Genomic DNA, 144179 nt, shown 5'->3' with positions numbered 1-144179 from the left:
ACCGGAGGCGGCAGCTCCAGTTACGAGCCGTTCTAGATTTTTTGTTTTATATTAATGACATTATCGATATTCCACTTACGCCAGATATAATCCTGTATGCAGACGATACTAATGTATTTTTCTGGTACACTTAGAAATGCTTGAAAGGCAAACAAAGAGCTGGCTAAGCAACCTATGACAATGGCTTAACATTAATCAATTAGCCTTGAACACTAATAAAACAAAGTACATTATTTTCCGCCCCAGAAATAAAGCCATCAATAGACAACCTATTATACAATTTCGTGGGGAACACCTAGAACGTGTAAACTCTCACAAATTTCTGGGGGATATTTTTCAAGAAAATTTGAGCTGGTCTCTGCACATAAAAAAAATACGAAAAGATATTTTCAGATCAATCGGAATTATCTTTAATATAAAGAACTTACTACCAATGTGGTTAAAAAAGAAGTTGTATTATAGTCATGTTTTTCTCGTTTGCAATATTGTATTCTTGTATGGGGAACTACGACAAAAGCAAACATGGAAAACCTGCTTATACTACAAAAACGAGTCATAATATTAATAGAAATCTCTCCATATAGAGCCCCCTCAGCCCCACTTTTCGAAAAACATCAGATATTATCTATCACGAATATCATGAACAAAAGAGTAGCTTTGAAAATATATGAAGAAATAAAAATGGACCCGGCTGGGTTCTCGCAAACTTTCTTCTTTAGAGACCACGACCATAACCTTCGGCATATGACCTGTAGAAAAGAACTAGTGCGTACGAACTACGGTACACAAACGCTAAAATATCGAATTGCTGATCTTCTAAATAAGTACCAGGGTATTATAGAAACCATTCACAACAGTCATTCCACGAAAGCATTTAGCAAAAAGTTAACTCATTTCTTTTTGTGACAAAGCAATGGCCTAATTTTTCTGCACATATCTGCCCTATGTTTAAAAAATGAAATATCCATGTTTTTATTAGAAAATAAAACCTCACTTTGGTCGGCCTAGTTAAGCTCTTCTTGCCTTTTGTCATGTTTAGTCACACCGATATTTGTATTTTATGTGCAATTGCGTGCAACAATGTTGACTCGCGAATATACTTTTTACAGCATTTCTTAATTGTGTACCTTCAATGAATATGTGCTGTCTTTTTCATGTTGTTTTTCTTTTTTGATGTTTTTGTGTATAATGTTATATGCAAAGTCTCTTTGGTGTTATGATCTGTTTTTCTTTGGTTAAACCTGCCCACTGCTCAGTGGTAGAGTGTAAAGGGGGCAGATGCTTCGTCAGGCAACTTTTGATTGCCTTTTTGTTCGCCTCCTCGGCAACCAAGTGTTGTTGAAATAAATCTGAATCTGAATCTGAATACACTCGTCAGAAAGCTGCATGCACTGTTTCGGTCTGCTCGTGTCACTTCTCGGGACTGGTGATGCCCGATCTAGACTCGCTGACCGGCCAAGCCCCGGCAAGTGCGCTTCCTTGTTAGTCCGAGTGTACGAGGTGAAGCCAACCCCAAATAGCTCACACGGCAGTACCGAAGGAAGCAGCTCGCACTATGAGCCATTCAAGATGTAGATACACTCGTCAGAAAGCTGCATGCACTGTTTCGGTCTGCTCGTGTCAGTTCTCGGGACTGGCGATGTCCGATCTAGACACGCTGGCCGACCGAGCCCCGGCAAGTGCGCTTCTTTGTGTGATAGTGTGTACGAGGTGAAGCCAACCGCGGATATCTCACACGGGCGTACGGGAGGCGGCAGCTCGAGTTACGAGCCGTTCTAGATGTAGATACACTCGTCAGAAAGCATTATGCACTGTTTCGGTCTGCTCGTGTCAGTTCTCGGGACTGGCGATGCCCGATCTAGACTCGCTGACCGGCCGAGCCCCGGCAAGTGCGCTTTCTTTCGTGACCGTGTGTACAAGGTGAAGCCAAATCCAAATAGCTCACACGGCAGTACCGAAGGAAGCAGCTCGCACTACGAGCCATTCTAGATGTAGATACACTCGACAAAAAGCTGCATGCACTGTTTCGGTCTGCTCGTGTCAGTTCTCGGGACTGGCGATGCCCGATCTAGATTCGCTTACCGGCCGAGCCCCGACAAGTGCGCTTCTTTGTGTGATTGAGTGTACGAGGTGAAGCCAACCCCAAATAGCTCACACGGCCGTACCGGAGGCGGCAGCTCGAGTTACGAGCCGTTCTAGATGTAGATACACTCGTCAGAAAGCAGCATGCACTGTTTCGGTCTGCTCGTGTCAGTTCTCGGGACTGGCGATGCCCGATCTAAACTCGCTGACCGGCCGAGCCCCGGCTAGTGCGCTTTCTTGCGTGTATGTTTGTACAAGGTGAAGCTAACCCCAAATAGCTCACACGGCAGTACCGAAGGAAGCAGCTCGCACTACGAGCCATTCTAGGTGTAGATGCACTCGACAGAAAGCCGCATGTTTTGTTTCGGTCTGCTCGTGTCAGTTCTCGGGACTGGGGATGCCTGATCTAGACTCGCTGGCCGGCCGAGCTCCGGCAAGTGCGCTTTCTTGCGTGAGCGTGTGTACGAGGTGAAGCCAACCCTGGTTAGCTCACACGGCCGTACCAGAGGCGGCAGCTCAAGTTACGAGCCGTTCTAGGTGTAGATACACTCGTCAGAAAGCTGCATGCACTGTTTCGGTCTGCTCGTGTCAGTTCTCGGGACTGGCGATGCCCGATCTAGACTCGCTGGCCTGCCGAGCTTTGGCAAGTGCGCTTCCTTGCGTGAGAGTGTGTACGAGGTGAAGCCAACCCTGGTTAGCTCACACGGCCGTACCAGAGGCGGCAGCTCAAGTTACGAGCCGTTCTAGATGTAGATACACTCGTAAGAAAGCTGCATGCAACTGTTTCGGTCTGCTCGTGTCAGTTCTCGGGACTAGCGACTCCCGATCTAGACTCGCTGGCCGGCCGAGCTTAGGCAAGTGCGCTTCCTTGCGTGCACAAATGTACGAGGTGAAGCCAACCCTTGATAGCTCACACGGCCATACCTGAGGCGGCAGCTCGAGATACGAGGCGTTCTAGATGTAGATACACTCGTCAGAAAGCTGCATGCACTTTTTCGGTCTGCTCGTGTCAGTTCTCGGGACTGGCGATGCCCGATCTAGACTCGCTGGCCGGCCGATCTTCGGCAAGTGCGCTTCCTTGCTTGGACATGTACGAGGTGAAGCCAACCCCGGATAGCTCACACGGCCGTACCGGAGGCGGCAGCTCGATTTACGAGCCGTTCTAGATGTTTTTGTTTTATATTAATGACATTATCGATATCCCACTTACGCCAGATATAATCCTGTATGCAGACGATACTAATGTATTTTTTCTGGTACAGACTTAGAAATGCTTGAAAGGCAAACAAACAGCTGGCTAAGCAACCTATCACAATGGCTTAACATTAATCAATTAGCCTTGAACACTAATAAAACAAAGTACATTATTTTCCGTCCCAGAAATAAAGCCATCAATAGAGAACCTATTATACAATTTCGTGGGGAACACCTAGAACGAGCAAACTCTCACAAATTTCTGGGGGTTATTTTTCAAGAAAATTTTAGCTGATCTCTACACTTAGAAAAAATACGAAAAGATATTTCCAGATCAATCGGAATTCTCTTCAAAGTAAAGAACTTACTACCAATGTGGTTAAAAAAGCAGCTGTATTATAGTCTAGTTTTTTCTCGTTTGCAATATTGTATTCTTGTGTGGGGAACTACGACAAAAGCAAACATGGAAAACCTGCTTATACTGCAAAAACGAGTCATACGATTAATAGAAAACGGTCCATATAGAGCCCCCTCAGCCCCACTTTTCGAGAAACATCAGATATTACCTATGACGAATATCATGAACAAAAGAGTAGCTTTGAAAATATATGATCAAATAAAAATGGACCCGGCTGGGTTCTCGCAAACTTTCTTCTTTAGAGACCACGACCATAACCTTCGGCATATGACCTGTAGAAAAGAACTAGTGCGTACGAACTACGGTACACAAACGATAAAATATCGAATTGCTGATCTTCTAAATAAGTACCCGGGTATAATAGAAACCATTCACAACAGTCGTTCCACGAAAGCATTTAGCAAAAAGTTAACCCATTTCTTTTTGTGACATAGCAATGGCTTACTTTTTCTGCACATATCTGCCCTATAATAAAAAAATTGAAAAATCCATGTTTTTATTAGAAAAGAAAACCTTACTTTGGCCGGCCTAGTTAAGCTCTTCTTGCCTTTTGTTATGTTCAGTCACGCCGATCTAGAAGGGCTCTAGAAGGGCACGTAACTCGAGCTGCCGCCTCCGGTACGGTCGTGTGAGCTATTCCTTGTTGGCTTCACCTCGTACACACAGTCACACAAAGAAGCGCACTTGCCGGAAGTCGGCCGGCCAGCGAGTCTAGATCGGGAATCGCCAGTCCCGAGAACTGACACGAGCAGACCAAAACAGTGCATGCAGCTTTCTGACGAGCGCGTCTACATCTAGAACGGCTCGTAACTCGAGCTGCCGCCTCCGGTACGGCCGTGTGAGCTATCCAAAGTTGGCTTCATCTCGTACACACTGTCACGCAAAGAAGCGCACTTGCCGGAAGTCGGCCGGCCAGCGAGTCTAGATCGGGAATCGCCAGTCCCGAGAACTGACACGAGCAGACCGAAACAGTGCATGCAGCTTTCTGTCGAGTGTATCTACATCTAGAACGGCTCGTGACTCGAGCTGCCGCCTCCGGTACGGCCGTGTGAGCTATCTGAGGTTGGCTTCACCTCGTACACACAGTCACACAAAGAAGCGCACTTGCCGGGGCTCGGCCGGCCTGCCATTCTAGATCGGACATCGCCAGTCCCGAGAACTGACACGAGCAGGCCGAAACAGTGCATGCAGCTTTCTGACGAGTGTATCTACATATAGAACGGCTCGTAACTCGAGCTGCCGCCTCCGGTACGGCCGTGTGAGCTATCCGGGCATGGCTTCACCTCGTACACACGACACGCAAAGAAGCGCACTTGCCGGGGCTCGGCCGGTCAGCGAGTCTAGATCGGGCATCGCCAGTCCAGAGAACTGACAAGAGCAGACAGAAACAGTGCATGCGGCTTTCTGACGAGTTTATCTACATCTAGAACGGCTCGTGACTCGAGCTGCCGCCTCCGGTACGGCCGTGTGAGCTATCCGGGGTTGGCTTCACCTCGTACACGCGGTCACGCAAAGAAGCGCACTTGCCGAGGCTCGGCCGGCAGCGAGTCAAGATTGGACATCGCCAGTCCCGAGAACTGACACGAACAGACCGAAACAGTGCATGCAGCTTTCTGACGAGTGTATCTACATCTAGAATGGCTCGTAGTGCGAGCTGCTTCCTTCGGTACTGCCGTGTGAGCTATTTGGTGTTGGCTTCACCTCGTATACAAGGAAGCGCACTTGCCGGGGCTGGGCCGGTCAGCGAGTCTAGATCGGGCATCGCCAGTCCCGAGAACTGACACGAGCAGACCGAAACAGTGCATGCAGCTTTCGGACAAGTGTATCTACATCTAGAACGGCTCATAACTCGAGCTGCCGCCTCCGGTACTACCAACATGACGAGCTGGGAGCAGCGTTCGCGGACTACCTGGGCGCCAAGGCCGCAGCATCCCTCAGCCTGCTCCCCACATGGGAGCAAAACCAGATCGTCGCAGGCACCAGAGAGCCGCACATCGCGGACAAGCTTCTGCGGGATTTTCAACTAACATCACCGAAGGGCCAGATCTCCATGTACGGCCAGTTGAAACTCACTGGAGACGTGTGCCGCGGCGTCATCACCGTGGCCAAGCACGAGACCAGTGAGTCCCTCCAAAACAAGATCCAGTGGCGTGCTGGAGAGCTTGCCGATATCCGCAGCCTTGGAATCCGACGTCGCGTCGCTCACCTTCGTGGGAAAAGTGGTGCCGCGATATGTGCATTACAACTCTGAGGTGACCCTTGTGCGTCCGTACAAGAGAACAATTCCGGCCTGCGTGCGGTGCGGCACTGTGGGCCACCGAGCAGACACCTGCCCCTGCCCGGATGAAAAGTGCAACCTGTGTGGCAAAACGGCGCCGACCGTCGACGGAGTCAAGGCGCAGCATGAATGCAGTCGGTCCTGTGCAGTCTTTTGGCAAGCCCACGCTACCAACTCCCGCGACAGCACGGGAAAATGCCCGCAGCTCAAGGTGCATGGCCCCAAGGCTAAGCGCCCAGAGGTGCCAAAAAACCAGCGACCTGGCAAGCAGCCAAGTCATTCAATACCAGGTGCCGGTGGCGGAACGCCGCGTGGTGCTCACGGCACCGACCACAAGACATCGTCACTTTCTTTACCGTCGGTGAAACCAGCGCCCGGGAAGAAGACGGCGCCTCCACCACCCAGCGGCAGAGACACTGGCCACTTCCCGGCCCTCAAGAGAATTGGCGCTCCCGACGCCCGGGCATCAGCGCCTCATCAACACAAACAGGTGAGCAGCTGGGCTGAGATCGCCTCCTCTTCCTCCCATCTCTCACCCTCTCCCGTAACCGTCTCCGCACTCGACGCGGAATACAAAAAACAGATAGACGTGCTCCGGGCACAGAATGAGCTTTTGCTCAACAAAATTCAAAACTAAGAATCAAAATTGGCGCCCGCCACACCGAGCCCGCAGAACTCGGACGCAATGGAGAGCGACGCGGAGATCTCGCCTGCCCTCGTGACAGCCATCTCTGCGATGGAGGAGCGCTTAACCTCTAAATTGCGATATATGATCGAGACCGCCATGGACCGGATCTTGGCAAAGGTCAAATCTGCCGTCCCCGCGGTGGTCTCAAAACACGTCTCGGACAACCCCCGCCTCCTCCGTCGGAAGGGACCCATTAGGGACGTATCCCGCCCTTCAAAATTCACCCGTCTGATTATTGATTCGGACAATGAGGACAACTGCCCCGCTCCTTCCGTCATCACCCCCTTGATGGCGCAAGTAGCTGGCTCTGAGGCAGCCAATCCCTCATCCTCCCCCCCCAAGAATTTTAAATCATGGCGAGACACCTTAATCAAAGGAATTCCGTCATCTCCAATTCGGCCATGTCAACTTCAATAACACAGTGGAACTGTAGAGGCTTTAAGGACCGCACTAAGCGGGCCAATTTCCGCCTCTACATTGAAAATTTCGAGTCCTTACCAGCCGTGGTTGCCCTCCAAGAGCCAGGCCTGGGCGCCACAATTTCAAATTACACGACGTTCCAACAGGATCCCGCGTCTTGTCTTCTTGTCCACAAAGACTACACAGCAAATCTAGTGAATCTCGACCTCCCACTAGAGTACTCTTATGTAATGGTGACCCTCCTACCAGTCCGCCGCAGGGCCCCACCGTTGCATATACTCAACGTGTACTGCTCTCCCAAACTAAAGCGAGTGACTTTTGCGGACCTCTTTAGCCGCGCGCTAAAAGTAGCGGGCCGCGATCCCCTGCTTATTGTGGGCGACTTTAACGCTCCCAGTCAGCAATGGGGGTATCGCAAGGAGGAGTCACGCGGGCGTAAGCTGGCGGAGCTTGCGTCCACGTTGGGCCTCACCCTCCACACGGACACTGTCCACCCAACCCGGCTAGGAAATTCCGTGACTCGGGATACGTGTCCGGACTTAACCTTCACTAGCAACATACAACACGCAGACTGGCTCAACACCGAGGAGACCCTCGGTAGCGACCACTGTATCATTAACACTACACTACGCACACGCCCCCTCAAGCGTCCCAGAACACAAGCCCATATCCCAGATTGGACGAAATTCAGGCAAAATTTTAACTCACTTGATAATACACCCATTTCCGCGCAAGGCTACACAGCATGGTCCCAACAGCTGCTGGCACACCTTTCCTCGCATAAAACACACATCCAGCTCTCAGAGGCGGTCACGGACGTGGATAACCACCTTCTACACCTCTGGGAAGCCCGTCGCAGCCTCGTCCGCCGTTGGCGACGCCAGAAACACAACAGAAAGCTTAAAGCTCGAATTGCCGAGCTTACCCAGAAAGCGGCAGAGTATGCGGCCCAACTCGCCGACTCCAACTGGGTAGATAGATGCAACAGGGCCGCGGGACAAATGTCCAGCCGAAACACTTGGCGTCTCTTTCGAGCCCTACTCGACCCAACCCAAACACGAACCGAAACACAAAAACATTTGCAGCGAGCCATGCACCATTTTCCTGGCAACACGACTCAACTGGCACAGAAACTTCGGGACCAGTATCTGTGTACAGCCCAAGACCCCCGTGGATCTGCGTACTCTTATGCAGGCAGAGAGAACACGGAGCTGTATCAACCTTTCCAGCTCCATGATCTGCGGGCGGCTCTCGCCAAAATGAAACGGGGCACTGCGCCAGGACGGGATAAGGTCACCGTCAAGCTTTTGACGAACCTGCCCGACTTGGCATACCAGTCCCTCCTGGAATACGTCAATGCGATTTGGCGCGGGGACACCCCCCTGCCAATCGAATGGAAAACGGCTTTGGTGACTTTTACTCCTAAAGCTGGCAAACCAATTGACACAGATAACCTCCGCCCCGTCTCTCTCACCTCATGTGTGGGCAAACTAATGGAGATGATGGTGCGGGATCGGTTATCTACATATCTTGAACAGAAACAAGACTTTGCGAGCACCATGTTCGGATTCCGCCCACACAGATCCGCACAGGATGTCCTCCTGCAACTCAATCGGGAAGTCCTTGACCCTTCGAATGCCCCCATAATGACCGGGTTGTACTCGCCCAGGATCTTAAAGGGGAATTTGACAATGTAACACATGAGATCATACTCACTAACCTAAGTCACACCGACTGTGGCCTCAACACATTCCAATACGTAAGCCAATTTTTAATGGACCGTCAATCCTACATTCGAATTCAAGATAGAGACCATGGTCCTTACCTACTCGGCACGCGGGGAACCCCTCAAGGAGCGGTACTTTCCCCGCTGCTCTTTAATCTGGCCATGATGCACCTGCCGGCCCAGCTGAGTGGTGTCGCCGGCGTGCAGCACGCCCTGTACGCCGATGACATCACTCTGTGGGCCACACAGGGCAGCACAGGAGACATTGAAACCAGCCTGCAAACAGCGGCGACGATAGTAGACCGCTACGCCCGCCGCTGCGGTCTTCAATGTTCCCCTCAAAAATCGGAATTTGTGCACCTCCGCCTTTCACAGAAGTGCACAACTAAAATATCTCTCCCTCTTGAGAGCGGTCCCATACGCGAAAGTGATGAGATACGGGTACTCGGACTCTACACCCACAACCACAGGCGGCCAGACACTACATTGGCCAAACTCCGTAAGGTGGGGGACCAGGTGGGCCGCATGGTTCGCTGGGTTTCCAACAAACGCGGAGGGTTACGAAGTAAGGATGCCTTGCGGCTGGCAAACGCCTTCGTAACTAGTCGAATTCTCTATTCGACTCCTTATCTCCACCTACGGAAACAAGAGGAGGACGCCCTTGAGGTCATCCTTCGCAAAATTGTTAAACGTGCCCTTGACCTCCCCATCACTACTTCAAACAGCCGGCTTATGGCTCTTGGGGTGGTGAACACTTTCCGGGAGCTCCGGGAGGCGCACCTTACAAACCAGTACACGCGCCTGTCGCTAACGGAGTCGGGTCGCCGCCTTCTTGCTCGACTCCATATCCAACACACCCCTCCAATGGAAGACAGGTTTCGCATCCCGGAACTGTGGAGACGTGCCCTCCACGTGCGGCCTCTTCCAGCAAACATGTCACACGAAGACCATAATGGTCGGCGCCTGGCACGAGCGGAAGCGCTAGCCCGATATTATGGCAACAAAACAGGTGTCTACTACGTGGACGCCTCCGGCCCTCACCACGGGGGATGGTACACGGCCGCGGTAGTTCACAACAGCAACACAGTTAACGGCCTACCTTTCAGAGCCCGCAGTGTAACACAAGCAGAAGAGGTCGCGATTGCTCTCGGGGCCTCACATTCCAATTCAAAATACATAATCACCGACTCGCGAGGGGCCTGTCGGAACGTCGAACAAGGCTGCACTCACTTCCTAGCCTATCGAATATACCAAAATTGCATACGAGATACGGACCCCGCACACCGTTACCTCATATGGGCCCCTGCTCATCAGGGGTTGGCAGGAAACGAGGCAGCAGACGCAGCCGCCAGCGCGATCTCTCACCGGGCTGTTTTCTCCTCCCCATCCGATCAGGAACCCGATTTTAATCCGGTCTATACATTCAAAGATATTACAACATATTATCAAAATTGTCATCGCCTTTACCCTAGTCCATGTAAAGGCCTGAAGAAGGCGGATGAGCGGCTCCTTCTCCGCCTTCTCACCAATACATTGCTGTGCCCGGCAGCGCTAAAACATTTTGACCCCTCCTTTAGTGGCAGCTGCCCACACTGTAGTGCAGTGTCCTCTGACACCTATCACATGGTTTGGGCCTGCCCCTCCAACACCGCTATTCCCCCCATCCCCAACCCAACCCGGGAGGACTGGGAGGCGACCCTGCTCGGCTGCCACGACTTACAGGCCCAACAAGCCTTAGTCGGGCGCGCCCGGGCGGCGGCAACCGCCACTGGGGTCCTATACTAGGGACCTCCACGTAGTGCTTGTACGGATCGGTTCCTTACGGGCTGATCCAAACATTCCTCCTATTCATCCGTAATAAATGTTTTCACCACCACCACCACCACCTCCGGTACGGCCGTGTGGGCTATCCGGGGTTGGCTTCACCTCGTACACACGGTCACGCAAAAACGCGCACTTGCCGGGGCTCGGCCGGTCAGCGAGTCTAGATCGGGCATCGCCAGTCCCGAGAACTGACACGAGCAGACCGAAACAGTGCATGCTGCTTTCTGTGGAGTTTATCTACATCTAGAACGACTCGTGACTCGAGCTGCCGCCTCCGGTACGGCCGTGTGAGCTATCCAGGGTTGGCTTCACCTCGTACACGCGGTCACGCAAGGAAGCGCACAAGCCGGGGCTCGGCCGGTCAGCGAGTCTAAATCGGGCTTCGCCAGCCCAGAGAACTGACACGAGCACACAGAAACAGTGCATGCAGCTTTCTGACGAGTTTATCTACATCTAGAACGGCTCGTAACTCGATCTGCCGCCTCCGGTACGGCCGTGTGAGCTATCAAGGGTTGGCTTCACCTCGTACACACGTAAACGCAAAGAAGCGCACTTGCCGAGGCTCGGCCGACCAGCGAGTCAAGATCGGACATCGCCAGTCCCGAGAACTGACACGATCAGACCGAAACAGTGCATGCAGCTTTCTGAAGGTTGTATCTACATCTAGACGGGCTCGTAACTCGAGCTGCCGCCTCCGGTGCGGCAGTGTGAGCTATTTGGTGTTGGCTTCACTTCGTACACAAGGAAGCGCACTTGCCGGGGCTGGGCCGGTCAGCGAGTCTAGATCGGGCATCCCCAGTCCCGAGAACTGACACGATCAAACCGAAACAATGCATGCAGCTTTCTGACGAGTGTATCTACATCTAGACCGGCTCGTAACTCGAGCTGCCGCCTCCGGTACAGCCGTGTGAGCTATCCGGGGTTGGCTTCACCTCGTACACATGTACACGCAAAGAAGCGCATTTGCCGGGGCTCGGCCGGTCAGCGAGTCTAAATCGGGCATCGCCAGTCCCGAGAACTGACACGATCAGACCGAAACAGTGCATGCAGCTTTCTGACGAGTGTATCTACATCTAGAACGGCTCGTAACTCGAGCTGCCGCCTCCGGTACGGCCGTGTGCGCTATCCGGGGTTGGCTTCACCTGTACACAATGTCACGCAAGGAAGCGCACTTGCCGAGGCTCGGCCGGCCAGCGAGTCAAGATCGGACATCGCCAGTCCCGAGAACTGACACGATCAGACCGAAACAATGCATGCAGCTTTCTGACGAGTGTATCTACTTCTCGAACGGCTCGTAGCTCGAGCTGCCACCTCCGGTACGGCCGTGTGAGCTATTTGGTGTTGGCTTCACCTCGCACACACGCACACGCAAGGAAGCGCACTTGCCGGGGCTGGGCCGGTCAGCGAGTCTAGATCGGGCATCGCCAGTCCCGAGAACTGACACGATCAAACCGAAACAATGCATGCAGCTTTCTGACGAGTGTATCTACATCTAAACCGGCTCGTAACTTGAGCTGCCACCTCCGGTACGGCCGTGTGAGCTATCCGGGGTTGGCTTCACCTCTTACACGCGGTCACGCAAAAACGCGCACTTGCCGGGGCTCGGCCGGTCGGCGAGTCTAGATCGGGCATCGCCAGTCCCGAGAACTGACACGAGCAGACCGAAACAGTGCATGCAGCTTTTGGACGAGTGTATCTACATCTAGAATGGCTCGTAACTCGAACTGCCGCCTCCGGTACGGCCGTGTGAGCGATCCGGGGTTGGCTTCACCTCGTACACACCGTCACACAAAAAAGCGCACTTGCCGAGGCTCGGCCGGCCAGCGAGTCAAGATCGGACATCGCCAGTCCCGAGAACTGACACGAACAGACCGAAACAGTGCATGCAGCTTTCTGACGAGTGTATCTATATCTAGAATGGCTCGTACTGCGAGCTGCTTTCTTCGGTACTGCCGTGTGAGCTATTTGGTGTTGGCTTCACCTCGTACAAATGGTCACGCAAAAACGCGCACTTGCCGGGGCTCCGCCGGTCAGCGAGTCTAGATCGGGCATCGCCAGTCCCGAGAACTGACACGAGCAGACTGAAACAATGCATGCTGCTTTCTGTCGAGTTTATCTACACCTAGAACGGCTCGTGACTCGAGCTGCAGCCTCCGGTACGGCCGTGTGAGCTAACAGGGGTTGGCTTCACCTCGTACACACGGACACGCCAAGAAGCGCACTTGCCGGGGCTCGGCCGGTCAGCGAGAGTAGATCGGGCATCGCCAGTACAGAGAACTAACACCAGCAGACAGAAACAGTGCATGCAGCTTTCTGGCGAGTTTATCTACATCTAGAACGGCTCGTAACTCGAGCTGCCACCTCCGGTACGGCCGTGCGAGCAATCCGGGGTTGGCTTCACCTCGTACACGCGGTCACGCAAGAAAGCGCACTTGCCGAGGCTCGGCCGGCCAGCGAGTCAAGATCGGACATCGCCAGTCCCGAGAACTGACACGAACAGACCGAAACAATGCATGCAGCTTTCTGACGAGTGTACCTACATCTAGAATGGCTCGTAGTGCGAGCTGCTTCCTTCTGTACTGCCGTGTGAGCTATTTAGTGTTGGCTTCACCTCGTACACACGGTAACACAAGGAAGCGCACTTGCCGGGGCTCGGCCGGTCAGCGAGTTAGATCGGGCATCGCCAGTCCCGAGAACTGACACGATCAGACCGAAACAGTGCATGCAGCTTTCTGACGAGTGTATCTACATCTCGAACGGCTCGTAGCTCGAGCTGCCACCACCGGTACGGCCGTGTGAGCTATTTGAAGTTGGCTTCACCTCGTACACACAGTCACACAATGAAGCGCACTTGCCGGAGCTCGGCCGGCCAGCGAGTCTAGATTGGGAATCGCCAGTCCCGAGAACTGACACGAACATACCGAAACAGTGCATGCAGCTTTCTGACAAGTGTATCTACATCTAGAACGGCTCGTAACTCGAGCTGCCGCCTCCGGTACGGCCGTGTGAGCTATCCGGGGTTGGCTTCACCTCGTACACACGGTCACGCAAAAACGCGCACTTGCCGGGGCTCGGCCGGTCGGCGAGTCTAGATCGGGCATCGCCAGTCCCGAGAACTGACACGAGAAGACCGAAACAGTGCATGCAGCTTTCGGACGAGTGTATCTACATCTAGAACGGCTCGTAACTCGAGCTGCCGCCTCCGGTACGGCCGTGTGAGCTATCCGTGGTTGGCTTCACCTCGTACAAAAAGTCACACAAAAACGCACACTTGCCGGGGCTCGGCCGGTCAGCGAGTCTAGATCGGGCATCGCCAGTCCCGAGAACTGACACGAGCAGACCGAAACAGTGCACGCTGCTTTCTGTCGAGTTTATCTACATCTAGAATGGCTCGTGACTCGAGCTGCCACCTCCGGTACGGCCGTGTGAGCTATCCGTGGTTGGCTTCACCTCGTACAAAAAGTCACACAAAAACGCACACTTGCCGGGGCTCGGCCGGTCAGCGAGTCTAGATCGGGCATCGCCAGTCCCGAGAACTGACACGAGCAGACCGAAACAGTGCACGCTGCTTTCTGTCGAGTTTATCTACATCTAGAATGGCTCGTGACTCGAGCTGCCACCTCCGGTACGGCCGTGTGAGCTATCCGTGGTTGGCTTCACCTCGTACACGCCGTCACGCAAGGAAGCGCACAAGCCGGGGCTCGGCCGGTCGGCGATTCTAGATCATCATCATCATCATCATCATCATCAGCCCTACTACACCCACTGCAGGGCAAAGGCCTCTCCCATGTCTCTCCAATTAACCCTATCCTTTGCCAGCTGCATCCACCCTTTGCCTGCAAACTTCTTAATCTCATCCGCCCATCTAACCTTCTGCCGCCCCCTGCTACGCTTACTTTCTCTTGGAACCCACTCCGTTACCCTTAAAGACCAGCGGTTATCTTGCCTTCGCATTACATGCCCTGCCCAAGCCCATTTCTTTCTCTTGATTTCGACTAGGATGTCATTAAGCCGTGTTTGTTCCCTCACCCACTCTGCCCGCTTCCGATCTCTTAACGTTACACCTATCATTTTTCTTTCCATGGCTCGCTGCGTTGTCCTTAACTTAAGCTGAACTCTTTTCGTTACCCTCAACGTTTCTGCCCCGTAGGTGAGTACCGGTAAGATTATGCTGTTGTACACTTTCCTCTTGAGGGAAATTGGTAAACTGCCACTCATGATCTGCGAGAATTTGCCATATGCGCTCCACCCCATTCTTATCCTTCTAGTTATCTCCCTCTCATGATCCGGATCAGCTGTCACTACCTGCCCTAAGTAGACGTATTCCGGCACCATTTCTAGGCTCTCGCTGCCAATTGTGAACGGTTGTTCCCTTGCTAGGCTGTTGAACATTACCTTGGTTTTCTGCATGTTAATTTTTAGACCCATCGATCTGCTCTGCCTGTCTAACTCGTTGATCATGATTTGCAGTTCACCTCCTGAGTGACTCAGCAAGGCAATGTCATCAGCAAATCTCAGATTATTTAGGTATTCTCCATTTATTCTTATTCCCAACTCTTCCCAATTCAGGCCTCGAAATACCTCCTGCAAACATGCGGTGAACAGCATTGGCGAGATCGTGTCTCCTTGCCTGACGCCCTTCCTTATTGGAATTTTATTGCTGACTTTATGGAGGACTATAGTAGCTGTGCAGTTGCTATATATATCTTCCAGTATTTTGACATAAGGCTCTTCTACCCCCTGATTACGCAATGCCTGTATGACTGCTGAGGTTTCCACTGAGTCGAATGCTTTCTCGTAATCAATGAAAGCTATATATAGAGGTTGGTTATATTCTGCGCATTTCTCTATCACCTGATTGATAGTGTGAATATGATCTATTGTAGAATATCCTTTACGAAAGCCTGCTTGATCATTTGGTTGATTAAAGTCTAACGTTGCCCTGACTCTATTAGCGATTACCTTAGTAAATACTTTGTAGGCAACGGATAGTAAGCTGATCGGCCTGTAATTTTTCAAGTCCTTGGCGTCTCCCTTCTTATGAATTAAGATAATGTTTGCATTCTTCCAAGCTTCTGGTACAGTCGAGGTCATAAGGCATTGCGTATACAGGGTGGCTAGTTTCTCTAGCACGATGTCCCCTCCATCCTTCAACAGATCTGCTGTTACCTGATCCTCCCCCGCTGCTTTTCCCCTTTTCATTGCTTCTAAGGCTTTCTTTACTTCATCTTTCGTTACTGGAGGGATGACGCATTGCTGTGCACTGCTGTCTTTCTCATTAGCGCTCTGATTACATTGGCTACTGTACAGGTCTGTGTAGAACTCTTCGGCTACGTTAACTATCTTATCCATATTGCTAATGACATTGCCCTGCTTGTCTCTTAATGCATACATCTGGTTTTTACCTATGCCTAGTTTCCTCTTCACTGTTTTTAGGCTACCTCTGTTCTTTATAGCATGCTCGATTCTCTCCATATTAAACTTCCTTATGTCGGCTACCTTGCGCTTATTTATTAACTTTGATAGCTCCGTTAGTTCTATTCTATCGGTAGTGTTAGATACTTTCATGTTTTGGCGCTTCTTAATCAGATCTTTCGTCACCTGAGATAGCTTCCCGGTATCTTTTCGAACTGTCCTACCGCCTACTTCTACTGCGCACTCCGTAATTATTGATGTCAGGTTATCGTGCATTGAATGAACATCAAGATCATCTTCCTCAGTTAAAGCCGAGTATCTGTTTTGCAGCGCTATCCTAAACTCCTGTGCTTTCCCTCTTACGGCTAACTCGTTAATGGTCTTCTTCTTCACTAGCTTCTTCCGTTCCCTCTTCAAGTCTAAGCTAATTCTAGACCTTACCATTCTATGGTCGCTGCAACGCACCCTTCCGAGTACGGCCACATCCGTAATGATGCCAGGTTTAGTGCATAGTATGAAGTCGATTTCATTTTTATTCTCACCATTGGGGCTCTTCCAGGTCCACTTCCTGTTTTCTTGTTTGCGGAAGAAGGTATTCATGATCCGTAAATTATTTCTATCCGCGAATTCGACTAATAACTCTCCCCTGCTATTTCTAGAGCCTATCCCATAGTCACCTACCGCGTGGTCGTCAGCCTCCTTCTTGCCCACCTTCGCATTGAAGTCACCCATCAGTACAGTGTACTGCGATTTTACTTTATTCATTGCTGATTCTACGTCCTCATAGAAGCTTTCAACGACCTGGTCATCATGGCTGGATGTGGGTGCGTAGGCCTGCACCACTTTCAGCTTGTACCTCCTATTCAGCCTAATTGCTATAGCTGCTACCCTCTCGTTAATACTGTAGAACTCCTTTACGTTGTCAGCTATATCCTTATTAATGAGGAAACCCACACCTAGTTCTCGTCTATCCTCTAACCCGCGATAGCACAGTATGTGTCCGTCCTTTAGTACTGTATACGCCTCACCTGTCCTCCTAACTTCGCTAAGCCCTATCACATCCCATTTAATTCCCGCTAGTTCCTCGAACAGCACTGCTAGGCTAGCCTCACTAGCTAAAGTTCTAGCGTTAAACGTTGCCAGGTTCAGATTCCAATGGCGGCCTGTCCGGAGCCAGAGATTCTTAGCACCCTCCGCTGCGTCACAGGTCTGACCGCCGCCGTGGTCAGTTGCTCTGCAGCCGCTGGGGACTGAGGGCCGAGGGTTAATTGGTTTGATCATAGAAGGTTGTGGCCAAGTACTACACCAGGGTGGCCAAATCCTGTTCTGGTGAGAGAGTGCGTTGTCGGTTCTGGTCACCGAGATAAGGCCGCACTCCAGGCCTGGCTATGCAATTCCATCGACACGCGTTTTTTTTTTTTACCCGGTGGAGAATTGCGCGGCACCAGGATTTGAACCCCGGTCCTCTTGCACGCGAGGCGGATGTTCTACCTCTACGCCATCGCTGTGTTCGATTCTAGATCGGGTATCGCCAGTCCCGAGAAAAGACACGATCAGACCGAAACAGTGCATGCAGCTTTCTGACGAGTGTATCTACATCTAGAATGGATCGTAACTCGAACTGCCGCCTCCGGTACGGCCGTGTGAGCGATCCGGGGTCGGCTTCAGCTCGTACACGCAGTCACGCAAGGAAGCGCACTTGCCGAGGCTCTGCCGGCCAGCGAGTCAAGATCGGACATCGCCAGTCCCGAGAACTGACACGAACAGACCGAAACAGTGCATGCAGCTTTCTGACGAGTGTATCTACATCTACAATGGCTCGTAGTGCGAGCTGCTTCCTTCGGTACTGCCGTGTGAGCTATTTAGTGTTGGCTTCACCTCGTACACAAGGAAGCGCACTTGCCGGGGTTGGGCCGGTCAGCGATTCTAGATCGGGCATCCCCAGTCCCGAGAACTGACACGAGCAGACCGAAACAGTGTATGAAGCTTTCTGACGAGTGTATCTACATCTAGAACGGCTCGTAACTCGATCTGCCGCCTCCGGTACGGCCGTGTGAGCCATCTGGGGTTGGCTTCACCTCGTACACATCCTCATACAAAAAAGCGCACTTGCCGGGGCTGGGCCGGTCAGCGAGTCTAGATCGGGCATCGCCAGTCCCGAGAACTGACACGAGCAGACCGAAACAGTGCATGCAGCTTTCTGACGAGTGTATGTACATCTAGAACGGCTCGTAACTCGAGCTGCTACCACCGGTACGGCCGTGGGAGCTATCCGGGGTTGGCTTCACCTCGTACACACGGTCACGCGAAAACGCGCACTTGCCGGGGCTCGGTCGGTCAGCGAGTCTAGATCGGGCATCGCCAGTCCCGAGAACTGACACGAGCAGACTGAAACAGTGCATGCAGCTTTCTGACGAGTGTATCTACATCTACAATGGCTCGTAGTGCGAGCTGCTTCCTTCGGTACTGCCGTGTGAGCTATTTGGTGTTTGCTTCACCTCGTACACGCGGTCACGCAAGGAAGCGCACAAGCCGGGGCTCGGCCGGTCGGCGAGTCTAGATTGGGAATCGCCAGTCCCGAGAACTGACACGAGCATACCGAAACAGTGCATGCTGCTTTCTGTCGAGTGTATCTACATCTAGAACGGCTCGTAACTCGAGCTGCCGCCTTCGGTACGGCCGTGTGAGCTATCCGGGGCTGGCTTCACCTCGTACACACGGTCACACAAGGAAGCGCACTTGCCGAAGCTCGGCCGGCCAGCAAGTCTAGATCGGGCATCCCCAGTCCCGAGAACTGACACGATCAAACCGAAACAGTGCATGCAGCTTTCTGACGAGTGTATATACATCTAAACCGGCTCGTAACTCGAGCTGCCGCCTCCGGTACGGCCGTGTAAACTATCCGTGGTTGGCTTCACCTCGTACACACCTACATGCAAAGAAGCGCACCTGCCGGGGCTCGGCCGGTCAGCGAGTCTAGATCGGGCATCGCCAGTCCAGAGAACTGACACGAGCAGACAGAAACAGTACATGCAGCTTTCTGACGAGTTTATCTACATCTAGAACGGCTCGTAACTCGAGCTGCCGCCTCCTGTACGGCCGTGTGAGCTATCCGGAGTTGGCTTCACCTCGTACAAACGTAGACGCAAAGAAGCGCACTTGCCGGGGCTCGGCCGGTCAGCGAGTTTAGATCGGGCATCGCCAGTCCAGAGAACTGACACGAACAGATCAAAACAGTGCATGCAGCTTTCTGACGAGTGTATCTACATCTAGAATGGCTCGTAACTCGAGCTGCCGCCTTCGGTACGGCCGTGTGAGCTATCCGGGGCTGGCTTCACCTCGTACACACGGTCACACAAGGAAGCGCACTTGCCGAAGCTCGGCCGGCCAGCAAGTCTAGATCGGGCATCCCCAGTCCCGAGAACTGACACGATCAAACCGAAACAGTGCATGCAGCTTTCTGACGAGTGTATATACATCTAAACCGGCTCGTAACTCGAGCTGCCGCCTCCGGTACGGCCGTGTAAACTATCCGTGGTTGGCTTCACCTCGTACACACGTACATGCAAAGAAGCGCACCTGCCGGGGCTCGGCCGGTCAGCGAGTCTAGATCGGGCATCGCCAGTCCAGAGAACTGACACGAGCAGACAGAAACAGTACATGCAGCTTTCTGACGAGTTTATCTACATCTAGAACGGCTCGTAACTCGAGCTGCCGCCTCCTGTACGGCCGTGTGAGCTATCCGGAGTTGGCTTCACCTCGTACAAACGTACACGCAAAGAAGCGCACTTGCCGGGGCTCGGCCGGTCAGCGAGTTTAGATCGGGCATCGCCAGTCCAGAGAACTGACACGAACAGATCAAAACAGTGCATGCAGCTTTCTGACGAGTGTATCTACATCTAGAATGGCTCGTAGTGCGAGCTGCTTCCTTCGGTACTGCCGTGTGAGCTATTTGGGGTTGGCTTCACCTCGTACACACCGTCACACAAGAAAGCGCACTTGCCGAGGCTCGGCCGGCCAGCGAGTCAAGATCGGACATCGCCAGTCCCGAGAACTGACACGAACAGACCGAAACAGTGCATGCAGCTTTCTGACGAGTGTATCTACATCTAGAATGGCTCGTAGTGCGAGCTGCTTCCTTCGGTACTGCCGTGTGAGTTATTTGGTGTTGGCTTCACCTCGTACACACTTTCACACAAGGAAGCGCCCTTGCCGGGGCTGGGCCGGTCAGCGAGTCTAGATCGGGCATCGCCAGTCCCGAAAACTGACACGAGCAGACCGAAACAGTGCATGCAGCTTTCTGACGAGTGTATCTACATCTAGAACGGCTCGTAACTCGAGCTGCCGCCTCCAATACGGCCGTGTGAGCTATCTGGGATTGGCTTCACCTTGTACATGCGGTCACGCAAGGAAGCGCACAAGCCGGGGCTCGGCCGGTCGGCGAGTCTAGATCGGGTATCGCCAGTCCCGAGAACTGACACGATCAGACCGAAACAGTGCATGCAGCTTTCTGACGAGTGTATCAACATTTCGAACGGCTCGTAGCTCGAGCTGCCACCTCCGGTACGGCCGTGTGAGCTAACCGAGGTTGGATTCACCTCGTACACACAATCACACAAAGAAGCGCACTTGCCGGAGCTCGGCCGGAAAGCGAGTCTAGATTGGGAATCGCCAGTCTCGAGAACTGACACGAACATACCGAAACAGTGCATGCAGCTTTCTGACGAGTGTATCTACATCTAGAACGGCTCGTAACTCGAGCTGCCGCCTCCGGTACGGCCGTGTGAGCTATCCGGGGTTGGCTTCACCTCGTACACACGGTCACGCAAAAAACGCGCACTTGCCGGGGCTCGGCCGGTCGGCGAGTCTAGATCGGGCATCGCCAGACCCGAGAAAAGACACGATCAGACCGAAACAGTGCATGCAGCTTTCTGACGAGTGTATCTACATCTAGAATGGCTCGTAACTCGAGCTGCCGCCTCCGGTACGGCCGTGTGAGCGATCCGGGGTTGGCTTCACCTCGTACACACCGTCACACAAAAAAGCGCACTTGCCGAGGCTCGGCCGGCCAGCGAGTCAAGATCGGACATCGCCAGTCCCGAGAACTGACACGAACAGACCGAAGCAATGCATGCAGCTTTCTGACGAGTGTATCTATATCTAGAATGGCTCGTACTGCGAGCTGCTTTCTTCGGTACTGCCGTGTGAGCTATTTGGTGTTGGCTTCACCTCGTACACACTCTTACGCAAGGAAGCAAACTTGCCGGGGCAGGGCCGGTCAGCGAGTCTAGATCGGGCATCGCCAGTCCCGAGAACTGACACGAGCAGACCGAAACAGTGCATGCAGCTTTCTGACGAGTGTATCTACATCTAGAACGGCTCGTAACTTGAGCTGCCGCCTCCGGTACGGCCGTGTGAGCTATTCAATGTTGGCTTCACCTCGTACACGCGATCACGCAAGAAAGCGCACTTGCCGAGGCTCGGCCGGCCAGCGAGTCAAGATCGGACATCGCCAGTCCCGAGAACTGACACGAACAGACCGAAACAGTGCATGCAGCTTTCTGACGAGTGTATCTACATCTAGAATGGCTCGTAGTGCGAGCTGCTTCCTTCGGTAGTGCCGTGTGAGCTTTTTGGTGTTGGCTTCACCTCGTACACACGGTCACACAAAGAAGCGCACTTGCCGGGGCTCGGCCGGTCAGCGAGTTAGATCGGGCATCGCCAGTCCCGAGAACTGACACGATCAGACCGAAACAGTGCATGCAGCTTTCTGACGAGTGTATCTACATCTAGACCGGATCGTAACTCGTGCTGCCGCCTCCGGTACGGCAGTGTGAGCTATCCAAGGTTGGCTTCACCTCGTACACGCGGTCACGCAAGGAAGCGCACCACTTGCCGAGGCTCGGCCGGCCAGCGAGTCAAGATCGGACATCGCCAGTCCCGAGAACTGACACGAACAGACCGAAACAGTGCATGCAGCTTTCTGACGAGTTTATCTACATCTACAATGGCTCGTAGTGCGAGCTGCTTCCTTCGGTACTGCCGTGTGAGCTATTTGGTGTTGGCTTCACCTCGTACAGAAGGAAGCGCACTTGCCGGGGCTGGGCCGGTCAGCGAGTCTAGATTGGGTGTCGCCAGTCCCGAGAACTGACACGAGCAGACCGAAACAGTGCATGCAGCTTTCGAACGAGCGTATCTACATCTAGAACGGCTCGTAACTCGAGCTGCCGCCTCCGGTACTACCAACATGGCGAGCTGGGAGCAGCGTTCGCGGACTACCTGGGCGCCAAGGCCGCAGCATCCCTCAGCCTGCTCCCCACATGGGAGCAAAACCTGATCGTCGCAGGCACCAGAGAGCCGCACGTCGCGCACAAGCTTCTGCGGGATTTTCCACTAACATCACCGAAGGGCCAGCTCTCAATGTACGGCCAGTTGAAACTCACTGGAGACGTGTGCCGCGGCGTCATCACCGTGGCCAAGCACGATACCAGTGAGTCCCTCCAAAACAAGATCCAGTGGCGTGCTGGAGAGCTTGCCGATATCCGCAAGCTCGGCAAATCCGACGTCGCATCGCTCACCTTCGTGGGAAAAGTGGCGCCGCGATATGTGCATTACAACTCTGAGGTGACCCTTGTGCGTCCGTACAAGAGAACCATTCCGGCCTGCGTGCGGTGCGGCTCTGTGGGCCACCGAGCAGACACCTGCCCCTGCCCGGATGAAAAGTGCGGCCTGTGTGGCCAAACGGCGCCGACCGTCGACGGAGTCAAGGCGCAGCATGAATGCAGTCTGTCCTGTGCAGTCTGTGGGCAAGCCCACGCTACCAACTCCCGCGACTGCACGGGAAAATGCCGGCAGCTCAAGGTGCATGGCCCCAAGGCTAAGCGCCCAGAGGTGCCAAAAAACCAGCGACCTGGCAAGCAGCCAAGTCATCCAAAACCAGGTGCCGGCGGCGGAACGCCGCGTGGTGCTCACGGCACCGACCACAAGACATCGTCACCTTCTTCACCGTCGGTGAAACCTGCGCCCGGGAAGAAGACGGCGCCTCCACCGCCCAGCGGCAGAGACACTGGCCACTTCCCGTCCCTCAAGACAATTGGCGCTGCCGACGCCCGGGCATCAGCGCCTCAACACCACAAACAGGTGAGCAGCTGGGCTGAGATCGCCTCCTCTTCCTCCCATCCCTCACCCTCCCCTGTAACCGTCTCCGCACTCGACGCGGAATACAAAAAACAGATAGACGTGCTCCGGGCACAGAATGAGCTTTTGCTCAACAAAATTCAAAATTTAGAATCAAAATTGGCGTCCGCCGCACCGAGCCCGCAGAACTCGGACGCAATGGAGAGCGACGCGGAGATCTCGCCTGCCCTCGTGACAGCCATCTCTGCGATGGAGGAGCGCTTAACCTCTAAATTGCGATATATGATCGAGACCGCCATGGACCAGATCTTGACAAAGGTCAAATCTGCCGTCCCCGCGGTGGTCTCAAAACACGTCTCGGACAACCCCCGCCTCCTCCGTCGGACGGGACCCATTAGGGACGTATCCCGCCCTTCAAAATTCACCCGTCTGATTATTGATTCGGACAATGAGGACAACTGCCCCGCTCCTTCCGTCATCACCCCCTTGATGGCGCAAGTAGCTGGCTCTGAGGCAACCAATCCCTCCTCCTCCCCCCCAAGAATTTTATATCTTGGCGAGACACCTTAATCAAAGGAATTCCGCCATCTCCAATTCGGCCATGTCAACTTCAATAACACAGTGGAACTGTAGAGGCTTTAAGGACCGCACTAAGCGGGCCAATTTCCGCCTCTACCTTGAAAATTTCGAGTCCTTACCAGCCGTGGTTGCCCTCCAAGAGCCAGGCCTGGGCGCCACAATTTCAAATTACACGACGTTCCAAAAGGATCCCGCGTCTTGTCTTCTTGTCCACAAAGACTACACAGCAAATCTAGTGGATCTCGACCTCCCACTAGAGTACTCTTATGTAATGGTGACCCTCCTACCAGTCCGCCGCAGGGACCCACCGTTGCATATACTCAACGTGTACTGCTCTCCCAAACTAAAGCGAGTGACTTTTGCGGACCTCTTTAGCCGCGCGCTAAAGGTAGCGGGCCGCGATCCCCTGCTTATTGTGGGCGACTTTAACGCTCCCAGTCAGCAATGGGGGTATCGCAAGGAGGAGTCACGCGGGCGTAAGCTGGCGGAGCTTGCGTCCACGTTGGGCCTCACCCTCCACACGGACCCTGTCCACCCAACCCAACTAGGAAATTCCGTGACACGGGATACGTGTCCTTACTTAACCGTCACTCGCAACATACAACACGCAGACTGGCTCAACACCGAGGAGACCCTCGGTAGCGACCACTGCATCATTAACACTACACTACGCACACGCACCCTCAAGCTTCCCAGAACACAAGCCCATATCCCAGATTGGACGAAATTCAGGCAAAATTTTAACTCACTTGATAATACACCCATTTCCGCGCAAGGCTACACAGCATGGTCCCAACAGCTGCTGGCACACCTTTCCTCGCATGAAACACACATCCAGCTCTCAGAGGCGGTCACGGACGTGGATAACCACCTTCTACACCTCTGGGAAGCCCGTCGCAGCCTCGTCCGCCGTTGGCGACGCCAGAAACACAACAGAAAGCTTAAAGCTCGAATTGCCGAGCTTACCCAGAAAGCGGCAGAGTACGCGGCCCAACTCGCCGACTCCAACTGGGTAGATAGATGCAACACGGCCGCGCGACAAGTGTCCAGCCGAAACACATGGCGTCTCTTTCGAGCCCTACTCGACCCAACCCAAACACGAACCGAAACACAAAAACATTTGCAGCGAGCCATGCACCATTTTCCTGGCAACAGGACTCAACTGGCACAGAAACTTCGGGACCAGTATCTGTGTACAGCCCAAGACCCCCGTGGATCTGCGTACTCTTATGCAGGCAGAGAGAACACGGAGCTGTATCAACCTTTCCAGCTCCATGATCTGCGGGCGGCTCTCGCCAAAATGAAATGGGGCACTGCGCCAGGACGGGATAATGTCACCGTCAAGCTTTTGACGAACCTGCCCGACTTGGCATACCAGTCCCTCCTGGAATACGTCAATGCGATTTGGCGCGGGGACACCTCCCTGCCAACCGAATGGAAAACGGCTTTGGTGACTTTTATTCCTAAAGCTGGCAAACCAATTGACACAGATAACCTCCGCCCCATCTCTCTCACCTCATGTGTGGGCAAACTAATGGAGACGATGGTGCGGGATCGTTTATCTACATATCTTGAACACAAACAAGTCTTTGCGAGCACCATGTTCGGATTCCGCCCACACAGATCCGCACAGGATGTCCTCCTGCAACTCAATCGGGAAGCCCTTGACCCCCTCGAATGCCCCCATAATGACCGGGTAGTACTCGCCCTGGATCTTAAAGGGGCATTTGACAATGTAACACATGAGATCATACTCACTAACCTAAGTCACACCGACTGTGGCCTCAACACATTACAATACATAAGCCAATTTTTAATAGATCGTCAATCCTACATTCGAATTCAAGATAGAGACCATAGTCCTTACCTACTCGGCACGCGGGGAACCCCTCAAGGCGCGGTACTTTCCCCGCTGCTCTTTAATCTGGCCATGATGCACCTGCCGGCCCAGCTGAGTGGTGTCGCCGGCGTGCAGCACGCCCTGTACGCCGATGACATCACTCTGTGGGCCACACAGGGCAGCACAGGAGACATTGAAACCAGCCTGCAAACAGCGGCGACGATAGTAGACCGCTACGCCCACCGCTGCGGTCTTCAATGTTTCCCTCAAAAATCGGAATTTGTGCACCTCCGCACCTCACAGAAGTGCACAACTAAAATATCTCTCTCTCTTGAGAGCGGTCCCATACGCGAAAGTGATGAGATACCGGTACTCGGACTCTTCATCCACAAACACAGGCGGCCAGATACTACATTGGCCAAGCTCCGTAAGGTGGGGGACCAGGTGGGCCGCATGGTTCGCCGGGTTTCCAACAAACGCGGAGGGTTACGAAGTAAGGATGCCTTGCGGCTGGCAAACGCCTTCGTAACTAGTCGAATTCTCTATTCGACTCCTTATCTCCACCTACGGAAACAAGAGGAGGACGCCCTTGAGGTCATCCTTCGCAAAATTGTTAAACGTGCCCTTGACCTCCGCATCACTACCTCAAACAGCCCGCTTATGGCTCTTGGGGTGGTGAACACTTTCCGGGAGCTCCGGGAGGCGCACCTTACAAACCAGTACACGCGCCTGTCGCTAACGAAGTCGGGTCGCCGCCTTCTTGCTCGACTCCATATCCAACACACCCCTCCAATGGAAGACAGGTTTCGCATCCCGGAACTGTGGAGACGTGCCCTCCACGTGCGGCCTCTTCCAGCAAACATGTCACACGAAGACCATAATGGTCGGCGCCTGGCACGAGCGGAAGCGCTAGCCCGATATTATGGCAACAAAACAGGTGTCTACTACGTGGACGCCTCCGGCCCTCACCACGGGGGATGGTACACGGCCGCGGTAGTTCACAACAGCAACACAGTTAACGGCCTAACTTTCAGAGCCCGCAGTGTAACACAAGCAGAAGAGGTCGCGATTGCTCTCGCGGCCTCACATTCCAATTCAAAATACATAATCACCGACTCGCGAGGGGCCTGTCGGAACGTCGAACAAGGCTGCACTCCCTTCCTAGCCTATCGAATATACCAAAATTGCATACGGCATACGGACCCCGCACACCGTTACCTCATATGGGCCCCTGCTCATCAGGGGTTGGCAGGAAACGAGGCAGCAGACGCAGCCGCCAGCGCGCTCTCTCACCGGGCTGTTTTCTCCTCCCCATCCGATCAGGAACCCGATTTTAATCCGGTCTATACATTCAAAGATATTACAACATATTATCAAACTTGTCATCGCCTTTACCCTAGTCCATGTAAAGCCTGAAGAAGGCGGATGAGCGGGTCCTTCTCCGTCTTCTCACCAATACATTGCTGTGCCCGGCAGCGCTAAAACATTTTGACCCCTCCTTTAGTGGCAGCTGCCAACACTGTAGTGCAGTGTCCTCTGACACCTATCACATGGTTTGGGCCTGCCCCTCCAACCCCGCTATTCCCCCCATCCCCAACCCAACCCGGGAGGACTGGGAGGCGACCCCGCTCGGCTGCCACGACTTACAGGCCCAACAAGCCTTAGTCGGGCGCGCACGGGCGGCGGCAACCGCCACTGGGGTCCCATACTAGGGACCTCCACCTAGTGCTTGTACGGATCGGTCCCTTACGGGCTGATCCAAACATACCTCCTATTCATCCGTAATAAATGTTTTCACCACCACCACCACCACCTCCGGTACGGCCGTGTGAGCTATCCGGGGTTGGCTTCACCTCGTACACACGGTCACGCAAAAACGCGCACTTGCCGGGGCTCGGCCGGTCAGCGAGTCTAGATCGGGCATCGCCAGTCCCGAGAACTGACACGAGCAGACCGAAACAGTGCATGCTGCTTTCTGTCGAGTTTATCTACATCTAGAACGACTCGTGACTTGAGCTGCCGCCTCCGGTACGGCCGTGTGAGCTATCCGGTGTTGGCTTCACCTCGTACAGCAAGTCACGCAAAGAAGCGCACTTGCCGAGGCTCGGCCGACCAGCGAGTCAAGATCGGACATCGCCAGTCCCGAGAACTGACACGATCAGACGGAAACAGTGCATGCAGCTTTCTGATGAGTGTATCTACATCTTGACCGGCTCATAACTCGAGCTGCCGCCTCCGGTACGGCAGTGTGAGCTATTTTGTGTTGGCTTCACCTCGTACACAAGGAAGCGCACTTGCCGGGGCTGGGCCGGTCAGCGAGTCTAGATCGGGCATCGCCAGTCCCGAGAACTGACACGATCAGACCGAAACAGTGCATGCAGCTTTCTGACGAGTGTATCTATATCTAGACCGGCTCGTAACTCGAGCTGCCGCCTCCGGTACGGCAGTGCGAGCTATCTGGGGTTGGCTTCACCTCGTACACACCTACACGCAAAGAAGTGCACTTGCCGGGGCTGGGCCGGTCAGCGAGTTAGATCGGGCATCGCCAGTCCCGAGAACTGACACGATCAGACCGAAACAGTGCATGCAGCTTTATGACGAGTGTATCTATATCTAGACCGGCTCGTAGCTCGAGCTGCCACCTCCGGTACGGCCGTGTGAGCTAACCGAGGTTGGCTTCACCTCGTACACACAGGCTTACAAGGAAGCGCACTTGCCAGAGCTTGGCAGGAAAGCGAGTCTAGATTGGGAATCGCCAGTCCCGAGAACTGACACGAACATACCAAAACAGTGCATGCAGCTTTCTGACGAGTGTATCTACATCTAGAACGGCTCGTAACTCGAGCTGCCGCCTCTGGTACGGCCGTGTGAGCTATCCGGGGTTGGCTTCACCTCGTACACACGGTCACGCAAAAACGCGCACTTGCCGGGGCTCGGCCGGTCGGCGAGTCTAGATCGGGCATCGCCAGTCCCGAGAACTGACACGAGCAGACCGAAACAGTGCATGCAGCTTTCGGACGAGTGTATCTACATCTAGAACGGCTCGTAACTCGAGCTGCCGCCTCCGGTACGGCCGTGTGAGCTATCTGTGGTTGGCTTCACCTCGTACATGCCGTCACGCAAGGAAGCGCACAAGCCGGGGCTCGGCCGGTCGGCGATTCTAGATCGGGTATCGCCAGTCCCGAGAAAAGACGCGATCAGACCGAAACAGTGCATGCAGCTTTCTGACGAGTGTATCTACATCTAGAATGGCTCGTAGCTCGAGCTGCCGCCTCCGGTACGGCGGTGTGAGTGATCCGTGGTTGGCTTCACCTCGTACACACCGTCACACAAAAAAGCGCACTTGCCGAGGCTCGGCCGGCCAGCGAGTCAAGATCGGACATCGCCAGTCCCGAGAACTGACACGAACAGACCGAAACAATGCATGCAGCTTTCTGACGAGTGTATCTAAATCTAGAATGGCTCGTACTGCGAGCTGCTTTCTTCGGTACTGCCGTGTGAGCTATTTGGTGTTGGCTTCACCTCGTACACACTCCTACGCAAGGAAGCGCACTTGCCGGGGCTGGGCCGGTCAGCGAGTCTAGATCGGGCATCGCCAGTCCCGAGAACTGACACGAGCAGACCAAAACAGTGCATGCAGCTTTCTGACGAGTGTATCTACATCTAGAATGGCTCGTAGTGCGGGCTGCTTCCTTCGGTACTGCCGTGTGAGCTATTTGGTGTTGGCTTCACCTCGTACACACGGTCACACAAGGAAGCGCACTTGCCGGGGCTCGGCCGGTCAGCGAGTTAGATCGGGCATCGCCAGTCCCGAGAACTGACACGATCAGACCGAAACAGTGCATGCAGCTTTCTGACGAGTGTATCTACATCTAGATTGGCTCGTAACTCGAGCTGCCGCCTCCGGTACGGCAGTGTGAGCTATCCAAGGTTGGCTTCACCTCGTACACGCGGTCACGCAAGGAAGCGCACTTGCTGAGGCTCGGCCGGCCAGCGAGTCAAGATCGGACATCGCCAGTCCCGAGAACTGACACGAACAGACCGAAACTGTGCATGCAGCTTTCTGACGGGTGTATCTACATCTACAATGGCTCGTAGTGCGAGCTGCTTCCTTCGGTACTGCCGTGTGAGCTATTTGGTGTTGGCCTCACATCGGACAGAAGGAAGCGCACTTGCCGGGGCTGGGCCGGTCAGCGAGTCTAGATTGGGTATCGCCAGTCCCGAGAACTGACACGAGCAGACCGAAACAGTGCATGCAGCTTTCGAACGAGCGTATCTACATCTAGAACGGCTCGTAACTCGAGCTGCCGCCTCCGGTACTACCAACATGGCGAGCTGGGAGCAGCGTTCGCGGACTACCTGGGCGCCAAGGCCGCAGCATCCCTCAGCCTGCTCCCCACATGGGAGCAAAACCTGATCGTCGCAGGCACCAGAGAGCCGCACGTCGCGGACAAGCTTCTGCGGGATTTTCCACTAACATCACCGAAGGGCCAGCTCTCAATGTACGGCCAGTTGAAACTCACTGGAGACGTGTGCCGCGGCGTCATCACCGTGGCCAAGCACGAGACCAGTGAGTCCCTCCAAAACAAGATCCAGTGGCGTGCTGGAGAGCTTGCCGATATCCGCAAGCTTGGCAAATCCGACGTCGCGTCGCTCACCTTCGTGGGAAAAGTGGCGCCGCGATATTGCATTACAACTCTGAGGTGACCCTTGTGCGTCCGTACAAGAGAACCATTCCGGCCTGCGTGCGGTGCGGCTCTGTGGGCCACCGAGCAGACACCTGCCCCTGCCCGGATGAAAAGTGCGGCCTGTGTGGCCAAACGGCGCCGACCGTCGACGGAGTCAAGGCGCAGCATGAATGCAGTCTGTCCTGTGCAGTCTGTGGGCAAGCCCACGCTACCAACGCCCGCGACTGCACGGGAAAATGCCGGCAGCTCAAGGTGCATGGCCCCAAGGCTAAGCGCCCAGAGGTGCCAAAAAACCAGCGACCTGGCAAGCAGCCAAGTCATCCAAAACCAGGTGCCGGCCGCGGAACGCCGCGTGGTGCTCACGGCACCGACCACAAGACATCGTCACCTTCTTCACCGTCGGTGAAACCTGCGCCCGGGAAGAAGACGGCGCCTCCACCGCCCAGCGGCAGAGACACTGGCCACTTCCCGGCCCTCAAGACAATTGGCGCTGCCGACGCCCGGGCATCAGCGCCTCAACACCACAAACAGGTGAGCAGCTGGGCTGAGATCGCCTCCTCTTCCTCCCATCCCTCACCCTCCCCCGTTACCGTCTCCGCACTCGACGCGGAATACAAAAAACAGATAGACGTGCTCCGGGCACAGAATGAGCTTTTGCTCAACAAAATTCAAAATTTAGAATCAAAATTGGCGTCCGCCGCACCGAGCCCGCAGAACTCGGACGCAATGGAGAGCGACGCGGAGATCTCGCCTGCCCTCGTGACAGCCATCTCTGCGATGGAGGAGCGCTTAACCTCTAAATTGCGATATATGATCGAGACCGCCATGGACCAGATCTTGACAAAGGTCAAATCTGCCGTCCCCGCGGTGGTCTCAAAACACGTCTCGGACAACCCCCGCCTCCTCCGTCGGACGGGACCCATTAGGGACGTATCCCGCCCTTCAAAATTCACCCGTCTGATTATTGATTCGGACAATGAGGACAACTGCCCCGCTCCTTCCGTCATCACCCCCTTGATGGCGCAAGTAGCTGGCTCTGAGGCAGCCAATCCCTCCTCCTCCCCCCCAAGAATTTTATATCTTGGCGAGACACCTTAATCAAAGGAATTCCGCCATCTCCAATTCGGCCATGTCAACTTCAATAACACAGTGGAACTGTAGAGGCTTTAAGGACCGCACTAAGCGGGCCAATTTCCGCCTCTACCTTGAAAATTTCGAGTCCTTACCAGCCGTGGTTGCCCTCCAAGAGCCAGGCCTGGGCGCCACAATTTCAAATTACACGACGTTCCAACAGGATCCCGCGTCTTGTCTTCTTGTCCACAAAGACTACACAGCAAATCTAGTGGATCTCGACCTCCCACTAGAGTACTCTTATGTAATGGTGACCCTCCTACCAGTCCGCCGCAGGGACCCACCGTTGCATATACTCAACGTGTACTGCTCTCCCAAACTAAAGCGAGTGACTTTTGCGGACCTCTTTAGCCGCGCGCTAAAGGTAGCGGGCCGCGATCCCCTGCTTATTGTGGGCGACTTTAACGCTCCCAGTCAGCAATGGGGGTATCGCAAGGAGGAGTCACGCGGGCGTAAGCTGGCGGAGCTTGCGTCCACGTTGGGCCTCACCCTCCACACGGACCCTGTCCACCCAACCCAACTAGGAAATTCCGTGACACGGGATACGTGTCCTTACTTAACCGTCACTCGCAACATACAACACGCAGACTGGCTCAACACCGAGGAGACCCTCGGTAGCGACCACTGCATCATTAACACTACACTACGCACACGCACCCTCAAGCTTCCCAGAACACAAGCCCATATCCCAGATTGGACGAAATTCAGGCAAAATTTTAACTCACTTGATAATACACCCATTTCCGCGCAAGGCTACACAGCATGGTCCCAACAGCTGCTGGCACACCTTTCCTCGCATGAAACACACATCCAGCTCTCAGAGGCGGTCACGGACGTGGATAACCACCTTCTACACCTCTGGGAAGCCCGTCGCAGCCTCGTCCGCCGTTGGCGACGCCAGAAACACAACAGAAAGCTTAAAGCTCGAATTGCCGAGCTTACCCAGAAAGCGGCAGAGTACGCGGCCCAACTCGCCGACTCCAACTGGGTAGATAGATGCAACACGGCCGCGCGACAAGTGTCCAGCCGAAACACATGGCGTCTCTTTCGAGCCCTACTCGACCCAACCCAAACACGAACCGAAACACAAAAACATTTGCAGCGAACCATGCACCATTTTCCTGGCAACACGACTCAACTGGCACAGAAACTTCGGGACCAGTATCTGTGTACAGCCCAAGACCCCCGTGGATCTGCGTACTCTTATGCAGACAGAGAGAACACGGAGCTGTATCAACCTTTCCAGCTCCATGATCTGCGGGCGGCTCTCGCCAAAATGAAATGGGGCACTGCGCCAGGACGGGATAATGTCACCGTCAAGCTTTTGACGAACCTGCCCGACTTGGCATACCAGTCCCTCCTGGAATACGTCAATGCGATTTGGCGCGGGGACACCTCCCTGCCAACCGAATGGAAAACGGCTTTGGTGACTTTTATTCCAAAAGCTGGCAAACCAATTGACACAGATAACCTCCGCCCCATCTCTCTCACCTCATGTGTGGGCAAACTAATGGAGACGATGGTGCGGGATCGGTTATCTACATATCTTGAACACAAACAAGTCTTTGCGAGCACCATGTTCAGATTCCGCCCACACAGATCCGCACAGGATGTCCTCCTGCAACTCAATCGGGAAGCCCTTGACCCCCTCGAATGCCCCCATAATGACCGGGTAGTACTCGCCCTGGATCTTAAAGGGGCATTTGACAATGTAACACATGAGATCATACTCACTAACCTAAGTCACACCGACTGTGGCCTCAACACATTCCAATACATAAGCCAATTTTTAATGGATCGTCAATCCTACATTCGAATTCAAGATAGAGACCATAGTCCTTACCTACTCGGCACGCGGGGAACCCCTCAAGGCGCGGTACTTTCCCCGCTGCTCTTTAATCTGGCCATGATGCACCTGCCGGCCCAGCTGAGTGGTGTCGCCGGCGTGCAGCACGCCCTGTACGCCGATGACATCACTCTGTGGGCCACACAGGGCAGCACAGGAGACATTGAAACCAGCCTGCAAACAGCGGCGACGATAGTAGACCGCTACGCCCACCTCTGCGGTCTTCAATGTTTCCCTCAAAAATCGGAATTTGTGCACCTCCGCACCTCACAGAAGTGCACAACTAAAATATCTCTCTCTCTTGAGAGCGGTCCCATACGCGAAAGTGATGAGATACGGGTACTCGGACTCTTCATCCACAAACACAGGCGGCCAGATACTACATTGGCCAAACTCCGTAAGGTGGGGGACCAGGTGGGCCGCATGGTTCGCCGGGTTTCCAACAAACGCGGAGGGTTACGAAGTAAGGATGCCTTGCGGCTGGCAAACGCCTTCGTAACTAGTCGAATTCTCTATTCGACTCCTTATCTCCACCTACGGAAACAAGAGGAGGACGCCCTTGAGGTCATCCTTCGCAAAATTGTTAAACGTGCCCTTGACCTCCGCATCACTACCTCAAACAGCCCGCTTATGGCTCTTGGGGTGGTGAACACTTTCCGGGAGCTCCGGGAGGCGCACCTTACAAACCAGTACACGCGCCTGTCGCTAAGGGAGTCGGGTCGCCGCCTTCTTGCTCGACTCCATATCCAACACACCCCTCCAATGGAAGACAGGATTCGCATCCCGGAACTGTGGAGACGTGCCCTCCACGTGCGGCCTCTTCCAGCAAACATGTCACACGAAGACCATAATGGTCGGCGTCTGGCACGAGCGGAAGCGCTAGCCCGATATTATGGCAACAAAACAGGTGTCTACTACGTGGACGCCTCCGGCCCTCACCACGGGGGATGGTACACGGCCGCGGTAGTTCACAACAGCAACACAGTTAACGGCCTAACTTTCAGAGCCCGCAGTGTAACACAAGCAGAAGAGGTCGCGATTGCTCTCGCGGCCTCACATTCCAATTCAAAATACATAATCACCGACTCGCGAGGGGCCTGTCGGAACGTCGAACAAGGCTGCACTCCCTTCCTAGCCTATCGAATATACCAAAATTGCATACGGCATACGGACCCCGCACACCGTTACCTCATATGGGCCCCTGCTCATCAGGGGTTGGCAGGAAACGAGGCAGCAGACGCAGCCGCCCGCGCGCTCTCTCACCGGGCTGTTTTCTCCTCCCCATCCGATCAGGAACCCGATTTTAATCCGGTCTATACATTCAAAGATATTACAACATATTATCAAACTTGTCATCGCCTTTACCCTAGTCCATGTAAAGCCTGAAGAAGGCGGATGAGCGGCTCCTTCTCCGCCTTCTCACCAATACATTGCTGTGCCCGGCAGCGCTAAAACATTTTGACCCCTCCTTTAGTGGCAGCTGCCAACACTGTAGTGCAGTGTCCTCTGACACCTATCACATGGTTTGGGCCTGCCCCTCCAACCCCGCTATTCCCCCCATCCCCAACCCAACCCGGGAGGACTGGGAGGCGACCCCGCTCGGCTGCCACGACTTACAGGCCCAACAAGCCTTAGTCGGGCGCGCACGGGCGGCGGCAACCGCCACTGGGGTCCCATACTAGGGACCTCCACCTAGTGCTTGTACGGATCGGTCCCTTACGGGCTGATCTAAACATACCTCCTATTCATCCGTAATAAATGTTTTCACCACCACCACCACCACCTCCGGTACGGCCGTGTGAGCTATCCGGGGTTGGCTTCACCTCGTACACACGGTCACGCAGAAACGCGCACTTGCCGGGGCTCGGCCGGTCAGCGAGTCTAGATCGGGCATCGCCAGTCCCGAGAACTGACACGAGCAGACCGAAACAGTGCATGCTGCTTTCTGTCGAGTTTATCTACATCTAGAACGACTCGTGACTTGAGCTGCCGCCTCCGGTACGGCCGTGTGAGCTATCCGGTGTTGGCTTCACCTCGTACAGGCAGTCACGCAAAGAAGCGCACTTGCCGAGGCTCGGCCGACCAGCGAGTCAAGATCGGACATCGCTAGTCCCGAGAACTGACACGATCAGACGGAAACAGTGCATGCAGCTTTCTGACGAGTGTATCTACATCTAGACCGGCTCATAACTCGAGCTGCCGCCTCCGGTACGGCAGTGTGAGCTATTTTGTGTTGGCTTCACCTCGTACACAAGGAAGCGCACTTGCCGGGGCTGGGCCGGTCAGCGAGTCTAGATAGGGCATCGCCAGTCCCGAGAACTGACACGATCAGACCGAAACAGTGCATGCAGCTTTCTGACGAGTGTATCTATATCTAGACCGGCTCGTAACTCGAGCTGCCGCCTCCGGTACGGCAGTGTGAGCTATCCGGGGCTGGCTTCACCTCGTACACACCTACACGCAAAGAAGCGCACTTGCCGGGGCTGGGCCGGTCAGCGAGTTAGATCGGGCATCGCCAGTCCCGAGAACTGACACGATCAGACCGAAACAGTGCATGCAGCTTTATGACGAGTGTATCTATATCTAGACCGGCTCGTAGCTCGAGCTGCCACCTCCGGTACGGCCGTGTGAGCTAACCGAGGTTGGCTTCACCTCGTACACACAGGCTTACAAGGAAGCGCACTTGCCAGAGCTCGGCAGGAAAGCGAGTCTAGATTGGGAATCGCCAGTCCCGAGAACTGACACGAACATACCGAAACAGTGCATGCAGCTTTCTGACGAGTGTATCTACATCTAGAACGGCTCGTAACTCGAGCTGCCGCCTCCGGTACGGCCGTGTGAGCTATCCGGTGTTGGCTTCACCTCGTACACACGGTAACGCAAAAACGCGCACTTGCCGGGGCTCGGCCGGTCGGCGAGTCTAGATCGGGCATCGCCAGTCCCGAGAACTGACACGAGTAGACCGAAACAGTGCATGCAGCTTTCGGACGAGTGTATCTACATCTAGAACGGCTCGTAACTCGAGCTGCCGCCTCCGGTACGGCCGTGTGAGCTATCTGTGGTTGGCTTCACCTCGTACATGCCGTCACGCAAGGAAGCGCACATGCCGGGGCTCGGCCGGTCGGCGATTCTAGATCGGGTATCGCCAGTCCCGAGAAAAGACACGATCAGACCGAAACAGTGCATGCAGCTTTCTGACGAGTGTATCTACATCTAGAATGGCTCGTAACTCGAGCTGCCGCCTCCGGTACGGCGGTGTGAGCGATCCGGGGTTGGCTTCACCTCGTACACACCATCACACAAAAATCGCACTTGCCGAGGCTCGGCCGGCCAGCGAGTCAAGATCGGACATCGCCAGTCCCGAGAACTGACACGAACAGACCGAAACAATGCATGCAGCTTTCTGACGAGTGTATCTAAATCTAGAATGGCTCGTACTGCGAGCTGCTTTCTTCGGTACTGCCGTGTGAGCTATTTGGCGTTGGCTTCACCTCGTACACACTGTTACGCAAGGAAGCGCACTTGCCGGGGCTGGGCCGGTCAGCGAGTCTAGATCGGGCATCGCCAGTCCCGAGAACTGACACGAGCAGACCGAAACAGTGCATGCAGCTTTCTGACGAGTGTATCTACATCTAGAACGGCTCGTAACTCGAGCTGCCGCCTCCGGTACGGCCGTGTGAGCTATCCGATGTTGGCTTCACCTCGTACACGCTGTCACGCAAGAAAGCGCACTTGCCGAGGCTCGGCCGGCCAGCGAGTCAAGATCGGACATCGCCAGTCCCGAGAACTGACACGAACAGACCGAAACAGTGCATGCAGCTTTCTGACGAGTGTATCTACATCTAGAATGGCTCGTAGTGCGAGCTGCTTCCTTCGGTACTGCCGTGTGAGCTATTTGGTGTTGGCTTCACCTCGTACACACGGTCACACAAGGAAGCGCACTTGCCGGGGCTCGGCCGGTCAGCGAGTTAGATCGGGCATCGCCAGTCCCGAGAACTGACACGATCAGACCGAAACAGTGCATGCAGCTTTCTGACGAGTGTATCTACATCTAGACCGGCTCGTTACTCGAGCTGCCGCCTCTGGTACGGCAGTGTGAGCTACCCAAAGTTGGCTTCACCTCGTACACGCGGTCACGCAAGGAAGCGCACTTGCCGAGGCTCGGCCGGCCAGCGAGTCAAGATCGGACATCGCCAGTCCCGAGAACTGACACGAACAGACCGAAACTGTGCATGCAGCTTTCTGACGGGTGTATCTACATCTACAATGGCTCGTAGTGCGAGCTGCTTCCTTCGGTACTGCCGTGTGAGCTATTTGGTGTTGGCTTCACCTCGGACAGAAGGAAGCGCACTTGCCGGGGCTGGGCCGGTCAGCGAGTCTAGATTGGGTATCGCCAGTCCCGAGAACTGACACGAGCAGACCGAAACAGTGCATGCAGCTTTCGAACGAGCGTATCTACATCTAGAACGGCTCGTAACTCGAGCTGCCGCCTCCGGTACTACCAACATGGCGAGCTGGGAGCAGCGTTCGCGGACTACCTGGGCGCCAAGGCCGCAGCATCCCTCAGCCTGCTCCCCACATGGGAGCAAAACCTGATCGTCGCAGGCACCAGAGAGCCACACGTCGCGGACAAGCTTCTGCGGGATTTTCCACTAACATCACCGAAGGGCCAGCTCTCAATGTACGGCCAGTTGAAACTCACTGGAGACGTGTGCCGCGGCGTCATCACCGTGGCCAAGCACGAGACCAGTGAGTCCCTCCAAAACAAGATCCAGTGGCGTGCTGGAGAGCTTGCCGATATCCGCAAGCTTGGCAAATCCGACGTCGCGTCGCTCACCTTCGTGGGAAAAGTGGCGCCGCGATATGTGCATTACAACTCTGAGGTGACCCTTGTGCGTCCGTACAAGAGAACCATTCCGGCCTGCGTGCGGTGCGGCTCTGTGGGCCACCGAGCAGACACCTGCCCCTGCCCTGATGAAAAGTGCGGCCTTTGTGGCCAAACGGCGCCGACCGTCGACGGAGTCAAGGCGCAGCATGAATGCAGTCTGTCCTGTGCAGTCTGTGGGCAAGCCCACGCTACCAACTCCCGCGACTGCACGGGAAAATGCCGGCAGCTCAAGGTGCATGGCCCCAAGGCTAAGCGCCCAGAGGTGCCAAAAAACCAGCGACCTGGCAAGCAGCCAAGTCATCCAAAACCAGGTGCCGGCGGCGGAACGCCGCGTGGTGCTCACGGCACCGACCACAAGACATCGTCACCTTCTTCACCGTCGGTGAAACCTGCGCCCGGGAAGAAGACGGCGCCTCCACCGCCCAGCGGCAGAGACACTGGCCACTTCCCGGCCCTCAAGACAATTGGCGCTGCCGACGCCCGGGCATCAGCGCCTCAACACCACAAACAGGTGAGCAGCTGGGATGAGATCGCCTCCTCTTCCTCCCATCCCTCACCCTCCCCCGTAACCGTCTCCGCACTCGACGCGGAATACAAAAAACAGATAGACGTGCTCCGGGCACAGAATGAGCTTTTGCTCAACAAAATTCAAAATTTAGAATCAAAATTGGCGTCCGCCGCACCGAGCCCGCAGAACTCGGACGCAATGGAGAGCGACGCGGAGATCTCGCCTGCCCTCGTGACAGCCATCTCTGCGATGGAGGAGCGCTTAACCTCTAAATTGCGATATATGATCGAGACCGCCATGGACCAGATCTTGACAAAGGTCAAATCTGCCGTCCCCGCGGTGGTCTCAAAACACGTCTCGGACAACCCCCGCCTCCTCCGTCGGACGGGACCCATTAGGGACGTATCCCGCCCTTCAAAATTCACCCGTCTGATTATTGATTCGGACAATGAGGACAACTGCCCCGCTCCTTCCGTCATCACCCCCTTGATGGCGCAAGTAGCTGGCTCTGAGGCAGCCAATCCCTCCTCCTCCCCCCCAAGAATTTTATATCATGGCGAGACACCTTAATCAAAGGAATTCCGCCATCTCCAATTCGACCATGTCAACTTCAATAACACAGTGGGACTGTAGAGGCTTTAAGGACCGCACTAAGCGGGCCAATTTCCGCCTCTACCTTGAAAATTTCGAGTCCTTACGAGCCGTGGTTGCCCTCCAAGAGCCAGGCCTGGGCGCCACAATTTCAAATTACACGACGTTCCAACAGGATCCCGCGTCTTGTCTTCTTGTCCACAAAGACTACACAGCAAATCTAGTGGATCTCGACCTCCCACTAGAGTACTCTTATGTAATGGTGACCCTCCTACCAGTCCGCCGCAGGGACCCACCGTTGCATATACTCAACGTGTACTGCTCTCCCAAACTAAAGCGAGTGACTTTTGCGGACCTCTTTAGCCGCGCGCTAAAGGTAGCGGGCCGCGATCCCCTGCTTATTGTGGGCGACTTTAACGCTCCCAGTCAGCAATGGGGGTATCGCAAGGAGGAGTCACGCGGGCGTAAGCTGGCGGAGCTTGCGTCCACGTTGGGCCTCACCCTCCACACGGACCCTGTCCCCCCAACCCGGCTAGGAAATTCCGTGACACGGGATACGTGTCCTTACTTAACCGTCACTCGCAACATACAACACGCAGACTGGCTCAACACCGAGGAGACCCTCGGTAGCGACCACTGCATCATTAACACTACACTACGCACACGCACCCTCAAGCTTCCCAGAACACAAGCCCATATCCCAGATTGGACGAAATTCAGGCAAAATTTTAACTCACTTGATAATACACCCATTTCCGCGCAAGGCTACACAGCATGGTCCCAACAGCTGCTGGCACACCTTTCCTCGCATGAAACACACATCCAGCTCTCAGAGGCGGTCACGGACGTGGATAACCACCTTCTACACCTCTGGGAAGCCCGTCGCAGCCTCGTCCGCCATTGGCGACGCCAGAAACACAACAGAAAGCTTAAAGCTCGAATTGCCGAGCTTACCCAGAAAGCGGCAGAGTACGCGGCCCAACTCGCCGACTCCAACTGGGTAGATAGATGCAACACGGCCGCGCGACAAGTCTCCAGCCGAAACACATGGCGTCTCTTTCGAGCCCTACTCGACCCAACCCAAACACGAACCGAAACACAAAAACATTTGCAGCGAGCCATGCACCATTTTCCTGGCAACACGACTCAACTGGCACAGAAACTTCGGGACCAGTATCTGTGTACAGCCCAAGACCCCCGTGGATCTGCGTAATCTTATGCAGGCAGAGAGAACACGGAGCTGTATCAACCTTTCCAGCTCCATGATCTGCGGGCGGCTCTCGCCAAAATGAAATGGGGCACTGCGCCAGGACGGGATAATGTCACCGTCAAGCTTTTGACGAACCTGCCCGACTTGGCATACCAGTCCCTCCTGGAATACGTCAATGCGATTTGGCGCGGGGACACCTCCCTGCCAACCGAATGGAAAACGGCTTTGGTGACTTTTATTCCTAAAGCTGGCAAACCAATTGACACAGATAACCTCCGCCCCATCTCTCTCACCTCATGTGTGGGCAAACTAATGGAGACGATGGTGCGGGATCGGTTATCTACATATCTTGAACACAAACAAGTCTTTGCGAGCACCATGTTCGGATTCCGCCCACACAGATCCGCACAGGATGTCCTCCTGCAACTCAATCGGGAAGCCCTTGACCCCCTCGAATGCCCCCATAATGACCGGGTAGTACTCGCCCTGGATCTTAAAGGGGCATTTGACAATGTAACACATGAGATCATACTCACTAACCTAAGTCACACCGACTTTGGCCTCAACACATTCCAATACATAGGCCAATTTTTATTGGATCGTCAATCCTACATTCGAATTCAAGATAGAGACCATAGTCCTTACCTACTCGGCACGCGGGGAACCCCTCAAGGCACGGTACTTTCCCCGCTGCTCTTTAATCTGGCCATGATGCACCTGCCGGCCCAGCTGAGTGGTGTCGCCGGCGTGCAGCACGTCCTGTACGCTGATGACATCACTCTGTGGGCCACACAGGGCAGTACAGGAGACATTGAAACCAGCCTGCAAACAGCGGCGACGATAGTAGACCGCTACGCCCACCGCTGCGGTCTTCAATGTTTCCCTCAAAAATCGGAATTTGTGCACCTCCGCACCTCACAGAAGTGCACAACTAAAATATCTCTCTCTCTTGAGAGTGGTCCCATACGCGAAAGTGATGAGATACGGGTACTCGGACTCTTCATCCACAAACACAGGCGGCCAGATACTACATTGGCCAAACTCCGTAAGGTGGGGGACCAGGTGGGCCGCATGGTTCGCCGGGTTTCCAACAAACGCGGAGGGTTACGAAGTAAGGATGCCTTGCGGCTGGCAAACGCCTTCGTAACTAGTCGAATTCTCTATTCGACTCCTTATCTCCACCTACGGAAACAAGAGGAGGACGCCCTTGAGGTCATCCTTCGCAAAATTGTTAAACGTGCCCTTGACCTCCCCATCACTACTTCAAACAGCCGGCTTAAGGCTCTTGGGGTGGTGAACACTTTCCGGGAGCTCCGGGAGGCGCACCTTACAAACTAGTACACGCGCCTGTCGCTAACGGAGTCGGGTCGCCGCCTTCTTGCTCGACTCCATATCCAACACACCCCTCCAATCGAAGACAGGTTTCGCATCCCGGAACTGTGTAGACGTGCCCTCCACGTGCGGCCTCTTCCAGCAAACATGTCACACGAAGACCATAATGGTCGGCGCCTGGCACGAGCGGAAGCGCTAGCCCGATATTATGGCAACAAAACAGGTGTCTACTACGTGGACGCCTCCGGCCCTCACCACGGGGGATGGTACACAGCCGCGGTAGTTCACAACAGCAACACAGTTAACGGCCTAACTTTCAGAGCCCCAGTGTAACACAAGCAGAAGAGGTCGCGATTGCTCTCGCGGCCTCACATTCCAATTCAAAATACATAATCACCGACTCGCGAGGGGCCTGTCGGAACGTCGAACAAGGCTGCACTCCCTTCCTAGCCTATCGAATATACCAAAATTGCATACGGCATACGGACCCCGCACACCGTTACCTCATATGGGCCCCTGCTCATTAGGGGTTGGCAGGAAACGAGGCAGCAGACGCAGCCGCCCGCGCACTCTCTCACCGGGCTGTTTTCTCCTCCCCATCCGATCAGGAACCCGATTTTAATCCGGTCTATACATTCAAAGATATTACAACATATTATCAAACTTGTCATCGCCTTTACCCTAGTCCATGTAAAGGCCTGAAGAAGGCGGATGAGCGGCTCCTTCTCCGCCTTCTCACCAATACATTGCTGTGCCCGGCAGCGCTAAAACATTTTGACCCCTCCTTTAGAGGCAGCTGCCAACACTGTAGTGCAGTGTCCTCTGACACCTATCACATGGTTTGGGCCTGCCCCTCCAACCCCGCTATTCCCCCCATCCCCAAACCAACCCGGGAGGACTGGGAGGCGACCCTGCTCGGCTGCCACGACTTACAGGCCCAACAAGCCTTAGTCGGGCGCGCACGGGCGGCGGCAACCGCCACTGGGGTCCCATACTAGGGACCTCAACCTAGTGCTTGTACGGATCGGTCCCTTACGGGCTGATCCAAACATACCTCCTATTCATCCGTAATAAATGTTTTCACCACCACCACCACCACCTCCGGTACGGCCGTGTGAGCTATCCGGGGTTGGCTTCACCTTGTACACACGGTCACGCAAAAACGCGCACTTCCCGGGGCTCGGCCGGTCAGCGAGTCTAGATCGGGCATCGCCAGTCCCGAGAACTGACACGAGCAGACCGAAACAGTGCATGCTGCTTTCTGTCGAGTTTATCTACATCTAGAACGGCTCGTAACTTGAGCTGCCGCCTCCGGTACGGCCGTGTGAGCTATCTTGGGTTCGCTTCACCTCGTACACACAAACACGCAAAGAAGCGCACTTGCCGAGGCTCGGCCGACCAGCGAGTCAAGATCGGACATCGCCAGTCCCGAGAACTGACACGATCAGACCGAAACAGTGCATGCAGCTTTCTGACGAGTGTATCTACATCTAGACCGGCTCGTAACTCGAGCTGCCGCCTCCGGTGCGGCAGTGTGAGCTATTTTGTGTTGGTTTCACCTCGTACACAAGGAAGCGCACTTGCCGGGGCTGGGCCGGTCAGCGAGTCTAGATCGGGCATCGCCAGTCCCGAGAACTGACACGAGCAGACCGAAACAGTGCATGCAGCTTTCGGACGACTGTATCTACATCTAGAACGGCTCGTAACTCGAGCTGCCGCCTCCGGTACGGCCGTGTGAGCTATCCAGGGTTGGCTTCACCTCGTACACACGGTCACGCAAAAACGCGCACTTGCCGGGGCTCGGCCAGTCAGCGAGTCTAGATCGGGCATCGCCAGTCCCGAGAACTGACAAGAGCAGACCGAAACAGTGCCTGCTGCTTTCTGTCGAGATTATCTACATCTAGAACGGCTCGTGACTCGAGCTGCCGCCTCCGGTACGGCCGTGTGAGCTATCCGGGGTTGGCTTCACCTCGTACACGCGGTCACGCAAGGAAGCGCACAACTTGGGGCTCGGCCGCTCGGCGAGTCTAGATCGGGTATCGCCAGTCCCGAGAACTGACACGATCAGACCGAAACAGTGCATGCAGCTTTCTGACGAGTGTATCTACATCTAGAACGGCTCGTAACTCGAGCTGCCGCCTCCGGTACGGCCGTGTGAGCTATCCAGGGTTGGCTTCACCCTGTAGACCCGGTCACGCAAGGAAGCGCACTTGCCAGGGTTCGGCCGGCCAGCGAGTTTAGATCGGGCATCGCCAGTCCCGAGAACCGACACGATCAGACCGAAACAGTGCATGCAGCTTTCTGACGAGCGTATCTACATCTAGAACAGCTGCTTGGCATCACCTCGTACACACATACACGCAAGGAAGCGCACTTGCCGAAGCTCGGCCGGGCAGCGAGTCTAGATCGGGCATCCCCAGTCCCGAGAACTGACACGATCAAACCGAAACTGTGCATGCAGCTTTCTCACGAGTGTATCTACATCTAGAATGGCTCGTAGTGCGAGCTGCTTCCTTCGGTACTGCCGTGTGAGCTATTTGGATTTGGCTTCACCTCGTACACACGTCATTAAAACTTACTGTCGGGCGCGTTGGTTGTTCATCTCGATCTAGAAATGTTCTTTGGCGCAAAAAAAACGACACACGAGAAAGGCGACACACACACACAAGCGCAAACGGTCAACTGGCTTTATTGGCGGAAGGCCACACCTTATAAAGGCCGAAGGGTGGGGTGATGTACCATGAAAAAAGAAAGAATGAGATAACAAAACAAATTGCGAAATAGCCACTAAAGCAGAACGCATGCGCGGGCAGACATGCGTAAGACATAAAAAGAAACATTTGTGAAAATTAAGAGTTATCCGCTTTATAAAAGACTATCTCAGCCGCGGACAGAGATAAAGAAGGTTCCCTGATGCACTCGCCACCAAGTTTCTTTATATGATAGGCTTCTAGGCTAATCCGTGCCGTCTTATCTCTGCTCTTGCCAAGAACCTTCGTCTCTTCAAACCTGGCCACACATTCTTCACAGTTACTAACGTGCGCAACCCAATGCACGTATTTGTACTCTCGGTTTTCTAAATTTAGGGCGTGTTCCCCCAGACGGTCATTCAGACAACGTCCAGTTTGGCCGACATAAAACTTTCCACAAGACATAGGAATGGAGTAAACCACTCCAGTGGAACACCGAACGAACGGATTCTGGTGCTTCTTCAGACACCCACGTTTTTTTGCGTCACAAATGCGTGGGCAGAGCTTTCCCAATTTGTTGTGAGCCGAAAACACGACAGGTACACCGTGTCTGCTTGCAACTTTTTTGAGGCTGTGCGAAATTTTGTGGATATACGGCACGACCTCAGGCCTAGGGACCTTTTGTTGAGTTTCAGCAATTTTTGGCCCTGCTCCACATTTGGACTTCTGAAGAATGGCCTTGGCAACGGCAGTCAGAACCGACCAGGGGAACCCTGCAGCCAAAAGCCGGCTTATCTGATCATTAAAACTGTCAAACATTTGATGTGAACACGATTTTTGGAGAGAAGATTCCATACAAAGCGAAGCTATTCTTCGTTTTATAGTCTTGGAGTGCGCCGAGTCATACGGCAACAACTCCTTTTTTGCGCGTGGATAATAGCCCCAGCAGACGTGTCCTTCAGAGAACGTTAATCTGAGGTCTAAAAGCTGTAAAACCGAAACGTCGGGCAGTTCATGGGTAAAAGTCAAACCAAGACCATGTCCGTTAAAAGTATCTAAAACTTCACCTACTGTAGAGGTGTATGTGAAGGTCTTCTGCTCTTTTAAAAGTACTAAAAAATAGTCTACATACCTAAAAACCTTTAAAACTGTCCCGCTCTCCTTAAAAGTCTGCTCCAGCCGCTTATCTACCGTAGCTAAAAAAATATCGCACAAAATAGGAGCTACGCAAGACCCTATACAGATGCCATTTCGTTGCAAGAAAGGCTGGTCCTTAAAAACAATAAAAGTAGCATTCAAGTAAAACTGCAAAAGTGCTAAAAACTTATCTACAGACAAGCCTGCTGTGTTCTGGAACGACACGTCGCCGTTTTCTTCAATGCATTCCTTAACAGACAGTAGAATTTGATCTTTAGGCATGGAAAAAAAAGTCTTGTATGTCTATGGAAAAACCAAAGCCAACGTCTTCATTACACTTAACAAACTGTGCTACATCGACTGACTTTTTGGTAAGAAAGGGATCTTCCAAGACAAGGCATTTTAGCTTCTTTTGCAGGAACTGGCTGACGTTTACCTGCCACGATCCCTGTTCACTAACAATTGTCCTGAACGGAATCTCCGGTTTGTGGGTCTTAGCTGTTAAAAAAGGGTTTAGGCTGTTTCCCCTGCTATTAGTAATGTCCCTGGCGAGTGCATTCAGATTTAACCTCTTACAAAGTTCGGTGAACTTCCTCTTAATTCTCACTTCCCTTTTTTTGACAGGGACAAAGTTCTTATGTACTGCTGCCTGCGCTTTCTCATTGTAAAGTCCCTGTGCTAAAACAACAAACCCGCCCTCCTTATCCGCTTGTACAAGCATCAGGTTCTTGCTCATAAAGAAAGACACCACACCACTAAAGACCTTGTCACTGCGCAAGTCCGGATCTTTTGGAGGAAACTTCCGCAAGCAGTCCACACCTTCAAGAAGGCAGCGGTCGCTGTCCTCATCTTTCGCCTTCAGTGCCACTTTTCGGTTGAGTGCAATGAGTTCATGCGCTGGAACATCGTGTTGCAATCCGAATTTGGGACCCTTCTGCAGAAGATGCAGTATATTCTCGGGAATAGGCACATCCCCCAGGACTACTACATTTCTTTTCTCTTGTGTCTTTTTCTTTTGTCCCAAGCACAAAAGCAACTGGTTCAAAATCCACTTCCACGTGCACTCCGGTAGTCGTGCAGCTTGCCGCCTAAGAGATGTTAACTTCCTCATTGCGAGCCATTCTGGGTGATCTTTTAGACAAACCAAGCGCAGCCAGTCTTGAAAAAGACGAACTTGCCGCCAGAGTTCCGAGCGCAGTAACCTGCACAGTCGTTTAACATGCCCCCACGAAGGTTTCACTGGGCCGAACAGTGCACTTACATCATCAGGAAGAAGTCCCTTCCGGATGCAGAAGGCGTCTTTTTCAAGACTGGCTGCGCTTGGTTTGTCTAAAAGATCACCCAGAATGGCTCGCAATGAGGAAGTTAACATCTCTTAGGCGGCAAGCTGCACGACTACCGGAGTGCACGTGGAAGTGGATTTTGAACCAATTGCTTTTGTGCTTGGGACAGAAGAAAAATACACAAGAGAAAAGAGATGTAGTAGTCCTGGGGGTGTGTCTATTCCCGAGAAGATACTGCATCTTCTGCAGAAGGGTCCCAAATTCGGATTGCAACACGATGTTCCAGCGCATGAACTCATTGCACTCAACCGAAAAGTGGCACTGAAGGCGAAAGATGAGGACAGCGACCGCTGCCTTCTTGAAAGTGCGGACTGCTTGCGGAAGTTTCCTCCAAAAGATCCGGACTTGCGCAGTGAGAATGTCTTTAGTGGCGTGGTGTCTTTCTCTAAGAGCAAGAACCTGATGCTTGTACAAGCGGATAAGGAGGGCGGGTTTGTTGTTTTAGCGCAGGGACTTTACAATGAGAAAGCGCAGGCAGCAGTACAAAAGAACTTTGTCCCTGTCAAAAAAAGGGAAGTGAGAATTAAGACGAAGTTCACCGAACTTTGTAAGAGGTTAAATCTGAGTGCACTCGCCAGGGACATTACTAAGAGCAGGGGAAACAGCCTAAACCTTTTTTTCACAGCTAAGACCCACAAACCGGAGATTCCGTTCAGGACAATTGTTAGTGAACAGGGATCGTGGCAGGTAAACGTCAGCCAGTTCTAGCTAAAGAAGCTAAAATGCCTTGTCTTGGAAGATCCCTTTCTTACCAAGTCAGTCGATGTAGCACAGTTTCTTAAGTCTAATGAAGACATTGGCTTTGGTTTTTCCATAGACATACAAGACTTTTTTTGTTCCGTGCCTAAAGATCAAATTCTACTGTCTGTTAAGGAATGCATTGAAGAAAATGGCGACGTGTCGTTCCAGAACTCCGCAGGCTTGTCTGTAGATAACTTTTTAGCACTTTTGCAGTTTTACTTGAATGCTACTTTATTGTTTTTAACGACCAGCCTTTCTTGCAGCGAAATGGCATCTGTATAGGGTCTTTCGTAGCTCCTATTCTGTGCGATATTTTTTAGCTACGGTAGATAAGCGGCTGGAGCAGACTTTTAAGGAGAGCGAGACAGTTTTAAAGGTTTTTAGGTATGTAGACGCTTTTTTAGTACTTTTAAAAAGCAGAAGACCTTCACCTACCCCTCTACAGTAGGTGAAGTTTTAGATACTTTTAACGGACATGGCCTTGGTTTGACTTTTACCCATGAACTGCCCGACGTTTCGGTTTTACAGTTTTTAGACCTCAGATTAACGTTCTCTGAAGGACACGTCTGCTGGGGCTATTATCCACGCGCAAAAAAGGAGTTGTTGCCATATGACTCGGCACACTCCAAGACTATAAAACGAGGAATAGCTTCGCTTTGTATGGAATCTTCTCTGCAAAAATCGTGTCCACATCAAATGTTTGACAGTTTTAGTGATCAGATAAGCCGGCTTTTGGCTGCAGGGTTCCCCTGGTCGGTTCTGACTGCCGTTTCCGAGGCCATTCTTCAGAAGTCCAAACGTGGAGCAGGGCCAAAAATTGCTGAAACTCAACAAAAGGCCCCTAGGCCTGAGGTTGTGCCGTATATCCACAAAATTTCGCACAACCTCAAAAAAGTTGCAAGCAGACACGGTGCACCTGTCGTGTTCTCGGCTCCCAACAAATTGGGAAAGCTCTGCCCACGCATTTGTGACGCAAAAAAACGTGGGTGTCTGAAGAAGCACCAGCAACAGTTCGTTCAGTGTTCCACTGGAGTGGTTTACTCCATTCCTGTCTTGTGGAAAGTTTTATGTCGGCCAAACTGGACGTTGTCTGAATGAGCGTCTGGTGGAACACGCCCTAAATTTAGAAAACCGAGAGGACAAATACGTGCATTTGGTTGCGCACGTTAGTAACTGTGAAGAATGTGTGGCCCGGTTTGAAGAGACGAAGGTTCTTGGCAAGAGCAGAGATAAGACGGCACGGATAAGCCTAGAGGCCTATCATGTAAAGAAACTTGGGGGCGAGTGCATCAGCGAACCTTCTTTATCTCTGTCCGCGGCTGAGATAGCCTTTTTTAAAGCGGCTAACTCTTAATTTTCACAAATGTTTCTTTTCATGTCTTACGCATGTCTGCCCGCGCATGCGTTCTGCTTTAGTGGCTTTTTCGCAATTTGTTTTGTTATCTCATTCTTTCTTTTTTCATGGTATATCACCCCACCCTTCGGCCTTTATAAGGTGTGGCCTTCCGCCAATAAAGCCAGTTGACAGTTTGCGCTTGTGTGTGTGTGTCGCCTTTCTCGTGTGTCGTTTTATTTGCGCAAAAGAACATTTCTAGATCGAGTCGTACACACGGTCACACAAGGAAGCGCACTTGCCGGGGCTCGGCCGGTCAGCGAGTTTAGATCGGGCATCGCCAGTACCGAGAACTGACACGAGCAGACCGAAACAGTGCATGCAGCTTTCTAACGAGCGTATCTACATCTAGAACGGCTCGTAACTCGAGCTGCCGCCTCCGGTACTACCAACATGGCGAGCTGGGAGCAGCGTTCGCGGACTACCTGGGCGCCAAGGCCGCAGCATCCCTCAGCCTGCTCCCCACATGGGAGCAAAACCTGATCGTCGCAGGCACCAGAGAGCCGCACGTCGCGGACAAGCTTCTGCGGGATTTTCCACTAACATCACCGAAGGGCCAACTCTCAATGTACGGCCAGTTGAAACTCACTGGAGACGTGTGCCGCGGCGTCATCACCGTGGCCAAGCACGAGACCAGTGAGTCCCTCCAAAACAAGATCCAGTGGCGTGCTGGAGAGCTTGCCGATATCCGCAAGCTTGGCAAATCCGACGTCGCGTCGCTCACCTTCGTGGGAAAAGTGGCGCCGCGATATGTGCATTACAACTCTGAGGTGACCCTTGTGCGTCCGTACAAGAGAACCATTCCGGCCTGCGTGCGGTGCGGCTCTGTGGGCCACCGAGCAGACACCTGCCCCTGCCCGGATGAAAAGTGCGGCCTGTGTGGCCAAACGGCGCCGACCGTCGACGGAGTCAAGGCGCAGCATGAATGCAGTCTGTCCTGTGCAGTCTGTGGGCAAGCCCACGCTACCAACTCCCGCGACTGCACGGGAAAATGCCGGCAGCTCAAGGTGCATGGCCCCAAGGCTAAGCGCCCAGAGGTGCCAAAAAACCAGCGACCTGGCAAGCAGCCAAGTCATCCAAAACCAGGTGCCGGCGGCGGAACGCCGCGTGGTGCTCACGGCACCGACCACAAGACATCGTCACCTTCTTCACCGTCGGTGAAACCTGCGCCCGGGAAGAAGACGGCGCCTCCACCGCCCAGCGGCAGAGACACTGGCCACTTCCCGGCCCTCAAGACAATTGGCGCTGCCGACGCCCGGGCATCAGCGCCTCAACACCACAAACAGGTGAGCAGCTGGGCTGAGATCGCCTCCTCTTCCTCCCATCCCTCACCCTCCCCCGTAACCGTCTCCGCACTCGACGCGGAATACAAAAAACAGATAGACGTGCTCCGGGCACAGAATGAGCTTTTGCTCAACAAAATTCAAAATTTAGAATCAAAATTGGCGTCCGCCGCACCGAGCCCGCAGAACTCGGACGCAATGGAGAGCGACGCGGAGATCTCGCCTGCCCTCGTGACAGCCATCTCTGCGATGGAGGAGCGCTTAACCTCTAAATTGCGATATATGATCGAGACCGCCATGGACCAGATCTTGACAAAGGTCAAATCTGCCGTCCCCGCGGTGGTCTCAAAACACGTCTCGGACAACCCCCGCCTCCTCCGTCGGACGGGACCCATTAGGGACGTATCCCGCCCTTCAAAATTCACCCGTCTGATTATTGATTCGGACAATGAGGACAACTGCCCCGCTCCTTCCGTCATCACCCCCTTGATGGCGCAAGTAGCTGGCTCTGAGGCAGCCAATCCCTCCTCCTCCCCCCAAGAATTTTATATCTTGGCGAGACACCTTAATCAAAGGAATTCCGCCATCTCCAATTCGGCCATGTCAACTTCAATAACACAGTGGAACTGTAGAGGCTTTAAGGACCGCACAAAGCGGGCCAATTTCCGCCTCTACCTTGAAAATTTCGAGTCCTTACCAGCCGTGGTTGCCCTCCAAGAGCCAGGCCTGGGCGCCACAATTTCAAATTACACGACGTTCCAACAGGATCCCGGGTCTTGTCTTCTTGTCCACAAAGACTACACAGCAAATCTAGTGGACATCGACCTCCCACTAGAGTACTCTTATGTAATGGTGACCCTCCTACCAGTCCGCCGCAGGGACCCACCGTTGCATATACTCAACGTGTACTGCTCTCCCAAACTAAAGCGAGTGACTTTTGCGGACCTCTTTAGCCGCGCGCTAAAGGTAGCGGGCCGCGATCCCCTGCTTATTGTGGGCGACTTTAACGCTCCCAGTCAGCAATGGGGGTATCGCAAGGAGGAGTCACGCGGGCGTAAGCTGGCGGAGCTTGCGTCCACGTTGGGCCTCACCCTCCACACGGACCCTGTCCACCCAACCCGGCTAGGAAATTCCGTGACACGGGATACGTGTCCTTACTTAACCGTCACTCGCAACATACAACACGCAGACTGGCTCAACACCGAGGAGACCCTCGGTAGCGACCACTGCATCATTAACACTACACTACGCACACGCACCCTCAAGCTTCCCAGAACACAAGCCCATATCCCAGATTGGACGAAATTCAGGCAAAATTTTAACTCACTTGATATTACACCCATTTCCGCGCAAGGCTACACAGCATGGTCCCAACAGCTGCTGGCACACCTTTCGTCGCATGGAACACACATCCAGCTCTCAGAGGCGGTCACGGACGTGGATAACCACCTTCTACACCTCTGGGAAGCCCGTCGCAGCCTCGTCCGCCGTTGGCGACGCCAGAAACACAACAGAAAGCTTAAAGCTCGAATTGCCGAGCTTACCCAGAAAGCGGCAGAGTACGCGGCCCAACTCGCCGACTCCAACTGGGTAGATAGATGCAACACGGCCGCGCGACAAGTGTCCAGCCGAAACACATGGCGTCTCTTTCGAGCCCTACTCGACCCAACCGAAACACGAACCGAAACACAAAAACATTTGCAGCGAGCCATGCACCATTTTCCTGGCAACACGACTCAACTGGCACAGAAACTTCGGGACCAGTATCTGTGTACAGCCCAAGACCCCCGTGGATCTGCGTACTCTTATGCAGGCAGAGAGAACACGGAGCTGTATCAACCATTCCAGCTCCATGATCTGCGGGCGGCTCTCGCCAAAATGAAATGGGGCACTGCGCCAGGACGGGATAATGTCACCGTCAAGCTTTTGACGAACCTGCCCGACTTGGCATACCAGTCCCTCCTGGAAAACGTCAATGCGATTTGGCGCGGGGACACCTCCCTGCCAACCGAATGGAAAACGGCTTTGGTGACTTTTATTCCTAAAGCTGGCAAACCAATTGACACAGATAACCTCCGCCCCATCTCTCTCACCTCATGTGTGGGCAAACTAATGGAGACGATGGTGCGGGATCGGTTATCTACATATCTTGAACACAAACAAGTCTTTGCGAGCACCATGTTCGGATTCCGCCCACACAGATCCGCACAGGATGTCCTCCTGCAACTCAATCGGGAAGCCCTTGACCCCCTCGAATGCCCCCATAATGACCGGGTAGTACTCGCCCTGGATCTTAAAGGGGCATTTGACAATGTAACACATGAGATCATACTCACTAACCTAAGTCACACCGACTGTGGCCTCAACACATTCCAATACATAAGCCAATTTTTAATGGATCGTCAATCCTACATTCGAATTCAAGATAGAGACCATAGTCCTTACCTACTCGGCACGCGGGGAACCCCTCAAGGCGCGGTACTTTCCCCGCTGCTCTTTAATCTGGCCATGATGCACCTGCCGGCCCAGCTGAGTGGTGTCGCCGGCGTGCAGCACGCCCTGTACGCCGATGACATCACTCTGTGGGCCACACAGGGCAGCACAGGAGACATTGAAACCAGCCTGCAAACAGCGGCGACGATAGTAGACCGCTACGCCCACCGCTGCGGTCTTCAATGTTTCCCTCAAAAATCGGAATTTGTGCACCTCCACACCTCACAGAAGTGCACAACTAAAATATCTCTCTCTCTTGAGAGCGGTCCCATACGCGAAAGTGATGAGATACGGGTACTCGGACTCTTCATCCACAAACACAGGCGGCCAGATACTACATTGGCCAAACTCCGTAAGGTGGGGGACCAGGTGGGCCGCATGGTTCGCCGGGTTTCCAACAAACGCGGAGGGTTACGAAGTAAGGATGCCTTGCGGCTGGCAAACGCCTTCGTAACTAGTCGAATTCTTTATTCGACTCCTTATCTCCACCTACGGAAACAAGAGGAGGACGCCCTTGAGGTCATCCTTCGCAAAATTGTTAAATGTGCCCTTGACCTCCCCATCACTACTTCAAACAGCCGGCTTATGGCTCTTGGGGTGGTGAACACTTTCCGGGAGCTCCGGGAGGCGCACCTTACAAACCAGTACACGCGCCTGTCGCTAACGGAGTCGGGTCGCCGCCTTCTTGCTCGACTCCATATCCAACACACCCCTCCAATGGAAGACAGGTTTCGCATCCCGGAACTGTGGAGACGTGCCCTCCACGTGCGGCCTCTTCCAGCATACATGTCACACGAAGACCATAATGGTCGGCGCCTGGCACGAGCGGAAGCGCTAGCCCGATATTATGGCAACAAAACAGGTGTCTACTACGTGGACGCCTCCGGCTCTCACCACGGGGGATGGTACACGGCCGCGGTAGTTTACAACAGCAACACAGTTAACGGCCTAACTTTCAGAGCCCGCAGTGTAACACAAGCAGAAGAGGTCGCGATTGCTCTCGCGGCCTCACATTCCAATTCAAAATACATAATCACCGACTCGCGAGGGGCCTGTCGGAACGTCGAACAAGGCTGCACTCCCTTCCTAGCCTATCGAATATACCAAAATTGCATACGGCATACGGACCCCGCACACCGTTACCTCATATGGGCCCCTGCTCATCAGGGATTGGCAGGAAACGAGGCAGCAGACGCAGCCGCCCGCGCGCTCTCTCACCGGGCTGTTTTCTCCTCCCCATCCGATCAGGAACCCGATTTTAATCCGGTCTATACATTCAAAGATATTACAACATATTATCAAACTTGTCATCGCCTTTACCCAAGTCCATGTAAAGGCCTGAAGAAGGCGGATGAGCGGCTCCTTCTCCGCCTTCTCACCAATACATTACTGTGCCCGGCAGCGCTAAAACATTTTGACCCCTCCTTTAGTGGCAGCTGCCAACACTGTAGTGCAGTGTCCTCTGACACCTATCACATGGTTTGGGCCTGCCCCTCCAACCCCGCTATTCCCCCCATCCCCAACCCAACCCGGGAGGACTGGGAGGCGACCCTGCTCGGCTGCCACGACTTACAGGCCCAACAAGCCTTAGTCGGGCGCGCACGGGCGGCGGCAACCGCCACTGGGGTCCCATACTAGGGACCTCCACCTAGTGCTTGTACGGATCGGTCCCTTACGGGCTGATCCAAACATACCTCCTATTCATCCGTAATAAATGTTTTCACCACCACCACCACCACCTCCGGTACGGCCGTGTGAGCTATCCGGGGTTGGCTTCACCTCGTACACACGGTCACGCAAAAACGCGCACTTGCCGGGGCTCGGCCGGTCAGCGCGTCTAGATCGGGCATCGCCAGTCCCGAGAACTGACACGAGCAGACCGAAACAGTGCATGCTGCTTTCTGTCGAGCTTATCTACATCTAGAACGACTCGTGACTTGAGCTGCCGCCTCCGGTACGGCCGTGTGAGCTATCCGGGGTTGGCTTCACCTCTTACACAAGGAAGCGCACTTGCCGGGGCAGGGCCGGTCAGCGAATCTAGATCGGGCATCGCCAGTCCCGAGAACTTACACGAGCAGACCGAAACAGTGCATGCAGCTTTCGGACGACTGTATCTACATCTAGAACGGCTCGTAACTCGAGCTGCCGCCACGGTACGGCCGTGTGAGCTATCCAGGGTTGGCTTCACCTCGTACACACGGTCACGCAAAAACGCGCACTTGCCGGGGCTCGGCCAGTCAGCGAGTCTAGATCGGGCATCGCCAGTCCCGAGAACTGACAAGAGCAGACCGAAACAGTGCCTGCTGCTTTCTGTCGAGATTATCTACATCTAGAACGGCTCGTGACTCGAGCTGCCGCCTCCGGTACGGCCGTGTGAGCTATCCGGGGTTGGCTTCACCTCGTACACGCGGTCACGCAAGGAAGCGCACAACTTGGGGCTCGGCCGGTCGGCGAGTCTATATCGGGTATCGCCAGTCCCGAGAACTGACACGATCAGACCGAAACAGTGCATGCAGCTTTCTGACGAGTGTATCTACATCTAGAACGGCTCGTAACTCGAGTTGCCGCCTCCGGTACGGCCGTGTGAGCTATCCAGGGTTGGCTTCACCCTGTAGACACGGTCACGCAAGGAAGCGCACTTGCCAGGGTTCGGCCGGCCAGCGAGTCTAGATCGGACATCGCCAGTCCCGAAAACTGACACGAACAGATCGAAACAGTGCATGCAGCTTTCTGACGAGTGTATCTACATCTAGAATGGCTCGTAGTGCGAGCTGCTTCCATCGGTACTGCCGTGTGAGCCATTTGGGGTTGGCTTCACCTCGTACACACTGTCACACAAAGCAGCGCACTTGCCGGGGCTCGGCCGGTCAGCGAGTTAAATCGGGCATCGCCAGTCCCGAGAACCGACAGTCCCGAGTCCCGAGAACAGCTCGTAACTCGAGCTGCCGCCTCCGATACGGCCGTGTGAGCTATCCAAGCTTGGCTTCACCTCGTACACACATACACGCAAGGAAGCGCACTTGCCGAAGCTCGGCCGGGCAGCGAGTCTAGATCGGGCATCCCCAGTCCCGAGAACTGACACGATCAAACCGAAACAGTGCATGCAGCTTTCTCACGAGTGTATCTACATCTAGACCGGCTCATAACTCGAGCTGCCACCTCCGGTACGGCCGTGTGAGCTATCCGGGGTTGGCTTCACCTCGTACACACAATTACGCAAAGAAGCGCACTTGCCGGGGCTCGGCCGGTCAGCGAGTCTAGATCGGGCATCGCCAGTCCAGAGAACTGACACGTGCAGACAGAAACAATACATGCAGCCTTCTGACGAGTTTACATCTAGAACGGCTCGTAACTCGAGCTGCTGCCTCCTGTGCGGCCGTGTGAGCTAGCCGGTGTTGGCTTCACCTCGTACACACTTACACGCAAAGAAGCGCACTTGCCGGGGCTCGGCCGGTCAGCGAGTCTAGATCGGGTATCGCCAGCCCAGAAAACTGACACAAGCAGACAGAAACAGTGCATGCAGCTTTCTGACGAGTTTATCTACATCTAGAACGGCTCGTAACTCGAGCTGCAGCCCCCAATACGGCCGTGTGAGCTATCCGGGGTTGGCTTCACCTCGTACACACGTCCACGCAAGAAAGCGCATTTGCCGAGGCTCGGCCGGCCAGCGAGTCAAGAACGGACATCGCCAGTCCCGAGAACTGACACGAACAGACCGAAACAGTGCATGCAGCTTTCTGACGAGTGTATCTATATCTAGAATGGCTCGTAGTGCGAGCTGCTTCCTTCGGTACTGCCGTGTGAGCTATTTGTTGTTGGCTTCACCTCGTACACACAGTCACACAAAGAAGCGCAATTGCCGGGGCTCGGCCGGTTAGATCGGGCATCGCCAGTCCCGAGAACTGACACGATCAGACCGAAACAGTGCATGGAGCTTTCTGACGAGTGTATCTACATCTAGAATGGCTCGTAGTGCGAGCTGCTTCCTTCGGTACTGCCGTGTGAGCTATTTGGATTTGGCTTCACATCGTACACACGTCATTAAAACTTACTGTCAGGCGCGTTGGTTGTTCATCTCGATCTAGAAATGTTTTTTGGCGCAAAAAAAACGACACACGAGAAAGGCGACACACACACAAGCGCAAACGGTCAACTGGCTTTATTGGCGGAAGGCCACACCTTATAAAGGCCGAAGGGTGGGGTGATGTACCATGAAAAAAGAAAGAATGAGATAACAAAACAAATTGCGAAATAGCCACTAAAGCAGAACGCATGCGCGGGCAGACATGCGTAAGACATGAAAAGAAACATTTGTGAAAATTAAGAGTTATCCGCTTTATAAAAGGCTATCTCAGCCGCGGTCAGAGATAAAGAAGGTTCCCTGATGCACTCGCCACCAAGTTTCTTTATATGATAGGCTTCTAGGCTAATCCGTACCGTCTTATCTTTGCTCTTGCCAAGAACCTTCGTCTCTTCAAACCTGGCCACACATTCTTCACAGTTACTAACGTGCGCAACCCAATGCACCTATTTGTACTCTCGGTTTTCTAAATTTAGGGCGTGTTCCCCCAGACGGTCATTCAGACAACGTCCAGTTTGGCCGACATAAAACTTTCCACAAGACATAGGAATGGAGTAAACCACTCCAGTGGAACACCGAACGAACGGTTTCTGGTGCTTCTTCAGACACCCACGTTTTTTTGCGTCACAAATGCGTGGGCAGAGCTTTCCCAATTTGTTGTGAGCCGAAAACACGACAGGTACACCGTGTCTGCTTGCAACTTTTTTGAGGTTGTGCGAAATTTTGTGGATATACGGCACGACCTCAGGCCTAGGGACCTTTTGTTGAGTTTCAGCAATTTTTGGCCCTGCTCCACGTTTGGACTTCTGAAGAATGGCCTTGGAAACGGCAGTCAGAACCGACCAGGGGAACCCTGCAGCCAAAAGCCGGCTTATCTGATCATTAAAACTGTCAAACATTTGATGTGGACACGATTTTTGGAGAGAAGATTCCATACAAAGCGAAGCTATTCTTCGTTTTATAGTCTTGGAGTGCGCCGAGTCATACGGCAACAACTCCTTTTTTGCGCGTGGATAATAGCCCCAGCAGACGTGTCCTTCAGAGAACGTTAATCTGAGGTCTAAAAGCTGTAAAACCGAAACGTCGGGCAGTTCATGGGTAAAAGTCAAACCAAGACCATGTCCGTTAAAAGTATCTAAAACTTCACCTACTGTAGAGGTGTATGTGAAGGTCTTCTGCTTTTTTAAAAGTACTAAAAAATCGTCTACATACCTAAAAACCTTTAAAACTGTCCCGCTCTCCTTAAAAGTCTGCTCCAGCCGCTTATCTACCGTAGCTAAAAAAATATCGCACAAAATAGGAGCTACGCAAGACCCTATACAGATGCCATTTCGCTGCAAGAAAGGCTGGTCCTTAAAAACAATAAAAGTAGCATTCAAGTAAAACTGCAAAAGTGCTAAAAACTTATCTACAGACAAGCCTGCTGTGTTCTGGAACGACACGTCGCCGTTTTCTTCAATGCATTCCTTAACAGACAGTAGAATTTGATCTTTAGGCATGGAAAAAAAAGTCTTGTATGTCTATGGAAAAACCAAAGCCAACGTCTTCATTACACTTAACAAACTGTGCTACATCGACTGACTTTTTGGTAAGAAAGGGATCTTCCAAGACAAGGCATTTTAGCTTCTTTAGCAAGAACTGGCTGACGTTTACCTGCCACGATCCCTGTTCACTAACAATTGTCCTGAACGGAATCTCCGGTTTGTGGGTCTTAGCTGTGAAAAAAGGGTTTAGGCTGTTTCCCCTGCTATTAGTAATGTCCCTGGCGAGTGCATTCAGATTTAACCTCTTACAAAGTTCGGTGAACTTCCTCTTAATTCTCACTTCCCTTTTTTTGACAGGGACAAAGTTCTTATGTACTGCTGCCTGCGCTTTCTCATTGTAAAGTCCCTGCGCTAAAACAACAAACCCGCCCTCCTTATCCGCTTGTACAAGCATCAGGTTCTTGCTCATAAAGAAAGACACCACACCACTAAAGACCTTGTCACTGCGCAAGTCCGGATCTTTTGGAGGAAACTTCCGCAAGCAGTCCACACCTTCAAGAAGGCAGCGGTCGCGGTCCTCATCTTTCGCCTTCAGTGCCACTTTTCGGTTATATGAGACAGATACTGCGCCATTTCCTTTCCCCAAAAAACCAATTATTATTATTATTGAGTGCAATCAGTTCATGCGCTGGAACATCGTGTTGCAATCCGAATTTGTTACCCTTCTGCAGAAGATGCAGTATATTCTCGGGAATAGACACATCCCCCAGGACTACTACATTTCTTTTCTCTTGTGTCTTTTTCTTTTGTCCCAAGCACAAAAGCAACTGGTTCAAAATCCACTTCCACGTGCACTCCGGTAGTCGTGCAGCTTGCCGCCTAAGAGATGTTAACTTCCTCATTGCGAGCCATTCTGGGTGATCTTTTAGACAAACCAAGCGCAGCCAGTCTTGAAAAAGACGAACTTGCCGCCAGAGTTCCGAGCGCAGTAACCTGCACAGTCGTTTAACATGCCCCCACGAAGGTTTCACTGGGCCGAACAGTGCACTTACATCATCAGGAACAAGTCCCTTCCGAATGCAGAAGGCGTCTTTTTCAAGACTGGCTGCGCTTGGTTTGTCTAAAAGATCACCCAGAATGGCTCTCAATGAGGAAGTTAACATCTCTTAAGGGCGGCAAGCTGCACGACTACCGGAGTGCACGTGGAAGTGGATTTTGAACCAGTTGCTTTTGTGCTTGGGACAGAAGAAAAAGACACAAGAGAAAAGAGATGTAGTAGTCCTGGGGGTGTGTCTATTCCCGAGAATATACTGCATCTTCTGCAGAAGGGTCCCAAATTCGGATTGCAACACGATGTTCCAGCGCATGAACTCATTGCACTCAACCGAAAAGTGGCACTGAAGGCGAAAGATGAGGACAGCGACCGCTGCCTTCTTGAAAGTGTGGACTGCTTGCGGAAGTTTCCTCCAAAAGATCCGGACTTGCGCAGTGAGAATGTCTTTAGTGGCGTGGTGTCTTTCTCTAGGAGCAAGAACCTGATGCTTGTACAAGCGGATAAGGAGGGCGGGTTTGTTGTTTTAGCGCAGGGACTTTACAATGAGAAAGCGCAGGCAGCAGTACAAAAGAACTTTGTCCCTGTCAAAAAAAGGGAAGTGAGAATTAAGACGAAGTTCACCGAACTTTGTAAGAGGTTAAATCTGAGTGCACTCGCCAGGGACATTACTAAGAGCAGGGGAAACAGCCTAAACCTTTTTTCACAGCTAAGACCCACAAACCGGAGATTCCGTTTAGGACAATTGTTAGTGAACAGGGATCGTGGCAGGTAAACGTCAGCCAGTTCTAGCTAAAGAAGCTAAAATGCCTTGTCTTGGAAGATCCCTTTCTTACCAAGTCAGTCGATGTAGCACAGTTTCTTAAGTCTAATGAAGACATTGGCTTTGGTTTTTCCATAGACATACAAGACTTTTTTTGTTCCGTGCCTAAAGATCAAATTCTACTGTCTGTTAAGGAATGCATTGAAGAAAATGGCGACGTGTCGTTCCAGAACTCCGCAGGCTTGTCTGTAGATAACTTTTTACCACTTTTGCAGTTTTACTTGAATGCTACTTTATTGTTTTTAACGACCAGCCTTTCGTGCAGCGAAATGGCATCTGTATAGGGTCTTTCGTAGCTCCTATTCTGTGCAATATTTTTTAGCTACGGTAGATAAGCGGCTGGAGCAGACTTTTAAGGAGAGCGAGACAGTTTTAAAGGTTTTTAGGTATGTAGACGCTTTTTTAGTACTTTTAAAAAGCAGAAGACCTTCACCTACCCCTCTACAGTAGGTGAAGTTTTAGATACTTTTAACGGACATGGCCTTGGTTTGACTTTTACCCATGAACTGCCCGACGTTTCGGTTTTACAGTTTTTAGACCTCAGATTAACGTTCTCTGAAGGACACGTCTGCTGGGGCTATTATCCACGCGCAAAAAAGGAGTTGTTGCCATATGACTCGGCACACTCCAAGACTATAAAACGAGGAATAGCTTCGCTTTGTATGGAATCTTCTCTCCAAATATCGTGTCCACATCAAATGTTTGACAGTTTTAATCATCAGATAAGCCGGCTTTTGGCTGCAGGGTTCCCGTGGTCGGTTCTGACTGCCGTTTCCGAGGCCATTCTTCAGAAGTCCAAACGTGGAGCAGGGCCAAAAATTGCTGAAACTCAACAAAAGGCCCCTAGGCCTGAGGTTGTGCCGTATATCCACAAAATTTCGCACAACCTCAAAAAAGTTGCAAGCAGACACGGTGCACCTGTCGTGTTCTCGGCTCCCAACAAATTGGGAAAGCTCTGCCCACGCATTTGTGACGCAAAAAAACGTGGGTGTCTGAAGAAGCACCAGCTACAGTTCGTTCAGTGTTCCACTGGAGTGGTTTACTCCATTCCTGTCTTGTGGAAAGTTTTATGTCGGCCAAACTGGACGTTGTCTGAATGAGCGTCTGGTGGAACACGCCCTAAATTTAGAAAACCGAGAGGACAAATACGTGCATTTGGTTGCGCACGTTAGTAACTGTGAAGAATGTGTGGCCCGGTTTGAAGAGACGAAGGTTCTTGGCAAGAGCAGAGATAAGACGGCACGGATTAGCCTAGAAGCCTATCATGTAAAGAAACTTGGGGGCGAGTGCATCAGCGAACCTTCTTTATCTCTGTCCGCGGCTGAGATAGCCTTTTTTAGAGCGGCTAACTCTTAATTTTCACAAATGTTTCTTTTCATGTCTTACGCATGTCTGCCCGCGCATGCGTTCTGCTTTAGTGGCTTTTTCGCAATTTGTTTTGTTATCTCATTCTTTCTTTTTTCATGGTATATCACCCCACCCTTCGGCCTTTATAAGGTGTGGCCTTCCGCCAATAAAGCCAGTTGACAGTTTGCGCTTGTGTGTGTGTGTCGCCTTTCTCGTGTGTCGTTTTATTTGCGCAAAAGAACATTTCTAGATCGAGTCGTACACACGGTCACACAAGGAAGCGCACTTGCCGGGGCTCGGCCGGTCAGCGAGTTTAGATCGGGCATCGCCAGTACCGAGAACTGACACGAGCAGACCGAAACAGTGCATGCAGCTTTCGAACGAGCGTATCTACATCTAGAACGGCTCGTAACTCGAGCTGCCGCCTCCGGTACTACCAACATGGCGAGCTGGGAGCAGCGTTCGCGGACTACCTGGGCGCCAAGGCCGCAGCATCCCTCAGCCTGCTCCCCACATGGGAGCAAAACCTGATCGTCGCAGGCACCAGAGAGCCGCACGTCGCGGACAAGCTTCTGCGGGATTTTCCACTAACATCACCGAAGGGCCAGCTCTCAATGTACGGCCAGTTGAAACTCACTGGAGACGTGTGCCGCGGCGTCATCACCGTGGCCAAGCACGAGACCAGTGAGTCCCTCCAAAACAAGATCCAGTGGCGTGCTGGAGAGCTTGCCGATATCCGCAAGCTTGGCAGATCCGACGTCGCGTCGCTCACCTTCGTGGGAAAAGTGGCGCCGCGATATGTGCATTACAACTCTGAGGTGACCCTTGTGCGTCCGTACAAGAGAACCATTCCGGCCTGCGTGCGGTGCGGCTCTGTGGGCCACCGAGCAGACACCTGCCCCTGCCCGGATGAAAAGTGCGGCCTGTGTGGCCAAACGGCGCCGACCGTCGACGAAGTCAAGGCGCAGCATGAATGCAGTCTGTCCTGTGCAGTCTGTGGGCAAGCCCACGCTACCAACTCCCGCGACTGCACGGGAAAATGCCGGCAGCTCAAGGTGCATGGCCCCAAGGCTAAGCGCCCAGAGGTGCCAAAAAACCAGCGACCTGGCAAGCAGCCAAGTCATCCAAAACCAGGTGCCGGCGGCGGAACGCCGCGTGGTGCTCACGGCACCGACCACAAGACATCGTCACCTTCTTCACCGTCGGTGAAACCTGCGCCCGGGAAGAAGACGGCGCCTCCACCGCCCAGCGGCAGAGACACTGGCCACTTCCCGGCCCTCAAGACAATTGGCGCTGCCGACGCCCGGGCATCAGCGCCTCAACACCACAAACAGGTGAGCAGCTGGGCTGAGATCGCCTCCTCTTCCTCCCATCCCTCACCCTCCCCCGTAACTGTCTCCGCACTCGACGCGGAATACAAAAAACAGATAGACGTGCTCCGGGCACAGAATGAGCTTTTGCTCAACAAAATTCAAAATTTAGAATCAAAATTGGCGTCCGCCGCACCGAGCCCGCAGAACTCGGACGCAATGGAGAGCGACGCGGAGATCTCGCCTGCCCTCGTGACAGACATCTCTGCGATGAAGGAGCGCTTAACCTCTAAATTGCGATATATGATCGAGACCGCCATGGACCAGATCTTGACAAAGGTCAAATCTGCCGTCCCCGCGGTGGTCTCAAAACACGTCTCGGACAACCCCCGCCTCCTCCGTCGGACGGGACCCATTAGGGACGTATCCCGGCCTTCAAAATTCACCCGTCTGATTATTGATTCGGACAATGAGGACAACTGCCCCGCTCCTTCCGTCATCACCCCCTTGATGGCGCAAGTAGCTGGCTCTGAGGCAGCCAATCCCTCCTCCTCCCCCCCAAGAATTTTATATCTTGGCGAGACACCTTAATCAAAGGAATTCCGCCATCTCCAATTCGGCCATGTCAACTTCAATAACACAGTGGAACTGTAGAGGCTTTAAGGACCGCACTAAGCGGGCCAATTTCCGCCTCTACCTTGAAAATTTCGAGTCCTTACCAGCCGTGGTTGCCCTCCAAGAGCCAGGCCTGGGCGCCACAATTTCAAATTACACGACGTTCCAACAGGATCCCGCGTCTTGTCTTCTTGTCCACAAAGACTACACAGCAAATCTAGTGGATCTCCACCTCCCACTAGAGTACTCTTATGTAATGGTGACCCTCCTACCAGTCCGCCGCAGGGACCCACCGTTGCATATACTCAACGTTTACTGCTCTCCCAAACTAAAGCGAGTGACTTTTGCGGACCTCTTTAGCCGCGCGCTAAAGGTAGCGGGCCGCGATCCCCTGCTTATTGTGGGCGACTTTAACGCTCCCAGTCAGCAATGGGGGTATCGCAAGGAGGAGTCACGCGGGCGTAAGCTGGCGGAGTTGCGTCCACGTTGGGTCTCACCCTCCACACGGACCCTGTCCACCCAACCCGGCTAGGAAATTCCGTGACACGGGATACGTGTCCTTACTTAACCGTCACTCGCAACATACAACACGCAGACTGGCTCAACACCGAGGAGACCCTCGGTAGCGACCACTGCATCATTAACACTACACTACGCACACGCACCATCAAGCTTCCCAGAACACAAGCCCATATCCCAGATTGGACGAAATTGAGGCAAACTTTTAACTCACTTGATAATACACCCATTTCCGCGCAAGGCTACACAGCATGGTCCCAACAGCTGCTGGCACACCTTTCCTCGCATGAAACACACATCCAGCTCTCAGAGGCGGTCACGGACGTGGATAACCACCTTCTACACCTCTGGGAAGCCCGTCGCAGCCTCGTCCGCCGTTGGCGACGCCAGAAACACAACAGAAAGCTTAAAGCTCGAATTGCCGAGCTTACCCAGAAAGCGGCAGAGTACGCGGCCCAACTCGCCGACTCCAACTGGGTAAATAGATGCAACACGGCCGCGCGACAAGTGTCCAGCCGAAACACATGGCGTCTCTTTCGAGCCCTACTCGACCCAACCCAAACACGAACCGAAACACAAAAACATTTGCAGCGAGCCATGCACCATTTTCCTGGCAACACGACTCAACTGGCACAGAAACTTCGGGACCAGTATCTGTGTACAGCCCAAGACCCCCGTGGATCTGCGTACTCTTATGCAGGCAGAGAGAACACGGAGCTGTATCAACCTTTCCAGCTCCATGATCTGCGGGCGGCTCTCGCCAAAATGAAATGGGGCACTGCGCCAGGACGGGATAATGTCACCGTCAAGCTTTTGACGAACCTGCCCGACTTGGCATACCAGTCCCTCCTGGAATACGTCAATGCGATTTGGCGCGGGGACACCTCCCTGCCAACCGAATGGAAAACGGCTTTGGTGACTTTTATTCCTAAAGCTGGCAACCCAATTGACACAGATAACCTCCGCCCCATCTCTCTCACCTCATGTGTGGGCAAACTAATGGAGACGATGGTGCGGGATCGGTTATCTACATATCTTGAACACAAACAAGTCTTTGCGAGCACCATGTTCGGATTCCGCCCACACAGATCCGCACAGGATGTCCTCCTGCAACTCAATCGGGAAGCCCTTGACCCCCTCGAATGCCCCCATAATGACCGGGTAGTACTCGCCCTGGATCTTAAAGGGGCATTTGACAATGTAACACATGAGATCATACTCACTAACCTAAGTCACACCGACTGTGGCCTCAACACATTCCAATACATAAGCCAATTTTTAATGGATCGTCAATCCTACATTCGAATTCAAGATAGAGACCATAGTCCTTACCTACTCGGCACGCGGGGAACCCCTCAAGGCGCGGTACTTTCCCCGCTGCTCTTTAATCTGGCCATGATGCACCTGCCGGCCCAGCTGAGTGGTGTCGCCGGCGTGCAGCACGCCCTGTACGCCGATGACATCACTCTGTGGGCCACACAGGGCAGCACAGGAGACATTGAAACCAGCCTGCAAACAGCGGCGACGATAGTAGACCGCTACGCCCACCGCTGCGGTCTTCAATGTTTCCCTCAAAAATCGGATTTGTGCACCTCCGCACCTCACAGAAGTGCACAACTAAAATATTTCTCTCTCTTGAGAGCGGTCCCATACGCGAAAGTGATGAGATATGGGTACTCGGACTCTTCATCCACAAACACAGGCGGCCAGATACTACATTGGCCAAACTCCGTAAGGTGGGGGACCAGGTGGGCCGCATGGTTCGCCGGGTTTCCAACAAACGCGGAGGGTTACGAAGTAAGGATGCCTTGCGGCTGGCAAACGCCTTCGTAACTAGTCGAATTCTCTATTCGACTCCTTATCTCCACCTACGAAAACAAGAGGAGGACGCCCTTGAGGTCATCCTTCGCAAAATTGTTAAACGTGCCCTTGACCTCCCCATCAATACTTCAAACAGCCGGCTTATGGCTCTTGGGGTGGTGAACACTTTCCGGGAGCTCCGGGAGGCGCACCTTACACACCAGTACACGCGCCTGTCGCTAACGGAGTCGGGTCGCCGCCTTCTTGCTCGACTCCATATCCAACACACCCCTCCAATGGAAGACAGGTTTCGCATCCCGGAACTGTGGAGACGTGCCCTCCACGTGCGGCCTCTTCCAGCAAACATGTCACACGAAGACCATAATGGTCGGCGCCTGGCACGAGCGGAAGCGCTAGCCCGATATTATGGCAACAAAACAGGTGTCTACTACGTGGACGCCTCCGGCCCTCACCACGGGGGATGGTACACGGCCGCGGTAGTTCACAACAGCAACACAGTTAACGGCCTAACTTTCAGAGCCCGCAGTGTAACACAAGCAGAAGAGGTCGCGATTGCTCTCGCGGCCTCACATTCCAATTCAAAATACATAATCACCGACTCGCGAGGGGCCTGTCGGAACGTCGAACAAGGCTGCACTCCCTTCCTAGCCTATCGAATATACCAAAATTGCATACGGCATACGGACCCCGCACACCGTTACCTCATATGGGCCCCTGCTCATCAGGGGTTGGCAGGAAACGAGGCAGCAGACGCAGCCGCCCGCGCGCTCTTTCACCGGGCTGTTTTCTCCTCCCCATCCGATCAGGAACCCGATTTTAATCCGGTCTATACATTCAAAGATATTACAACATATTATCAAACTTGTCATCGCCTTTACCCTAGTCCATGTAAAGGCCTGAAGAAGGCGGATGAGCGGCTCCTTCTCCGCCTTCTCACCAATACATTGCTGTGCCCGGCAGCGCTAAAACATTTTGACCCCTCCTTTAGCGGCAGCTGCCAACACTGTAGTGCAGTGTCCTCTGACACCTATCACATGGTTTGGGCTTGCCCCTCCAACCCCGCTATTCCCCCATCCCCAACCCAACCCGGGAGGACTGGGAGGCGACCCTGCTCGGCTGCCACGACTTACAGGCCCAACAAGCCTTAGTCGGGCGCGCACGGGCGGCGGCAACCGTCACTGGGGTCCCATACTAGGGACCTCCACCTAGTGCTTTTACGGATCGGTCCCTTACGGGCTGATCCAAACATACCTCCTATTCATCCGTAATAAATGTTTTCACCACCACCACCACCACCTCCGGTACGGCCGTGTGAGCTATCCGGGGTTGGCTTCACCTCGTACACACGGTCACGCAAAAACGCGCACTTGCCGGGGCTCGGCCAGTCAGCGAGTCTAGATCGGGCATCGCCAGTCCCGAGAACTGACAAGAGCAGACCGAAACAGTGCCTGCTGCTTTCTGTCGAGATTATCTACATCTAGAACGGCTCGTGACTCGAGCTGCCGCCTCCGGTACGGCCGTGTGAGCTATCCGGGGTTGGCTTCACCTCGTACACGCGGTCACGCAAGGAAGCGCACAACTTGGGGCTCGGCCGGTCGGCGAGTCTAGATCGGGTATCGCCAGTCCCGAGAACTGACACGATCAGACCGAAACAGTGCATGCAGCTTTCTGACGAGTGTATCTACATCTAGAACGGCTCGTAACTCGAGCTGCCGCCTCCGGTACGGCCGTGTGAGCTATCCAGGGTTGGCTTCACCCTGTAGACACGGTCACGCAAGGAAGCGCACTTGCCAGGGTTCGGCCGGCCAGCGAGTCTAGATCGGACATCGCCAGTCCCGAAAACTGACACGAACAGATCGAAACAGTGCATGCAGCTTTCTGACGAGTGTATCTACATCTAGAATGGCTCGTAGTGCGAGCTGCTTCCTTCGGTACTGCCGTGTGAGCCATTTGGGGTTGGCTTCACCTCGTACACACTGTCACACAAACAGGACTTGTCGGGCTAGTTGGTTGATCATAATGCAAAAAAGACGAACTGCGCAACAAGAACACGGACGAAAGGGAGGCAGACACACACTTTCGTCCGTGTTCTTGTTGCGCAGTTCGTCTTTTTTGTCACACAAAGAAGCGCACTTGCCGGGGCTCGGCCGGTCAGCGAGTTAAATCGGGCATCGCCAGTCCCGAGAACCGACACGATCAGACCTAAACAGTGCATGCAGCTTTCTGACGAGTGTAGCTACATCTAGAACAGCTCGTAACTCGAGCCGCCGCCTCCGGTACGGCCGTGTGAGCTATCCAATCTTGGCTTCACCTCGTACACACATACACGCAAGGAAGCGCACTTCCCGAAGCTCGGCCGGGCAGCGAGTCTAGATCGGGCATCCCAAGTCCCGAGAACTAACACGATCAAACCGAAACAGTGCATGCAGCTTTCTCACGAGCGTATCTACATCTAGACCGGCTCATAACACGAGCTGCCACCTCCGGTACGGCCGTGTGAGCTATCCAAGGTTGGCTTCACCTCGTACACACCTATACGCAAAGAAGCGCACTTGCCGGGGCTCGGCCGGTCAGCGAGTCTAGATCGGGCATCGCCAGTCCAGAGAACTGACACGTGCAGACAGAAACAATACATGCAGCTTTCTGACGAGTTTATCTACATCTAGAACGGCTCGTAACTCGAGCTGCCGCCTCCTGTACGGCCGTGTGAGCTATCCGGTGTTGGCTTCACCTCGTACACACGTACACGCAAAGAAGCGCACTTGCCGGGGCTCGGCCGGTCAGCGAGTCTAGATCGGGTATCGCCAGCCCAGAAAACTGACACAAGCAGACAGAAACAGTGCATGCAGCTTTCTGACGAGTTTATCTACATCTAGAACGGCTCGTAACTCGAGCTGCCGCCCCCAATACGGCCGTGTGAGCTATCCGGGGTTGGCTTCACCTCGTACACACGTCCACGCAAGAAAGCGCATTTGCCGAGGCTCGGCCGGCCAGCGAGTCAAGAACGGACATCGCCAGTCCCGAGAACTGACACGAACAGACCGAAACAGTGCATGCAGCTTTCTGACGAGTGTATCTACATCTAGAATGGCTCGTAGTGCGAGCTGCTTCCTTCGGTACTGCCGTGTGAGCTATTTGTTGTTGGCTTCACCTCGTACACACAAACACACAAAGAAGCGCAATTGCCGGGGCTCGGCCGGTTAGATCGGGCATCGCCAGTCCCGAGAACTGACACGATCAGACCGAAACAGTGCATGGAGCTTTCTGACGAGTGTATCTACATCTAGAATGGCTCGTAGTGCGAGCTGCTTCCTTCGGTACTGCCGTGTGAGCTATTTGGATTTGGCTTCACCTCGTACACACGTCATTAAAACTTACTGTCGGGCGCGTTGGTTGTTCATCTCGATCTAGAAATGTTCTTTCGCGCAAAAAAAACGACACACGAGAAAGGCGACACACACACACACACAAGCGCAAACGGTCAACTGGCTTTATTGGCGGAAGGCCACACCTTATAAAGGCCGAAGGGTGGGGTGATGTACCATGAAAAAAGAAAGAATGAGATAACAAAACAAATTGCGAAATAGCCACTAAAGCAGAACGCATGCGCGGGCAGACATGCGTAAAACATGAAAAGAAACATTTTTGAAAATTAAGAGTTAGGCGCTTTAAAAAAGGCTATCTCAGCCGCGGACAGAGATAAAGAAGGTTCCCTGATGCACTCGCCACCAAGTTTCTTTATATGATAGGCTTCTAGGCTAATCCGTGCCGTCTTATCTCTGCTCATGCCAAGAACCTTCGTCTCTTCAAACCTGGCCACACATTCTTCACAGTTACTAACGTGCGCAACCCAATGCACGTATTTGTACTCTCGGTTTTCTAAATTTAGGGCGTGTTCCCCCAGACGGTCATTCAGACAACGTCCAGTTTGGCCGACATAAAACTTTCCACAAGACATAGGAATGGAGTAAACCACTCCAGTGGAACACCGAACGAACGGTTTCTGGAGCTTCTTCAGACACCCACGTTTTTTTGCGTCACAAATGCGTGGGCAGAGCTTTCCCAATTTGTTGTGAGCCGAAAACACGACAGGTACACCGTGTCTGCTTGCAACTTTTTTGAGGTTGTGCGAAATTTTGTGGATATACGGCACGACCTCAGGCCTAGGGACCTTTTGTTGAGTTTCAGCAATTTTTGGCCCTGCTCCACGTTTGGACTTCTGAAGAATGGCCTTGGAAACGGCAGTCAGAACCGACCAGGGGAACCCTGCAGCCAAAAGCCGGCTTATCTGATCATTAAAACTGTCAAACATTTGATGTGGACACGATTTTTGGAGAGAAGATTCCATACAAAGCGAAGCTATTCTTCGTTTTATAGTCTTGGAGTGCGCCGAGTCATACGGCAACAACTCCTTTTTTGCGCGTGGATAATAGCCCCAGCAGACGTGTCCTTCAGAGAACGTTAATCTGAGGTCTAAAAGCTGTAAAACCGAAACGTCGGGCAGTTCATGGGTAAAAGTCAAACCAAGACCATGTCCGTTAAAAGTATCTAAAACTTCACCTCCTGTAGAGGTGTATGTGAAGGTCTTCTGCTTTTTTAAAAGAACTAAAAAATCGTCTACATACCTAAAAACCTTTAAAACTGTCCCGCTCTCCTTAAAAGCCTGCTCCAGCCGCTTATCTACCATAGCTAAAAAAATATCGCACAAAATAGGAGCTACGCAAGACCCTATACAGATGCCATTTCGCTGCAAGAAAGGCTGGTCCTTAAAAACAATAAAAGTAGCATTCAAGTAAAACTGCAAAAGTGCTAAAAACTTATCTACAGACAAGCCTGCTGAGTTCTGGAACGACACGTCGCCGTTTTCTTCAATGCATTCCTTAACAGACAGTAGAATTTAATCTTTAGGCATGGAAAAAAAAGTCTTGTATGTCTATGGAAAAACCAAAGCCAACGTCTTCATTACACTTAACAAACTGTGCTACATCGACTGACTTTTTGGTAAGAAAGGGATCTTCCAAGACAAGGCATTTTAGCTTCTTTAGCAAGAACTGGCTGACGTTTACCTGCCACGATCCCTGTTCACTAACAATTGTCCTGAACGGAATCTCCGGTTTGTGGGTCTTAGCTGTGAAAAAGGGTTTAGGCTGTTTCCCCTGCTATTAGTAATGTCCCTGGCGAGTGCATTCAGATTTAACCTCTTACAAAGTTCGGTGAACTTCCTCTTAATTCTCACTTCCCTTTTTTTGACAGGGACAAAGTTCTTATGTACTGCTGCCTGCGCTTTCTCATTGTAAAGTCCCTGCGCTAAAACAACAAACCCGCCCTCCTTATCCGCTTGTACAAGCATCAGGTTCTTGCTCATAAAGAAAGACACCACACCACTAAAGACCTTGTCACTGCGCAAGTCCGGATCTGTTGGAGGAAACTTCCGCAAGCAGTCCACACCTTCAAGAAGGCAGCGGTCGCGGTCCTCATCTTTCGCCTTCAGTGCCACTTTTCGGTTGAGTGCAATCAGTTCATGCGCTGGAACATCGTGTTGCAATCCGAATTTGGGACCCTTCTGCAGAAGATGCAGTATATTCTCGGGAATAGACACATCCCCCAGGACTACTACATTTCTTTTCTCTTGTGTCTTTTTCTTTTGTCCCAAACACAAAAGCAACTGGTTCAAAATCCACTTCCACGTGCACTTCGGTAGTCGTGCAGCTTGCCGCCTAAGAGATGTTAACTTCCTCATTGCGAGCCATTCTGGGTGATCTTTTAGACAAACCAAGCGCAGCCAGTCTTGAAAAAGACGAACTTGCCGCCAGAGTTCCGAGCGGAGTAACCTGCACAGTCGTTTAACATGCTCCCACGAAGGTTTCACTGGGCCGAACAGTGCACTTACATCATCAGGAACAAGTCCCTTCCGGATGCAGAAGGCGTCTTTTTCAAGACTGGCTGCGCTTGGTTTGTCTAAAAGATCACCCAGAATGGCTCGCAATGAGGAAGTTAACATCTCTTAGGCGGCAAGCTGCACGACTACGGGAGTGCACGTGGAAGTGGATTTTGAACCAGTTGCTTTTGTGCTTGGGACAGAAGAAAAAGACACAAGAGAAAAGAGATGTAGTAGTCCTGGGGGTGTGTCTATTCCCGAGAATATACTGCATCTTCTGCAGAAGGGTCCCAAATTCGGATTGCAACACGATGTTCCAGCGCATGAACTGATTGCACTCAACCGAAAAGTGGCACTGAAGGCGAAAGATGAGGACCGCGACCGCTGCCTTCTTGAAGGTGTGGACTGCTTGCGGAAGTTTCCTCCAAAAGATCCGGACTTGCGCAGTGACAAGGTCTTTAGTGGTGTGGTGTCTTTCTTTATGAGCAAGAACCTGATGCTTGTACAAGCGGATAAGGAGGGCGGGTTTGTTGTTTTAGCGCAGGGACTTTACAATGAGAAAGCGCAGGCAGCAGTACATAAGAACTTTGTCCCTGTCAAAAAAAGGGAAGTGAGAATTAAGAGGAAGTTCACCGAACTTTGTAAGAGGTTAAATCTGAGTGCACTCGCCAGGGACATTACTAAGAGCAGGGGAAACAGCCTAAACCTTTTTTTCACAGCTAAGACCCACAAACCGGAGATTCCGTTCAGGACAATTGTTAGTGAACAGGGATTGTGGCAGGTAAACGTCAGCCAGTTCTAGCTAAAGAAGCTAAAATGCCTTGTCTTGGAAGATCCCTTTCTTACCAAGTCAGTCGATGTAGCACAGTTTCTTAAGTCAAATGATGACATTGGCTTTGGTTTTTCCATAGACATACAAGACTTTTTTTGTTCCGTGCCTAAAGATCAAATTTTACTGTCTGTTAAGGAATGCATTGAAGAAAATGGCGACGTGTCGTTCCAGAACTCCGCAGGCTTGTCTGTAGATAACTTTTTAGCACTTTTGCAGTTTTACTTGAATGCTACTTTATTGTTTTTAACGACCAGCCTTTCTTGCAGCGAAATGGCATCTGTATAGGGTCTTTCGTAGCTCCTATTCTGTGCGATATTTTTTAGCTACGGTAGATAAGCGGCTGGAGCAGACTTTTAAGGAGAGCGAGACAGTTTTAAAGGTATTTAGGTATGTAGACGCTTTTTTAGTACTTTTAAAAAGCAGAAGACCTTCACCTACCCCTCTACAGTAGGTGAAGTTTTAGATACTTTTAACGGACATGGCCTTGGTTTGACTTTTACCCATTAACTGCCCGACGTTTCGGTTTTACAGTTTTTAGACCTCAGATTAACGTTCTCTGAAGGACACGTCTGCTGGCGCTATTATCAACGCGCAAAAAAGGAGTTGTTGCCATATGACTCGGCACACTCCAAGACTATAAACGAGGAATAGCTTCGCTTTGTATGGAATCTTCTCTCCAAAAATCGTGTCCACATCAAATGTTTGACAGTTTTATTCATCAGATAAGCCGGCTTTTGGCTGCAGGGTTCCCCTGGTCGGTTCTGACTGCCGTTCCCGAGGCCATTCTTCAGAAGTCCAAACGTGGAGCAGGGCCAAAAATTGCTGAAACTCAACAAAAGGCCCCTAGGCCTGAGGTTGTGCCGTATATCCACAAAATTTCGCACAACCTCAAAAAAGTTGCAAGCAGACACGGTGCACCTGTCGTGTTCTCGGCTCCCAACAAATTGGGAAAGCTCTGCCCACGCATTTGTGACGCAAAAAAAAACGTGGGTGTCTGAAGAAGCACCAGCAACAGTTCGTTCAGTGTTCCACTGGAGTGGTTTACTCCATTCCTGTCTTGTGGAAAGTTTTATGTCGGCCAAACTGGACGTTGTCTGAATGAGCGTCTGGTGGAACACGCCCTAAATTTAGAAAACCGAGAGGATAAATACGTGCATTTGGTTGCGCACGTTAGTAACTGTGAAGAATGTGTGGCCCGGTTTGAAGAGACGAAGGTTCTTGGCAAGAGCAGAGATAAGACGGCACGGATTAGCCTAGAAGCCTATCATGTAAAGAAACTTGGGGCGAGTGCATCAGCGAACCTTCTTTATCTCTGTCCGCGGCTGAGATAGCCTTTTTTAAAGCGGGTAACTCTTAATTTTCACAAATGTTTCTTTTCATGTCTTACGCATGTCTGCCCGCGCATGCGTTCTGCTTTAGTGGCTTCTTCGCAATTTGTTTTGTTATCTCATTCTTTCTTTTTTCATGGTATATCACCCCACCCTTCGGCCTTTATAAGGTGTGGCCTTCCGCCAATAAAGCCAGTTGACAGTTTGCGCTTGTGTGTGTGTGTCGCCTTTCTCGTGTGTCGTTTTATTTGCGCAAAAGAACATTTCTAGATCGAGTCGTACACACGGTCACACAAGGAAGCGCACTTGCCGGGGCTCGGCCGGTCAGCGAGTTTAGATCGGGCATCGCCAGTACCGAGAACTGACACGATCAGACCGAAACAGTGCATGCAGCTTTCTGACGAGTGTATCTACATCTAGAACGGCTCGTAACTCGAGCTGCCGCCTCCGGTACGGCCGTGTGAGCAATCCGGGGTTTGCTTCACCTCGTACACAACTCACGAAGAGAAGCGCACTTCCCGGGGCTCAGCCGGCCAGCGAGTCTAGATCGGACATCGCCAGTCCCGAGAACTGACACGAGCAGACCGAAACAGTGCATGCTGCTTTCTGTCGAGTGTATCTACATCTAGAACGGCTCGTGACTCGAGCTACCGCCTCCGGTACGGCCGTGTAAGCTATCCGGAGTTGGCTTCACCTCGTACACACGGTCACGCAAGGAAGCGCACAAGCCGGGGCTCGGCCGGTCAGCGAGTCTAGATCGGGCATCGCCAGTCCCGAGAACTGACACGAGCAGATCGAAACAGTGCATGCAGCTTTCTGACGAGTGTATATACATCTATAATGGCTCGTAGAGCGAGATGCTTCCTTCGGTACTGCCGCGTGAGCTATTTGAGGTTGGCTTCACCTCGTACACACGGTCACACAAAGAAGCGCACTTGCCGGGGCTCGGCCGGTCAGCGAGTTTAGATTGGGCATCGCCAGTCCCGAGAACTGACACGAGCAGACCGAAACAGTGCATGCTGCTTTCTGTCGAGTGTATCTACATCTACAACGGCTCGTAACTCGAGCTGCCGCCTCCGGTACGGCCGTGTGAGCTATCCGGGGTTGCCTTCACCTCGTACACGCGGTTACGCAACGAAGCGCACTTGCCGGGGCTCGGCCGGCCAGCGAGTCTAGATCGGACATCGCCAGTCCTGAGGAGTGACACGAGCAGACCGAAACCATGCATGCAGCTTTCTGACGAGTGTATCTACATCCAGAATGGCTCGTAGTATGAGCTGCCGCCTCCGGTACGGCCGTGTGAGCTATTTGGTGTTGGCTTCACCTTGTACGCGCAGTCAAACAAAGAAGCGCACTTGCCGGGGCTCGGCCGGTCAGCGAGTCAAGATCGGGCATCGCCAGTCCCGAGAACTGACACGAGCAGACCGAAACAATGCATGCTGCTTTTTGACGAGTGTATCTACATCTAGAACGGCTCGTAACTCGAGCTGCTTCCTTCGGTACTGCCGTGTGAGCTATTTGAGGTTGGCTTCACTTTGTACACACAGTCACGAAAGGAAGCGCACTTGCCGGGGCTCGGCCGGTCAGCGAGTCTAGATCGGGCATCGCCAGTCCAGAGAACTGACACGAGCAGACCGAAACAGTGCATGCAGCTTTCTGACGAGTGGATCTACATCTTGAACGGCTCGTAACTCGAGCTGCTTCCTTCGGTACTGCCGTGTGAGCTATTTGTAGTTGGCTTCACCTTGTACACACGGTCACACAAGGAAGCGCACTTGCCGGGGCTCGGCCGGTCAGCGAGTTTAGATCGGGCATCGCCAGTCTCGAGAACTGACACGAGCAGACCGAAAGAGTGCATGCTGCTTTTTGTCGAGTGTATCTACATCTAGAACGGCTCGTAACACGAGCTGCTTCCTTCGGTACTGCCGTGTGAGCTATTTGAGGTTGGCTTCACTTTGTACACACGGTCACGCAAGGAAGCGCACTTGCCGGGCTCGGCCGGTCAGCGAGTCTAGATCGGGCATCGCCAGTCCCGAGAACTGACACGAGCAGACCGAAACAGTGCATGCAGCTTTCTGACGAGTGTATCTACATCTAGAAAGGCTCGTAGTGCTCGTAGTGGCTTGTAGCCCTGGAATTTTTATTTTTATCGCAGATTTTGTTCTCTCTCGTTTTCTTCACTTGGAAGGTAAGAATGACATGCTCACAAAATATAAAGCTTGTGTGTGAAGTAATTACCGATTTGGCTTCATGTCCGCAAAAAAGGACATCAGGGCTCAGTGGGTGTAGGAATTAAAAAATGTTCAATTTATTTCATGCCGCTCTTACAACAAAAACTAATCACAAATTTGATTATTCCTTTGTGTGAAAGTCCTTGAAGCAATTCCTCGACTTCGTCAAGCACAGATGCACCTTGCATTTTTCACAATAAACTCGAACTTTCCCTGTGCAACCGTCCATTTTACACCGCTGCGCCCCAGCGTCGGTGTGAATTGGCCAATGTCCAAATTGGTCGAACCTCACATCTTCTATAGGCCTATTCTCCGTAAAGCGAGCTTGCTTCCTGGGCTCTAGTGGAGACAAGGATGGCCTACCACGCTTCATTATCTTGCATTTTTCGTCTTTCTTTACAAGAGCATCATTGATTCTGAGGGTGAAGTCCAGGAGGTCAAGTTGCTCATTCAATGAGACTCCTCACACATCAGCATCACGTCTGTACTCTAACCAAGAGTTCACAACAGCAAGATTCACAAAATGAAAAATCATCCTGAGGGTCCACTTTCTTTAACGAATTGGTGTCCTGTACAAGGCTACAAGGAAGTCCGTTTTGTCTACACCTCCCATGCTTCGGTTTTACGCTCCGACTACAGCTGGGCGTTTCACATCAATGAAACATTTGTCCACCTTGCTCCAGCGCTGTGTTGTATCCTCCTCTTCTACACCGTTAACATTTGAGGCCATATTTACGGCTCGATTGTCCAGCCACCGCGTCACAACAATCTTGCCGTCATTGCTGACCAAATTGTCAGATGAGCCTCGACCATTTTTCTTTAGTTGATTTTCACTCATGAGCGGGCACTTTTCACACCTGTTCATGCGTACAGTACCAGCTGCAAATAGATCTTGTTCACGCAGGGCGCGCAGCATGGGCAACGAAGTAAAGTAATTATCAAAAAAAGTTTGTGGCCAACAAACGGCGGGATTCGCTTGACCAGGTGCGAAATGATTGCACCTGTCACACCATATAGCTGTTTTTCACTCTCGTTCAGCTTTGTTGTAGAGCCCTGGTGTACCAAGAAATCATAAATCATTCCGGACTCCCCGCATAGCATGAATACCTTCACACCCCATGGGTGAGGCTTGCCCTTCACATATTGCTTTATGTCCAAACGGCCTTTGAAAGGAACAATCTGCTCAACAATGCACAGATGCTCCTCTACCTCGAGATCGTGGCACTTTGCTTGAAAATTCTTGAGCAGAGGTCTCACCTTCCAGAGTCTGTCATTGGTGTCTGGCTTGTTCGCATCAACGATGTGAAGAGTGTTGCGAAGCTTCTCGAAGCGGTTGCGCGAGATCTCGCATGATGCGATGAAAGCAGTTCTCTTGCAGGATTCCAATATAGGCGCAACCTTGGATATTTCAGGACACCCATTATCAGATGGAGAGCCACCAGTCGGCTGATTTCATCTTCATCAGTGTTTACACACTTGCCATACTGAAAAACCGAGTACTGATTTGTTTTCTCAGCAAGCTCAGTAAAGACACTCTTCGGGACATAACGGCTAAAATAACCAAATGGTGAGGGTATGTCCCCTTCGATGTGAAGGTCTTCGCTAGCTGCCCCTTTGAATACAGTCTCTGGCACCTTGAAAGGTTTTCTCGCCCTTCCGCTTGCCGTTGCTTGTGTGCTCTCATCTTCCGAGTCAGCTTCTGAACTATCACTCTCGCTCTCCGCCGGGGCTCCAAACGCGTCGTCCCCCTCGTCACTGCTGCCGCCAGACTCGCCGCACTCGTCTTCCACGTCTGATAAATTACCATTATCCAGTTTCTCAAAGAGATTATCCGCGCATTCTTGCAAGCGTCGGGAGCATTTACCATGGCTTGAATAAAATAACGCCGCCGGTATCGATGCACCTAAAAAATATGAAAGAGAACGCAGATAAAACGACAAACGCACGACTTGCAACCACTAAGCCCTGATGTCGTCAAAAGTGGACATGTAAATAACCACTACAGAAAAAGTATGCACGTTAGGCCTACAATTTTTCGCATGCCGGCTACGCTAACAGTAGGAAATGAATATAAAAAATATCAGCCGCAAATACTCGAGACTTCAAAAGGTATATATTGTGAAAATCGATACTTACCCGAAGGTTGATCAGCCATGGTACGAGTGAAAACTTCGTCGTCGCCTTCACTTGAGCTTGTACAAAATGCTCTGCTGCTGATGGCAGTGGCGATAGGGCTCTCGAAGGAACACTCCACAAAAAAATTATTGGTTTCAGTTTGGTTTTACAAGTGAGAATTACGTTCTACTTTGTGTGATCAACTTACGACGCCAAGGCCGAAAGGGTTAAGGTGTTTTCTCTGTGGCAAGGTGACACACCCTGCAGCTGACTGTCGGACAAGTAGCGCTGCCCAAAAAACACAGATTGTGTGTCAAGGTTGTAAGAGGAGGGGTCATCTCTGGATGAGGGCCGATACAGAACGCAGGACCGAGCTGCATGCGTTGTCGACTCAAGGGTAGAACTTGTAACGTCATCCGATGTTCCACAGCTGAAAGGAGAGCAAACGACGCTGGAAAATGAGGCAGTGAGTGGAACACCCCTGTCGAAAGCAGCAATGCCAGTGGGGGTTGGGCAAATAGGAGACCGTCCTATATTGGTGCTTAGAGACAGCGGAGTTAACACAGTCTTGGTTCGTAGAAGCTGTGGGGTTGAATTGGGGAGATAAGTACGTTCTCCCCACTCAATCGCGGCTGACACGGTTCAAAGCCGCCCGAACCCCACCCCGTGATCGCGTACGCTACCGAGCGCTCGCCGACCACGGCGGGCCTTGCTCTGAGGGAACAAAGGAACGACACATTGGCTAACACAAACCGGCATTTATTGCTACAGCAACAATAACGCCAGCTAGCAACAAGGTACGCTAATGAATCGAGGACGTCCGACTCACCAGCAAGGTTCCGAGCGAATGTTCGCCCGCGCTAGGGCAAGAGATATAAACTCCCATGGCCGGACGGGACGGGTACGGGAGCCTGTCTCCCCGTCACTTCCTCGGCCCGCCGGCGAAGAGCGGAGCCGTGATCGACACGTCCGCCCGCGCCGACGACCCCAGCCGAAGCCCCCATGGCCCCTTTCCCGCGCGCGGGCTTTGGCAGTCTCCCGCGCAGCGATGCTGGCGCCCTCTCTTGCCAGTTAATGTAACTCACAGGGAATGCGCTCAGCCTCGAGGTGAGACTGCCGCTGCACGGTGCCTCGTGGGAAAGCAAACTCAGGGGGCTGCAGGGCAGGTCCCCACATCCCCCCAACCTTAGACCCACGCGCCTGAAAGTACATGCCATGGAGGAGTCTCCTAATCTTCATGTCCTTGAGGCACATCTTGCAGCGGAGGTCACGCCGACAGCGTCCACGCAGACTTCCGCGGTATTCCGAAGGCGGCGTGAAGGTCTCCGCTGGCACGACTCGAGTGGCCCGCGGACTACCGTGTCCGCAGGCCCGTGAATCGAAGGCCGGTGGGAAAACTGCAGGCCAGGATCCTGCAGTAGTCGCCAGAGCAGCAGCAGCCGGAGGTGACTGCTGACTGGTCTCGCCACAGCTGCCCCGGATGGATGCGGCGAACAGGATACAGGCCGCTCCATCGCAGCAGGGGCAGCGAGACGATGTGCACCGGACAGCAAGCCTGGGTGGCTCCACCGGATCTGCAAAATTGCCGAAACGCTCTCGGCGTGCCTTTAACGTAGGTCACGGGAGGGGAAACGGCATCCGCAAGGGCCTCGTGGCACAATGCCTAACTCGCTAGCAAAACGTGTCGTCGTCTGTGCAAACGCAAAGTTCGAGTGAACAAAGCCCTTTCTTGAGTTGAACGAGACTGCTCAGTTCGTGCGAGGTTACAAAAAAATCGGGCGGGCAGCAAAGTGCGCCCCCTCTCAGCGACACGGTCCGGTGGTCGTGTCTCTTTTAACGTGGTGCAGGCAGCTCCGAAAAGCCTCAGGCCTAACTACCACTCCGACAACAACTGTGACCACAACAAAGACCCGAAACGGGTTATGTGCACGCAGCCGCGAGGAGACGTCAGCTTTGTGGGGTGGTTCTACGCCGCTCACTGCACAAAGCAGCTTATGAGCGGTCGGCGCCCACCGTATCGGACGGTGTCGGAGCGCCCGGTGCCGAGCTGCAATACCAGCGAGCTTGTAGCGGCACCCGTGGCCCCAGGCCACCCGGCTCCCGGAGCCGTGACTCCCAGAGTCGAAAAAGAGAAAGTAGAGAAAATATATACAGAAACTCGGACCACCCACGCGGCTTCCGTACTCACTCGCTTCGGGCTCGGCGACTCCGCGGGCGCTAGGCCTCGCTCTCCCTCGATGCGGACCAAGTGATTCTCGCGATCGCGAAGAATCTCAAGGGGAAAAAATGCGCTGAGCATGTTTAAAAGTTCAAACATGCTGCAGCGCAATACACCTCGCACTCAAGAATGCATGCCGCAGGTAATAGCGATCAAAATTCACTCTAGGCCTAGCACTTGTCAAGTCCGGAAAAAGAGCGTTCCTCGAACCGAACCGAATGTCGTCCAATGTTCGAAGAGCAGGCCCCACGTTGGGCTGCCAGATGTGGGGTTGACTTGGGGAGATAAGTACGTTCTCCCCACTCAATCGCGGCTGACACGGTTCAAAGCCGCCCGGACCCCACCCCGTGATCGCGTACGCTACCGAACGCACGCCTACCACGGCGGGCCTTGTTCTGAGGGAACAAAGGATTGACACATTGGCTGACACAAACAGGCATTTATTGCTACAGCAACAATAACGCCAGCTAGCAACAAGGTACGCTAATGAATCGAGGACGTCCGACTCACCAGCAAGGTTCCGAGCGAATGTTCGCCCGCGCTAGGGCAAGGGATATATACTCCGAAGGCCGGACGGGACGAGTACGGGAGCCAGTCTCCCCGCCGCTTCCTCGCCCCGCCGGCGAAGAGCGGAGCCGCGAGCGACACGTCCGCCCGCGCCGACGATCCCAGCCAAAGCCCCCATGCCCCCTCTCCCGCGCGCGGGCTTTGGCAGTCTCCCGCGCAGCGATGCTGGCGCCCTCTCTTGCCAGTTAATGTAACTGACAAGGGAATACGCTCAGCCTCGAGGTGAGACTGCCGCTGCACGGTGCCTCGCGGGAAAGCAAACTCAGGGGGCTGCAGGGCAGGTCCCCACAAAGCCTGGTGAAGGACGAGGATCTTACAGGGGAACCGTCGGCTGTCGCTATGGTAGACAGTACATTAAGGTACCTTCCTGAAGGAAGGATTCTGTTGTCCACTCCATATTATACTGGACAGGTAGTGGCAAAATGCGTAGACCAATCCATTTACGATCTCATCTTGGGAAACATTATGGGTGAAAGAATTGTCGAAGACCCCGATCCCGAGTGGAGGATGCTCGACGTTGAAGAACATCCAAAGGAGGAAAGGCCTGCGACAGCTCAGACGGGTGCAGTCAGTTTCTCGTCGGCAGTGGAGAAAAGAGCTCAAGCGACAGCCCGAGCAACGCAGCGTCCGCTCTCTACTACTGTTGCGATATGCCTGAGCATAACACCGGGCGAAATTGCAATTAGGCAAAAAGAAGACCCGAGCTTGAAGACCTGCTTCCAAAGAGTCGGGGAAAAAGTGAAAAGATAGAAGAGTCGTACGTCCTTCGAATATCAATTGGTAAATGGTCTTCTGCACAGGGAATGCATATTTAGTTCAGGAAGGCGGATCCAACAGCTGGTGTTACCAAGAGATATGCGAGAGACCGTGCTACGCTTAGGACATGACGCCATTATGGCCGGACACCAGGGTGTTCAAAAAATGGTGTCTAGGATCACCGAGGAGTTCTTTTGGCCGGGTGTTCAGAGTGACGTTAAGCGCTTTGTTCGCTCATGTAACGTGTGCCAGCGCACAGTTCCGAAGGCAAGAGTTGGTCCCGTACCTCTGGGCAAGATGCCAGCCATTGACCTATCGTTTCAGCGAGTGGCGATTGACATTGTGGGTCGTTGTGGCGTGTACACTCCTTCTCTTGTCCATTGTCTTTTGTGGCTGGTTTTTTTTCAAGTTACTATGAACCAACTGGCCCGCATTTCAACCCTTCGACATTGTGGGGCCAATCTCTCCAGTATCCGCCAAAGGCAATAGATATGTGCTTACTCTGGTTGACGTGGCCACTAGTTATCCTAACGCTATTCCACTGAGAACTATTGACAGTATCCAAGTGGCGGAGGGTCTTGTGGAAATGTTTTCGCGTTACGGGTTCCCGAGGGAAGTTTTGAGCGACCGGGGCTTGAATTTCACATCAGAACTAATGAAGGAGGTTAACCGCCTTTAGTCAGTGAGGCAATTACTGACAACGCCTTACCATCCCATGTGTAATAGGCTTGTAGAGCAGTTCAACGGAACTCTCAAAAATATGATCAAGAAAATGTGCCAGGAGAGACCTACTGATTGGGATAGATATCTCACAGCTCTTTTGTTGTTCGCTTACCGCGAAGTACCGCAAACGAGTCTTGGTTTCTCGCCTTTCGAGATGTTATATGGGAGAACTGTTAGAAGTTCACTTGCAGTACTAAAGGAGCTGTGGGCTAATAAAGAGATTGCATCAAATCTTAAGTCAACATACACATACGTGTTTGATTTGTGGGATAGGTTGAAGGAAACATGCAGGCTTGCACATCAAAGCCTGGAAAAGGCGCGTAAACGCCACAAGGGATGTTATGAAAAGAAAGCCATACACAGAAATCTGAATCCGAGCGACAGGGTTCTTGTACGGATCATAATAAGTTAATGATGCGATGGAAGGGCCCGTATCTTGTGACGCGGAAGCAAAAAGATATGGATTATGAATTATTGATTGATGACACTAAGGAGGTTTTCCATGTAAATATGTTGAAGAAGTACGAAGAAAGGGGTCCCGTGCAGTACGGCCCCAAGGTAGGATGTGCGGCAGTGGCCGAGGAGACAGGTTATGTTGCCGAGGGGCCCACGTGCAGAGGGGAGAAAAATGCAGGAGGGGATAAGGTACTAATGAAGCCCGAAGTGAATGAAGACAGACGATTACAGCTCTACTCCAAATCAGGAGGGAGATGTTTTTGGATGGGCCAGAGAGTACGGAGGTCATATGTTACAAATTAGAGCTCTCTACAGATAGAGCCTACTAAGAAGCTCTAGGTTCCTCGGGGATATATCTTGTTGTTGCTGTGCTAATGTATATTTGGGATTTATGTTGTTATTGTTGCTGGTGCTGTGTTAATATATCCCTGGGATTTATCTTTTTGTTGCTGTTGTTGGTGTTATGTGATTATACAAGGAAGTGTGTTGTGGACACCAACATGTTTATTAAGGACTCTGTCGGACAGCGGCAGTGGTGTGTTAGTGTTCTGAAAACACAGCTTGGTGTGCTGTGTTAGTGGTGTGCGTTTGGTCTGTGCTGGACATCTTCGGTGTGGTGTGTGCTGAGTCCAGAATCACCACAGAAGATAGTCGGCTGGCTGGATGGCTTGAAGATGAGGATGACGTGAGCAGTTTTTCATGGAAAAACTCTTGAGAGAGGAGGCCCTGGTGACATATTAAGGAGCCTATATTAAATTTTAAAGGAAAAAGGTGTGAAGAAGACGACCCGAATTAACCGAAGAATAAAGAAGAGGAAGAAGAAGCATTCGCTGATGTGGAGGGAGATTGGTGGAGAAGCTTTCGGTGAGGTGGAGAGAGATGATTGGTGGAGAAGAGAAGAAGACGACAAAGCATACGTGGACTAACACCGAGGCTATAAAAGGCGCTCACGCAGACTAGAGGTCTCTTTCACGCGCTTGCGTTGCCGGGTTCCCCTTCTAAATTTCTACCTTCACAGATCTGGCCTGGCAGCTTCCCCACTGTGCCCTTTTTGTGCCGAACCTGAGACAATAGATCACTTCCTGCTGTTCTGCCGCCGCTTTTCTCATTTGAGGAAGCGTCTTTTGCAAATTCCATTTCATCAACTGGGCTTGCCTGTGTCTTCCGCGGTTGTTCTTTCCATTGGCGCTTCTTTGCTTGGACGAAGCGACAGGAGTGTGCGCTCTGCTGTGCAAAATTTTCTTCAAGAAACGCAGCGACTCCCATTCTAATTTCTTTTTCCTGATCTCTGTCAGTAAGACATTGCAACATTACAGGCATTGTGTACTATTATGCACATTAAGCAATTGTCCCGTCTTCGATCTCCAAGTTAACTGGACCCCTTTCCTTCCCTCTTCCAATCTATCAGACTACATACTATTACCACTCCTTTTCCCGTCAAAAATTTCCTGTATCCAGTAATTAACCGCCTGTGTCTTGGCCACTCCCCCGTAGTGGGTATGTGCCAGCAACGTCTGAGGCCTTCCTTCCTTCCTTCCATAAAAGGGAGTGAGAGCGAGGCCCAAGGGGGAACAGCAGAGAAGCGGAGGCTCCGGCGGGTCAGGGACACATCGGCTGGAAGAGAGCGACGCCGGCTACTCCTCCGGTGAGCTCGCGTTCTACAGAAACGCATAGCGGACTTCCTGCCGTGCCTGAACCCGTTCCGGGGAGTCAGCAGAGGACGCTACCACCTGCTACGGCCAGGGGTGTCTCCAGCGCTGTTGCCACCCATCCGGGTGGTGCCCCCAACGCCAACAACACCGGCATCACCTCCAAGGGCGCTTGGACCGGGAGCTTGTACGACGCCGCCAGCGACGCCAGCCCAAGCACGTCGAACGCAGCCTCGACGCCGCCTACTGGATCCATACAACGCCGCAGCCACACCGAACCAACCGTGAGCACGAACGCCGACCGCTAATAGTAGAACACTAGTAGCAGATGCTAGTAGCAGTGTGCCCGGGTCGTGTGTATTTATAGTTTTTGTGTTTTTGTTAGTTTTATTAGTTTGGTGTTCTAGTGTGTGTGCCACGTAGGGCGTATTATATGTGCGTTTGTAAGGGTACACCCGCGGCCTAGTCCATTCTTTCGGTCCGAGTGTTCTTCGGGGAGATCCCTGACAATCCATTAGATGCTTTCTCATTCCCAGAGGTAAGCATTCTTAAGTGTCTCTATGGAATTATATATGCATATATTGATACTGTGGAGTACTCCAAGCAGGGATCAGCCCAAAATAACAAATAAAAATATCATATAAAGGATCCATATCGCACGCAAAGTCCGTGCTATGTCACACACATGATACAAACGCAACACGAAGATCACAAGCGAGGCTCTCAATTTAGCAACAGACATTTCCACATTGGGGTTACCCTCTACATGGTTCTGTAGGTTATTCATTCGGTAATTGTTTCGGCGAAAAATGAGAATTTAAAAGTATTACTCTGTGTCGGATAGTTTTGAATCATTACAACATGTTGCAATATAACTCGAGCTGCTTATTCAGCGACCACATTGGCGGGGCTGGAATGCCCCTTGCTCGTCTCGACTCGCGTAGGTGCACCAGAATTCTTCGACGCCTAATTTTGAAATGGCGCATTTCAATCGGCCACCCGTAGCAACGCCCTGAATCCGTAAAAGGCATTCATCGCCGCGTCCTGATTGCCAATGAGAATTGAGACAGTCACCCGCTGCAGCCCACTGCTTTTGACCCACCGCGGTGGCTCAGTGGTTAGGGCGCTCGACTACTGATCCGGAGTACCCGGGTTCGAACCCGACCGCGGCGGCTGCGTTTTTGTGGAGGAAAAACGATGAGGCGCCCGTGTGCTGTGCGATGTCAATGCACGTTAAAGATCCCCAGGTGGTCGAAATTATTCCGTAGCCCTCCACTACGCCACGTCTCTCTTCCTTTCTTCTTTCACTCCCTCCTTTATCCCTTTCCTTACGGCGCGGTTCAGGGTTCCGGCGATATATCAGACAGATACTGCGCGTTTTTCCTTTCCACAAAATGCTATTATTATTATTAGGATGCTTTCGGTTCGCTGAGCAAGAAAAAGTTCCCCGCATCGCCGATTGCGATCTGAATACACAATAACTCGTATCGACTCACATTTGGCGCCAACATTGCGGCCTTATGGGGCAGGACACGAATCCTTCAACTGCCAGTTCGCTAGTTGAAAACGCAGGTTAAGAATCTGAAAAAATTGGCGGTGGTTTAGCTCTGGTTAAACCTGCAGTGACGCGACAGCCACAGCTGGTGAGTGTAACCTAGGCCCATGACCAACCACGTGACGAACCAGGTGATGAGCCACGGAGCTGCGTCGCCGGCAGCTGCTCCGCACCACGTGACCAACCACGTGACAGCGTGGCGGCGCCGCCACCTTGTGGCTGCGCCGCCACGCTGATGACTCGAAATGCTACCGTAATGTAGCTATCGCTACAAAACACGGAAATGTTTGGAAGAATTCGTTGATTAATGGAATTTAAGGAGCTACATTTTCACTTGTGAAGTATAGTCGCTTTTCAGGCTGGCGATCTGTACTTCAAGCTCGCTGGAGCGTTTCCACAATTTGCACACACGCTACACTCACCAGCAGGTGTGTTGAATGACCACATCGGCGGGAGCCTTGATTACGGCTCGTTGCAGACTGCCCTTCATGTCTTGAAAACAGGCGTTGATCTTCGACCCGTTGAAGTTTATGCAAGTGATGACCTTCTGGTACTCTGGGCAGCAGACACCGAGAATGAAAAGAAACAATGACAGAGCATGCAGCAATGCATGCGGCAAACCGCTCTTGCTTCTAGGACACTGACGTCAGTTAGGAAATCGCAACGCGCAATGGAAAAGCTAGGACCGGATAACCTCAAGTTATCCGAGAGGGCTGTGAGCTTGACGCCATTACCAGCTATGAATAGAATCTTTTCAAGGTTCTCACTGCGTGGAACAACGTTCCCGTTTTATTTTTCGCCTTCTTGAGCTTCGAAGAGAGTTTGCCTTGAGAGAAAGTTCTCGGCATTGATGTGGAAAGTTCTGGAAAGTTCTGGAAAGTTCTGGAAAGTTCTGGAAAGTTCTCGGCATTGATGTGCACAATGCATATTGTGCACATATCAGTCATGCTGTCCTCATCAAGGTACTACACTGGATTTACTTACCCGCAAGCATTGGCACCTTTCTTCACACCTTTCTTACATCTCGAGAATTCGCCATCCACATCAAAAAAGAAAATGTGGGGTCCACATTGTAGTGTACCACAGAGGTCCGTGCTAGATCCACTACTTTTCAACATCTGTCTCCTACCCTTGGCATGGCACTTGCGCGACATTGCTGACCTGCACGCACTCATTTATGGGGATGACATTAAAGTGCGGTCTGTTCCTCCATCTCTGCAATGTCAGGCTACAAATTTACAACTCGCTCTGTCAATTAAAGATCAATGGTGTTCTTTTGTAGGACTAACGTGGTCGCCCATCGCGAACGCACGTGGCCGCCGTGCGTTTAACAGCACCCCTATCAGCCTTTATCCGAACGGAAATAGAATTTCATTCGTACCCTCACTCCGGTTCTACGGCTTTGAACTGCATGTTTCCGGCTCTGCAAGCCCCTGGCTTCGCACATCACTCCAGAAGGTGCCCCAAAAGCTGCATCTCAGCCGCTGCATTTTATAGAAGTCAGCACGTCCACCATCGGCCGCCTCCTTATACGTTCTGTGCTACCGCCAAGATTGATTTACCAAGACCAATTCCAGCACACGACACGCGCAGAGTGGGATTGCTTGGAATCGATCAATCCAGCAGCAATGCGTGTTATTACGAGCTTGCCACAAATTATCCCAATTCGCGCCCTCCAGGCCGAGGCGCATATAAACGCCCTTGGCGAACTGATTGACGAGCGTCGCCAAGCACGGTGCACAAAATGCCGCAATATCCTTGAAACCGGAGCTCTCGCTAAGTATATTGAAGATGGCTCTGTATTGCCTATCCTTTTCTGCCCGTCTGGACCACCGTGGCTTTGCCAGTAAGTTACTGACAATCGGCCTATGACTCGCATACAATCACGATCCGTTAGCCACCTGAGTGAGTCAGCGACACGTGGAATATGTAGACGCTAGTGAGAGCGAAGATCACGTCACCACGAATATCGCTCATTCTGCGTTATTACCGCAAATTCCAACATGCTCGTACGCTTGCTCCCCTACCTGGCCAGCGACACAGGCAGAGCTGTTGGCCATTCGGGACGCTTTAAGTATCCTCCATCCACTGTTGCCATCTACGACACACCTTAATATCCTCAGAGACTCCTCAGGCCCTGTCTGTAGTCTCTGGCGTGTTCTCAACACCGACTTATTGACAGCTAATTCAGGGCATAATTGAAAAATTCTCCCTCACGGTATATGTACGATGGATTCGTCCAGATGCCTACCCCACACAAGCTTTGGTGAATGGAGCAAGTCACGAATCAGCTGCTGCACGCTCCCTTCAAGCGGCTCCAACCTCTCCGGAGACACTACTACTTGAAGAAAAACAAAACCTCCGGCGCGCCACGCGAGCACTTTTCACACTGTGTGGCACAGACCTCCCAGGCGGCCTTGCGCGCTGAGAAGAGGTCTTGCTTCGAAGGTTACGTCTCCGTGTCGCCCTCATCCAGCGGTAACCTTGTTATGGCTGGCACAGTATCATGCCCCTTTCGGTGACGCCTGCTCTTTCTGTCCCACTCCTGTCTGCGAGCTGGACACTAAACACTTCCTTTGGACCTGCCCCTCTTTGCGTGCTATCCGGCAGAAACACCTGATGCGGTACGGACCGTTCCCAGGCTGTCCACCAGATGTCGAAGAATGGATTTTTGGGTGGCACCACCGAATGTTACAGGACTTTCTTCGAGAGTCCAGTTTGTACCTATATTTGTAAATGCCTTATGCCAGCGGGCACACTGTCGCAAAAAAAGAATCATTCATCAATGCTAACCAATGTAATTTCAGTCTTGTGTTCCCCTTAAAACAAGAAACAACCGCGACATTCGTTTTTGTTAGATTTCTCATTTGACCCTTAAAAGAACACATCATTCTCTTGCTAGCTCCTTTCAAGGAGGCATGGTAGTTGAGATTGCCGTTGTCAACGAGACGCAGTATCACGATTTCAAACCTTTACGTTTTCTGCGAATTCGAGACGGCGTGAGTGCGCTACGGAAACCACAAGCAGTCTCTTATTAACACATCTTGAAAATATGATGCTGTTTTTGCAAATTAAAAATGGAAATGGGGTAATGAACAAAAACGTAGTGTTTCCCATTTTTCTTGTGTACATTAAAACGATCTATTGGTAGTAACAGTTGACGATGCAAGCAATATTACGGCGTGGTTTCTTTCCGATATCATACTTATGGAAGACATTTTGAATGCTGCGCAGATTTTTCCATGTTGATATTTTATGCTGTGCTATAACTACTAAGCTGTTGATTAACGTAATGTTGACAGGTGGTGGGGACTCGCCCCGAAGTCCCCTTTCATTTGCTTTCCCGCGGTGCACCATGCAGTAGCAGCCTCGCCTCAAGGAGGAGCGTAATCTTTGGTTAGTTACCTTAACTAACAAGAGAGGGGGCCAACTTCGCAGTGAGAGAGATGGCTTTCGCGCGGGCGGGAGAGAGAGCCTCTTCGGCTGGGATCGTCGGAGCGAGCGGATGTGTCGATCGTGGCTCCGTTGCTGGCGAAGAAGTGGCGGGGAGAATTGTTCCCGCATCTCGTTCCGTCCGGTATCGGAGTATCCCTTGCCCTAGAGCGGGCGAAAATTCGCCCGTAGCCTTGCTGGTGAGTCGGACGGCCTCGAATCATTCGCGTATTTTGTTGCTAGCTGACTTCATTTTTGTTGTACCAATAAATGCCTGTTTGTGTCAGCCAGTGCGTCGTTCCTTCTCTCAGAGCAAGGCCCTCCGTGGTCGCGTGCGCTCGTAGCGTACACGACCACGGCGTGGGGTCCTGCCGGGTTTGAACTGTGTCAGCCGCGGCTAAATGGGGGAAAGCGTATTTATCTCCCCGATTAAAACCCCACAAGGTAACACCGTATCGCAGCATCTTTATCGCATGCGCGTCTAGTTTGAGATGTTTTAATTGCCCCAGTTCGTGAATACCGTTCTTATATTGAAACAAGCCTACCATCGTTAACGTATTACAAATATACCGCATCACAGCCGTTTTTGTCCACATTAGTGGAGACTTTCAATCCACCTTTGTCTAAGCGATGTTCTTTAGTGTTACCGGAATAGCTGGATGTATATTTTGAAGCGCATGCCTGAAGAACTATTAAGAGAAAAACGGAGTGCTGGATGGCTTGCTGGAGGTTGCAGTTTATAGCATAATAAAACGAAGACAACAAAGAAATGCTGAGGTAGGAAAAGCACTATTATCTTTGTAGCATGTATATATTATTTTCTTGCTTCAAGAAAACCTTCACTTAAAAATTAGGACTTCTTCGTCTTCCCGTATGCGTGCCGTCTCAGTTTTCTTTTGCACTATGAGATAAAACTCCTCAATTTTTCTTAACGAAGAGCGTAACGTAGCGTAACATGTCTAATGTAACCGCCCAAGAACACTTTTACCTCACAAGACATTACAAGACATTACCACTTCAGCTTGCACTTCAGAAGACAAAAAAAGCATTCACGAAAGGCATAAAAAAAACCGAATCATCAAAAACTCGCTGTCACTATGTGTGCGCCCAGATTTTACGCCAGCAGTCACTTGTGCGGAGGCTGCAGGTTATACCTTACCTGCACTCAGCAAAAACAGCTCATATAAAAAGTCAGTCAGTTAAATGCGAACTTTCTGCCTCTTTAAAGAGCCATCTCCGTTAACTGAAGATCAGTTCGAAGTTCCAAAGCTTTCCTTTCAGGCCTAAAATTCCACGCGAAGATGGCTGCAAAGGATTCGTGTATTGTGGGTTAACCCATGCGTTGTAATCTAAACAGGGGCCAGGACGTACCTTTGTTAGGCTCCGAACTCACATTGCAGATGCTGTTGATAATCCTCTCAAGTGACGTGATGGCCACCAGTGTCACAGTCTCTGACAGACCGTGCAGGCAGTCATTGACAAACTGCAGTGTACAACGAATCTGTTCTTTATCCGTCATAAAGTTGGAAAAGAACAACAAATAAACCTACGAAATTTCTAGTACCTTGTGCTAGTGCCTTGTGCACCTCAGGCACTTATTATTTGCACAGATGTCCGGTAAAATTATGAAACACAATACGACTGCTAATTGATCGTAATGGGGCACTCAGCAGGACTTAGCTCCAACTTTCTTTCCTGGGGCAAAGGTTGCTTCCGTCAACTTGTTTGATTGCCTGATACGCTTTAACCCAATCGTAACCAAGTCATTTAATTTAATTACATTAATCTTTTGCCGATTTCCTCTCTGACAGATTCCAGAAGTTGTTTTTAGTTTTCCACTGCTACGTGTCCGGGATTATGATGTCAGAGAGAGTGAGACAGCATCACAAAAGAACACGAGCATAGTTAGAAAAACTTATAGTTGAGAAGCCACCATGCAATCTTTTGGAAACCTAAATGGAATACGCTTTTGAGCATTGATATATTTTTATTTTTTGCGCTCGCCGCATATAGTGTAAAAAACGTCTTTTAGTCGGTGCAGTTAGAAGAAGTAATTGCACGCGAGTGTCAACTCTTCCAGTAGTTAGTGCTGCAAATAAGAAAATTGCAGTATGGTTCTCATTGTATCACTGTAAAATGAAATATATAGTTTATTAATTTAAGAGATATGGATAGAGAGAAATAGCCTTCATTCAGAGCACATTACTTAAGCGTTCGAGATTCCCTTTGGTCAACCACAGGAAACTTAATGCGTCAGTTCACTTATCGAACAGTTATCAATAGTATTGCATGCAACTTCTCGTTTTCTGCTTGCCGGTACTGACCGTACAGTAGTAATACTAATGAGAGAGTTATATGCAGAAATATTTTTGCTGAGGAAACACAAAGTTTGAAGCTGAGCAACTGATGGAAGCTGTACAAGCAATTAGGAAAGAGGACAACTAGTGAGAATCCAGTGGCGTAGATATGATGGATCATCACACAGACGCACTGATACTTGCAGACTTGCATGCAAATTGTCATGTGACCTTAAGAGTACCGAGCTGCTGAAAATACTAATATTATGCGGATCAACGAAATGAAAGAAAACCAGGAAAAATGCCCATCTATTGTGTGCTCTTTGGCATGGGCAGCAAGTTGAATAAACTAATTTCTAATAGAGTTAAAAATCAACTGAAATGAAGTTATGGATGAAGCTTTTTTCCGGAGCTGGTGAGTTTAATAAATGTGAACTTATGCATACGTGGATACACTGACATTATAAATTTAAATCTCAGGATTTAAACAAGTCATACAAGTTATTCAAATGGAGGAAGGCTTATTTGGCTACAAAAGCGATGCATCCGAGAATATAGGGAAGGTCTCAGAGCATGAAGACTGTCAGAGTGGCTGTTCGGGCTAGTTGGTTTGCCATGACGGAACACATAGCGCTAAGACACCAGGACGAACAAAGAACATGGACTGTTTAGCGCTCGTGTTGTATTTTCCTTTGTTCGTCCTGGTGTCTTAGCGCTATATGTTCCGTCATGAAGACTATATCGGGACCTCCTGTCAGTTATTGTAAGCAATACATTACAATAACAGAGCCAAGAAAAAAAGAGTTCTGTATGAAAGGACAAATAAAAGTCACAATTACCATCAAAAGGATTCAACACCCTAAATTTATACGCTGGATGTTATCAACAATGAATTAAATTAAGGCCTTTGAAAACGATAGTAGTGTGTGTTGAAAAATACCACAGATGAAGAACTCAAAATTATTAGGAAGCTGATCCCAAGAAGACAATGCAAAAAGAATAATTGTTGGTTTGCCCCAATCAGTACGTACTACTGGCAGGAGGTAATTGTAATTAGCGGCGAATTTTGTCAAATTCATATTAATAAGCTCACAGGCGTCAGATTGACTGGGAAAACATTCCTGACAACTTCATCAAGAATGATTACCAGTTTATATTGAACTATGCAGCCGATTGCAATATGCGGCGATTATGAAGTGGAAATTCATTACTACGGTGTTGACTTAAATATATTGTCCCGAAGAATACGAAGGTGGCAGTGGCGCGGAATAAAGCGCTCGCTCTAGGCCAGCGGCTATTAAATCATCTCTTCGCTATCTGTCAATGCATCGCATTCTTCGGCTAGCCGCCATGTAGCAATGTGATACGGATAACTTGACGTTGGACGTGATACCATGGAGCTAAATTAGTTTAGTTGTATAACTTTTTTCCACAATGTAGATAAATACTAAAATGGTTATGATCAACATAAAAATAAAGAGAAAGCAATGCCTGTGCACAAAAATAATTTTGCGCTTTGAGTATTTTTTTGAATGGCACATGCAGGTTCTTGTTTTCAGTGTGATGTGCGTTTGTACACTACAAATAAGATTCGAGGACAGCCCCAACAAATATACGTTGCTTAAACACTTGAATACAACACAAATAAATGCTAATTACAATATAGCGTAGCAGAGTCATATAATTTGAAGAAAACATTGATGTTTTTTAGTCATTTATTTCTGATCAATTACGGTGGCAGCAGAGAAGGAAGTGGTGATCGCAGTCTGGCAGTAATGAAGACAGCATAAAGGGCTTTCAAAGAAACTCTTTTATTGGGCTGGCTCGCGCCCACTAAGAACTTAATGGAGTCCTGCAGAGGGAACGTTGGTAAGGTCCACCACGTTGCAATCCAGTAGAGCGATGAGCAACTTCTAGAACTTCTGAGCGATGCCGGAGTGATCTCGGCACGCCGACAGTCCATGTACCGGCGTCAAGAGGATAGAGCGGTGGAATCCCGTCACCTATACTCAGTGATTCGCACATTCAGAGAAGACCGCCCAATGCCAGAGAGGGTGTTCTTAGGCTCCACTAGTCATCCTGTGCAAGATCACCTTGGACCAGCACTTCGCTGCTGCAACTGTCAGCGATTCAGCCACATGGCAATGAACTGCCGCGCTTCGCACCGATGCCCGATTGGCTCGGAGACCCATGAGCACACCTAGTGGAAATCGCTACTACACAGGAAAACTATTTTGCTCAAGAAGTCTGCGAAAGTCTTTATTTTCTGCACCTAAGCTGTTTGCATTCCACTGATAAACGGCGATATTGTGACAACGGTTATTCATAAAAAGTTTCCCAATATAGGACCCAGGAAGTTGAGCCAGTAGAGGCTGCACCATAAGCAAAGCTTTCACTTCCGGGAGGTTGTTTGCTTGCGGAATGGCTGTCAGAATAGCTCAAACTGCAGTAACAGCATAGGTAGAATGAGCTGCATCACTGAGATTGAAGAGTTGATTCCAGAAACGGGCTGGTTCAGGTACCACTTGCACTGGCCGAGCAGAAGAACACTGAAATGAAGCCATTGATCAATCTGAAACAGGAACTTGCGCTTGACTGTCAGAACGCTCCCGACTAGCCCACTTCAACACGGAGGCAGGCGGCACAGCTGAAGAAGTGGAGGTAGAATTCTGCACTTCATTGCTAGAGTTTTTTCCAGCAGAGTTCTTCAGCGCAAACGCATACGATGCAGATTTCAAAGCTTTGTATTTGTCATGCTGCACTGGATTCCGACGCAGTGGATTTACTTCGTCCAGATTTGGAGGAGGTGCGTTTTTGCGAGTAGACCTGCCATGAAGATTTTCATGACGCCAGTGGTTTAAAGCAACTGTTCTGGGGACCACTCTAGAAAGAAGCAGCATAACACCACAGTTCGCGCACTTCGGTTGCAGGAGCGATTTCCACTAGGTGTGCTCATGGGTCTCCGAGCCAATCGGGCATCGGTGCGAAGCGCGGCAGTTTATTGCCATGTGGCTGAATCGCTGACAGTTGCAGCAGCGAAGTGCTGGTCCAAGGTGATCTTGCACAGGATGACTAGTGGAGCCTAAGAACACCCTCTCTGGCATTGGGCGGTCTTCTCTGAATGTGCGAATCACTGAGTATAGGTGACGGGATTCCACCGCTCTATCCTCTTGACGCCGGTACATGGACTGTCGGCGTGCCGAGATCACTCTGGCATCGCTCAGAAGTTCTAGAAGTTGCTCATCGCTCTACTGGATTGCAACGTGGTGGACCTTACCAACGTTCCCTCTGCAGGACTCCATTAAGTTCTTAGTGGGCGCGAGCCAGCCCAATAAAAGTTTCTTTGAAAGCCCTTTATGCTGTCTTCATTACTGCCAGACGGCGATCACCACTTCCTTCTCTGCTGCCACCGTAATTGATCGGAAATAAATGACTAAAAAACATCAATGTTTTCTTCAATTTATATGACTCTGCTACGCTATATTGTAATTAGCATTTATTTGTGTTGTATTCAAGTGTTTAAGCAACGTAAATTTGTTGGGGCTGTCCTCGAATCTTATTTGTAGTGTACAAACGCACATCACACTGAAAACAAGAACCTGCATGTGCCATTCAAAAAAATACTCAAAGCGCAAAATTATTTTTGTGCACAGGCATTGCTTTCTCTTTATTTTTATGTTGATCATAACCATTTTAGTATTTATCTACATTGTGGAAAAAAGTTATACAACTAAACTAATTTAGCTCCATGGTAACACGTCCAACGTCAAGTTATCCGTATCACATTGCTACATGGCGGCTAGCCGAAGAATGCGATGCATTGACAGATAGCGAAGAGATGATTTAATAGCCGCTGGCCTAGAGCGAGCGCTTTATTCAGCGCCACTGCCACCTTCGTATTCTTCGGGACAATATATTTAAGTCAACACCGTAGTAATGAATTTCCACTTCATAATCGCCGCATATTGCAATCGGCTGCATAGTTCAATATAAACTGGTAATCATTCTTGATGAAGTTGTCAGGAATGTTTTCCCAGTCAATCTGACGCCTGTGAGCTTATTAATATGAATTTGACAAAATTCGCCGCTAATTACAATTACCTCCTGCCAGTAGTACGTACTGATTGGGGCAAACCAACAATTATTCTTTTTGCATTGTCTTCTTGGGATCAGCTTCCTAATAATTTTGAGTTCTTCATCTGTGGTATTTTTCAACACACACTACTATCGTTTTCAAAGCCTTAATTTAATTCATTGTTGATAACATCCAGCGTATAAATTTAGGGTGTTGAATCCTTTTGATGGTAATTGTGACTTTTATTTGTCCTTTCATACAGAACTCTTTTTTTCTTGGCTCTGTTATTGTAATGTATTGCTTACAATAACTGACAGGAGGTCCCGATATACTCTTCATGACGAAACATATAGCGCTAAGACACCAGGACGAACAAAGGAAAATACAACACGAGCGCTAAACAGTCCATGTTCTTTGTTCGTCCTGGTGTCTTAGCGCTATGTGTTCCGTCATGGCAAACAAACTAGCCCGAACAGCCACTCTGACAGTCTTCATGCTCTGAGACCTTCCCTATATTCTCTGATGCATCGCTTTTGTAGCCAAATGAGCCTTCCTCCATTTGAATAACTTGTATGACTTGTTTAAATCCTGAGATTTAAATTTGTAATGTCAGTGTATCCACGTATGCATTAGTTCACATTTATTAAACTCACCAGCTCCGGAAAAAAGCTTCATCCATAACTTGATTTCAGCTGATTTTTAACTCTATTAGAAATTAGTTTATTCAACTTGCTGCCCATGCCAAAGAGCACACAATAGACGGGCATTTTTCCTGGTTTTCTTTCATTTCGTTGATCCGCATAATATTAGTATTTTCAGCAGCTCGGTACTCTTAAGGTCACATGACAATTTGCATGCAAGTCTGCAAGTATCAGTGTGTCTGTGTGATGATCCATCATATCTACGCCACTGGATTCTCACTAGTTGTCCCCTTTCCTAATTGCTTGTACAGCTTCCATTAGTTGCTCAGCTTCAAACTTGGTTTGTGTTTCCTCAGCAAAAATATTTCTGCATATAACTCTCTCATTAGTATTACTACTGTACGGTCAGTACCGGCAAGCAGAAAACGAGAAGTTGCATGCAATACTATTGATAACTGTTCGATAAGTGAACTGACACATTAAGTTTCCTGTGGTTGACCAAAGGGAATCTCGAACGCTTAAGTAATGTGCTCTGAATGAAGGCTATTTCTCTCTATCCATTTCTCTTAAATTAATAAACTATATATTTCATTTTACAGTGATACAATGAGAACCATACTGCAATTTTCTTATTTGCAGCACTAACTACTGGAAGAGTTGACACTCGCGTGCAAGTACTTCTTCTAACTGCACTGACTAAAAGACGTTTTTTTACACTATATGCGGCGAGCGCAAAAAATAAAAATATATCAATGCTCAAAAGCGTATTCCATTTAGGTTTCCAAAAGATTGCATGGTGGCTTCTCAACTATAAGTTTTTCTAACTATGCTCGTGTTCTTTTGTGATGCTGTCTCACTCTTTCTGACATCATAATCCCGGACACATAGCAGTGGAAAACTAAAAACAACTTCTGGAATCTGTCAGAGAGGAAATCGCCAAAAGATTAATGTAATTAAATTAAATGACTTGGTTACGATTGGGTTAAAGCGTATCAGGCAATCAAACAAGTTGACGAAAGCAACCTTTGACCCAGGAAAGAAAGTTGGAGCTTAAGTCCTGCTGAGTGCCCCATTACGATCAATTACCAGTCGTATTGTGTTTCATAATTTTACCGGACATCTGTGCAAATAATAAGTGCCTGAGGTGCACAAGGCACTAGCACAAGGTACTAGAAATTTCGTAGCTTTATTTGTTGTTCTTTTCCAACTTTATGACGGATAAAGAACAGATTCGTTGTACACTGCAGTTTGTCAATGACTGCCTGCACGGTCTGTCAGAGACTGTGACACTGGTGGCCATCACGTCACTTGAGAGGATTGTCAACAGCATCTCCAATGTGAGTTCGGAGCCTAACAAAGGTACGTCCTGGCCCCTGTTTAGATTACAACGCATGGGTTAACCCACAATACACGAATCCTTTGCAGCCATCTTCACGTGGAATTTTAGGCCTGAAAGGAAAGCTTTGGAACTTCGAACTGATCTTCAGTTAACGGAGATGGCTCTTTAAAGAGGCAGAAAGTTCGCATTTAACTGACTGACTTTTTTTATGAGCTGTTTTTGCTGAGTGCAGGTAAGGTATAACCTGCAGCCTCCACACAAGTGACTGCTGGCGTAAAATCTGGGCGCACACATAGCGACATCGAGTTTTTGATGATTCGGTTTTTTTTTCTGCCTTTCGTGAATGCTTTTTTTGTCTTCTGAAGTGCAAGCTGAAGTGGTAATGTCTTGTAATGTCTTGTGAGGTAAAAGTGTTCTTGGGCGGTTACATTAGACATGTTACGCTACGTTACGCTCTTCGTTAAGAAAAATTGAGGAGTTTTATCTCATAGTGCAAAAGAAAACTGAGACGGCACGCATACGGGAAGACGAAGAAGTCCTAATTTTTAAGTGAAGGTTTTCTTGAAGCAAGAAAATAATATATACATGCTACAAAGATAATAGTGCTTTTCCTACCTCAGCATTTCTTTGTTGTCTTCGTTTTATTATGCTATAAACTGCAACCTCCAGCAAGCCATCCAGCACTCCGTTTTTCTCTTAATAGTTCTTCAGGCATGCGCTTCAAAACATACATCCAGCTATTCCGGTAACACTAAAGAACATCGCTTAGACAAAGGTGAATTGAAAGTCTCCACTAATGTGGAGAAAAACGGCTGTGATGCGGTATGTTTGTAATACGTTAACGATGGTAGGCTTGTTTCAATATAAGAAAGATGCTGTGATACGGTGTTACCTTGTGGGGTTTAATCGGGGAGATAAATACGCTTTCCCCCATTTAGCCGCGGCTGACACAGTTCAAACCCGGCAGGACCCCACGCCGTGGTCGTGTACGCTACGAGCGCACGCGACTACGGAGGGCCTTGCTCTGAGAGAAGGAACGACGCACTGGCTGACACAAACAGGCATTTATTGGTACAACAAAAATGAAGTCAGCTAGCAACAAAATACGCGAATGATTCGAGGCCGTCCGACTCACCAGCAAGGCTACGGGCGAATTTTCGCCCGCTCTAGGGCAAGGGATACTCCGATACCGGACGGAACGAGATGCGGGAACAATTCTCCCCGCCACTTCTTCGCCAGCAACGGAGCCACGATCACGAGATGCGGGAACAATTCTCCCCGCCACTTCTTCGCCAGCAACGGAGCCACGATCGACACATCCGCTCGCTCCGACGATCCCAGCCGAAGAGGCTCTCTCTCCCGCCCGCGCGAAAGCCATCTCTCTCGCTGCGAAGTTGGCCCCCTCTCTTGTTAGTTAAGGTAACTAACCAAAGATTACGCTCCTCCTTGAGGCGAGGCTGCTACTGCATGGTGCACCGCGGGAAAGCAAATGAAAGGGGACTTCGGGGCGAGTCCCCACCACCTTTCAACATTACGTTAATCAACAGCTTAGTAGTTATAGCACAGCATAAAATATTAGCATGGAAAAATCTGCGCAGCATTCAAAATGTCTTCCATAAGTATGATATCGGAAAGAAACCACGCCGTAATATTGCTTGCATCGTCAACTGTTACTACCAATAGATCGTTTTAATGTACACAAGAAAAATGGGAAACACTACGTTTTTGTTCATTACCCCATTTCCATTTTTAATTTGCAAAAACAGCATCATATTTTCAAGATGTGTTAATAAGAGACTGCTTGTGGTTTCCGTAGCGCACTCACGCCGTCTCGAATTCGCAGAAAACGTAAAGGTTTGAAATCGTGATACTGCGTCTCGTTGACAACGGCAATCTCAACTACCATGCCTCCTTGAAAGGAGCTAGCAAGAGAATGATGTGTTCTTTTAAGGGTCAAATGAGAAATCTAACAAAAACGAATGTCGCGGTTGTTTCTTGTTTTAAGGGGAACACAAGACTGAAATTACATTGGTTAGCATTGATGAATGATTCTTTTTTTGCGACAGTGTGCCCGCTGGCATAAGGCATTTACAAATATAGGTACAAACTGGACTCTCGAAGAAAGTCCTGTAACATTCGGTGGTGCCACCCAAAAATCCATTCTTCGACATCTGGTGGACAGCCTGGGAACGGTCCGTACCGCAGCAGGTGTTTCTGCCGGATAGTACGCAAAGAGGGGCAGGTCCAAAGGAAGTGTTTAGTGTCCAGCTCGCAGACAGGAGTGGGACAGAAAGAGCAGGCGTCACCGAAAGGGGCATGATACTGTGCCAGCCATAACAAGGTTACCGCTGGATGAGGGCGACACGGAGACGTAACCTTCGAAGCAAGACCTCTTCTCAGCGCGCAAGGCCGCCTGGGAGGTCTGTGCCACACAGTGTGAAAAGTGCTCGCGTGGCGCGCCGGAGGTTTTGTTTTTCTTCAAGTAGTAGTGTCTCCGGAGAGGTTGGAGCCGCTTGAAGGGAGCGTGCAGCAGCTGGTTCGTGACTTGCTCCATTCACCAAAGCTTGTGTGGTGTAGGCATCTGGACGAATCCATCGTACATATACCGTGATGGAGAATTTTTCAATTATGCCCTGAATTAGCTATGTCAATAAGTCGGTGTTGAGAACACGCCAGAGACTACAGACAGGGCCTGAGGAGTCTCTGAGGATATTAAGGTGTGTCGTAGATGGCAACAGTGGACGGAGGATACTTAAAGCGTCCCGAATGGCCAACAGCTCTGCCTGTGTCGCTGGCCAGGTAGGGGAGCAAGCGTACGAGCATGTTGGAATTTGCGGTAATAACGCAGAATGAGCGATATTCGTGGTGACGTGATCTTCGCTCTCACTAGCGTCTACATATTCCACGTGTCGCTTACTCACTCAGGTGGCTAACGGATCGTGATTGTATGCGAGTCATAGGCCGATTGTCAGTAACTTACTGGCAAAGCCACGGTGGTCCAGACGGGCAGAAAAGGATAGGCAATACAGAGCCATCTTCAATATACTTAGCGAGAGCTCCGGTTTCAAGGATATTGCGGCATTTTGTGCACCGTGCTTGGCGACGCTCGTCAATCAGTTCGCCAAGGGCGTTTATATGCGCCTCGGCCTGGAGGGCGCGAATTGGGATAATTTGTGGCAAGCCCGTAATAACACGCATTGCTGCTGGATTGATCGATTCCAAGCAATCCCACTATACGCGTGTCGTGTGCTGGAATTGGTCTTGGTAAATCAATCTTGGCGGTAGCACAGAACGTATAAGGAGGCGGCCGATGGTGTACGTGCTGACTTCTATAAAATGCAGCGGCTGAGATGCTGCTTTTGGGGCACCTTCTGGAGTGATGTGCGAAGCCAGGGGCTTGCAGAGCCGGAAACATGCAGTTCAAAGCCGTGGAACCGGAGTGAGGGGACGAATGAAATTCTATTTCCGTTCGGATAAAGGCTGATAGGGGTGCTGTTAAACGCACGGCGGCCACGTGCGTTCGCGATGGGCGACCACGTTAGTCCTACAAAAGAACACCTTTGATCTTTAATTGACAGAGCGAGTTGTAAATTTGTAGCCTGACTTTGCAGAGATGGAGGAACAGACCGCACTGTAATGTCATCCCTATAAATGAGTGCGTGAAGGTCAGCAATGTCGCGCAAGTGCCATGCCAAGGGTAGGAGACAAATGTTGAAAAGTAGTGGAGCTAGCACGGACCTCTGTGGTACACTACAATGTGGACCCCACATTTTCTTTTTTGATGTGGATGGCGAATTCTCGAGATGTAAGAAAGGTGTGAAGAAAGGTGCCAATGCTTGCGGGTAAGTGGATCCAGTGTAGTACCTTGATGAGGACAGCATGACTGATATGTGCACAATATGCATTGTGCACATCCAGCAACAAGTCACATCTCATCCTTCTTATAAACTGTGATTTGGAACTCATTTCTTCTCTGTCGCCATCAACAGTAAAAGGTGATTTTCTTGTTTATAGCATCATGCTGACAGTGTTGATATAATGACTTTATCTCCCCTACAAGAGAACAGTGCTGGGTCTTCCAACAACTACGGATTCCTGCGCCTTACATTGCCTCCGCAAGTGCTTTGCTCCCTCGCATTCGCCCAAGTCGCGAATAATCACAAAATTTTCGGTTCTCATCCGATTCGGTTCTCTCGCGCTTCGATTCGTATTTGGTTTTCTTTTTTAACTGCAATATTTGTATTCGACTTTGTAGCAAAGCTTGCCTATTCGTAATTGATTCGGTTTTGAAAAAGTACTGTTTGCAGACCCTTGTAATGATTACTGCTGGTAAGGAAGTGGCTCAGAAAAAATATGTGCTGATATTGTTGGCCGCAGGTGGCGTTATGCCACCTTTTGAATTGTTTGTGCCGCCTATACCCTAAATTCAACAAAGTTAATCGGGTATATTAAACATGCTTTTAAATTTGTACAGTAAAATGTCTTCTGGACCCAAGAACATTCCAAACGCATATTCGAGACGGTATGCGGAATGGACGTCAAAGTACCTGCACCTCCTGTTAACAAGATTTTTGGGCGAGGGACGAGTGCCGAGCTACTAGAGGACTCCCAGAGGGAAATCACTACATGAAACAGGAAATAAGAACTGCCACCCAAATTTTTTAACTTCAACCATATGTAAACATTTCGAAGACAATTCATAATCATGTATCAAAATTCGCGGACAACTATAATAATTTAACAATACATCAACATGTTTTTTTTTTGAAAAGGCGACTGTACTTGTACCAAACGGTTTCTAACAGTGCATGACTTTGACAAAGCAATTAACGATGGGAAACAAATAAATGCTATTTTATGGACTGTTCGAAGGCTTTCGTCAAAGTACCTCACAGAAAGTACTTCACAAATTGAGCAAGATGCTAAACAGTTAGCTGTGGTTTAGCTTTGGTTAAACCGGGTGAGAAGCGACAGAAACCTCCGACTCTGCGTCACTGGTTAGACGTACCACCTGAAGCACTTTCTGATGTGTCTTCGCAGTAACACTCTTCCGTCGTTTCTCGACGCGTGTCGCACGTTCTTCTTCTGTCTCTTCGGCACAGCGTTTCTTCCTAGCCTCATTGAAACGCTGAAGCTTCGCTCTCTAGCACGCTATCACGGCAGGATGTTCTTCCTTCTCAACCGCAAAAACGGTTTCTACCCCCAACGGCACGCCTTTGATATATATAAACTGCTCTCCATTGACGTCACAGGCGGTGGCTCCGCCTCCGTTGTCAGCAGAGTATCTATCTCCATGACTGACGTGCTTTTTTACTCAAATTATTTTTATATGACGTCACCGTCATACAGCATCGCAAGTTGTCCGAGCTCTTCAACCTTTGACCTGGACTTTGACCTTGACCTTCGAGAGATTTGGGGCGGCCCACCATCTTGGTTTACCATATGTGCGCCACCATGACCTACGGGACTTTGCTCCATGGTTTGACCTCTAAAGATTTTGAAGTCGTGAACTGAACTACACTACTTTCTTGAAAATCTGGCGTAGTGAAGCTTTCGCTTCAATAATTGTCGACTAATTAACTGGCTTACAGCATACTTGGAGGACTGGGAACAATTTTTTTACTTTCAAAGATCACCACTCAGGCCAACCTTCAGTCGACTGTGGCCATCCCCAATGCTCGGTACTTGGGCCTCCTCTATTCCTTTTGTTTCTTAATGATGTGCTGAATGATATTCAAGCGTTATGCTGATGAGTGCAATGTACTCCTAAAGAGAAAACACTACTAATCCTTAGTTGCGGAATGATCTTTTGAGAGAAGTTGTAGCCTGGCGCAAATCTTGGCAACTCTAAATTAACTTTCAGAAATCTATTTTTATGTTTGTTATACGCAAGAAGAATAAACTGAAGTTTCCATAAGCTACTAATAACACACTACTAATACTAATAACATTATAGCATATGATACTAATAACATTAACGAACACATCATAAGTATCTCGTACTCTTAGTCACTAATGATAAACTGAAGTTTCCATAAGCTACTAATAACACACAACTATTACTAATAACATTACAGCATATGATACTAATAGTATTAACGAACACATAAGTATCTCGTACTCTTAATCACTAATGACTTCTCTAGGACTAACACATTGACTATGAAATAGCTGACGCTAATCGCAAGTTATTCTTTCTGGTGCGAGCTTTCAGAATTTCCACATCCTCTGTCCGCCTACTCGCGTACAAAACAGTAATTCCGCCAATGCTAGACTCAGCATCGCCAGCCTGTCTACACCCACTGCAGGGCCAAGGCCTCTCCCATGTCTCTCCAATCAACGTTGTCCTTTGCCAGCTGCGCCCATCGTATGCCCCCAAACTTCTTAATTTTATCCACACACATAACTTTCTCCCCCCCACCCCCTTGCTACGCTCGCCTTCTCTTGGAATCCGCTTTGTTACCCTTAAGAACCAGCGGTTATCTTGCCTTCGCTTTACATGTCCTGCCCAAGCCCATTTCTTCTCCCTCAGAGCGGGGACTGCCTGCGCCTTCACAACAAGCGGTCATGGCGTGAACTGGGTTTGCATTAGGAGTTTGTGTCCTAATAAAAAGAGTCATAATATGCCGCAGTGACCACACGTGATTGGTCCAAACGCCGAAATCGGATGTTGGTTCGGTTGCGACAGTGAGCAGTGGCAGGATGTCACTGCGTTGCGGTTGCCACACCGAAACGTCAAGCTACGCTACTGCTCTTTGCCGAGAAATGGAACGCGACCATTGCGACATAAAACAAAAATATTCAGCCACAGTTTCAGTTTCGCATAGGATTACACTGTGGAAGGGGTCATATGAAAGATTCTGTATTTACGCAGTGGTCTTCAACAAATAGAAACAAAAGTTCAGATGCTCTTTTCTGCACCGTAAAGGCCGTAGGTATACCTAAAGAAGAAAATATTTAAGAAACTACGCATGGCTTCTCAGTGACAGAAGGCGGCCGTTACAGCCGTCGATCGCCGATGGTAAGTAAACCGCAGCTAGCCTGCTGGCACAATATTACCTTCAGGGTAAAAGAGAACGGAGAGGAGGAAAATTTGGTGGCATGCACTGACTAGCTGCACAATGCGCGCTCCCTGCCCTGCTGAACCATCAAGACGCCGTGACTACTTACCGTCTGCAACATCGCTGAACGTCAAGTTGGTGCTGTGATCGGACGGTTGGGAAGACGGTAATTCAAGTTTTATTCCTTTTATGCAGGCACTGCTATAATCGTGAGATGACGCTGTTAGGCTTTTAATTTTTGTGCAACCAAAAAATCGGGTGAGCTAAAAAATCTTCTCATAGGTTCGCCACGGTACGAAGGGCAGGCACCCCACACTGACGCCTGAAACCTAACTTGCAAGGTAACTCGCGCAATGCAGAGCGACACCACGGCGGCTATTGAGAACCGTAAGGGACGCCGAAAAACCACATCTGGCATGTCAAACGCGTCGGTGTAGCAGCGCGCCGTTGGCGACTGACCATTCATGCACATGAGCGCCTTGATGCTGCCAGGCATTACACACGATGATGGTGCAGGACGCTTCAACAGCTAATAGAGAGTTTCAGTATAGGAAATGCACGTATGCGCGCAGTAAAAGCAAGCATTTTGCGAGACATCATGATTTATATTACATCATCCAAAGCAAAAGTACGCAGACAGGACGACTCCAGTGCTATATAGTGGCGCCATCCAGTTTGAATGAAGAGAACAATTTTCAAGTACTACAAACGCATAGAGTTCCTTAGTGTAACCTAGCGAGAAAACTGGCGGCTGTTCACTTCATTCACCATGGACGGCCGAGGCATGCTGGGAAGACAGCAAACTGATCTAACCTCCGAAGGGCCAAGAGGTCACCAGCTGCCCCCCTGTACACTGTTGTTGTTGTGGCTGAAAGATATGGAGGAAATTGCACAGGCCTGCCCTGTGGCTCGAGCTGAGCCACAATCGCTGCTACGTGCAAACCGAGGATAGTTGAAACACACGTGAGAAGAAAGACTTGTGAACGCACGCCCTTTCAGAGGCGCCGCGTCGTCCTCTTCTTAGTCACCCATAATCTCCACTTCTTTCTGTATTTTTTCTTTCATCCATCTCTCTCTTCTTCATCGTGTTTCCTTTTTCTCGTATTTTCCCATTTCCCTCTGATTCATGGCAGTGTAAAGCACGTAATAAGAAACTTGTAACAGAACAGAAGGCAAGAAGTTTTCATCGATACGTCACAGCAGTATACGGCGTCCAGTGCGCCCAGAAATCCAGAGAAAAAAAAATTACAGAGGCGGTTCATTTTCCATTTTATTTTGTTCTTACTTATTAAGCGGCTGTTTCGTCTGCCCAGAGTTCCAGCGGGCTGGCCCGTGCTTGAACTCCACTGGCGCAGAGATCCACGCCTGCTTTCAAGACCTTAAGGGCACTCTGCAGAGAGCCGTCGCCACGGCTCCCGCAAAGGAGGTCATCCCGCACAGCTGCTGGTGAGTATCCTCAGCGGAGTGCCTAGTAAGCTACCTAAACGCGCCTTACCCAATATAGGATGCGAATTACGTTTGCCGCTCTTATAAAAACGGAGACGCGATTTAATTCACGCAGTTGTACTCTGAAAACAGATATAAGCCTTCCAAAAGCCAAAACATTTCCCTACAGCTCTGTCCTAGATAAGGTTTTCTGCTTTTGCCATGTTAAACATTTATTAGTTTTACATAAGTAGAGATACTAGGGCCACTTTCCTGTCTCGTACACGTGCTTTGTAATTTGTTCATTTAAATAGGTTTCGCGTGAAAATTTCGGCAGTGTTGTGTCATTTAAAACATTTACTGGGTAACAAAACAATGTGTACGAAATGAAATGACGTCTCTCAGAAGTGCATAGTACGTAATAAATGCGCATTGATGAACTGTTCAAAGGTAAAGGCCTTTCTGTAGGAATGACTGCACCAAGTGACCACCGTCGTTTGTTAATAAATTGCTTTTCCCGCGAGGCTCACGAACAGCATGCGACTCTAGAAATTTTATCAGCGCCAGTGCACGTCGCAGTAATGGAATACGAACTGAGTCATTCGTACTGTAGTAGGAATGTGCGAATAGTGCCCCGTTCTAAATAGATTGCGGAACTATTCTAAAGGTTCGTTTCGGATATGCAGCTGAGTATGCAGCTGAGTTTCGGATATGAAGCTGAGCTGAGATTCTTTGTTTTAAACATGACAGAAAATATGGTCGAGAAGGTGCAGCGTTAAAGCTATAAGTTTCATAACCTTACTATCCGCAGTGGCTTTCCCACTTGAAAGGTAACGTGTGGTAAACACGAGAGCATTCACTTGAACACACATTCGAAGGTGGCCACCTTTTTTTTTCCGCGAACGCAAAGCGTTACCTGAGCAGAAAACAGCGCGCAAGCGACTCTGCGTAAGAAGTTTGATATAAAATGCAAAAAAATGAATTGATGAAAAAGAAAAGATCGCTCTCGATCATAGTGCAATGGAGGAGGAACCGTGTTCGCGGAACTTAGCTTACCGATTCATTCGTTTGCTCTGTAGCCGCTGGCATATAGCGACACTCTGTGACATAACGGCTAATGGCTAGCAAGCACCGTTTGTCTACGCTAAGGTTTACTAGGGGCAAACCGGCCAGGGAATGGATTGCGCAAGAAAAACTACAGATTACTGTGCCATTAACTAAAGGGGTCGGTCGCTTAATTCCTTACTTTTCACAGCGCTAACTTGAATCTCAAGTTGACCCTCCGTTCTTCCCCCTGTCTTTCTCCCACAGTGCGTACAGTGACGTAGTAGAGTGCATCGGAAGGGCCCTGCTGCCATTCGAGGGTGCTGGCGCCAGGGACTACTTTCTGGGGCTGATGGACAGGGTGATGGGCAAGGCACTGAAGCTGGTGTGCATCGACTACGCCAGCGGAACCGCAGCCTGCAAAATGTTGCCGAAGCTGCCCCCTCTGGTCCCCGAGGATCGAAATATGGGCAACTACATCCAGCTTATCATCGAAGTAGCCAACACGATCGAGTCGTAGCGACTTTGCACTAACCTCTGTCCACGCCTGAGGCTCTGCCTTGTAAATTCTTCCACTGATTTCTTGAGAGACACTGCGCCATTCATTCCCTTATCCTGTCGTCGATGCACCATTCAAGAATGTGCCAATTTCTGTGGTGTATCCAGATCATCGACCACTTTCACCCCAAAGAATTTTGCTTCAAAGTAGTCATGCACGGGAAAATGGAGTCATGCTGTAATCTTGACCAAGCGAAAGTTAGTGTAACTGGCATGAAATAAAGTATGCATTTCATCGTCACAGCGAGACTGTAAATTCGGGCAGTATTTTTGCCACCCAAGTCATAGACTGAGAGAGGGTTTGGTGGCGGCTCCCGATATTCGCGATTTCAGTGCAATACCGAGGAACACAGTACGCGACACGCTGAACATATATATATCTGCAGCGTATTATGCTTAGTTCCTTTCTGGGCAAACAAGAAAGCACTTTGGTTTTTTTCAGCAGTACTGCCCGTGCGTATGAATTTGGCTTGAGCGCTCGGCTGCCGACCCGAAGTACACGGACCGTACTGTGCGATGCCCCTGCATGTTAAAGAACCTCAGGTAATCGAAATCTCCGGAGCTCTTCATGCGGTGCTTCTCGTGGCCTGTGTCGCTTTGGGACGTTAAACCCTCATAAACCAAACAATTTGTAAGTAAGGTACGAGGTTGCTTCCTTTCCTCGCCAGCTTACCTCGGTTTCTTCACCCTATCATTCGCCTAAAATGGCGTTCGATTTTACCGCACTCTTTTCCTCCACTAAGAGGGCAAATACGTGCAGTCTGGACTGATCTAATATTACGGTATAATATTATATAGCTTATCGACAAATTAACAAATTTTGCTTCAGCGTAAGCCAAATAACAAGAATGGAATTCACTCAGGCAACTGACCGGGATATTGTCAGGTAGGGGCGACAAGTTGCACATCTGTTTTAAGGCGTTGAAAACTGTGCACTTGGAGCGAACCTGTGCCTTCTTAAAAACTAGAGCACATCAACGACTGTGAAAAGAAAGCGTATAGAAAATAGAAACGCAATTATGCTCTTATGGCAAGTGTGCGAAATGAAAAATGCCACATGCGCCCATGTGTGTGTAAAATTAGGAGGCGACTGCTCCTGCCAAAAAGAAGTGGGGAGGGCGAAGAACGGGTGCAGTCAGGCGACGAAAAAGGTGGAGTCACGAATGGGGATGTTTTCTATTAGGATTATACAATGTCTTTCCTAGTTTGAAATGTTTGCACTCCCAGTCACTGTTCTCGTAGATAATTTCCGTTCAGCACTCTCAAGCTCTTTTCGCTCCCAACTCAACCATTTGGTCCTCAACAAGTGCATATTTAACCTAGTTCTCACTATTAGTCGTCAGATGCAACCGTTCCAGTAGACGCCGTAACTGGCTATTCGAGAACGATGACGAACGTGCACGGGCCTCTTGATTGGCATGAACACAGCCACTGTCACCACCGCAAGAGGAGAGGAGATGGACAGCAGAGTGAAGTGAAAGAAAAAGATAAGTAGCGCGCATCAGCCATCATGCACGCTGAATAACTTTGGACATATTGCAGCAGGAAACTAACTTGAGCCAGCGGAAACAGGAGACAGACTTGGACCAGACGACGAGGCAGAAGAGAAACGCTGAATATTCAACCCATGGACTAAGCGGAAACGACAGACAAGCAAATTCTTGTCGCAAACTTAGCACTCAGCACAATTCTTCACTCGCGAATCTACTTCTCTCAACTGATAAACATGCTGTCAAGCGCTCAAAACGCTGCAGCCGCCAGTGCAACCAAGCCTGCTAATTCTCGGGCTAGGAATTTGAAGGCCGTCGTTTAAAGTCGACTGGCAAGGGAATTTAGAGTAAAATTACTGAAATCAAAATATCAGTTCACGAAGACACGTGCCTTTTGAAATCTTGACTAAAGTGCCATCCTGCGTTTATTTTGTTTAAGTAGTGATCCCAAGCAGACACCGTCAGCAAATGTGAAAAAAGGCACACTTGCAAAATGAAAGTTAGACATGGAAAGTTTGGACGTCGCACCACCACAGATACCACTCGGCTAAAAACCCCTCCTAAACTTCAAAATAACAGGATTTGCTTCTCATGATCTGGTATATGACAATTTGCCCTATCTTCTTTTTTCTACCTATGCTCTATAGAGGCGCTTCACTTGCATAGTCTCAAGGGTCCGTATTCCGAGTTTGTGTCATAATAAAAAGCGCCATAATCTGCCCCAGCGGCTACACCTGATTGGTCGAAACGCCGGAAGCGGATGTGGTGGTTCGGATGCAGTGAAAAGGGTCGAAGAATTAGGACGGTCACGTCAGACACATGGCGTACACTCCTCTAGCAGCAGATGCTCAAGGACCGCCAACATGGAGGTGCTCTCTGAACAGGAGCCTCTCGCTTTGAAGTGAACTTGAAAGATATGCAACTTCACGTCAAGCAGCAAAATTCCATGGCTCTAAAGTTATTTCAAGTCACTAGAGTAGCTGCCGCATTCAAGACGCTATAAAATCGCTTTCAGTCTCAACAAAATCAAGCCTGCGCTCAATCTAAAATGCACAAAATTAGAGAGATAGCCGTGGCAACATGATGTCCATACAGCCAAAATGCGACTTTTGCTGCAAGCCGACATTTCGTGGCACAGAAATAATGAAACTGTCAAAACAACACAGAGCCCATGGTATAACTGGCTTCAGAGGTGTATAAAAATTTACATCTTTCATCAAGAGAAGAACTCACCTCTTGTAGCTGATGTAAGGTCAAGGGCTGCACGCAACCTTTCATTTTCTTCTTCTAATTCTTTGACTCTTTCCGCGCAGTTACAGCACTGCTGTGTCTACGATTTAAAAAGAAACCAAACCACACATTACACAGGGTTTAAACATGACAATGTTACTCATAAATGCACCATATCCACAATGTGGCGAAATTTATATTCTCTCCAGACGCTATATAACAGCAAAAGATGTACTAAAATTTAGTATGACGTAAGACGCACCAGCACACCTCGTAACCGAAAACTCATCAGCCAGCAAGAATTTTGTCCAGGTGCACTAAAGAGCGCGTGCTCTAGGGCATTTGCCTCGCGCGGTTACGCGATCCTCACCTGGAATTAGTCTAGCCCTTTAAATTAGCGCAGTCTGGGCTCATGTTCACGATGTGAAGGCGCGACCAACCATAGCGTTGAAGAGGTACTGACGCGCGCGCGGAATGACGCTTCGCCGCCGCGAACCGGCCAAACAAAGCACTTTCCTTGCGGAAAGCTGCGCTTCTAGCACAAGTCCCGACCTCATGATTGCATTTGCTGCTCCCAGCAAAACAAAAACTTCAAACAAAAACCAGGTGTCACAAAAAGTGGTTAAAGCGCAGTTTAAAACTCAAAACACAAAGCAACACAGCATACGCACGCTCATTTCCAACGAAGACTGGTCGTCATCACGTTCCGTCTCAGCCGGGGTGATGGCAGCAGAGACAAGCTTCGCGCGCTTTCTTTCAAGCGTGCTTGGCTTGCCTAGAAACTATAAGAGAGACATATTACGACAGTCCACACTTCATCCACAATAATGAAAGAAAACGCGATTTCAAAACCTTCAATTACTCACCGATATGCAGAAGTTCTGCCGGTGCCGACGACTTTCCTTCCTGCCCGTGCACGTGCTGGATTGTGCCTCGCAGATCATCAAACGCGCTCGCGTCACTCATGAGCCGCAGACCGATTCCTGGCTCCGCTAAAGCTCGCAATGGATAAACATCCCATTTCGGCTCCTTCGGCCATTTCACGAGGATGTGTGCCATGATTTAACACGTGCAAGAAACGCTCAGAATGCTCACAGCCTCACACGAGCCGCACCGCTAGCTACTGCAGGCGCTGGTCGTTGCACTTACTATAGTGCCTAGAATATACTGGCTAGTGTGCCGAGCGCCAGCGCTGCGCAATGGGAGCAGGTGGCACCGTTTGCAATGAAAGCCCACCCATGGCGGCAGAGGGCGCTGCTTGTCGGGTATGTGCTGCCGCAGCAGACGACGCGGTTTTCTCGCTTCGGAAGGCAGCGACCTGGTCTTGTGCGTGCGCGATTAACCTGCTTGTGCACGAAATTTTGTTGACTGAGGTGCAGTGTATGTTGTCCTGTGTGGCTCCTTGCACATGAAAGTCGACGCATCCGCTCCTCCGAGCAGTTCTGTGGTGATTTCGTCGGTTTTGTGCGCGCGTTCTGTGCGTGCGTGTATCCGTTCTGCGTGCTTTCACCGTGTAGTCAAATCATGCACTGAGCTCTCGATTGTTTTTTTTTTTCCGTGTCCACCACTAAACGAGCTACATGTGACTGCACAAAAAAGATGTCAAAGCCAAAGCGACAGTGCAAAGAGAAGACTTGCTTTGTGCCAATGTGTAAAAGCGGTTACCGCTCGAACAAGGAACGTGTTTCCATGTTTACTGCACCATATGATGCTACGCGGCTTGCAGAATGGGAAAGAAACATCAAAAGAGAGGACAGAAGGCTGACGCCAGCTGCTGTGGTTTGCGAGAAACATTTTGAGAGCAGTTGTATCGAGCGCACATTCAGTGTCAGCGTAAATGGTGTTACCAGCGAGCTTCCCCGCGATAAACCGCGCCTGAAACCCGACGCCGTGCCTTCGATATTCACGCATTACCCAGAACACATTCTGCCTAAAGTGTCAGCTAAAAAAACAACTAGAAATCTGTGCCAGCAAGAGCCTCCAGCAAAGCGTCACAGGCGTGCTGCGTCGGAAGCCTCCGAGTTGTGCTCAGGCATTGATAATGCTGAATCGGTGAGCATGGAAGCATCTGACACCAACAGCGGAGCTGCAGTAACTGAAAAGTGCACCACCCCACGCTGTGTTTCTGCAGAAGGAAGCGCTGGCGAAGCGCAAAATGCTGGTGACGAACGACCACGAAGAACCAACGATCGTCTCCATCCATTCTCCAACGTCGCTATTCCAGTGACATGGATGAAAGTGCCATCAGTGACAGTCGATTCATTAGCGTACGCCTATTGTGAGGCTGAAAAAAATAACTTCGCTAACCTCTTCATTGAAAAGATGGTAGCATTTGCAAAGCCATTACTTGATGGAGAATCAGTGGTAGCCACGGTTTACCTCAGGGGAAGGGAAAAGTCAAAACACATCGTCACAACTTGCGAAGAGGCCGAAACTTTGATCAAGGAAGTTGCCTTGACAAATCTTTGTGATGGATGCGGCATAAAGCCGGCCTCAGGAAAGCACACCTCCTACAAAGGCATGATTTTTTCTGAGAAGTGTTCATTATCTGTGAGGTCTGATGGTAAATCCTGCGCTTTCTGCAAGTACCAAAGGATTCTGGCTCAAAACCAAGCGTGCAGAAAAAAGCAAAGCACAAGTGAAATTGCCAGAAAATCTGATGAGAAGAAAGAGTGCAGGAACATTTCTCGAAGCCTGTCAAGAACCAGGAAAAGATTGGCAAATGCAAGGATACAGGTGGCTCACATGAAAGAGCAAAATGAGGCTCTTAGTGAAGAGACATTTAACAGAAAAATTAAATCTCTTCCCTCAAAGCAGCAGCTGGTTGTAAAGAGTTGTTTCCTACCTGCAAGGCGAAAATCACACAAGGGAATGCGATACGATGATGAGTGGATTTGAGAATGTATGCTGATGAGGATGCAAAGCCCGAAGTTCTATGAACATCTCCGCAGACAGTCTATTATGGTTCTGCCAGGGCGAACTTGCCTGAAAAAGTACCTACAGCGTTTCAACGGTGACTTTGGCCTCAGTACAAAGGTATTCGATGCCCTAAATGAAAAAACAAAGACCATGGATGCTTACAGTCGTCACGGTGGCCTCGTCATTGACGAAATAAAGCTTTCGGAGCACCTAAATGTGAAATCAGCTGGTGAGTATAGCTGCAATGAATTCTTGGACCGTCCTGTGTATACGGTAAAAGCTCTTTGATTCAAACCCCGCAATGCGAAAATCCGCATAATTCGAACTGCCGGCGTGGTCCCGGCCAACGCTATGCAAGTCTATGGCGTTGCACGCTCGCTGTTTCGGAAGCTACGGGTCTCGCACCGGTTAATTCGAACGGGCTCCCAAAGGAGGTTGTGTACATACAGGTATCGGTTCGGCAAGCGGTCGTCCAAATAGCCCCCCTCAAAGCTGAATTCTGTGCTGCAGAATCACTCGCGCACCTCTGACTTGCGCTGAACGGCAGGCGTGATGGCGGACGGACGGCCTCATCTACAAGAGCGGACACACTGATAGTTTTCATTTTGCTTTTCTGAAACGTACGCCCAACCGCACTAGCCAGCCAGCCAAACCCAGCTACGCGCCGTTTATAGCGTTGGTTGGCTGTTTCACTAATCTTCCCTATCCACATTTTTCTCTTGCCGCTTCGGAGCTGCTGAGCAATGCCGTATTCATCGCCCGTGAATCTTCCGCGCTTGCGGCGTGAGATGCACTAGCGGCAGAGCTCCACCGCTAAAAACAGTGATTGTTGCGCCGTTCTCATCTAAAATAACAAGCAACTACTGCCAAGTCTTTCACCAAATAAATGTACCGCGATGCAAGCGGTTCTTGTCAGCTTTTTTTTTTCGGGGTCATTCGATAGTTCAAACTTAATTTCAGGCTATGCGAACATTTTTTCCGGTCCATTGAAGCACGAATCAGCGAGCTTTTACAGTATGAGAAAAATACGATGTTCTGCTAAGCACTACAATATTGCTCGAGCCGTGCAGTGCTCTGGTAATATTCGATCGTCAAGTCTTTTAGTACGTGTTTCTTTTTATGCTGGTTTAGCACCTTTGCCATATTCTGATCTGTGTTGAGAGATGTCTGCGCATAAAACAAGGTGTTTTTCCGGTGCTTTTTTTTTACAATTCAGGTGATATTGAAGGCTTTGTTGACCATAAAGGTCATACACCTGCTGACCAGAAGAATGTGCTGGCAGACCATGGGATGATTGTGCTGTTTCAGCCATTTACTGGTAAACTTTTTTTTTCTCTTGGTTACAGTTCGCAACTTTTTACGTAAAACGCCCGTACATTTGTGAGAGATTACCTTTCCGCAGGAAAATGGACGCAGATCCTCGGTGTTTTTGCCTCAAGGGGCAATGTGAAGGCCCCAACACTGGCGAAAATCATTTTGGAACCACAGTCCTTGCGGAAAAGGCTGGTCTGTTCGTGGATTGCATAACATGCGACGGCGCCAGCTGGAATAGGAGCATGTGGCTGCTGTGTGGAATACAGGGTAAGGCTGTAATTTCACGCAACATGCAAGCTTGTTTAGAGTGTGCATGGTGCTAGTGCAGATTTTATGTTTCTAATGTTTAAATATTGTGATGAAGAAACTGATCGCAAGTTGTTTTTTTTTTCAAAGGTTCTCCAAGCCACGGTCGGAGCAGCACCAAACACCCAGTGGATCCTAAAATGCAGCTCTATTTTTTGTCAGATTTTCCACACCTTTTGAAGAATGTGAGAAATGAATTTTTTGGAAAAGGATACCTGACACCAGCTGGGCATGTTCACATTGGTATTGTACTAGCAGCCTTCGAAGCGGATCGAGAAAATGTTACACTGAAAGTTATGCCAAGCCTGACAAATGCACACCTTAAGCCAAACTGGTTTGAAAAAAATGAAAGTGTACATCGCATTTCAGCTCTTCAGCGACCAGGTCACCAAAGGACTTTTCGTTTATAGAGAACACATTGAAGCCTCACATAGGACCGTGCAGCCGACAGTAGATTTTGTAAAAGAAATGAATCGCCTGATTCGTGTTATGACATCGTGAACAAGCGAGAAGGCACTCAAGCCTGACAGTCCAAATGTGCAATTTCTGAAAGGCTTCCTAGAGTATCTGCAGGAAAGGGAGCAAACTGCAAAGATAGCTGGTGGTGGTTTTCTTACATAAAGCACGTCTGCTGGGCTAAGGGTTACCATCAAGAGTACAATTGGCTTATTGTCCTACCTGACGTCGGCTGTGGGTTTCAACTATCTTTTAACATCCAGATTAAGCCAGGATAAGCTTGAAAACCTTTTTGGTATAATTAGACAGTCGTCTGGCTGTAACGACCATCCGACAGTGTCACAGTTTCTGATGACTGTGAATTTACTCGCATTCTACAACCTGGCAAAGCCACCTAGAGGAGTGAACTGCACCCCAGACGTAATCAAAGCACTGCTGAGCCCAAAGGAGGTGTGTGAAACTACCAGTAAGTTCCTTTCAGACAAAATAGATGACCTTCTTGACCAGGGAAACGTCAGTGAAGCTGAAGATGTAGTTCAAGCTGTCGTGTCTAGCAGTGACCATGCATCGTGCATAGAGAAGAAGAGCCACAGTGCTTTGATCTACTACACTACAGGCTACGTGGCAAGAAAGATCATTGCTAAGAACTGTTGTCCACAGTGTGCAGGCTGCCTATGTGTAAGCAAAGCTGAAGCAAGTGCCGACGCCGCTTCGTACTTTACTAGCCATTTTGACAATGGGGGCCTAGTGTACCCCAGCCAGAGCTTGTCAACTGCTGTAAAGGCCATGGAAGATGCCTTTACTGTGTTTTTTTAGTAAAAACAAGCTCCATGAAATGAGTTTAGTTGAATTTTCGAGTCAGCTACAGACACTGTCTTTTCCTCAACTTGGCTGCTCAGAGCATGAAAAGGCAGTTTTATGTACCGTTGTAAAGTTTTATGTTCTCTTAAGGTTTCGCTTTTTGTCAAGGGCCTCAACAAAGAGAGGGAAGCGCAAAGGCAGCGGCATAAGTTTGTAAAACTGCGTCGCTGCCAATAAATGCTTCTCATGTGCACATATGGGCCCTGCTTGCTGTACTTCTGTAACATGTCCGCGATTGATATTGCACGCGAATAAAAATTAGTGTTGCACGACTGTGTTTCCTGCATTATTCACATTGCATGTGTTTACTCGTTCGCAAATGTAGTACGTACACAGCGAGAACACATAAATATAATCCAATAAAATTAACCGAAGCGTTTCGCCTACTTTATTAGAGAAAATGTTACCGAAAAAGTACTTCATATATATATATATATATATATATATATATATATATATATATATATATATATATATATATATATATATATATATATATATATATATATATATATATATATATATATATATAAATATCTATGTACAGCACAAGTTTCGCGTTTCGAAACACGAAGTTGTGCTGAATTTCACAGCAGCTTTCGCGCAAGCGACAAGTGCTAAATGTGCAGCTCCTCGACAGAGACTCAAAACAAACCCTGAAACCTATAGTCAGCTGCTTCCATGGCAGCTTTGGTCGATTACAGCTGAACGAAAGCAAAAATGCACTAGTCCTCTTGCCGATGTTGCGAGAGCGTTGCGGCTCGGCGGCACCCTCCCGACTTGCAGCGCTCCATGCGGTGGCCGTCGGCATTCATCGCTCGCGGTACCATCACGGTCGGCACACTAGCCTGTATATTCTAGGCACTATACACTTACATCGGCCTATACCACGAATGGTTAGTGTGGTATCGCCGCGCTCCCCCACAACGTAACACAATTCAACTGCCTAGCATTTTACATGTTTTTAATGACATTAAAAAAATTTGCTGTATTAAGACTATTAGTAACGCGAATATATTTGGGCAAATAAACTGTTATTTGACAAAATCAATCTGTACGAAACTGACACTCTGGCCATTTTGCTCATGATGGAGTGAGTACCGCGCCATAGGCATGATACTTCGCTGCTCTCCACAAGAGCTCGGTGGGCCGCCGAAAGTGGCCGCTCGGCAGCGCTGGCGTCAGCTGACGCGCACGTTTTGGCAAGCGAGGCCGCCCAACTGCGTAGAAAGCGACGTTGCGCGGTGTGTCGTTTTTAATGCGAAAGAATTTCTTGCCTTATGGGTGGCGTGACTTAGGTGCGTGACTACGAGATGACCCAAAGACGCGGGTTCGACCCCGGCTAAGCCACCCTACCCCGGCCGCGGTGGCCGAATTTCGATGAAGGCGAAATTCTAGAGGCCCATGTGCTGTACTGCAGGCCGTGGTCTTTCTGCAAAGAAACCTCACGCAGGGCTAGAACTAAGGAACCTCGCATTCAATTTCGCCTAAATTATTAATACGAAATATTACTCAAGGTGTGAAGGCACACCACAAACCGCTGGCGCTGTCTACCGCTGGCTGTTCCCCGATCGGCGGCGGCGCCCCTAGCAGCCGTCTTTGTCCCTAAACCATACCTCGGCGGCAGTTTTATGTTTCGTGACTATTATATAGGAATACTGAGGGGATAGCACTTGGGTGGCATTTGGCGGCGCGTGCAGTGTTTTTTGAGCCGACCGTGGTCAAAGTTCATTTGCTGCTGTGACACTTAAAAGGGTGTGTATTTTACCTACGTAGTAGACAGTTTCTTTTTTCTTTCTGTGTGTGGGCCTTTGCACGACGTTTTGTGAATGGTGTGTCGAAGAGCATCTGCTGCTGTGCGTTGACATTTGCTACGTGCAAGTGTGCCGACTCGAACCTTCGCGATGCCTCCGAAGAGACAGTAGAGTAGGTATCTTTGGGACTCCTCCGCTGATGTTCCGCTGCGCTCTAAACATCGGTTTAAACAGAACTATTCGGTCGCCGGGTCATCTGCTTCAGCCTTCACTCCTGGCTCCAACGAAGAGGGCTCCGATGTCAGCAGCGAAGCCTCCTCGGAAGACACTGCTCTTGCTTCGTCAAAGCCAGTCGTGGACGGGAGAGGCAGGTAGCGCTGACTGCAGTGAAGGCGACACCACAGCGTGCGAGGAGGTGGACTTTGAATCATCCGAGCTAGTGCAAACTATCAGCGAAGCGTCATCAGACAAAATGGAATCAGAATTCGACCAGCCAGCAGGAACCTTCCGACGACTGGAAAAGTGAACTGGTAAGCAATTTTCCGGCTGCAAGTGCCTTTTGTCTTTTATAGCGTCTGCTGTTGCAGCTAAGGACCCTAACTCTGTGCTGCGAAAAACCCAGGGCTGGCTCCTGAACTGCGGCCGCCGGCGGGAAAAAGGGGAATGATAGAGAAAAAGCGAAACAGGATATAGGAGGGGATGTAGGAAGCGGGAAGGTATGTACGTACAAGAAGGGGGGAGGGGTCAAACTGCAGGCACTAGCTCCCTCCACCGCTGCTGCGGTGCAGTGAAAGACAGTAGGCAAAGATAATGAATAGACAGGCGTCAGATGAACATTTTTCCATTTCCATCTGGTTTTGAACCCGGAAAGCGTGCCCTTCTATACTGAGTATTTTTTGCTTCTAGCTGATAGATTTCTGTTGCCAGCTAGCTCAAGCTGGAAAATTTGCACTTACATCCAGCCAGCAAGTGGAAATGAAATTACCGTTTCCACCCACTCCAGCTGAAAATAGTTCCATTTTCATCTGGGGTTAGGGGTGAGCGGTGGGCACGCAAGGAGAGCAGTTCATCAAGGGGGAAGTCTGAGACCCTAACAGTTATATGTAAGGTGTGTATTTATACCACGCTGTGTTATTAGTATATATTCTGGTCAGATTTTATACAATTCCTGCTTCATGTTCATCCTCCCATAATCCTAGATAAAAGCACTTGTGAGTAGCACGTGCACAATGCCCCTCAGCTTCCTCTCCTCAACATAGGTAAAATTAATTACACAAAAATTGTGCCTGGATGTTTGTAGAGACAATTGATGTTGCTGTGTTATTTTCTGATATGCATCATGCTTTCACTTTTCCTTTGTAGGATCAAGTTCTGTTTCCTAGAGCGAAGGTGACTAGGGCAAAAAGCTACCTCATGATCATGGCCCACACCTTGCGCCATGGCTGTTCAAAGGAGGCCACAGAAAGTTTGCTACAGCTGATTGCTGCACACTTGCCTCAAGGAACGGAGTATCCAACTTCCAAGTATACCTTCTTTCAGCACTTTTCTGGTGCAGAAAAATTGTACTCCGAACATTTTTTCTGCAATACATGTACGGAGTATCTGGGAGAAGTTGTGGAGACAGCACAAGTGTCTTGTCCGAACTGCCAGACAGATTACAGTACTGCGGAACTGAAAAAACTGTCGTCTTTCTTTTTGGTTTTGGACTTGAAGACCCAGCTTCGAGAACTGCTAACATCACGAGATCTCCGAAGGCATCCCACTGCTTTGAGCTATGATGTCGCTGATATTACTCAAAGCATGCACTACCATAAACTTCCCTTGGCACAAGGCGACATTACATTAACATTCAACACTGATGGGGTGCCATTGTATCAGAGCTCCAAAGTTAGCATGTGGCCCCTGCTTGTCATGGTGAATGAACTTCCTTACAAGCAACGTGTTCAGAACTTGCTTTTGGCTGGCCTGTGGGTCAGCAGTCAAAAACCAAACATGAACTGCTTCATGTTGCCCTTAGTGAAGGCCATTAATGACTTGTCATCAAATGGCCTGACTTGGCATGACAAGGAGGGCACTGTACAAAAAACAAAAGTATACCCGGGCCCGTGTACTGTCGATAGTGTTGCAAGGTTCAGCGTAATGAATATGAGCCAGTTGAATGGCATGCACGGATGTGCATGGTGTGAGGAGGCAGGAACAGTCATAAAAAAGGGAAAGGGGCATTGTCATATTTATCCAGCACTTAAATCAGCACCTAAGCTCAGAACTTTCCAGTGTTTTGAGCACCATGCCAAGAAAGCGAAGTTGCAGCAAAGCCCCAGCCATGGTATACGGAGACCAAGTGTGCTCAGCCTGCTAGCCTTTTTCTCGTTTTCAACTGGATTCGTGGTTGATTATATGCACGCCGTTTGCTCTGGTTTGTAAGAGCAGCCATGTTCATGTGGCTGAAGTCCCCCCGTTGTCAGCATTTTAAGCTTCGTCGGAAAGTTGATCAAGTAAACGCGTTACTGTTTTCTTTGACCCCAACATGGGAAATCTCAAGGCTTCCAAAAACTCTATTCGAAATCAAAGACTGGAAAGCAGCTGAGTGGAAAAATTGGCTCCTGTTTTATTCCCCGATTGTGCTCAAAAAGTACATGCCTCCAAAAGAATACAATCACTGGCTGCGATTTGTAGGCATCATGCACTATCTTCTAGGGCAATTATTTTCCATGGATCAAATCGAAAACATTCAGAAAGAGATGATAAAATTCCTAATACAATTTGAAGAGCTGTACGGGGTAGAACATATGACATACAACTCCCACCTTTTACTCCATCTTGTCGAAAGCGTGAGGAACTGGGGATCACTGTGGGGATATTCGCTGTTTGCCTTCGAATCAATGAATGGAACTCTTGGTAAATTTGTTCACGGAACTCGGTGGGCAAACATTCAAATAGCGCAAAGGTTTTCGATCCATCAGGCATTGTCGAAACTGTGGTCTGAAACTTCATAGCAAAATGCACAATATGGCATAGATAGTGCATTCAAGTCCCTAATCAAAGGTTTTGGTTTGCGGAAGGATGTTACTAAGAATGGAATTGTGTTGCTTGTGGGAAAAGGAGTGCAGAGCGGAATTTATACGGAGTATAAAAAAAATGGAAATTGGTGCGTTCTGGTCCTGTACTTCTTGCCTGGACAAGTCTGGAAGAAAAAATTCATATGTGCAGGGAAATGGTTTCTTTGGACGAATTTCACGGGTTGTCTCTTTGAAGGGAAATTCATGCTCGAGCACTGCAAATGATGAGGTTAAAATCCATATGCAAATTTTACGTGTCACTAGGAAGTTGTTCTGTGACTTGCCCCATGATCGGTTTTTGCAATTTGTGGAAGTTGAACCTACAATGGACTGTTGTATTGCTGATGTCAGCTGCTTGAAGAAGTGCATTTGTTTGTGTGACGATGACTTCATCTTTTTGTGCTCTCTACATGAAAAACTGGTGCTTGAATCTGTGTAAGTTAGTCTAGCGATAGTGAGCTGCTGTTACACAAACTTACACAGAATTGCGTTGCTTTTGAAATGTGTCAGGGACTTGAAATGTACACAGCGTTCAAAGGAAGTCATGAAGCTAATTTTTTTAGGATGCCTCTTTCAATTACAGCACCAAACGGTCCTATAGTTTCCACTGCCAGCCTGCACTTTTGTAACCGTATATGTTTGATTCACATTTGCTGACACAACAGTTTTCGACTGGCATGGCATCTCTAAAGTTAAAGGGCTTTAGTGAACCAAGTTAGACGTTACTTCATGAAACAGAGAGTTCTGCTGATATTTTACTGTAAACTGGTGTTCAGCTCTTGGAGACCTTTCCTTAAATAAAGTGTGCCTTAAAAGGTGTGCATTTCACTGAAGTTGAAGCCCACATATTCTGACATTGAGACTGAGGGCGGTGTCCTATGCAAGATATGAAGAGTGCCTCAGAACACCTGTATGAAAAATTTAAGCAGTCTGTAAATATTATAACGGATCAGTTTAAATCTCCGCTCGTGAATATTTTCGTTACACTCCTTGTTTCAATATGAAAGGGTTTCATTATTTAAAAGGTGCACTGTATACTATTTGAAAAGAGGGTGGCTCTTAATGTATTTGGCTGCTGCACGCGTACCCTGTCTCCCTTCTATTGGTTCTTCTCAGAATGCACTGATACCATTATGACTGCAAAGGAACCCGTTTATATAAGTTCATAAATATGCAGCTAATTCAAACCAGATGTTTGTTTGACTGCACAACCAATTCTGCACTTCGTCACTTTGGGAAAGAGTTAATGATCGTATTTACATCTCACCGTGTATCGTTTCAATTTGTAAACTGTGTGCTCTTTTTTCTGGTTGAGGTTAATGGTTTGTGATACAGTAGCTTAATTTGTTATATAAAAAGGCATGTATATTTGTTTCAAGATGCATTGTTATGCTGCTTTTATTACTTGTCTGAATAGACCTGTACATGTGATTCATTATTTTTTGTATATCCTGTAACAGTTCTGTGCAACATTGATATATATGCAAGAATAAAAAGTTTGTAGTCATTTTTTATTTGCTTTGCAGTGGTGATCAAGTGCTTTAGTCGCCAAAAACTGTTTCTCACGTTAGCATCCTGAAGGCTGCCAGTCACTTTGGCCACACTCTGCTACGCCACACTGATAGATACCTCTTTTTTATTGAAAGCTGTGATATTATGCTGTCATCCTACTAGCATGTGGTCACTTTCTGCACACATATATGCTATTAGTGAAGTTAACCTGAAAGTGGATATCCTTAGCACTCATGCATCTGTAGCTGCTTTAATGTGGACTTCCATAATCAAGTACACTATATCAACTGCAGTAATATTTTCTTCTTAGAAAACCAAGTTCTCCAGTATGCGTAATACAAATGCTGTTGTCTATCAGATTTTTACTTTCCAGTTTTGAACTGTGGCTGAATTGAGGGCTCCATGTAAATTCCAACACCTATGCTTTAATGTGCTGTGAAATCTCAAAACATTGCACTTTGCCTCGATAGAAATGCAGTCAGGAATCGAACCCACGACCTCGGGTTCAACAGCTGAATGCTAGAGCTACTGCGACGGGTACAAGTACTGTTTTAGAGCAACGTTAAGCAGGATATGAAAATTGTATTCCATTAATATGTTTCCAGACCTGAAATAAGCAACAAACTATATAGAACCATTATTGTCCTGTGTGAAAAAATTGTCACTGGCTGTTAGCTGCATATATTTGGTGCACAAAACAAAACCCAACGAAAAATCAACAAAAAGTACTCAATGAAAAAATCATTGAGCACTGCTCAACAAAAATATCGTTGAGCTTGCATTGAGCAAATTCAATGTTTGTAGAAATTCCGTTGGAAAGTTATTGAGTCAATTAAATGGAATTTCAATGGAAACTCAAGAGTCATTTTCGTAAGGGTGAGTTCCCGCAGCCTTCTAGTGGAAGCCCATACTTGCTCGCCAAGATTGCTTGAGTTCGGCGAAAGCCGCTTACATCTCTATGAGCCGTTCTTGTTCTGTGCCATGTGCGTCGCGCGGCCGTGTTCAGTCATTTTGTTCTACTTGAGCCCCCATTTCAATTATTAAATTTGTGTTATTACGTTCAGACGGGCGCATCCATGTGACGGCGACTTCAGTACGCATCCTCGAAGCACGAACTTTGAGAAACGCTGTCTGACACAGGCAGTGACGAATGATATCCAATCGTTAATCGATGTACACTGTAGTTGTTTTCGAAACAAAAAATGAAGTCAAATAGTAAGTAAGAACTCCTAAATCATTGAAATCTCACTACAAATCTTAAACGTTTTTTTTTCGCCTTTCTCACTGCTGAAGGAAACGAAGAAACCGTTTTTTTATTTCAGCGTTTTTTTTTTGCGGCCTTCACATCTCTACTTGTGAATAGCCCTGTACTGTACATCATGGAGTTCACGATGGCTGTTCAGGGGAGTTGGTTCGCCTTAGAAACACCTGCACGTCTTGACGACAGGGTATAGAATACCTGTGCTTGCAATAAATAAAAATCAGTTCAAGGCTAGCACCCGTGTTCCCTACTCCGCTCCGTCCATGTCTTGAAGAGCTAGAAGTTTCGTCGTCATACAAGAGGCCGTGAGAAATTATGCATACCAAGAAGTCGCGCAAGCTTGGTAAGCATTTGCAATTTTGCGAGGATTTTCTGGCTGCTTGTGTGCCATGTGACAGAGCTCTGCTAGCTCATAGAACTGTACCACAAACTGTCATGCTTAAAGTGTATAAGTGCCTCTACAGCGGAGAAATTTCCGACAGGATATTGGCAAGGCTGATCCCACCTGCAGCTCGCAGCCACTTCAAGCTTACAATAGAAACAATGCATCGGGAAAGTATGAGTGCACACTGCGGCGTTGGGATCACTTCCGCGTCACCACATATACCACACGAATCGAAACAAGGTGAGCAGCACTAAGTATTCACTTTGGTTCTGACAATCGTATATTGTTACAGTAGTTGACAAAGGGCTATTTCAATATTCCACATATAATGAAGTCAAGTTTAAATAAAGAATAAAATTTTGGATATTCCGGACAATTTTCTTGCACCTAACTACCAGACCTTTTTACGTTATACCTATACTAGCGCTCCCGACACTGAGGCTACTTGACAAGAAAAGTTCATTACCTACTATAGGCCTTAGGGATAAGTGTTAATGAATACTACATTAGTAATGTGCGATTCGCTGACGGAATTTTCTTGCTAAGTCAGTCAGGAGATGAACTTCCAAGCATGATCAATCAGCTAGACAGGCTTAGCAGAACTGTGATCTAAAATTAACATGCACAAAACCAAAGTATTGGTCAATAGTCTCGGAAGGGAACACCAGTTTACAGTTGGTAGAGGTTTGCTGGAAGTGGTAAGGGAATATGTCTACACAAGGCCGGTAGCACCCGCAGATCCGGATCACGACAGTGAAATACCTGCAAGAATAAGAATGGGATGGAGTACATTTGGCAAGTTCTCTAAGATCATGAATGGCAGTTTATCAATATGCCTCAAGAGAAAAGCATACAAAAGCTGTATCTTACCGGTACTCCCCTATAGGGCAGAATCTCGGAGGCTAACGAAAAGGGTAGAATTCGTAGCGCAAAAAAAAAAACAGGGACACAGAAAGACGACACCACAGAGCGCTAACTTCCAACAAATATTTATTTCGTAAAAGAAGGGTGGTTTTTATATACTGACTTGTCATACAATAACTATCAAACCACAGCTAGCAAAGCATATCAGACAGATATAAGAACTCCTTTGGCAACAGAGCTACTGAAGGGCTACTCACACAGTCATCTTCCAACAAGGAAATCCATTCCGCTTCAATTATCTCTCGTGTTAAGCGGTTTTTGTGCATATTGAAGACCACACATTTTTTTAGGAGTGGTATACAATGAAACAAACGGCAATAAGCTCACAAACCTTTCCCACGCACATCACTAACATCACGCCCATGTTCCCGAAGCCTATCGTTCAGGCATCTGCCTGATCTGCCTATTATTCAGGCATCTACCAAACAGGCAGATGCCTAAATGATAGGCTTCGGGAACATGGGCGTGACGTTAGTGATATGCGTGGGAAAGTTTTGTCAGCCCATTGCCGTGTGTGTCATTGTATACCACTCCTAAAAAAATGTGTGGTCTTGAAAATGCACAAAAACCGCTTAACACGAGAGATAATTGAAGCGGAATGGATTTCCTTGTTGGAAGATGACTGTGTGAGTAGCCCTTCAGTAGCTCTGTTGCCAAAGGAGCTCTTATATATGTCTGATATGCTTTGCTAGCTGTGGTTTGATAGTAATCGTATGATTAGTCAGTATATAAAACCACCCTTCTTTTACGAAATAAATCTTTGTTGGAAGTTAGCGCTCTGTGGTGTTGTCTTTCCTTGTCTTTTTTGCGCTAGGAATTCTACCCTTGAAATGAACCAAGAAGCCCAAGTATCTACCCTAACGAAAAGGGTTCAGCTTAAGTAATGGACGACGCAGTGAGTCATGGAAAGAGAAATGATAGGTGTAACATTGAGACCGGAAGCGGGCAGAGTGGGTGAAAGAACAATCGCAGGTTAATGGCGTCCTAGTCGAAATCAAGAAGAAATTGGCTGGGCAGGGCACGTAATGCGACGGCAATTGAGATAACCGCTGCTACGTAAGGGTAGACGGAGCGGATTCCAAGAGAAAGCAAGCGTAGCAGGGGGAGGCAGAAAGTTAGGTGGGCGGATGAGATTAGGAAGCTAGCAGGAAAGGGTGGCCGCAGCTGCTACAGAACACAATTAGTTGGAGTGATATTGGAGAGGGCTTCGTCCTGCAGTGGGCTAGTCAGGCTGATGATGATGGAAGGCGTTATGACAGCCTTTGCATCCACAGGCTTTTTCTCGTAACTTTTAATCGCGGTGCAGTTGCAACGCTTGTGTTATATTTAAAACTAACTGGTCCGCAAAAATAGTCGCTGTATTAAACCGTAAGGTCCAAAGGCAGGGAAGGATTTTTTTTTTCTGGCGTTCTGCCGTTACCAAGGCGGTGGGACTGAATCGCAGCCGCATATTGACGATGGTGAAATGCTAAAGCACCTGTGAGCTGAGCTGCATCATCGCACATCAAAGTACCCTAGCAGATTCAGTGTAATCAGTTAATGTTCTATTATGGCGTCCGCAATGAAGCACATGCGCCTTAAGGTCGTTGAAGTCCACATGTCATACTATGTGCAAGCGCACGAATCTTTCTTGTAGATGTAAGTTCATTGCTGGAAAAAAAACCACGAAGGACAAAAGAGACAGTGACCGACGTCACAAGCACTACATGCCAATTGGCGGTTTTATTTAAATGGAAGCTGGAGAGTGTCGAATTCGAAAAGCCGCGGGCGTCTTCATGCTGCCACCTCACAACCAACGAACAGATGTTTTTCACTGCGAAAGCACTTCTTCACAAGGTCTAACCGGCTCACCGAGTTTGTGGGAAGCTTCACCTTCAGGATGAACTTGGAAAAAAGTAACATAGCAATGTCCTATGCACGAAAAAAAATTTCGAACCCGCGGCGGCGCGAACAGATCGGCGTCTCTCACCTGTTCTCGAGGGCACTATGCCATCGCCGCAGATTTTTTTCTTTATTGCAGGGAAATAGTGCCGAAAAGAAAAGTCTAAGCATGCTTGCGCCACAAAACACCAGGCCACCATAACCCTCCGCGAACCCTCCTTCCAAAACATCAAATGTCTGGGAGGCACACACATGCATCCAGATAGGGGAGCCAGCTAGGCTGCTCTTGCAGGGCGGCATATACTCTCCGCACCAAAGCGTATTGTTCACGAAACAAATATTTTGACGACCGTGGCGATCCGGCGTGGCGGTCCATCATGCAGCTCTTCCAGAGACTAAATAGTCAGAGCAACATAAATAGATCATATGGCACTACACAATTTTTCTACAGAGGCAAAAAACATACTTTGGGGCGTGATGTCAATGGCCTTAATTGTTCGCTGTAATATATCCCAGAAAAATGAAATATCAATGCCCAGAATAAAACAATGATCAATTGTATCTGGTGTATACTGCATAGACGGCAGTTCATCGACCATGGCGCAAGCATCTCCTTAGCATGAAGCCATGCCTTCACAGGCAGCGTAGATGTGCGCAGTTTAAAGAAGAATGTTTTTACAGCAGAAGAAATGCACATTCGCCTAACACGTTTTAAAACACTAGTGTCAAGGAACTCCAGAAAAGGTGGCCGATACAATGGTACTGGGAACAAATCCTCTGTAAGTGCCTGAGTCAGCTGCCTTCTGGAGAGGCTATACAGGCTGTCTAAAGAAAAGCGCACAGTGGGAAAATTTAAGATGAAAGCAACTTCCTTAAGGAATCCCCTTAAAGGCCCCTCACGAGTGTGTCCCGTCGGTGCGAATAAGAAAGGCACCTAATACCTCGTAAAACTGTTCAGTCAAATTTAATGCTTCAAGCACACTCTTTCTGTCAGAGCAAAACTTGGCCACATCATCTGCATAGGCTAAAATCTTAATTTCACATTGCTCCAAAGAAAAACCACGGATAGTTCCGCAGTTAATAATACTGAGGCAAACGGGTTCAAGATGTAGGGAAAACAACAAAGGCGATAATGGACAGCCTTGGCGAACAGATAATTTCAATGGAATAGGTTTGATAGCCCTTGGTTAATAATTAGCTTTGTATAGGACTCCTTATAGCACAATGTTGTGCCCCTAAGCAAAAACAATCTCCAATATTTGCATACCCTAAGACCACAAACAAGAAATCGTGACGAACTTTATCAAAGGCCTTAGCAAGGCCAATCTGAATTAGAGCTACTTGTCCGGTCTCATCTGACACTGTCTCCACAACTAAACGTGCAATATAAATATGGGTATGAATGCTGCGGCGTCTGATACCGCAGATTTCATGAGTACCTATTAAGTGAGTGACAACTAGCTGCAGACGATTGCAAAGAACCTTTGTAAAAAGTTTGTAATCTACATTACAGACGGAATTTGGACGACATCGCTCAACTGTTATCAAACGATTTGAATCTGTGCTTTTTGGAATTAATACAGTATGCCCAGAATAGAAAGGGGGGGGGGCGCAAAACCAACATTGTAAGGAACCTAGAAAACCTCCATGAAGACAGGCGCAAGGAGTGGAAAATGTTTTTTTTTTTTTCAGACTGGTGGAAAAGTGATCATATCCCTTTGTTCTCTCCCTTTTCTATCTCTCCCTCCGTTCCCCTTCCCACGTGTAGGGAGGGTAGCATACCGGGCGCTGCCTAGTTAACCTCCCTGCGTTTCTCTCTTTCTCTCTCTTTCAGGTCAGAAATGGCATCGTCGCAGCCGATCACGCCTAGCGTTAAACTGAAACACACTCTTTTTTTTTTTATTCAAGAAGTGTGCCATGAGGCATAAGTTAAAAAAAAGGAAAAGGGTAACGGATGCACGGGATTGAAAGTTAAAAGAAGGATTGAAGACCCGTCGCGCTGAGGTAGTCGCACAGGTTGCTAATGAAACGGTTGTTCATAGATCACTTCACGTAGTCACTTTCGCGGTTCCACCGCAAGCCCACCTCCTTGAGGAGCCGTTTTCTTATAGCAGCCGTCGCTGGGCACGTCCACAAGTGCCGCACATCACAAATGTCCGGTGCAGCGCTACAGTGAGGGCACCTGTCAGGTGCTGGCAGATATTTGGCGCGCCACCGATGACGGACAGATGGTGTCAGAGCCGCCCCTGTCCGAATCCGGCGCACGGATACCTCCTCCTGCCGAGTAAGACTACGGGGGAGAGGGTGCGAATACGGAGGAATTATAGCGCGTGTTCGCGGGCGCAGAACTTCTGAATCGGAAGCATGGGACAGGAATGGATCTGGGGTAAGAGAGGAAGGTGGCGGGTAGTCTGATGTGTGAAGAGTTATAGCATCCGCTTGAATGTCATGTGGAACCTGGGCTTGGCCACGAATCCAGTGTATGGCACAGGACATGTATACTTTGCGCAGAGCGCATGAATTCACTGTGAAATCTGGAATGTCCGTCGAACAGCCTTAAGCTGAATAAGGGCGGCGCGGGAGTCGGTGTAAATATGAACTGTATTGAATGTTGGAACGAGCAGAAGGGAAGCAATGGCATTATAAATGGCTTGAAGTTCCAGTGCCAGGGGAGTGCACGTATCCGCAGCATACGTCGCGCGAGAGTTCAGATGCGGATGAGATGGACTATACACAGCAGTAACTCCCCTCGCTGCAGAATGTGATGCATCCGTGTATAATATGCACCCTTCAGGCAGACACGCTGCTGATACCGACGGGGAAACAGTGGGGCGATTGTGAGTGAGCTAGCAATATGAACACGGAGGAAGTGTCTTTAAACGATGAGGTTGGAGAGACTGTTTTCGAGCTCTATTTTCCACCCGTTGGTCGATGAGTTCACTGAGTGTATTAAGGTGGGCGAACTCATGTAGCACAGGTATGGGTGTTAAACGAGGCAGATATGTTATGACGCGCATAGCCTCACGATTGATAGCTTCAAGGGAGACCCACTGTCTGCGGGTGAGACGTTGAAACTGTGCCTGATATACTATGCGTGGCTGAAGGATAGAGCGCACAAGCTGGCGGGCCGTATGAGCACGTGCGCCACCAGAGCGCATAGCTATGCGACGAATCAGACCTAGAGTAGCGTGAGCCGATTTACGGGTGGCTGTCAACCACGGGGTGCCAGTCCCAGATGTATGGAGGAGAGGACCAAGAATTCGAACAGTTTCTACCTGAGGAATCAGAGAATTATGTATCGTAAAATTAAAAGGGGGACCTTTCCGTAAGCCGGCTTTATTTCCAATTCGAATGAAACATGATTTAGTAGGAGAGAGTGTTAGACCCAGAGGTGGGAGACGAGATTTCAATACAACCAGCGCGTGCTGAAGGACCGACTGATGAATAGACGCATCTGGATGACAGCACCGCAAGGTTATATCATCGGCATACGCAAGCATGCGGATTGAAGGGGTGGTCTCTAGGGCTCGAACAAGAGGAATTAAAGCCACATTAAATAATGTGGGGGCGAGAACGGAGCTCTGTGGCACTCCTCTATTGGAGTGCCACACACACTCTAGCGTTGTGCATTGCACATCGTCTTCTTCATGCTACTGCTACTATCGAACTAATGCCGCCCAACGTGTCGTCGACCCAGCAAAGCAAAACTGTGAGCCAACCAGGCTAAACCCATGCTTTCGCACCTCTACTCGGCTTAACTACCTCCCAACCTTACTCCTTTCTTGCAATTTCATTCTGAGCAGAGACGTAATCGCCGACCAAAAATACTCAGCGCTCCGCGGCAGAGAACGGCGAACGAAAACCGGCTGCGTGACGTCAGCACTAGTGTCCCTCGCTTCCGCGCCTCCGCCGTTGAACCCTGCCCGGTACTTGGCGGCGATGGTCGCCGCTTTTTTTGGTAATCTCATCAACCTTACTAAGCGCAGAGCAATTCCGAGTGAACTGGCGGGCTGATCACGCCGGTGGTCTGCGCAGCCTTCCGCTGGAATATCGCCAGCGGCCGAGACGATGCCGTCATTCAGTGCTACCCGCCAGAGGACAGGCTACCAGCGCATTCGGTCGCGGCTTTAAAATGGGACAATTTCGAGCATTCGGGAACAGTGCGCAACTTCGATCACTTACGTCACAATGATACCTAAAATCAGGATTTCTCGATAACGCGTCCACTAGGGTTACTGAGGAAATCAACTATACTGGTGTCAGATGCACTTCGGCTCCTGAAGTAGCTTTGTCGGCATGTTGCTGCACGGGGAAGGACGATGTCATTCAGGATGGAGCTTTCCAGTAGCATGCTGAACGTGCACCTTGCCTACTCGATCGTCATCCTTCTCGCAAGCCGCCGCACCGGTTTGCCCACGACAGCCGTTTCCTCGGGCAACGTAACGTCGAAATTAAGGACAAGATATTATCCATTTATTCATTTTTTATATCGGTATACTGTTAATCCCACTTGGGTCTGTTACTGGAGTGTGTTCGAGTGCGATAAAAAAAAAACAAATAAAAAAATGAAGAATACTCATAGAGTCAAGAAGATAATCACATAAGACACAAAGAACAAACAAGAAATTAAAATAAACCATTGGACACACCGAGCAAGGAAAAATATCACAAACGACTGACGATAGTCCAAATTTGGTCATCAAAGCAAAGGATTCACACACATTGCAGAGCATTCATTCATACATTCATGGATAACGAGTGGTAATGACGGGGCCGAGATAGCAGAACGAGTGCGAGACTAAGCGTTATTATCCATCTTTGCCATCTTTCTCAGGCAACACTTCGGCCTATGCAAGGTCTGATCATCCGCCAGTGAAACCTGATGTCAGTTAGGGCTTACATGGTACCGTCTTTCTCGTGGTCTGTCCGTTGGCGTTAAACCTTTTTACAGGTGAAATACTGCTCGTCTATCGTCCTTCAAGAAATGGGTCCGTCGTTCATGTTGAGGCCATACCGGAAACCCGTGAGGAAAAAAGATGATTAGCGCTTGTCCTTCAGCGCTTTGCAGGAAGGGAATAACACCTCAGAGGTGGTACGGTGCGTTCAGGTATTCGGTTCCGCTTTGGTGGTGCGCGCGCGTTACAGGCTACAAACAAGCAAGTGCAAGGAGGCTTTGCGCACACAATGAACTGCACAACTGCACACCACTCACCATTCCGTGCAGATCGCGCAATTATATCGACAAGTGGTTCTCGGCCAAAGAGCCCCCCCCCCCCCCCCCCCTACACCCTCCGCCGTCGCTCTTTCCGGGATGCTCTCTCGGCAGCTGCACTTCGCGGCAAACTTACCCAGTAAGCGCCTTCGTCGACGAGCACTTTACCAACCCTAGGCGAACAGGATAGTTGGTCAACACATGTGGTATCGACGTCAGAAAAAACGCAATAAAGATTGCAGGAAGACGTGAATGAGACGGGCTAGGAACGGCGCTTCCGTTTCAATTATACCTTTGTGCAGCTTTTCCTGGGTCATTTGTAGTGAGCATTTTTTAAGCAATAACTTTCTAGCCCACTTGCTTGCGCTATTTCACTTGCAAATAATCTGAAACACCCGTCCGCTTCTTCGGTAATTTGAACTGTAGTCTGCACAACGCGGCTACATTTGAGTGACTATCGCTATAAATGTTATGCCTCTGTTCATCAGAGCACCCAATTAGAGCCAAGGGCGTTTGAGACCCCGCAGACACAGTAGTGCGAGCCGTCAGCATTGTGGCGTGCGTCCCACGGGCACGCAGTCACTTAGGTCTGCTAATTTAGGTTTTTGTTTTCAGCGTGAGATTGCTGTTCCAGGCACTCCTTGTGCATACTAATTAGTCGACCCGTGCGCGGTCTATGCCAAACTTAATGCGGTGCCCTCTGTATAAGACCATTTGTTTTCCTCCTTCAGAATAATTGCCCCGTGCCAGATTCCTTTACCTAAATATCTCCATGGTCAGTTAGACCTTCACCGCACTTCTCCTCAAGCACCGGTGAGCTGTGGCTGCATGGTGCACTGCGACGAGCTCCAAACATGACGCCCAAACGGGGATATGGATTTATGCTGATCATGGCGTCCTTTATAGGTAAGCCTATTTTGCGTCATCGCCGGCTTTTATTTGCGCAGCCTGTGTAAGCCACAGCTCCTGTAATCTTCTTTTGGTGTATCCGATACTATCATTGGCTATTATGTTGTTTAGTACAGCTTTTCGGAGGCCACAGTCTTCGCAGTTTTATGAAGCAAGGTCGGAAAAACTGTCACAAAAAATTGATGCAGAAAACCGATAAGTGTTTCTTGTAAAGCATGGCGACGCGAGTGTATTTTAATGCTTAAATGCTTTAGTTGCTGGTTTCATTGCTGCTAGGTGTTCACTGACGCTGAGTGTGATTAGCGTAACGGTTTGTTGCGTTACTAAACGGCGTTACGTTCAGGACGGGGCAACTGCGTAAGCGTTCGGACATGAGCAGCTCAGAGCAGTACATATCAGAATAAACAGCGATCATAAAAATGCTTTTTTTGCCTGAATCTGCTACATACAGATTGCAAACGTTTTCTAGTTATAAAAGTAAGTATCACCAAAATCAAGCCGAAGACGTAACCATCGCCTCCAATAAGAAATCAAGTGTAGCCGAAATTCTTCATGTGTTTGACCACGATCATATGCATGAGCAAAATTCAGGGTTGAGGGGGGGGGGGGGGGGCGGGGAGTAATTCAGCTCCGCCTTAGGGAATGCCGCGATAGTGGCTTGTTTCCACCTGTAATTGCACGCGTACTCAATAGGAAGACCCCAGCTTACATGGAAGTCAACACGACTTACATATAAACAACGCTTGCTCCCCAGCCATGCAAGCTCGCCTTGCGTGGCCTAGTCTGTAGCGCGTCTGGCCCGCGCCCGAGAGGTGTTGGGTTCGAATCCAGTCCAAAATTCTTAGGATTCTTCTGTAAGCAAAGTGAGTTGCTTTATAAAGTGAATCAGTTGAGACATGCAGCGACCTTTATTTCACACTGCAGGTGATGTTTTCATGACTCACAATCCGCTCGTGACGTCGCGTTTCACGTGCGCGGGGTTCGTTTAAAATTCCCGCTAGAGGCCATGTGGATGTGTAGTCATGACCCTATCGCTCAATCAGGATTTTCGCGTCCTAACGCCACCTGCGCCCGTTTTTATGCGACGCAAGCTGCTGAACGTCATCGCTGTCGTGCAATATCTTGATGACCGCTCCCCTTCCCTGACAACCTTGCCACTTTCCTAACGACAGCGTGCAGGCTAGCTTCTCGCCGTAAAACCCTGAATAAAGTCTCAAATGGCCGCTTGAAGCCGGACGCGTGGCGGATTCTTGGCACGGCCGCTGCGTCAAGTGTAAATATGATATCCGCATACCCTGACGGACAAGCAGGTACCGGAGAACTACGGCCATCGTCGAAGCGACGTGCTCGCAGTACGTTGCGTTGCGTATTCCCAGCAATGAAAAGTGGTGCTCAGTTGTCGTTGCATCACGGCTATACGACACGCTCGCTACGGTGGAAGCAGCAGCCATGTGCCCCCCGCCATCATATAAATACGGCCATAGGATTCAAGATAGTGTCGGTGTGATTTTCTTTCAGCTTTGCATCATTAAAAACAGTCCCGCTGATGGTCACGTGAATTTCGTGAGTGTGTCGGGCTCCGCAGACGCAAGATAGCGATCTGGAGGTCAAGGGCATGCGGATAATTAGCCGATATTAGTTACACAACTTCTACTCACTATATGGATCATACTGCAATACAGTACTGATTCCTAACTAGTCCAATTCACAGAACTTGACGAGGTGCAATAGTTTGAGTTTGAGTTGAGTTTATTAACATTTTAGTTCTCAGTACAGAAAACTAAGGGCCGGGGACAAAAGGTACAAAACTTGTACCTGGCTGGGTCCCCTGACCCCATAACAAAGTTGGTAGCGATGCACTCCGAATAAACAAATAATAAACTAAGAAAAACGAACAAAGCACTTTGAGCGAAAACAATTTAACATAATATTTGAAATTGTGCACAACACTCGTGCCAATATTTAAACAAAATAAAAACCGTTTTAGCAAAACCCTGTGCGGAAATCATCAAAAAATACAGACTCCATCAGGAGAGACACTTATGATCAATAATGTACAACAAATAAGTATGATGAACATATATCAAGTATAGTTACTCGAAAAGAAAGTAGTCGTTCTAAAAGAAAGTACACATTATAGAAATTCACAAAAAACCGTGAGACCAACTACTACCACACAATGAAAATTTCGCGCAAAACTAATTTTGTGTATTAATAGAAGGATAATTGATAGCTTCAGCTAACACCGCGTTCTCGTTTAAAGCGTTGGGAATAAGATATTTCATAATTTGTAGTCCATAATTTGTTCGTAAACGTGGTAATATGTAATTTATTTTCCTGAAGCAAAATTGTTATTTTTCATGAGATATGTACTATCAAAGCTGTGAGAATTTTGTTTCCTTTGGGTGTATATGTAGACTGCAAGTTTGTATAAATAGAGCAGTTCAAGATAAAAAATCCCATGTTTCTTGAAAAAAGGCCTTGTGCTCTCATTATAATTTAAGCTTTCCAGAGCCCTAATGGCTTTCTTTTGCATGATTGGTAACATTTGCAAGTTACCGCTAGTTGTTTTCCCCCAAATTAAATGACAGTACGTTAAGTGGAATTGGATGATTGCATAATATGTATTTAATCAGTACCTAGTTGGAATCAGGTTCTTCACCCTCCATAATGCTCCAACTACTTTCGACATTTTTAATTTCAAATGATTTACATGTTCATTCCAGCTCAGAAACTCTTCAAAGTGGACACCGAGGAATTTAATGGTTTTTGTTTGCTGCAAACTTTCAGTGTGGAAGGTGAGATTAATCTCGAAAGTCAATAGGTGTGTTTCTTGCTCGGAATAGGATATATTTTGTTTTCTTGATGTTTAACTGCAAATCATTGCTAATAAGCCGGTTCGATAAGTGTTTGCTGCTTCTTCTATTTCTTTCAATTTTGATCCGGAAAAAAAGCATTTGTATCATCAGCATACAAGAGTATGTCTTGAGTGAAAGGAATATTTTCAATGTCATTAATATAGAACAAAAAGAGAAGCGGCCCTAAGATTGACCCTTGTGGTACACCCTTATTTATAATTCTCAATTCGGACACGTAATCACCCAATTTAATGAACTGTTTTCGATTACTTAAGTAGCTTTGATTTAAGTTATTGGCATGTCCCCGAATTCCATAAGCATTTAGTTTTTCGATTAGTATGCGATGGTTTACGGAGTCAAACGCTTTCCTTAAGTCGAGGAAGATACCAACTGTAAAAAGCTTTTGTTCGATATTCTCGATTATCTTCTCTTTAATCTGAATTAGTGCTGCTTCAGTCGACTTATTTTTGCAAAAGCCAAACTGTTTGGGAGAGAGTAAATGAAAATCAGTTGCATATGCAGCAAGTCGTTTATGTATAAGGCATTCCAAAATTTTCGCAAAAACACTTAATAGCGATATGGGGCTGTAGTTGTTAAGATCGTCTTTTGAGCCGCCTTTATGTATCACTGTTACCCGTGCGATTTTAAGCTCATCTGGAAAAAGTGCACTGCGCAGGATACTATTGTATAAATGTGCAAGTGGGGAGGCTTGAGTTGAGGCTACTGACTTGATTGGCAGTGGCTTAATATCGTCAGGACCTGGAGCACTATTGCTCTTTAAAGAATCAATAACTCGTTTGATCTCGCCTTCATCAGTAGGGTGTAAAAAAAGCGTGCCTTGTGTACAAGTATTAATGTAAGTGACTGGATCGAAATCTGATCTATCCCGCATCTGGTCCATCGCAACTGTCAAAAAATGTCTATTAAATCTTTCACAAAGTTCAACACCACACAGTGTTTCACCCTGCGTGTTTAACTCCAAGAGACAAGTGAATTCAGGTGTCATATTGGTGACTTCTTTGTAGACCTTCCAAAAGTTTTGTGGTTCATCCGCGCTGTGAAATTTACGGTTGTAATACTCACGTTTAGCTGTCCTTAGTTCTGCATTAACTTTGTTGCGATATATTTTAAACTCCTTAAATTTTAACTCATCTTTGTGTTTCAGCCAGTCCTAAAACAATTATTTCTTTGTTTTATCTTACCATACAGCGCGGGGCACATCCATGGCTTTCGAGCCCTTTTATGTTTTTTTCAAAAAATACACTGGGAATGCCTTTGAGTAGAGCTCTTTGATCTTAGAGAAGAATAGATTGAAACTAATGTTTGAATCTTGCTCCTTATTATTCTGAGACCAGTCGACCTCCTGAACTAATTCTCTAAATGCTTGCAAGGTATCATCATTAATCTTTCTCGTTTTAAACTGTGTTTCATTAACTTTCTTAGAGGAAAGGTCTTCTAAAATGCAAAAGAAACAAGATTAGTAAAGCAGATATCAATCAGAGTTTCCGATGTTGCAGTAACACGTGTGGCACTGCCTATACGATTTTCATAACCATAACAAAGCATCATAGTATAGAATTCATTTTGTACACTACTAACGCTTTGCAGATCAATGTTAATATCCCCCAAAGCTATTCCAAACCGACCAGAAACTGACAACTGCGTTAATACTCCATCGAAGTATTCAAGAAAATCCTTTGTTTTGCCAGAAGGAGGTCTATATACAACACTAATAACGGTATCTCTACAAGCTGCTGTCAGTATTTCAAAATCATTGGTCATAACACAAAAGTCATGTAGTAAACTGCAATTTAAACCAACTTTCGTGTATAAAGAAACCCCACCACCTCTTTTTCCAGAGCGAAATAAACCCATGTGGTTGTAACCGTCAAAATGATAAACATCAGATTGACTCATATACCAAGTTTCCGTGAAGGAAAGTACATCAAATTCCCAAGGGAGCTCTTCTTGATACAATGCTAGTTGGTCTCCCTTCTTTCGGAGACTGCGGGTGTTCAAGTGTAACAAAGATAGTGATCTACGCACCCAGACATTCTTTAAGATGTCTTCCTTAAAGCTATTACAATCACACATCCTTCCATTCATGGTGTTAGATCAAGCGACACAAATGTACATAAAATGAAAACATGTGAGCTGTACCGCCGTTTAACTGCCCGGTGAGAAATCACCATTTACTTGCGCTCCAGAATTATCACTTGATTGTGCGATAGGCGAGCTCGGTATCATGCGATCCACATCGGCCACCGACTTGATATGCAAGACTGTGGTTGCCTCGGCTCGACGGGCCAAAACCTTTCCATCAGTCCGGGACCGGGCGCACAGAACCTCTTTGAGCTCAGCTGCAACAATTATACCAGCCAGATAGGATACAGGCACAGAGATCTCCGCGTCACAGTGGCGGCCTATTGCGTCTTCAGGCTGTATAGATCACGGCAAACTACCCGGGCACATTATAACACTTCAAGACACAAGTGTATTAAGCAAAACCGGCGCGTGTATACCGAGAAGGAAATCCAGGAAGCGTTAAAAAGGCAGGTGATCAGTAAGTTAGCAAGCAGGCGCTCTCTTTATAGGGCGGTAAAGACACCAACATTTCCGTACTGTACTTTTGCTTTTGAATGATACGTAAGAGTTCAGTAAACATGGATCACCGCGTGAAATTCTCCTACTATCAACCCTGAAGTTACAATCAATTTTGTTCTTCCAAACAATTTCTATTCCAATTTCAGAAGTCAAAGGACGGTTGCGACGAAAGAATTGAGTGAGCACGAAACCACGTAAGGTATTACAAAACTGCAATATAATAGCTTTCTGCTCAATTGCTGCCCTTCTGGCTACTGATGCAGTTGAGCGTAAAAGTTCAAAATAATTAAAACGAAAAGTAGCGGTTATATTTCAGTTTGTGTGCGCCTCAAGTGATCTCATAGCGAAGTTTTAAAGTAATCTGAACAGAAAACGAAACTGAAAGTATGGAGTCGAAAGATTCAGTTACGAATCATTTATTGAATGCTGGCGATTTCCTTGAGGCGATCCTTGATTACTAATGCTGTACACATCATTCCAGGGCACAAACAGACACGAAAAACATGGTAAATTTGGTGTCTCCCTTCGTTTAAAGACTGCAATCATTAAGAAGCAGGCTTTTTGGGCTGACGCATGCATCGTGACCGATTTTAAAGTTTCGCGCAGTTAACCAGGATTTGCTGCTTGAGTTTGTAGTTCGTATTTTCAGTGTAAAAGCACTTCTAGCCGCACTCCCCGAGTTTCAGTGGTGTGAGCGAAAAAAGGGGTGGCGTAAATTGGCCCAGGTGGCCCATCTAGGTCACGTGACCTTGTGGCGTCATCGCAACCTGTCCACCGGATTGTGGGAAAACGGACCACCGTGGCAGGATGTTAAATTATTGATCGCGAGAGGTTGCTCGAAAAGAGCAACTTGGGTCGCACAAGCCCCACCGGTGGCAGCGCCTGCCATCGCAGGGCAGTGGTCAACCGCTGCACCACTGCGCCAGAAGTGGAATGAGGACTACCTGCGATTATTAATCCAAAGTCTAGAACGCTCAGTTGCGCACATATTAACATTAACCCCTTAACGCCATCCCCATTACACCCTAAAAGCAAAGCAAAAGCATCCCCTCCATTTTATTTTTCATTCTTATTTCTTCTTGCTTTTGTCTTTTAATACTATCCTGTCCGGGAACATGTGCTGAAAATGTTCTTATCTTGTTTCTCTCTCTCTCTGCGTACACATGTGTGCGCCCTTCCCCTCACGGCGCGGTTGAGGTGTCCACCGAGTACTGAGACAATTACTGCGCCATTTCCTTTCCTCATGAAATCACTAATTGTGTGCGTTTAATTGTGTATGCGTGTGTGCGTTTGTGCATTAAAAAAAGTTGCGAAAAGACAAAGGCAGGCTTCACGCCTAAAACATTGATAAATCATTATTTCACTCGCCTCACCTTTCCAAGTCTATATCTGCAACTGATCCTTGAGAAGCGTATCTCACGTGCATATACATATACTTTGAGTTTCGCCCTGTACAATGTTGCTAATTTCTGGCGTATTTGTAGTCTTTCATCTAATTCCTTGCACCTCGTAAGCACAAGAAAAAAAATGGATTTCGAGACCGTCGAAACTACCAAAGAGATGGCCGTTGTTTGCAAGTGGGGCTGAAGCCGCTACTGGCTATTAATTTCCTTTTACGTGAAATTATTTCTGGAGGTCGCGAGCAGTCTCCTGGCTGACTCCATGTCCTCTTTCACGGCAATTATGCCCCATTAAAAACGCGTATTGAACGAGCTTTAAGAGCGAAAAAACCGCAGCGTCAATACGCCTTTATCCACCTAATCTGCGAACGCGCTACGCTGCGGCAGCCTCGTGCCGGGCTGGGCTGAAGGCCGACTGCGAGAAGGAGTCGCTGCGGGAGTGCGGCGACGACTACGTGCACTACGGCAAGCGGCCGTTTCTGGCAGCCTCCGGCAAGGAGTTCGACGACAAATGCGCGTGCGTAGAATGTGCACGCTCATTGCGCCTACTTTCGCACGCCTGCACAACTACAGTTGCGGTCGCGCCAGAGAAAGGCCCCTATTTGACATGGATTGGATGATAAATGGGGGCCTCGACAAAAGTAACCTTGCGCCATGCGGGCATACGGCACCAATATGCCCGACATTTACTCATCGCAAGGATGAAGAGTGCCGAGGAAGCAAGCATCAAAGCTTGACGGGTTCTCGGCCCCTACATGTACAAAGGCATCGCGCTAACATTGGGTACATATCAGGCGACGACATCGCAGTAACATTGAAAGATGGTTGCAAAAACTTGTGACGCACATTGCTGTAATAATAATAAAATATGAGAAGAACGTGCGGCCAGGCTATATGTTCAAATGCAGGAAGCAATTTTATTTATTTATTTATTCACATACCCTAAAGGCCCTTTTGAGGCATTACATAGGGGGGTGTACTGTTACATATAAACAATACTCGACACATAGCTCTACAAGCAAAACAAATCCAGAACAACCAGCAAAATGGGGAAAAAAGTGCAGAAAATTCGAAGTTTATCATATGCAGGAATCGAGCCTTCCTAATCAGAATTTATTTGTAAAAAACACTTTAGTTTGTGCACAAAGGCGTCATGATTTAAGGTGAAGACAATATCACCCGGTAACATGTTCCAGTGGTGAACGGCAAGAAACATTGGTGAATGAATAAAGAGGTGGGTACGTGCCAACATGGGTTCAATTTTGAGAGCATGATCTATGCGCGGAAAGATACGGTGTGCGGGTCTAATATAGTATGAAGCGAATGAAGAGTGACTGTGATACAATCTGTGAAAGTATGATAATAGTGCTAGTATTCTTCTCTTTTCGAGTGATGGCAGCTTTAGCGATGCTTTGATTGCCGTAATGCTGGACTTACGTGAATAGTTCTTAGTTATAAATCTTGCTGCTTTATTTTGTATTGACTCCACTTTGTGAATTGAGTACAATTGATGCGGGTTCCAAATTAAAGATGCGTATTCTATTTTTGAGCGGACGAGGGTAGAGTAAGCTAAATGTTTGGTGGCAGGATCAGCTTGGTGCAAGTGACGTCTGATGAAACCAAGTGTTTTAGTTGATCTACGGACAACTGCATCGATATGGTTAGAGACATTCTCAATGGGAATACTATTCATGGAATACCAGAGATTTTGAAGCTGATTATTGGTGGTGAATGTTATAGTCTTTGATTTAGAGACGTTAATTTGCATTTGCCACTGTTCGCACCAAGTGGTGATTTTGTCCAGGTCTGTCTGCTAAGAGTTGGTGTCGTCAGGGTTGGTAATCTGTCTATATATAACACAGTCATCAGCAAATAATCTAGTTGTAGAGGTAATAAATTCACTTATATCATTAATGTAGATCAGCATTAATGTAGATCAGGAATAAAATTGGTCCAAGCACCGAGCCTTGCGGCACGCCAGATTTTACCACGATTGGGGAAGAACAACACTAATTTACTGAGACAAATTGGTAACGATTGGTAAGAAAGTTAGTAATCCAGGTGATAATATGCTTGTCAATGTTGAGAGAATTTAGCTTCAGTAATAAACGATAATGGGGTACCTTATCAAATGCTCTCGCGAAACCAATAAATATAGCGTCAATCTTTAATTTATTGTGCACGGCATGATGAAGGTCGGTTATTAATTCAAACAACTGCGTCTCACACGAGCGACCATGCAGGAAACCATGCTGATTAGGGGAAAAGATTTTGTACCCGGTTAAGTATTTCATTATGGCAGATGACATGATATGCTTCAACAGTTTGCAGGGTATACTGGTTAACGAGATAGGTCTGTAATTTGTTAGCATGGATTGGTCACCTGATTTAAATATGGGAGTAACACGAGCAAGTTTCCATGAGCCAGGTGCGCTCCCGGTGTCAAGAGATTGGTGGAACAAGGCAGTAAAAATGTGACATACAAAAGGGTTTGTTAATTTTAGCACTTTATTTCATATACCGTCTGGACCAGGCGACGAGTTAATTTGTAGTCTTTCAATAGCTTTCTCTATCCCTTCACGAGTGATGATAAGATTATTCATGGTGGCACTAATTGAAGTTAAGATCAGGGGAGATTGGCATCTCTTCAGTGAATACGGAACTAAAAATTAAATTAAATTCTGTTGTTGCTTGTGATGGCGAAAGGTGTTCGTCAGCCTTTATAACTGACAAATTTCTAGCTGGGGTCTTGGGATTTATTACTTTCTGAAATTTCTTGGTACTATTTTTTAATAAAGCCGATATATCATGATTAAAAAATTTGTCTTTAGCTGCTTCAAACTTTTTCTTGCAAGCTGTTGCATGATTCCTGTAACGCTCCCAATCATAATTCGAGGCAGACTGTTTTGCTCTAGAGTATAAACGCTTCTTCTTATTGATGCATCGCTTCACCATTCGGGGCAGTCTGTTTTGCTCTAGAGTATAAACGCTTCTTCTTATTGATGCATCGCTTTACTTGTGAAGTGAACCATGTAATTTGCGTTGATAGGGTAATGGTAATTTTTGTATTTAATTTATCTTTCTGTTCAATTAGCTTGTCAAGGACTGTTCTTCAATTTTCCGTGCTTTCCCGACAAAGAAATGTATTTAAGAATTCTTCGGAGAATGACGAAAGCTCGCTCAAGATTTGGTCGACATTTGCTCGAGTATAATCGTATATGACCTTATTTTGCATTTGAGGCTTTTTAATTGGTAGGGCGTACTCGCAGTGTAAGACATTATGGTCGCTAATGCACTCTAATACGTTTACATGTATATTTTCTGGCTCAGTTGTCAGCACCATATCTAAGACGGCAGTTCCACGCGTTGGACAAGATACGGTTTGGGCCGGATTAAACAAGGAAAGTAAATCAAGAAATTCCATACATTCACGTTGCCTTGTCCCCCTAGTGGGTGCGCACGCCAGCCAGTCTATTCTGGGATAGTTGAAATCACCAGCCAGGGGTATTTCTGCGTTCGGGTACGTATTTGCAAGAAAACTGAGTGATTCGCCGAGGTCGTCAACAAACTGATTCCGTGCATCTGGCGGGCGGTAACATACACCGATGGCACAAGTAACTGCGTTCGATAAGTGCACCACAACCAACAAACTTTCCAAGTCGGAGTCGGTGTCCACAATGCGAGCTTGAAAGCAGTTTTTGATTGCAATTAACACACCGCCACCACGAGAAGTCGGCC

The sequence above is a fragment of the Amblyomma americanum genome, chromosome 5 (assembly GCF_052857255.1).
Source record: "Amblyomma americanum isolate KBUSLIRL-KWMA chromosome 5, ASM5285725v1, whole genome shotgun sequence".
Classification (NCBI taxonomy): Eukaryota; Metazoa; Arthropoda; class Arachnida; order Ixodida; family Ixodidae; genus Amblyomma; species Amblyomma americanum.
This window is presented reverse-complemented; position numbering follows the sequence as displayed.